Source organism: Chanodichthys erythropterus, chromosome 23, assembly GCF_024489055.1.
Source record: "Chanodichthys erythropterus isolate Z2021 chromosome 23, ASM2448905v1, whole genome shotgun sequence".
Classification (NCBI taxonomy): Eukaryota; Metazoa; Chordata; class Actinopteri; order Cypriniformes; family Xenocyprididae; genus Chanodichthys; species Chanodichthys erythropterus.
Window position 1 is genome coordinate 13,778,954 of NC_090243.1, and position 144,179 is coordinate 13,923,132.

General features: G+C 35.5%; 3 protein-coding genes across 7 annotated transcripts in view; 1 reads left to right on the top strand and 2 right to left on the bottom strand.

Moving 5' to 3' along the window:
* LOC137014117 (phospholipid phosphatase-related protein type 4) overlaps positions 1 to 3,993 on the bottom strand; it is a 15,269-nt gene extending 11,276 nt beyond the window's left edge. For both annotated transcript variants that reach the window (XM_067378265.1, XM_067378264.1), the window contains exons 1-2: positions 3,916 to 3,993; positions 499 to 684 (exon numbers count right to left, since the gene is read on the bottom strand). In XM_067378265.1, coding sequence (XP_067234366.1) covers positions 499 to 684; positions 3,916 to 3,993 — 264 coding nt within the window. The remainder of the gene's footprint in view (positions 1 to 498; positions 685 to 3,915) is intronic.
* Positions 3,994 to 28,014: 24,021 nt separating this feature from the next.
* plppr5b (phospholipid phosphatase related 5b) lies at positions 28,015 to 78,940 on the top strand. 2 transcript variants are annotated; one of them, XM_067378155.1, is made up of 6 exons: positions 28,015 to 28,245; positions 42,133 to 42,265; positions 49,798 to 50,048; positions 58,663 to 58,839; positions 70,180 to 70,314; positions 78,911 to 78,940. In XM_067378155.1, the coding sequence occupies exons 1-6, from the start codon at positions 28,015 to 28,017 to the stop codon at positions 78,938 to 78,940; spliced, it is 957 nt and encodes a 318-aa protein (XP_067234256.1). The 2 variants fall into 2 exon arrangements, with proteins under 2 accessions (XP_067234256.1, XP_067234255.1); XM_067378154.1 differs by lacking the exon at positions 78,911 to 78,940 and adding an exon at positions 70,482 to 70,610.
* Positions 78,941 to 105,047: 26,107 nt separating this feature from the next.
* snx7 (sorting nexin 7) lies at positions 105,048 to 136,118 on the bottom strand. 3 transcript variants are annotated; one of them, XM_067378537.1, is made up of 11 exons: positions 135,891 to 136,118; positions 130,768 to 130,959; positions 130,582 to 130,692; positions 130,205 to 130,363; positions 128,417 to 128,615; positions 128,058 to 128,257; positions 126,085 to 126,171; positions 122,494 to 122,595; positions 116,822 to 116,974; positions 105,941 to 106,037; positions 105,048 to 105,385 (listed from the first exon to the last, which is right to left on the bottom strand). In XM_067378537.1, the coding sequence occupies exons 1-10, from the start codon at positions 136,011 to 136,013 to the stop codon at positions 105,960 to 105,962; spliced, it is 1,404 nt and encodes a 467-aa protein (XP_067234638.1). In that variant the 5' UTR covers positions 136,014 to 136,118; the 3' UTR covers positions 105,048 to 105,385; positions 105,941 to 105,959. The 3 variants fall into 3 exon arrangements, with proteins under 3 accessions (XP_067234638.1, XP_067234637.1, XP_067234639.1); XM_067378536.1 differs by having other exon boundaries at positions 105,048 to 106,037; XM_067378538.1 differs by lacking the exon at positions 122,494 to 122,595 and having other exon boundaries at positions 105,051 to 106,037.
* Between the last annotated feature and the right edge of the window lie 8,061 nt (positions 136,119 to 144,179).

Genomic DNA, 144,179 nt, shown 5'->3' on the forward strand with positions numbered 1-144,179 from the left:
ACAGTCGGTGTTATGTTGAGATTCGCCTGTTCTTCGGAGGTCTTTTAAACAAATGAGATTTATATAAGAAGGAGGAAACAATGATGTTTGAGACTCACTGTATATCATTTCCATGTACTGAACTCTTGTTATTCAACTATGCCAAGATAAATTCAATTTTTAATTCTAGGGCACCTTTAAGTGAAAGTTTCTTGGCAGGAATAAGATGCAGAATAGACCAGACTCTATGCCGATAGCCAAAACTCTGCCACTGCGAGACTAATGCTAGTGCTATGATTGTTCGAATAGAATGGAACATGTCCAGCTTGGGTGAATCACAAAGTGCCTGAATGCACACATATATCATGACACATTTTACCCATTTTTGCAGGTAACATTAGCAAGAGGCCAACAGTTTGTGTCCTATCTCTCTGACATCATCCAATGTACAGTATCCAGAAACATGAGTACATCTTTCAGTATGTGTATGTGTGTATAGGGGTAAAGGGTTAGACTGACCGTAATAGCAGGAGCTGCGAAAGCGAGGCTGAGGAGCATGAGAAAGGGAATGACCTCATGTGTGGGTTCGATATAAGGCAGACTCAGACTGCGGTCGTGGCAGCTGAAACCCCAGCGGACCGGTTTGAAAATGTCCGTCCACTCCAGGAAATACACACTGACCACAGATGAGATCAGGAGAGGAAGCTGTTAGAGAGGAGAAAACATCACATAACTCTTCAACAAACATTTTCAGGGAATTACATTGTCCACATAACATGTCCCTATGGAAATGTACATACAGTCTGCCAGTCATTATTGCAAAATAAACACAGACAGGGCAGTACTTACAAAATAAATTATATCCTAGGTATATGAAAGCCATATAATGAGTTTAGGTGAGTAATAAAACAGACCAATGGTGACAGATTCACAGAATTGCAGTAAAACTATATGGAGTCACACTAAGATCTTTTTAAATTATGAACTCAGATCCAGTTCCACATGGTGAAAATGTGATTTCATTGGGGCTGGAGGTGAATTTGTGTAGCTTAACATGCTAAAACAAGAAAAAAAAACATGATTTTTGGACATGCACCATGCAGTACCTTAGAATACCATGTAAATGTATGAATACCATAACCATTCAGAAACTGTAGTATTACCTTATGATCAGCTGATACAATGTTTAACATATGTTTAACGATTTATTATCTGTCTGGTAAGCGATTTTTAATTGTTGTTTTTTCTGCATTTTGATACAATAAATAAATTATTGTTAGACTACAAAATTAAAAACATAATAGGCATTATTATTATAATTAGTAGTTTTTATGATTAAAGCTACTATCTTTATGCAATATATATGGTCAAAAATGTTAGAAAATATGTTAAAACAAAAAAAGCTATATCTAATTTTTAAGCCACACATTTCACAACTGAGAGTAAATGCTGTTATTTAAAATGTGGAAAAAGTGAAAAGTGACTGAAAAATGTGAATGCAAGTAAACATTTCAGTCAAACAAATGATCAATCTGTCTATTACACTTACACATATTTGTTAATCAGGTTTATTTATTTATCATCAATTAATCATATTTCTTTCAATCTCATAGATTTTTACTAACTGAACATTGCTTGTTCCACAACAACGTTCATACTTTTTAAAATAAATGTAAAGGTAAAAAAGGTTAAAAAAGCATAATAGGACCCCTTTAAATTTAGACCTAAATATTTTTTTGAGTGCGGAAGAATGGTCAGTAAGATCAAAAATCAAACATGTACGGTATGTCAAACTTAAACTCTATACGTAATATTTGTAATTTAAAAAGTAGCCTAGGCTTTTGATGGGTTCCATTCTCTTTGACGGTCATGCTTGTGGTCGGCTGGTCTGTAAATCTCCTACGGTTTGTCCCAAGTGCCAGTGCTTTGGAAGAAAATATGGGTCAGTGGTATCAGTCGGCCACAGCGCAACTCTGCAGAATCAGCACAGAACGGCAGCTGCTTGCTGTAACCATCTGCATATCAAATGCCCGCAAACTGACCTCAATCACTCTACTGTAAATAAATTTAATGAAGAGCTCTTAATAACTGGCTTACCATGGTAAATACGACAAAAACAGCCTGCCATAAAATATGCTGAACGATTTTTGCAAATATTTGCTGATAGGTGAAATAATTAAGATGATTTCAGGTAATTCAATGCAAAAAATGGATCAAATTAAATCCTTTACATTTTTTTTATGATTGAATATCCATTTTCAATCAGAAATTCATCATGTTACGGAAGTAAAATGGGTTGTGAATGCATTTCTTGTTGGTTTTAAGATGATCCCAAATGAAAAGAAGAGGTGACACTAAGGTCTTAATAATTGATTGCTATAAATGAGGATAGTGTTTCTTAGTGACTACATTCAGATCCATGTGGGACAGGCACCATCACAGCAGGTACAGATGGTGTCCGCTTGGTGAAGGACCGGTAGATAAGAGCGTGTGCTTGGGTCGGGGAGGTTTCTGTGACCTGAGGAAACTTAAATGAGATCTCGAGAAGTACAAAATCCAGCTGTCAATCAACGCATCATATCCCTTTAAAACCTTCAGATATGATAATCCTGATCTTCTAGACCTTCGTTTTTAGGTATTTGACAAACAATTTTGCAAACCTCACCGAAAAACAGCAAATGGAGGAATGAATAAATGAATGAAAATGTCCGATTCAGCACAACCCTGCATAATGTATGAGTGCACGCTTAGATCTTCCTCTTAAGTACTAGATCACGTGTGTCGGTGTATGCATGTGCGGTATGAAAGCTTCACTGCCTCAATTCTTTATGTCACACTGACCTATATATATTCCACTAACCCCATCATGATGCATGGAGAGCAGAGCAGCACCTCCTGGGGCGAACATCTAAGAAGGAGAGCTGACAGAAGCGCAGCATCCCAGTGCTGACATCACTCTATGCCAGTTAGTCATACATATCAAACTGATGATTTTTTACAAGGGAAAAGAGAAATGCTTTACATCGAAATGAACAATGCTCAATAACATGACATCTAAAAATCAGTGTCTTTCATTAGTTTCAATATCCCCCATTGATTATTTTAATTTGCAAATAATAATAAAGCTAGTGAGATTAATTTTTGTTTGCTTATTAAATGCAATGAAAAGTAAATACCAAGTCTGATGTTTCATCTGTGACTTTCAAAAAGCCAGAAACAGTCAAAGATTCAGATCAATTGCAAACAGCTATGAAGAAAAAGAAACATTTAAAATAAATTACTCAATATTGTATTGAATTTAAAAATTATTTTAAATATTTAAAATTGTATATATATATATATATATATATATATATATATATATATATATATATATATATATATATATATATATACACAAAATTTTGTATATATACACAAAATTATTGATTTTTTTTGTTTTTTGTGTTGACAAAAGTAACAAATTAGATAATAATAAATTAAATTAAATATATATTTAATTTGTGTATATATTTAATTTAATTTATTATTATCTAATTTGTTACTTTTGTCAACACAAAAAACAAAAAAAATCAATAATTTTGTGTTGAATAAAGCTTATAAAGTTCAAACCGTCTAAAAAGCTTGATTGTTTCTCTTCTCCTAAGGAATGTAGCAGAAACATCTGACATAAAGTTGATGCTTTGAAACCTGAATGGGAAGTCCATTAACTCTCATGATCTATGAAAGAGCATCCTGGGCTCATAAAATCTCCTCAGGTTCAGTTTATCACTATAGCTATAGTCAAACATTTAAATTATGTTACATTTATCGATTCAGCTATGACTGTAACATATAGACTAAATAATTATCCACATGAAATTGTCATCTTATTCTGATATCCTAAGTTGTCACCTGTCAAATCAAACGTGCAAATGTAAACAGATAGTCACTTACCTCAACGAAATAAAAGCATGGCAGCAGTGTCACGCTGTCTTTTATCATCTTCTCTTTCAATCTTTCTCTCGCAGACATCGTATTTCTCTACTTTAAAAACGCTAATAACCTGTTGTGTCCTAAGCGTCCACCTTTATCCAGCAAAACAAGCCGTCTAGATCAGCTGCTTCTTGCTCCATGGAGATGCATGATGTGGGTTCATACAGAAACAAACGACACACACACAGTCTACACCCTTCACCATTTACACGCGCTATTTGTATTGGAGTGGAATATGGTTGCAATTGAAAATACAGACAGAGAGGAAAATATTGCCGGCAAGATGACATCAGATTTTTCGGATGAGGGGCTTGTGTCCTGACGCGCATGCGCACAAGCTGAAGGCTACATTCCTCCAGTCATTCGCATAATTATTAATAATGTCACGAATATAGAGGGTAACCGTTGAACGTGTTTATGTAGAATGCGGGATGAAATGAAGGAGTGTTTTTATTATTTAATTCCACAAGAAGGTTGCACATATGCACACTAACAACATATTGCTATAGAAAATCACTTCACATGAAAGACAATTCTTCCTTTCATGTTTTTGTGGGGTTGATTCAGTGTTCAGAACAGTACAACACAATGCAGTACCATATGCAGTTCAATGGGATGCAGTAGGCTACAATAGAATGCAATGCATGAACAATGCAATACGAAAATAAAACGTTATTCTTGTCTAAAAGGGATAGCTTAAAGGTGCCCTAGAACCAGTTTTTACAAGATGTAATATAAGTCTAAGGTGTCCCCTGAATGTGTCTGTGACGTTTCAGCTCAAAATACCCCATAGATTTTTTTTTATTAATTTTTTTAACTGCCTATTTTGAGGCATCATTAACTATGCACCGATTCAGGCTGCGGCCCCTTTAAATCGCGCACTCCCTGCCATCGCAAGTTTTAAAAATGAAAATAGCGACATCTCTTGTCTTCATGAATACAGTAACTTTAACCACATTTAACAGTACATTAATTTAGGTACATGCTAATGAAACATTTAGAAAGACAATTCACAAATATCACAAAAAATATCATGTTATCATGGATCATGTCAGTTATTATTGCTCCATCTGCTATTTTTCACTGTTGTTATTGCTTGCTTACCTAGTCTGATGATTCAGCTGTGCACAGATCCAGACATTAATACTGGCAGCCCTTGTGTAATGCCTTGAACATGGGCTGGCATATGTAAATATTGGGGGCGTACATATTAATGATCCCGACTGTTACGTAACAGTCAGTGTTATGTTGAGATTTGCCTTTTTTTTGGAAGTCTTTTAAACAAATGAGATTTACATAAGAAGGAGGAAACAATGGAGTTTGAAACTCAATGTATGTCTTTTCCATGTATTGAACTCTTGTTATTCAATTATGCCAAGGTAAATTCAATTTTTGATTCTAGGGCACCTTTAAAATCGAGGAAGACAACATTGTAGCTAAATGTTTGCTAACTAGTCCATTTATTAATAATATCAAATTAAATATGCTACATTATTCATTCTTGTAAAGGCTAGTTCACACTGGCACAACAACATCAACTATTCTAGTTAATGGTCCTTTCTTTGCAGCTGGTTATGGCACCGGCTGGGGAATAAAAGTTTAGCCTATAATTCTCAAATGTTTGTCCTAGACAGCAATGAGATTCAATGGAGAGCAAACAAAGGCTTTTATACATTACAATATGAATTCAGACATTCACTCAGCTATGTTTTTCTTATTTGTTTGTTTTATTTCCTAAAGAATCAGTCAGAATCATCTAGATACTATGTTGATACTTTGAAACCTGGCTGAGAATTCCATTAAGTCTCATGATAATCTATGAAAGAGCATCTTATAAGCAATACATTTTTCTTCAGTTTATCACCATAGGCTAGATAAATAGTCAAATATTTAAATATTGCATTTATTGAGTAAACTATGTTTGTAATAAGGAATTTGTCATCTTATTCTGATCTTGTATAATGATTTCACCTGTAAAATCAATACAAAGCAGTACAATAATGCTATAAAATGCAATAGTCTATGCAACAAAACAGCACAGCACAGTGCAGCAACTGTCCTTTCTTTGATGCTATTCGTGTGGTTGACGCATGCGCGCAAGATCAATTAAGTTAATGGCCACTCGCTTTTTCAGATTGGCAATGCTGGCGTGAATTTCTAATATTTACACGTAAGAATTAAATGTAAATTTGTGCAATAAAACATCTCTCACTGCATGAAAAGTGCTCTCATGCTTGAGACAACGTCTTATTTGATTTTATTGCAGCAAAAATTGCTCTGTGACCGCAGCAATTGTTCATTCAGTTTTAGGTTATTACTTTAAACTGACGTCACTAAATGGAGGTAATGCGTGTGCAGCGTACAGACCAGATCAATTAATAATGGAATTTAACTGGTCATTGTGGCAAAATACCTCTATGCAAAATACTAACCCTCCTAAGGGGATAACAAGACCACGATGATCGAGGTTTATTTTGCCATAAAAACGAACACTCGGTCTCTTCTATTCTAATTCCAATGACATTAATCTTACAGCAGCGTTTCTTATGTCACGTACAGAAACAAAACCCTACAGGTGTGTATGTCCTGCCAACAGAGAGGTGAAGTGGACACAGGCAGTGGATGATTCTCCTTTAAGTGCGCTAGAAACTGAAGAAGCGCGTGCGCAGAACAGTAACAGCAGCAGACTGAGGTAATTCGCATTAACCAATGGTTTAAATAGCCTAGAGACGAATCGTACTTTTAAAAGTTTAGTAAAACAAACTAATGCGAACGGCAAGCAGCAGAGAATACTAAGTATCTCCCTCCTCCAGCAGGGTCCTTTCTGATGTTGTTAAAGTCAAAGCGGCAAAGGTAGGAGTCTATTTCACTGTGTCACTGCATTATTCCACCTGTGGCTTTATTGAAAATACAGCATTTGTAATGTTTATTTCTTATTTAATTCTATTTATTCTTATTTTATTTTAATATTTCGTCAAATGTGTGTTAACAAGACTAATATTGAAGTTATAAAAGTTGAAGTTGATTTCTTGATGGACGCACACAGAATATTGATTTTCCTTTGCTATTTTGCCTTAAAGTTAAGTGTTTATCTTTGTCTTTTGTGCTGTGTACAATCAGTAATCAGTTTTAATTGTTTATAATGATATAACACTATTAATAGTGCACACTATGCACAACTGAATCTACAATATCCCATGTGAACAATCAGAGGATGAAGCCAACCTTCAATACATACATGAGCCTCAAAGACACTTAGGCCATACTTAAATGCGTCTGAATTCCATTGCATTAGGTAACAAAATATATATTTTGCAAACAAATAATGCAAAACCTTTTATTGGAACTAACTTCACATTCCCCATACATTTTTAATTAGTATGAATCAGGTGGTGCGAAGGTGATTTTTAGTCCTTCTTAAAGGTGCTCTAAGTGATGTCACATTTTTAGGCCAAAAATTTTTTTGTCACATACAGCAAACATCTCCTCACTATCCGCCAGCTGCCTGTCCCCTGAACACGCTGTAAAAAAACGCGGTCTCTGTAGTCGCCACAAGCTCCGAAAACGGCAATAAAAACAAACTGGTGCAGCCTGGACCACGAATCATAATAAACACGCTCCAGCCAATAACCGACAAGAATCATTTTAAATGCGCGTTCATGACTGTTTCAGGAAGCATGGAGGGGGAGGGGGAGGGGGAGGAGGAGGAGGAGGGAGGGTCTAGCTAGCCTCTGTTTTGTTTGACAACACTTTGAACGTCAACAGGAAGTTACTCCACCCAGGATCACTTAGAGCACCTTTAAGTTCACACTGGAGCCCTAGCAGAGATACAACAGGTTTAGTTTGTCACATTAGTCACCTTTATTTATATAGCGCTTTTTACAATGCAGATTGTGTCAAAGCCCCTATGGAAGCCGTTTCCACCACTAGATAAAAAATAAAAACAGTAAATGCAACTTTTTATCTCAGAATTCTGACTTTTTATCTCTCAATTCTGACTTTTTCTCACAATTCTGACTTTTTCTCACAATTATGAGATATAGTCACAATTCTTAGATATAAACTCGCAGTTGCGTGATATAAAGTCACAATTCTGACTTTTTTTCTCGCAATTCTGACGTTTTTCTCACAATTGCGAGTTATAAAGTCAGAATTGCGAGACAAACTCGCAACTGGATGAGATGACAATTCTGACTTTTTTTCTCACAATTCTGACTTTTTTCTTGAAATTGCGAGTTTATATCTAAGAATTGTGAATTTATATCATCCAGTTGCAAGTTTGTCTCGCAATTCTGACTTTATAACTCGCAGTTGTGAGAAAAAAGTCAGAATTGTGAGAAAAAAAGTCAGAATTGTGACTTTATATCATGCAATTGCGAGTTTATATCTCACAATTCTGACTTTATATCACGCAATTGCGAGTTTATGTCTTGCAATTCTGACTTTATAACTCGCGATTGTGAGGAAAAATTTAATTCTGAGATAAAAAGTCGCAATTACTGTTTTTATTTTTTATTTAGTAATTGGCTTCCATACAAAACAGCTTTACAGTGATAACAGGAAAATAATTTTGGCTGCACAGCAGCTCTAGAAGACAATGGTGTCATTGTCCAGCTTAAGTAAGTTAAGTATTGATTCATTCCATTGTAAAAATCATTAGCTATTAATTTAGTTCATTTATCAGCAGCAGCAGCTCTTCAGAAAACAGTGATGTCATCACCCAGCTCAGTTTAATTCACATAGAATGGTGTCAATGCAGGCAGATCAAAAACATGGTTGAATATCAAGTTGATTAATTATGCTCATTTTCCTCTAATGTTTTACAGCCAAGACATGGCCGAATATTTGTGTTTTAATTTTAAATGTTTTATAATTTTCAGCAAACCTTTTGTTTGTGAAGTGTTTGCTTGAAAACTGTGCTTGTGCAATATTTCTTTAAAATAAATGTAACTTGGTTTGATATATTGTTATATAGCCTAATGCAAAGACACTCAAACATTTGTATTTTTATCTCATTTGTCCAAATATGTCTTATAGCCACCTTCCATATAATCACATTGTTAATTAATTAAATTAGGTAGCATACGGTAAGTCTGTGTATTTTTCTGCATTCGTGCCATCTTGTAATTACCGTAAATAAAGCTCAGTATACTTTCGAATCGCTCTTGTGGTGCTTTAATGTCATTCACCGATCGGTCTGCACAGCACCTCTTCAAGTCGAACACACCGGGTGATACAAGTCGTAGCTCTCAAAAAATTAGGAATTTACACATTGTAATTACAAGTTTTACAAGCACGTGAAGGCTTTTTACAGTTCAGAATTTTTATGGTAATTATGACATGATGTGAAGGCACCTTTAGACCACTGATGAGCTAAAACATTGTGACCAGTCACAGGTGAAGCGAACATTGTTGATCATCTATCAAGGCTGCATATTAAGGTCTGGGTAGATTAGATGGTCAGCAAACAATCAGTTCTTGTAATCAATGTGTTGGATGCAGGAGAAATGGGCAGGAATAAAGATCTGAGCGACTTTGTCAAGGGCTAAATTGTTATGGCAAGGCAACTGGGTCAGAGGATCTGTGAAACGGTTGATGCAGACCAATCAGAGTGCATATGATGACCCCTGTACACCGCCTATACATTGGGCATGCGATCGTCGGACCTGCACTTTGAAGCAGAGGAAGAAGGTCGCCTGGTCCGATGAATCAGGTTTTCTTTTATCTAATGTGGATGGTCATGTACGTGTGGGGAAGTGATGGCATCAGGATGCACTGTGGGATGATGTCAAGCCGGTGGATGGAGTGTGTTGCCCTAGGCAATATTCTGCTGGGAAAACCCTGTGTCTGGCCATTCATATGGAAATAAATTTGACACGTGCTACCTACCTAAACATTGTTGCAGACCAGGTACACCCCTTCATAACAATGGTGTTTCCTGGTGGAAGTGGCCTCTTTCAGCAAGATAATGCACACTGCACACGTTGTTCAGGAATGGTTTAAGAAACATGAAAAGTTCAAGGTGTTGCATCAATCCAACTGAACATCTGTGGGATGTGCTGAACAAACAAGTACAATCCACAGTGGCTCCACCTTGCAACCTACAGGACTTGAAGCGTCTGCTGCAGACGTCTTGGTGCTAGAAACCACAGAGCAGCTTCTGGGGTCTAGAGTCCATGCCTCAGCAGGTCGGCACTGTTTTGGAAGCACGCAGAGGACCAACAGCATATTGGGCAGGAGGTCTTAAAGGTGCACTAGATTAAAAAATTGAATTTACCTCGGCATAGTTGAATAACAAGAGTTTAGTACATGGAAATGACATACAGTGAGTCTCAAACTCCATTGTTTCCTCCTTCTCATATAAATCTCATTTGCTTAAACGACCTCCGAGGAACAGGCGAATCTCAACATAACGTAACAGTCGGGATCATTAATATGTACGCCCCCAATATTTGCAATGCCAGCCCATGTTCAAGGCATTACACAAGGGCAGCCAGTATTAATGTCTGGATGTGCACAGCTGAATCATCAGACTAGGTAAACAAGCAAGAACAATAGCGAAAAATGGCAGATGGAACAATAATAACTGACATGACCCATGATATTTTTAGTGATATTTGTAAATTGTCTTTCTAAATGTTTCGTTAGCATGTTGCTAATGTACTGTTAAATGTGGTTAAAGTTACCATCGTTTCTTACTGTATTCACGGAGACAAGACTGCCGTTATTTAAAATTTTTAAACACTTGCAGTCTGTATAATTCATAAACACAACTTCATTCTTTATAAATCTCTCCAACAGTGTGTAATGTTAGCTTTAGCCACGGAGCACCATCAAACTCATTCAGAATCAAATGTAAACATCCAAATAAACACTGTACTTACGCGTAAAGCCGGTTCCGATTACCGCTAAATCGCCATCACCTGCTTTCAAAAGGAGCGACATTTAATAGACAGAGCCGTAATTCACTGACGTAAATGAAGGCAAGCACAAGCTCTTGGGGCATGGAGCATGTGATTTAAAGGGGCCGCATACCCTGAATCGGTGCATTTATAATGATAGGGAGTTAAAAAAATTCATTAAAAAAAACTATGGGGTATTTTGAGCTGAAACTTCACAGACACATTCAGGGGACACTTAAGACTTATATTACATCTTTTGGCTCGTCGTGTACTCTGCCCTTCAGGTCATTGGTATAATAATTGTTACCAAATGATTATCAAATATAGGTCTATATAGACTGCAGTCTGTAATTTATTATTGGATTTAATAAGTCAAATTTCTGCATTAAAGAAATCATGATTAAACAAGACAAATGAGACTGACTGAATGCTCACTCTGGACCGAATGTAACATGAACTTGACATGAACTGCAAGCTTTAATTTGAAAAACCCATTATTTTGATTTCAAAGAAGATAATATTTAACAAATTAAATATATAAAGACAAAATATTGAATTCAGAAATCTTTCAAAATGCTTTTATGATAGTATGTGAAAGCATGTAATGCCAACAAATTCTGTCTGCATATGTGACTTGATTGGTTCTTTTATTTAAAAGAAATTTATCTTTTCACAAGCTCAAGGATGCTTTTTAAACATTAATCTCTTGAAATGGTGACCTTGGAGGATACAACCTGCAAAATAAAAAGTGCTCTTATAAACTTTCAGAAAATATAAAGTCTGATTTAAGTTTGTGAACTCTTATGGGTTTTCTCAAATTTGTTAAAGATGTTGGAAAAATGAATCTTGCTGTGAAGTGTACTTTGAGAAAACACTTCAAGAATGCACCCCTTCTGAACACAGCAGGTGCAACCATCAAAAGAGGATCACTAGTGCCACCCAGTGGTTTCTGCCACTTATATTTTCCCCCATTAAACTTGCTTATCTTTTGTTTAGGCATCAAAGTTAATGGAAAAAATGACTGATGATTTAAGAAGCCGCAAGGAATTCTACAAATATCTCACAGTTGAGGTAAGAAACACATTTCATATACACAACTTGCATAAAAATGACAAAGTAACTTTGTGACCTTGAAGCTTACACACTATAAATATGTGAAGAGTGACAGCTGGCCCAGTGTGAACTCCTCTTACATGTAAATTCTTCAGAGACATTTCAGTTAATGAAACATATTTTGCTAGTGACTCTTTTTGAGGTGAAGCTAACAGGGAACGTTCTCAGTACATTGGCTAACGTTATGGCAAGGTTATCTCTATTATCTTTATAAGTTATAAACAAGCATTCTTCCAGTAACGTTCATTTAGTTATCTGGTCTTTAATATATTCTCAAAATGTTAGCACAAAAACATTATTTATACATTGTTCCTGCAAAGTTTAGTTGGATGTTCATCTAACATTTTTTAAATGCTACTATTTGTTTTAGAATGTTTAGAGAACATTCAAAAGTAACTTTCCCATAATGTTAGCAAAATTATAAAATGGAATGTTTCCTTAACGTTCCTATAACCAAGAAAAAAGTTCTTAAAACATTTATAAAACTAGATGTTTTGAACATTCAGAAAACATTAAAGGTGCCCTAGAATTAAAAATTGAATTTACCTCGGCAAAGTTGAATAACAAGAGTTCAATACATGGAAAAGACATACAGTGAGTCTCAAACTCCATTGTTTTTTCCTTCTTATATAAATCTCATTTGTTTAAAAGACCTCAGAAGAACAGGCGAATCTCAACACAACACCAACTGTTACGTAACAGTCGGGATCATTAATATGTACGCCCCCAATATTTGCATATGCCAGCCCATGTTCAAGGCATTAGACAAGGGCAGCCAATATTAACGTCTGGATGTGCACAGCTGAATCATCAGACTAGGTAAGCAAGCAAAGACAACAGCGAAAAATGGCAGATGGAGCAATAATAACTGACATGATCTATAATATCATGATATTTTTATTGTTATTTGAAAATTGTCTTTCTAAATGTTTCGTTAGCATGTTGCTAATGTACTGTTAAATGTGGTTAAAGTTACCATCGTTTATTACTGTATTCACAGAGACAAGAGTCGTCGCTATTTTCATTATTAAACACTTGCAGTCTTATAATTCATAAACACAACTTCATTCTTTGTAAATCTCTCCAACAGTGTAGCATTAGCCTGTTAGCCACAGAGCATATAGCCTCAAACTCATTCAGGATCAAATGTAAACATCCAAATAAATACTATACTCACAGGAATCGATGCATGCATGCAGCATGAATGACGAACATCTTGTACAGATCCATTTGAGGGTTATATTAGCTGTGTGAACTGCACTGTTATAACTGCACTTATAGTCGAGAGCTCGGGAGGGCAGGGAGTGAGAGATTTAAAGGGGCCGCGCAGCCTGAATCGGTGCATAGTTAATGATACCCCAAAATAGGCAGTTAAAAAAATCTATGGGGTATTTTGAGCTGAAACTTCACAGACACATTCTGGGGACACCTTAGACTTATATTACATTTTTTGAAAAGACGTCCTACGTCACCTTTAAGGAAAAATGTTTTCTTAATGTAAAATGAACATTAGCAAAATGCTCTTAGACCATATTTTTGTTAGCTGCGATTTGGCTTCAATTTAAAAATAAATAAAAACACAGGGGAAAATGTCACAGTAGACAAGATTTTTCACAGTGAAGCTCTATAATAATATCATAATTCGCTTCATCTGAAATAAGAGCATCAGTGACCAGCTAAAGGTGTGAATTGAACCTCCTCTTCAGGGTTGACAGGTTTGTGTAACAAAACTAACCCAAAGGCCTCTCCCAAAATATGTCATTTCCATACTCCAAAATACATATTTTACAGTCTCTACAAATTGAAAACCATATTATAGTAATCATAAGGCTCAGTACCAGTGGCCCTCCTTCACCAAACTTAACATCTAGCTATATAGTTGGTAGAAAATAAAATCACAATACAAGCATTTCAGTCAAATATAATTTATGCAATATTTCAAACCTTTAACTGCGGGGGGTTCAGCACTGTGTGTTTAATGCAACTACACTGCAATTAAAGGCACTTATAACAAAGATGCACCCTAAACACTGGGCAGTCAGTGTCGGCAGCAGTGAGAGTGGCCATTATTTTGAAAGCTTGTTCAAATGCTTTTGTGTGCTTCAGTACTATCAAACCACATTAAATCTTGTGAATCACCTAATTCACTCTTCACAAAGAACAGAACTTACACTACAGTTCAAATTGGGGCCAGAATTTTTTTTTAGTTATTGTTTTTTTAGTTTTTGAGTCTCTCACTAATATGGCTGCATTTATCTGATCAAAATACAGTAAAAATAGTAATATTGTCAAATATTATTACAATTTAAAAGATTTTTTATATTTTAATACATTTGAAAATAAACATACTATATAAATAATTTATTCCTGTTATGACAAAGCTTTTTATTTTTTATTTCTGTTACGACAAACTTTGCAACCATTTGATCCTTCAGAAATCATTATAAAATGCTGGTTTGCTGCTCGAGAAACATTTCTTATTATTATCAATGTTGAAAACAGTATTAGCAGCACAAATAAAAATGCAAATTACTCGTGTTGCAGTATGCACGTCCTGATTTTGCCAAGTTATGTAGATGAGTTCTTCAGTCAGCATATTTTACTGATCTTTGAACAACATTCCTGTACAAAAATGTTGTCCTAACCCTGTCCCTACCCTTAAACCCTACCCATAAGTTAACCCTAAAATCAGAGGGAAATGGTAGGTGAATAACACTGGTTATGAAGCACCTAACCTTGGTTGTAAGCCTAAACTTGACATAAACTGTAAACTTGTCCCTCAAATCTGATTGGTTGATTGGAATGTTGTTCAAAGATGTTGATCTAAATACATGTTGCACTTGGTGAAATCAGGTTCTGTGATACTGTACACCATGAAAAATGCAAAAATTGTGCCTTTAGGTGTACAAATGCTTGTCATTGGGGCAATACCCTGAGTGTACATATTTTTACACTTAACCAAAGACTTTAGATATACAAAGAAGGTGCACTCATATTACTTATCAATGGGAAAAAGTGCAACACACAGTATGGTGGAATGAGTCCCGTTTTTTTTTTTTTTTTTTTTTTTTTTTTTAAATAAAAGAGCTAATTGATAAAGTAATTCACATGTGCATTGGCTGGTCTAGCTTGAAAAATAATATAAGTGACCATTTGCAATATCAATAGACTTTCTTTGAAAGGGACTTGACCTTAACTACCCCTAAAAAGGGTGCATTTTAGTACTTTAAGGGTGCATATTATTAATTTAAGGCACAAATGGGTACTAATACCTGCCTGAGTGACAAGCTAATGGTACAATTTTTGCACATTTTGTCTGACAGTAAATCACAGATGTACATCAGTAAGTCTCTGGATTGAGCTGAGGAAGAGAGTCGCCCACACGGTAGTGCTCAGCTGCAGAGGTGGGTGTTATATACTGTAGGAGGTGTTTAACTTTCCACTGCAGTACTGATGTGTGTGTGGGCCAGACTAACGTTCTCTGAGATCCTAGTGCCTCCACAGAGGTCTACATCAATGCATTAACACCCAGAGATACAGCATCATCCTTCACACCTAAAGGCACACAAACTCTTCTTAGCACAGTATACTGTGCAAATTATAATTCACTGATGTGTTGCCTAAAATACTGTATATTCAGCCATCATGGAGGTCAATTAGAAAGATTTATTGCATTCAAGTAGCTCTTTGTTTAATGCATTTATGTAAGTCACATATTCCCCTGTATATATTTGTAAAGATTGTTATTCAGGGAAACATTGTATAGTTCCTGAATGCATTATAGATATTGGATTATTTATAATATTTTCAGATCTCACTGCAGCTGACAGCTTGTATAAGAATCTGCCTTGCTGAATTTTTTGAATTGAAAACTTTTTTTGCTTCATGTCATAAACAATATTGGGGAAATGTGGAGATGGTTTGAGGCTGCCCGCTGAAGCTTCTCTGGAGTGGAGTGAGGGTCCATCCATGTAAGAGAGCGCCACTGATGTAAAAATAAAATGAAAGAAAGAAACAGTCTGTCAATCAACCCTCACTTTACCCATAATGCAAAGAAACACCAACACAAACCAGCAGCAGATTTCTCATGATATACAGGTTTCCTCTTAGTGTATAAATGTCTTTCTTGCTCTATATTTATGGAAAACTGTTGCAAATGTTATAGTTTAAACTGTGGCCAGAAGATGGAGAGAAATTTGGTGGATTGGGGGAGAGCGGAAAAAATCAACAAAAACAATATACACTACCGTTTTATGCGATTAATAAAAGGATGCATTAAATTGATCACAATTGACATTAAAGACATAGAAAACTTTTGTAGCATTTTAAATTTCAAATAAATGCTGTTCTTATGAACTTAATATTCATTAATACTGAAAAAAGTCACATTATCCACAAAAATATTAAGCAGCACAACTGTTTTCAACATTGGTAAAAAATAAGAAATGTTTATTGAGCGCAAATCTGCATATTAGAATGATTTTCTGAAGGATCATGTGACTGAAGAAGTCTGGAGTAATGATCGCAGGAATCACAGGAATAAATTACATTTTTTAAATGTATATATATATATATATATATATATATATATATATATATATATATATATATATATATATATATATAAAAAAAAAGGTATTTTAAATTGTAAAAATATTTCAAAATATTATTGTTTTGTACTGTATTTTTGATTTAAAAAAAATGCTGCCATGGTGAGCTTGAGACTGCTTTCAAAAATCATACAAACCCTAAACTTTTGGAGAGTAGTAAATATTTATGTGATGTTATTTATATTTTATATATATTTATAAAACGGTTAGTTCCTGTCCTTGATTCTGATTGGTCAATAGCTGTGTTTTATTCACAAAAAAATGCGGATATGACCGCTTCACCCAACGGTTCTGTGTATCACTACACAACACCGTTAGTAACCACTCTTAGCAACATAAACTGTTCTCAATTGATATTGTTCATTGAAGCTTACTGTATTATGTAGAAGAGTATTGTGAGAAAGAGGTCGATTGAGCGAGTTTATTACCTGCATTCAGATTTAGCATTTTCCTTCAGGTCAGTCCTATGTTCATGATAAAAAATCTGTTTAAATGTCTGATGTATTATCTTGTCCTTTTAACAGTTAAGGGTTTTCCTGTGACTGACGCACAGCGCTAGTTAAAGCATTTGTCAGTTGCGTCTTGTTCCGTGTTCACAACAATTCAGTTTTCTCAATGTAAGTCTTCGCTACTGACTGACACACTCATAAAGACAGTCTTTGCCGCCATCTAATGGTGTAATAATCTAACTTCTGTTGCTGTTCACGGTTAGAGACTATTTTTTTTCCGGCGGAAGGAAGGCTATAAGCAATAACATACTCGAGGTTAGTGCTGTATCATGAATAATAACTCCGCTTCACCTCGTGCCTAACAACGACCTTCAGCAGTGACTTATTCATGATACAGCACAGCCCCTCATACTTTGCTTATATATATATATATATATATATAATATATAATATATATAAATATAATAACTACTGAGCTTTTATTATAAAACATTTTAACTCCTTGTTTTAAGCTTGTTTGCAAATGAATTCTTACAACCAAATCTATATTAACCACAGACCCTGATCAATTTTTAATTACGTTTGGGATGGCAGAGGTTTGTAAAGACACATTTCGCTCACTAAGCTTGTCACTGGCCTCTTGAGAACTTTATATCATGCGTGGAGTGCTGCAAAAAAATCTTAATTCCCTCCACGAAGCGGCAGTGTTTACTGCTGTCCGAAGGGATCACAGTTATGAGGGACTGTGCTGAATTAGCTTTTGTTGTTAGCCTGTAATGAAATGCTTGGTCATCGCTCCCGGTGGGCCCGTCCTCATTAATCTGAAGGGCTGAGGCTGGCACAGAGCCGCAGGAATGAAACGGCTGTTTGCTGTGCCACGGCAATCAGCGACGTGGCTGTTTGCAAATATTTGCAAGTGGTCTGAAATGCCTTGTTGAGACCTGTCCGGTGATGAGGATTACAGAGGGCTCCGGTTTGAAATATTGATCCTAAGAAGGAAGCGTGCTTGAAAGCATTTCGGTTTTGGGTGGCCCTTGCTTTAAGTAGAATGCAGATTTTCTGCATAATTGTGTTTTTGCAATGCAGGAATAGATTTAAATGAATTGAGAGGTTATTGAGTCCATTGTTGAAGGTATTAAACTGTAGCTGAGCTACAAGTTATTCATTATATTATATTATATTATGTATTTTTTTATTTACTAAAGAAAAAAGAAAATGTATGTCCAAAACTATGGTGTTTTGGGTGGTTGCTAGGTGGCTTGAGAAATTTCTTAAAATAAATAATTATATTTAATATTATATTTAAGCTTTTTTTTTAGGGTATTCTGAGAGGTCAGTAGGTGATTGCTATATATTATATTATATTATATTATATTATATTATATTATATTATATTATATTATATTATATTATATTATATTATATTATATTATATTATATTATATTAATTATATTATATTATATTATATTATATTATATTATATTATATTATATTTATTATTATTTTTTTAAATTTACTGAAAAGTTTTTTTTTATTAATTGTACTACATAATTAATATTAATATCAATATTGATATGTTTATTTTATATATAATATTTCATAATTTTTGTCCATGTATGTTAAATAATGCTTCCATAATGTGTCCATTAATTTGCTTTGAAGTCTAAGCTTTGTTCTAGTTGGTTGCAAAGTTGTTCTTTTCCTAATGGCCACTAGGTGGCACTTCGTTTCTGCAGTATTGTGGCACATTTGAGGCAAGATAAGGCTTTCATATTTTATTTCGTTCATATTTCAGTACCTATAAAGGCAAGGAAAGTCAACTAAAGAGCTCTTTCAACATCCAATGATGCCTATAGCGTGGACAGACTATAATTTCTCCTTGATCGAATGAGCCCCAATACACTAATGATACACTACTGGTGTTCAAAACATTGCTCTTGCAAGAGATTGTGTCATACTGGATATCTTATTTGTACATTATAGGTTTAGAGCAAACATACATTATACTTCAAAATTTGATGCTACTAATATTTAAGTTATAAGTTTTAATCTGCGTAATGTACAGTCAGCTAGTCAATATCTCAAAATAAACACTTAAATCAAGATCCCACTGTGTCCTGATCCAGTGTCTGGGTTTAATTTGCGATAATAAGTGGCTGGCTGTACTTTATCCCTTATGTAACAGTGACACTTCTGTCAAATTTTGAGATTCCTGAAATGATTTAATTAATTAAAGACTAGATGGAAGATAAAGACATGCTAATGTGCCATATTAGTCTTCTCAGGACAGACTTATGAATCTCTGAACCAAAGATTAAAAAGCACTGATCACATTCTGCCAAACTTCACCACACAACCTAATTACTTGTTTGCTTAGATTTTGTTCAAAATTAACAAACATGGCAAATGAGAAATTATCTGAACAAAATGTTTGATGTGCATTTCTTTAAAAGCTAAAAATCTGATTTCGTAAAATGCCGAAAAATAGTTGTACATATGCTGTCATATTAGCAGATTCCCTGGAGACATTAAAGTCGGCATGAAATGGAAGTTGTGATTAGTGTTTTCTCTGTTTTGACATATATCTGAGTGAAACGGCTTCTCGAACAAGAAAAAATGTAGGACTGAACTTGCTTTTGTCCATCGAGAATTGATTGGATGGTTGGATTGTTGTGGTTTGCTATTGGTTGATCTCATGTGATTGACAGGTTGCCCCGCCCTTGTGCCAGTAAATACATCATCAGAGAAAAGAAGAGATTTGGTGTAAGAGGGAGAAGTTATTTGGATTAAAGATTATGAGGGCACAAAAAATTATGTGCAGAGATAAACTTTTTTTAATAAATCCTGCAATATTTCATAAAGTGAAAAGAACTGTCGATTTCGGATTTCATGGTGACTTTAACACACATAAAAAATGCGCTACATAACCTGTTAACATAACAAATGTCCTATTAATTCAAAGGCTACATTAAATTTCCTCTCTATAAAATATTTCTGTGTCAAATTCAAAAGGGTGGTGGCCTCATAAAACCTCCTTACTTAACAAAATAGGAGGCAAATTTCTCCCAGGATGTTCTCCCTCTCAGGTAATGAGACTTTTTTTAAGTGGCAGTGTTATTCTCTGTGACATTCATAAAAGCAAGTTAATGCTTAGAGGAAGACTGCTGGCAGAGAGAGAGAGAGAGAGAGAGAGAGAGGTGTACAGTAGAAAAGCCCTGCCTCTGTGTCCTCTCTTCCTTATTTCCTGAGTGATCTGCATTAATATTGAGTTTAATGCTTCATTACACCCACGCCTTTATATGGAAAAAGTAGATGATTAAAGTGCTCCGTGAAGCATCTGTCTTAAAGCCATGGATTCATTTAAAAGAATCATGAGCTGTATGAATAAGTGATGGAACAGCCGCTAACCATGCAACGGCAAACTATTAGAGCCAGAGAAAGAGTTTTTATTCTTTATACTCACCTAAATCATTCTATAGACTACTATAGTAGATGGTTTTGATACTGAGCTTAGTTATGTCCTTCTGGAGGCTCAAAAGAGACCAGACCTTCTCATATCTTATGCCGCACTGTTATGAACAGAAGACTCATACCGGAAGACACGAAAGACGATAGGACAGATTTTTAACAAGCCAGAAGACTATTATTTATTTTTCTGTCTAGACCCTTAAAAAAAAAAAAAAAAAAAGTTTTATATTTACATACTAAAGAAAATATGAGCATGTTGCTATGTGATTGCTAGTTGCCAAGGCGTTGCTATGTGATTGCTAGGGTGTTGTGGGTAGTTGCTAAGGTGTTCTTGGTGGTTGCTGGGTAGCCTATCGCTTTTGCCTCTTTGGTATTCTGGTCCCTGGAAATTGCTTGGGTCTTTTTTTTTATTTCAATTTACTGAAATAAATATGACCATGTCCAGAACTAGGGTGTTGTGGGTGGTTGCCAGGGCGTTGCTATGCGATTGCTAGGGTGTTGTGGCTGGTTGCTGATGTGTTCTACAGTAGGAGGTTGCTAGGTAGCCTATCCCTTTTGTCTCTTTGATATTCTCGTCCCTGGAAATACGTGTTTTTTGTTTTGTTTTTTTTGTTTTTTCAATTTACTAAAGAAAATATGACCATGTCCAGAACTAGGGTGTTCTGAGTGGTTGCCAGGGTGTTGCCATGTGGTTTATAGGTGATTGCTGAGGTGTTCTGGTGGTTGTTATAGGTGGATTAAGAGCCATACCCCATCATTTCTTTGGTATTTGCTATGTACGGCTTGGGTCAATTCTTAAATGCAAATGTTTATGTCCAAAAGTAGGGTGGTTTCCAGAGTATTGCTATATGGTTGCTAAGGTGTTTTAGGTGGTTGCTATAGGTGGAGTAAGACACCATACCCAACATTTCTTTGTTTTTGTTTTTTGGTCCCTAGATATGTTTTAGGTCACTCAATGCAAATATATGGTTGTTTTTTTCCAATTTTATTATTTTGACAATTACATTAAATAAATGTTATGTTTATATATATTTTTAAATAAATACATACCTTAATGTATTATTAATTAAAATAATAGTGACTTTGAGGTGTATTGATGTGTTTGCTCTACTTTATAGTGATCCTTTTATTATTCAATAGGAATCAATCTTCTCAGCTTGATGTTCAGACATCTGCAACTAACTGACCACCTGTGTGGAGTTTTCATTGTGTTTTGTCCCTAACAGGGACCATTTTAGACATTTGATGTTTCAGGGAGACTATATTCTAACTGACGTTAATCTAACATTCAGTGTTTGTATCTAAACCATTTATTTTTGTTGAAGTATGGTGGCCCTCAAACACTAATTAACTGCTCTTGCTGGCTGTTTACCAGAAACCCTTTCTAGAAGAATCCAATAGTATATGAGCTTTAAAATCTAAAGCCAGTCTCATATTGAAGATGACACTGCAGCCCACCAGCACAGATTTCAGATGTTTTCTAAAGGGATTCAGCCAAAAATGAAAATTCTCTCATCATTTTCTCACCCACATGACTTACTTTTTTTTGTAGACCACCAGGATGCTGCTCTTTTCCATATAATGAAAATGAAAGGTGGCCTGCGGCAGCGGAGACGATTGTGAGACTTACTGAAATACTTCATAAGACTTATGTTATAGTGCATAAATCATAGTGCAACAGTGCCCGCCCCCTTTTTCAGAGACCTTGTTCCGGAAGTAATTATTTATTTATTTTTTTACCCATAGGGATTTTAAAATAATCTTCATTAAAGAGTTATAAGCCATGAACCAAGCCAATCCGCTATGAGGTGAATCACAACACTACAAAATTTGATTTGAAGCAAAAAAAAAAAAAAAGAAATTGAAAATCAGACAAAAAGACAAAGGTACAAGACTGTGTACATAACAGTTTTAGTAAGGGGAAAGAACTACAATCCCTTGAAGCACTGCAACAGCATCATCAAATTAAAAAATGGAGAAATATAACATTTCAGTATTTTGAGAGCATAGGGAGATCGACTTGATTACGCCATTCGCAGTGTTTCATGGGAGTGGGCGGAGCTAAAGAGCTATTTTGGAGAGTGTTGCTTTTTTGACTCTGATTGGTGTAATTTTCTGTACAGCATCATGGGTAATGCAGTTTTTCACTAGGAATTCCACTTTTAAACATGATTATTTAAAAAAAAAAAAAAAAGCTGAAATAATGCAGGCTGATGGCTTCAGAAGAAATAAATACCATTAACCTCGTAGCTCACAGTAGGTCTGTCTTTAAAGGTGCCATAGAATTGAAAATTGAATTTACCTTGGCATAGTTGAATAACAAGAGTTCAGTACATGGAAATGACATACAGTGAGTCTCAAACACCATTGTTTCCTCTTTCTTATGTAAATCTCATTTGTTTTAAAGACCTCCGAAGAACAGGCGAATCTCAACATAACACCGACTGTTACGTAACAGTCGGGATCATTAATATGTACGCCCCCAATATTTGCATATGCCAGCCCATGTTCAAGGCATTAGACGAGGGCAGCCAGTATTAATGTCTGGATCTGTGCACAGCTGAATCATCAGACTAGGTAAGCAAGCAAGGACAACAGCGAAAAATGGCAGATGGAGCAATAATAACTGACATGATCCATGATTACATGATATTTTTAATGATATTTGTAAATTGTCTTTCTAAATGTTTCATGAGCATGTTGCTAATTAAATGTGTTAAATGCGGTTAAAGTTACCATCGTTTCTTACTGTATTCACGGAGACAAGAGCCGTCGCTATTTTCATTATTAAACACTTGCAGCCTGTATAATTCATAAACACAACTTCATTCTTTATAAATCTCTCCAACAGTGTGAAATGTTAGCTTTAGCCACGGAGCACCATCAAACTCATTCAGAATCAAATGTAAACATCCAAATAAATACTATACTATATGCATGCAGCATGCATGACGAACACTTTGTAAAGATCCATTTTGAGGGTTATATTAGCTGTGTGAACTTTATGCAATGTATGCATTATAGAGTCACGAGCTCGGGGGCGGAGAGCGCGAGCATTTAAAGGGGAAGCATCCTGAATCTGCGCATTTATAATGATGCCCCAAAATAGGCAGTTAAAAAAATGAATAAAAAAAATCTATGGGGTATTTTGAGCTTAAAACTTCACAGACACATTCAGGGGACACCTTAGACTTGTATTACATCTTGTGAAAAAGCATTCTAGGGCACCTTTAAAGGTTTTTAAGTTATTGTTCAAAATCAATTTCCTTATGGAGGAAATAAGAGAAGTTTTTACTTCTGTAACCCAACTGTTGCACTCTATTGAATCATATTGACACTTGGTCACCACTCACTATCATCGTAATTAGCAGCATGCATAAACATTATGCTAAACTACTTCTTGTGTGTTCTACAGTAAGTTTTGGAACAACTTGAGGGTGAACAACTTAAAAATGAATTTTTGTTTTTGTATAAACTATGACTTCATACATCAAAAATAGCCTACCATTACCAAAACATACAACAGTATAGTATTTTAAGATTAGTAGTGAAATAATAACAGAATTTACAGACCCCTTACTTGTATTCAGTGGAAATGAAAGTCATACGCTTGCATGTATTGCATAGATGATGTATTGTATTGCTCCTCTCTTATAGTGCCTTTCATTTCAATATGTTTCTCAGCCTGACACAAATATTTTGAAAAAAAAAAAAAAGATTCCTTAAGATATTCTCAAGTATGTTGAAGACCGGCCATAAATTTCTCATGAAGCGTAAAAATAAAGTTCACAAGCTGCTTTGACGTTGCTTTCCGTCGTTAATCTTTTAATATTGTAGGTGCTGTTTATAGATGCAGTGATAAAATGTGCAAAGTGTCTGCTTTTAAGGGCTTTATGAATATCACTTTGTTCTTTAATGTGTATTTTGTTAGATATAATATTGTCTTCCTTATATGCCAGATGCATTGTAACATGTCTTTATTAGGCTTCTGATTTATTGGTCTGTGGGTTTGGAAACTCAATCTAGGTCAGTTGGTTCCTTGGAGTGTTTCTCAACTGTAAAAAAAAAAAAGAAAAAAAAAAATCAAGAATAAGCTTTTCATTTTCAGTGATACATCATGTACAGAACATGCTCATAGTTAGTAACAAGATCTCCAAGATCACCAGTAATTTTCCTGATCTCAAGTGCTAAAGAAAAGAGTAAATTTACATGGTAAAGAACAATATCATTAGATTACACTTTCTTCTTTATTAGCAGTTCCATGAAGAACCTTTAACATCCATGGAACCTTTCCATTACACAAAAGATTCTTTATAGTAGAAAAGGGTTCTTTAGATTATTAAAATGTTCTTCACACTAAGAAAAAAAATGGTTCTTTTAAGAACTGTTCAGTTCAACTGTTTTTTGTTTGTTTGTTTTTTTTAGTGAACCAAAAATGATTCTTCTATGGAATCACTGCAAACCCCCCTTTTTAACCTAAAATATGTTGATCTCTCCTTTCCCAATCACACCTTTTTCAGCCCAGCTGTCATGTTTCTTCTCAGTGGAAACACATCCTAACTGTCGCAGTAATGTAAATAACAGCTGCCCAATTATCATGATTAGTTTTCCTAGAGTTTTCAACAGATGCACAGCTCTACCACATCACATTGTCAAACATATGCTAGCACTGTAATTGATTCTCTGCAAGGTTAATGTGAAAATCTGAGGCGTTTCCAGCAGGGCAGATGATTCCTCACAATGTCTCACTAGAGTTTTATTAATCTTTTTGGCAAAGGGAAAAAAAAATAATCTCCACAAGACTTTACCACAGCTGTTTTAATTTAAAATGTATATATTAAAAAAGAAATGTAATAACTGAAAAAGCTGAAAGTGTAAGCTTTTGAGATTAACTCAAAGACGTTTTAATTAAATAGTTCTGTAGCTGATGAGTGTGGGCTTTGGTTTTATATTATTCTTTATGCTGTTATTCAATAAAACAGTCTAACAGAGAGAACACATTTGCAACCAATTATACTTTGTAGCCTTAAGTAGTTTGTGCCTCGCTGTATTTTTGGTAGATTTACTGTTTCTAAAATTTAAAAAGTATGACTTTCTTTAAATGGACATTCGCATTTTGTGTTGGGGAGAACCAAAAGTAACACGGGACGAAATTAACAAAGCGTTTTTTTTTTTTTTCAGAGCCCTGACTACATTTGCATTCCAAGTTATGACAGCAATAAATACTTTGATTGTTGTGATCCTATCAGACTTATGATAGCAACCTGATTCGTAACAAAGCACTGTTCGCCAGAGGAGAACTGGCCCCCCGACTAAGCCTGGTTTCTCCCAAGGTTTTTTTCTCCATTTTAACACCTATTTGCCACTTGTTTGCCACCTGATGTCACCTGTTGGAGTTTGGGTTCCTTGCCGCTGTCACCTTTGGCTTGCTTAGTTGGGGACACTTGACATTTGACTTGACATTTGATATTCAACAGTATTCTTGACATTTATTCAACAGTGCTTTGATCTGCCTGCATTGACACTATTCTTTAAGTTTATTCTTTTTAAAATTATGTACCAGTTATCAATGTAAAGCTGCTTTGACACAATCTGCATTGTAAAAAGCACTATATAAATAAAGGTGACTTGACTTGACTTGACAGCACGTTCAGCACGCAACCCTTGACGGAGCTGCCAAATATCATGTGATTTCGTCATTGTTCCCGCGGTTAGGTCTGGAAAGCAGTTTTCGAGTACGGTAAATAAATTGCTAAAGTGGTACTTTATTTTCTACTTACAAGTTGTGTTTCTCATTTCATGAGATTACAATAATGATCAGTCTACAGGTTATTTAGTGCTGTAACACATCCTGAAGTTTGCTTTGTCAGAGTTTTTCAGTATGAAAGTAAATCGGGATTAAATATCAGGAGTTCCTGTTCGCTGCAGTGACAACAGGAGTTTCTTTTGTCCCACTGCTAATGTGGTGGCTTTCTCTGCGTTGCAGCATTTATTAAAACATGTTTGTCGTATTTGTTACGGTCTGGTGTAGTAGAGATGAGGCAATACACGGATATCCACAATAACATGGGTATCTTTAATGAACAACGGAAGGGAACACCAAACATACACAATATAACATTAAGGACAGACAAGGAGTGAAGGGACTGAGTGCATTATAAAGGGAGTGCTGATGGAGGGAAGTGAGTGCAGGTGTGGAAACATGAGGGTCATGGGAAATGGAGTCCTGGAGAAGGGGGGTGGGCGTCCTGGGGTGGGCGTCCTGGAGAACTCACGCCGGTGCAGGGAGAGGGACGGACATGACCGGAGGTCTCCAGGACGGGTCCATGAGTCTAGGCGGCCATGGCAGGTCTGGAGTCGCGGGAACGAGGGAACTGTGACAGTATTATACTAGCAGAATATGCCAAAAGTGAGGGTCAGAAAGACAGACAGAGGTCTGATTCAGCCAGATGTTTATAAGAGGGCATTTCTGGACATATCTGTTGCTGATTTCTGTTTGTCACCATTTATTCACTCAATCTGTTTACATTTACCACAGTCACATTTAGTTTTTAGCCATACCTTAGCTTTTCCACACCCATCTATGAATTTGCAGTGATTCCATTCAGATGTTTTTATGCATATTTTGAATTTATGCATAAAAACAGCTGGATTGGAAACTGTTACATTATGTTGACAATTTATATTATGATAATTTAATTTTCATATTGTTCATACTTTTGAAAAAATGTTTTATAAAATAAATTGACATTGCCCCCCAAAAAAATATTATAAACAATTCAAGCTTTTACTGTCGGGTTACTTTTGAAACATTTGATGAAACTGAAATTCTCAATTTAAAATGAAAATGTAATTTAATATTTTTTTTGCAAAGATAAAGGACAAAATATGTCTGCAGTTACATATTAACAAGGTCATAGTCAGCTATATTTAATAAAACAAGACTAACACAAAAAATGTAGCCGTTCCACATTTGTACAAAATTCCACCTGGTATTGATAGACCACACTTGTGAGTTATGACACAGCAAAAATATAAAACATTATCTTTAAAAATTAAATTTTTGTGTTTTCTCCCCTAATGTGTGCGTTATGATTCGTCAAAGTTTTTTAATGAACTTACAAACAACACTTGATTTTCTTTCTTTCTGTGCATTAGTAGCCTATATTTTACAGTTTTGCTGCTGTTCGTCAGGGTTAAAGAGCAGAGGTGACATTTAGTGACCGACGGAATAGCGCCTCTTTGAGAAGACGACGACGACGATGATGATGAGGCGCGGGCACGGCGCCTGACGTGTCTCTTCATCATCAGCTGCTTAGAGTGAGGAGCGCGCGGTGGCACTTTATCGCACTCTCCTCTTTCTCGCTCTCTCATTCCGGCTCGAGCGCTGTGCCATGCGAGCGAGTGCGTATTCGCGTGCCAACCTCGCGTGCGCTCGGAGCGTCAGACCCCGGCGAGATGCGGGAACTATAACGGGAGCTCAGATGTTTGGAGGTTCTCCACTGGATTGTTGGTAAATGTTCCTGCCCCACTCTCTGACGACCATGCTTTATTTCCAGCTGGTGATCATGGCGGGCACGGTCATGCTGGCATATTACTTCGAATATACGGACACGTTCAACGTGCACGTGCAGGGCTTCTTCTGCTACGAGACCGCGTACACGAAACCCTACCTCGGACCCGAGGACACGAGCGCCATCCCGCCCGCCCTGCTGTACGCGGTGGTCACTGGAGTCCCCACATTGCTGGTGAGTCACTCAAGGCAATGACAGTCAATACATTGATTGATAAGTGCTATTGAGTGATCATTTGATATTGATTATCATTGATAAGTGATTTTAAGTTAATCAGTGAATGAGTTATTGCATACAAGCAGATCAGGCTTGAGATTACTAAATGACAACTGTGGTGGATTGATTAGTGTTATTGATTGAGAAGTTGTCATTTATAAGTGTTTTTAAGTGCATTCACATTTATTGATTAATAAATTAATGAACACATAAAGGAAGATTAGATTGATCTGATTTCATATTGACTTTCTTGATGAGTATTGATATTGAAAGAACTGATGTATAGGTGATGATACTTGATATTGATTTTTTTTAATAACAGGTTATGATTTGTAAGTGGTTTTCATGTTGGTTTTCTTTGATTAGACATTTTAAGTGATTTGTAGTTATTAATAAATTCATACATGAAAGCTTATCAGACTACGGATTGATGCAATCACTTGATATTGATTCTTTAATATTTATTGATATTGATTAAAGTGATTTGATATTGTTTGTCATATGTGTTTTTTGCATTGATTATTAAATGAATGATTTTATGAAGGAAGATCAAACTTGAGATGTAAAACTCTTTTATTTGGTTAGTAAATGATTGCATGTAAGTATACCTATGATTAGAGAGTGCGAGGGAATATATAGTTTTATGCAATTTGTTGATTTTGATTGGGTAAGTGATTTTGCTTGCATTGATTTGAGGTATGCAAGAAAGGTTTAATAAAAACAAAATGTTCTATTAATACTGATTTTGATTGAGGACTCTTGTAAGTGATTGCATGATAGTAATTCAAGCTATAGATGCATAAGAAAGAGGTTTAATAAAAACACTTTAGTAATATGCGCAACAGTCTGAGGTACAGAAATAATGCACACCATGAGTTCTTAAGATGAGACTTTTGTGAGTCATAACTGCCTTTTAAGCTCTTTTGATTTGTGTATGTTTATTTGTGATTTAAAGGATATTTTTTAAAGCATTGCACAGAATGCTAATTTTCATGCATGCAGCAGATCCAAATATGTTTACTGCATGTGTTCCATCTTAAGTCAGCATAATGAGATTTCATTATCTATGCATGCATAAATTAAGCCTGCATATCATAAAACCCCCTCTCTCCTCATATCAAAGCCTTTGATGTTAGATCACACCAGGCTCTGCCCCAATACTGAATGCCATCATTAGCTTGTCGGTTCACTCACAACTGCGTCAATGTTAAACACTTGTTTATTGAAAACTGCAGGTTTTTTCATGAGGAAAAAAGCAAACTGTGAGTATAGACATCTTCACTGTCTGTAATTTAATGTTCACCAGCCCACATAATTTCATCACTGGCAGTGACTCAATCTGAAGTGCCGCCACGCTGGACCTTTGCTTCTCTGTCAGCTCATAGTGTGGTTCTGTATTCATCTAATGTGTTTAATAGATGAATGGCAGCAGATAAAATGATGTGCTTAAAATGTGAACCTTTTTCATTCGGTTCTTTTCTTTTCTTTTTTTTTTTTTTTAGGATTACATGTGATTGGACCTTTTAATTTATATATATTGTTTTTCGTAAAAGGGAACCAAGACTTCACACTGCCATCATTCATGAATATAATACATACATGTATTCATAGTAAATGAATTAATGACTGAATACATAAATAAAGATAAATAAATGTATGAATATAAATGTGAGGAGTAAGAAAATAAATAAATGAGAAATAAATAAATAAAATGAATGAATAAATACAATTAACATAAGAATGCATACTAAAAATATATATACATACATATATACATATACACATGCATGCTTAAAGAAAAATGCATAATTATACATATGTGCACATTTATATTCTTGCACACACCCATATATACACCTACATTCACCTTTATACATGATCACACATACTCGCATACCATATGCATACATACGTGCTATAACCCACATACAGTACGTCTGTTCATACACATGTCAGTGGAAATAAGTTAACTAAATACTTAAACACTTGTTCCCTTTGACATTAACATTAAAAAGAACTAAAACAAGGTGGTAACAATCTTTATTAACCTAATTGTCAAATGTACTGTAGTTCCTTGTTAAAATAACAGTCGAAGCACACCAAGCACACACCTATCCTTGACCACTGAGCCCTTAAGAAGTTCAATAAATTAAGATTGAGTAAGGATTTTGAGTTCCATATTTTTATAAATATCTTGGGTCTATTTGCTAAGTTAAATCTCAGCTCTTCGTAACACATTACTTTGGTCTCTGAGCTAAATTTCAAATGACTTTTATTTTGTTCTATTTCTCTCTTCTTTTTTTTTTCTGCTAAATATACAAGAGAATGTCATGCACAAATATATTTTTAAACTTTTTTTTCTCATGGTTGTTCACATTCAGTGGACAAGAATGAAGCATTTGACAACGTTGTCAAAACGATCCAAGTTCACACTGATCCACTGAAACGGATAAAATGCTGTATTGTGCTTGCCAGGCCAGTAGTTGGCGATGTCACTTTGTAAAAAAAAAACACGACTTGCTATGTGCATGACGTCACAGTTTTCACAAATTCACTTTTTTTTTTTTAGTTTATACAAACTATAACGTTATAGTTTTCAAAAACTTGCACTTTGAAACCTGTTTTCAAAAGTTTGCTTTTTCAGGCCCTTAAAACACAGTTGTCATGTAAATGAACAGCTTAAACACAAGTTTTTCGTTATTAGTTAAAAATGTTGTCGTGTAAACAACCCTTTAGTCTCAGCCTCAGGTGGCACACCATAGACTGCCCACAAATTGTTCATGTATTGTCTATATGCATACTGGACACAAAAATTAAAAAAAAAAATCATGCATCATGTTTCTGACATTATTTTTATTTATTTATTTTATTGTGTGTGTAATCTATACCAGATTTCAGATTTACCCACCTCCTAAACATCACCAAAAAAATAAAATAAATAAAAAAAAATGGTCAGATGGTTCTTCCTGCTTTCTGTCTAAGTGGGTGTTTTTTTGCTAGAATAAGCTGTAATGTGGACTAGACTTTATGCTAATAATCAAAAGTATGGCAACATGAGCATAGATTGGTGTGGCTTAATAGTTTGAATGCAGAAAAAGGTGAGGGGTAGAAAGAGGGAAAGAAAATCAAAACTAAAAACTACTTATTGTTAGTGATTCCTTCCAGGAGACTCTAATAGATGCATTTTTCATTCACAGTGCTGACAGGTTAAAAGTGTTGCTACATGGCAGCTAGGTTGTTATATTTTTTCCCAAACACCTATTTGAGCAGAGTGGCACAGACAGATATTGGCTCATGTTCTAGACAGAAAAAATAACAATCCGGCCGCTACGTCGAAACACTGTGACCCCAGCCAAAGCTGTCGTAAAGAGAGATGAACTCTATCTCCACAGTGCACTGCTTATAAACTCCACATACTGAAACCATCACGCTGTGATTTGTAGTCTGAAAGGTTTGCGGTAAAGATATGAGTTTCAGACAGAGATATTGCTCAATTTGAGCTGATATTGGCAAAAATGACATTGATGCGTTGAGGTGTGGGTTATGGGGGAAAAGTCTTACACAAGCATATGATTAAAAAAAATCCCTCAACATAATAAATTCCCTGCCAGATTTGAATGAGATTGTGTGATATCACCCGTAAACAGTCAGACGTTTGGATAAGCCAGACTAGTATGCCCATCACATCTTCATTTAAAACGGATTACAACATCAAATCTTATTTAATACTGATAAATCTTCTGATAATGAATGGAATTTGAAGATCACTGCCAAATGTGCTAAACCATAACAAAGCCCATTCTTTATCATAGATTATAATAGGCAAAGTTTGACTATAATCGGTTTACCCAAACATTTAATGAGTTTTCATGAAGACTTTTGCAGATTCACTTGATAGTGAAAGGTTGTGCCAGTCATAGTGCAGTCATTTTAGCTCATGATTTGCAAGTGCACATACATGTCTTATAATGTAACACATACTCTCATGCACACTCATTCAGACGTCCCCTGCCATCATGTGCCCTTGAGCAAATCACTTAACCCAGATTGCTCCAGGGGGACTGTCCCTGTAATAAAAGATGTGCTGTAAGTCACTTAGGACAAGAAAGCTACTACTACATGACTAATAACTACAACTAACAAGCTAATATAAGCAAGCACATATTTCACTGACTCATTTTTAGAAATAAAGGTTCCAATTAGGTTTTAACAGCTTGATGCCATTTTGGGTGAGTCTCATAGATATGTATGATTCATAACAAATACAAAGTTATGTCATGAAACTCTAGACGGCACGGGCTGATAGGTCTTTAACTCATTCTGCTGCAATCACATCATCGCTATAGGGCACAGCTGATTGGTTCCTGCAGTATCAATAGCTAGTGAACTTGCTGCTCTACCTTCAAATAGTTGGTCAGCGCCTGCTGTAGCAGTTTGTAGCATGCTTTCAGAAACCCTCCAGCACCACGTGTATAGATCTGCTACGTGTCTACGTGCAGCATGTCTTACTTACTCACAGCAGCATGTCTTGTATGTATTGGCAGTAGCAAGTCCCTTACTTGCTCTGTAGCAGCAGCAGTGTAGCAGATAAATTCTGCCAAGATCAAACATATTAACATTGCCATATCTATTACAATGCCAAATAATTCTAGAGTTGTCATGACAGAAATGTTTTATGACCTTTTTTTGCTTTGACAATTTCATCATATGTTAAATAAAAACTATTGTCATTATTATAATACTGTAAAAAAAAAACGTTCAGACACATTTTTATTTTAAATCAGTGTGAAATAAATTCAAATACTGCACTGCGAATACTACCGTGATGAATAATTTATGATTTAAATATTATATTTAATTTTGTGCACAGTAATGATTTATTAACCCTTGAATGCATGACTGTTTCGCCAATCATTCTTACATATTTGGGTCTTTATCGACCCAGATCTATATCTAACACGGAAGGATCTCTACCTGTCGTGATAATATAAAACTCCTCTGATATTAGAGTAGCAATTACAGAAGAATAAAATAAATCATATTTTGTTACCTTTTGGAGCTTGAAAGGGCTCCGTTTGAGCAGATGTGTTATGCCATCATCACTGTCCTCGTCAGAGCTCATTTCCCACTAAATTCAGCAAATAATAGGCTAGTTTTATGTTTGAGCCAGAATAAGAACCCATTTGCGATGTCAAAAGTATTCCCAAAACTATATAATTTTCAACATTTTTAAAATCAATATTTCAATCGCTAACAACTTCACCAGATTCATCCTGTAACAGTTACAGTCATATTTCATTGCGTTCAGTACTTGCTCTGCAGTAAATCGCTGAGCCATTTCATGTTTTTCTTATTTAGTTTTCTGTCTAAATTAGTCGTCACTTCAGCATTGTGTATCAGACATTGCCACCTTGTGGAATAAAGGTGAATTGCACTTATTCCGTCATCTAAGATTCAATTATTGTTCTGCAGAAAAAATATATACGTACACTTTTACACACCTCGGGTCGTTCGTGACCCTATAGAGTTTTTACATAAAATGAAGACAAAAATAGGCATTCTTTTATAAATTTTTTTCTTGTTATATTCTTTATAATGAATTGATTGAGGAATACCAGGAAGGTTGATGTGAGGGTAGTGAATGATGTCTCGGGTCACTAAAGACCCGAGGTATGCATTTAAGGGTTAATGAGTTAGGTATTAATGGCCCTAAAATGGGTATCATTTCCTTTATGGAAAATATAAATTTTTCTTTTGATTGTGGGGCGAAATATGACCCAGTCATTTTCTTGACAGTTTTGTGAGATTTGCTCACAAATAACTTTTTTTTATTCTCTATTTTTAGAATGTTAAAGAGAATATGGTAACAATTTTACAATAAGGTCTCATTTGTTAACATTAGTTAATGTATTAACTAACATGAACTATCAAAGACCAATTCATTTGTTACCGTATTTATTAATCTTTGTTAATGTTAGTTAATAAAAATCCTGCTGTTCATTGTTCGTTCATGTTAGTTCACAGAGCATTAACTAGTTAACACAACTTTTGATTTTAATAATGAATTATTAGTGTTAAAATTAACATTAACTAAGATTAATAAATGCTGTAGAAGTATTGTTCATTCTTAGTTAATGTTAACTAAAGTAATGTTAACTAATGAAACCTTATTGTAAAATGTTACAGAGAATAACTACATTTTGAATTGAAGGACACTTATTTCTTTGAGTGTAGCATATGTTGTTTTTGATCTCTCTCTCTCACTTTGAAGCTGTTGAATTAGTGTTTTTCTATAACACATGAAAACGCTGAAGAGCATAGATAAAGATGACAGCTGTCTGCTATAACGTGCAGTCAGATGTGATGGATCATCATATTCTTTGGATGATGTTGAGGCTTTCCATTTATGTTCCTCCCCAGAACTACTTCTTTTATGTCTTAGTATACACTTGTATATCAGACACAATTCAACCAGTTTCTAGTATATTGACAACACAATTTTATAGCAAATCCACCATTATGCTTTCAAAAACATATGTAACTGCATCCATTTAGAAGTTGTGGAGTGTTATAAATGTTTATGGATTCAGGTGCCATTTATGTAATCGATAGATCATCAAAATAGAGTAAATTACTTAACAACTCATACATAATCATGCTTAACTGCTGTATTTTCTTCTTGACCATTCCCAGTTGTCATAGCATTCATTGAGTATATTTTGTCTGACACAGACTTTCTTTCAGAGTGGTTATCTATAAGTAAAGTACTTGAGATTACAAAATGAGCAAGTGTGGTTTCAAAATATACTGTGCTCAAATAATGTATGTGGAGTCTCTGTCGTTACTGACCTAAAACAAAGTCCTTTAAGCCAAGTCACTTCACTTGGCAGCCATCTTGGTAATGAAGATGTAGTGTTGTTTTGACTAATGTCACTCTGTTGTAGAACTTTTACTGGACTAATATATTAGCTATGGACATACAATTTGTCAAATTTGTTTTGAAATCCTGTTTAGGAGAAATTTTTCAGGACTTGAAGGCATGGAAGCCCATCTCCACCACATAAGTAAAAAACAAACAAACATGCTTTTGTAAATCATCATTTAAGATATAAAAAGATAAAACTGAGATATTCATTCATAATTATGAGTTAAAAAGTCCAAAAATTATGAGGTAAACTCAGTTTGTAAAAATGTCGAAATTATGACATAGTAATTGTCATAGTAAGACAATTATGACAAGTAATAATTATGAGGTTGAACTGAGTGAATTGGGCTTCCACATGAAGATGATGAAAAGGCTTGTTAGTACTGGTCAGAGGTGGGTAGAGTATCCAAAAAATGTACTCAAGTAAAAGTACAAGTACTTATAGAAATATTTACTCCAAGTAAAAGTGAAAGTAATAATAGTAATAGTTACTTGAGTAAGAGTAAGAAGGTATCCAATGAAAATCTACTCAAGTAGCTTGTTACTAGTTACTTTGTATGTATGTGTATATATATATATATATATAGCTAATGCATACAGCTACATTTGAAAGAAGAGAGAAACTAGATATTCTCATGCTCATAACCTCTGAACATCTGAATACAAACAATGATCAAATGCACATTGACAGATCTTCTTCTGTCTGTTCTCCAAAATGTAATCAAATGTATATTTCAGCAGGCGCATGTAAACTGGTTAATTGTGTCAACGCAAAGGCGTTCATTTTAAATAGAAACAGGTCTCCAGAGTCGCCACTGCGCAACCGCGGGTGTTCATTTCATAATCTCTGAACAATGGTAGCTTATTTAATGTATAAATTAAGATATATGTCCAGAAAAACGGTAAAGAAATGCTACATACTTTATCATGGCGTTGGAATAATCTGCTTGGTTGTAAAATGTTGGCTAATGGCTGTGAGAATTGAAATCAAATGAAATCGATAGTACCTGTGGAATTGTTCACAGACCGCATACGTAGTTCAACTAATAAAGAACTTTGTCACTGGCAAACAATTGATGCATTTGCAGATTTGCTTTTAATTGACTGTAGGTCCACTGCAACTTCATCCAACACTCGAGTGAGAATAAGAAACCTCTTCAGACGATTCAGTGCGTGCAGAAACTGAACAAATCATTCAAACTGAACCAATTTAGACAGTTTTGCCAACTTGTTTGATCAAGTCTTTGAACAGAATTGACTCAAAAGAGTGATTCATTTGTGAATGGGGCATCATTCATGAAAAAAAAGACAGCATGCTTGGAATAAACTACGCATTTACAGTACTGCATTAAAATAAAGTAACGAGAGGAACGTTGCCAAACGTAGTGAAGTAAAAGTACAGATTTTTCATTACAAATGTACTCAAGTTAAAGTAAAAGTACCCACATTTAAATCTACTCTAAAAAGCACAAATTTTCCAAAAAAATACTCAAGTAAATGTAATGAAGTAAATTTAATTCGTTACTACCCACCTCTGGTACTGGTTAGTGTCGATTAGTATTGTTGTTGTTGTTGTTGTTGTTTTTTTGTTTTTTTTTTCACAAAATTCACAAAAAATGTTCTTAATCCTCAGTTTTCAGAGATTATTCCAAATATTCTCCATCGTTGAGGTTTGGTTGTGTTTAAATATCTTATCTGTCTGTCTCTGTGGTCTTTTTATATTTATAACATTTATAACATTTGCCTTGTTACATCCCAGCAATGTTACTGAATTCAGCGGTTTGAAGCTTTCTGACATAAAAAGGGTATTTTTAAAAATGTAATCAGGAAAATCAAGAGATTGTGACCCTTTTTTTTCTACAGCATTAGTGTATTCTACTTATTCAATACATCCACATAAGAGACCTCATGATTTCTCTCCATTCTACAGAACAGATTGAAAAGACGCTCTGTCAACAGAAAGTGGGCCATGTGGAGTATGAAATAGCTTTTCATTAACACAGTCCAAACAAATATCTTTCCATTGTCAACAGCGATCATCTAGGGGGCCCTACAAACCAGCGAGAAACCAACAGATGTTCATGTCTGGCTGAGTGATCAGGACTTCATGCTTGAATTGGTGTGTGTTTAGTTAGTTTTTAGCCCATTAGGCTGGAAATGGTTGAGTTTACTGCTCTACTGTTGGGCATTAGTGTTGGGCTACACATCATTGTGTTGTCGTTTATTGGAGCGCATTTATGCAGAAATGTGAATATGTTGTTTTAAAACTGTTTTAATCCAAGTTTGTGTAAAATCATATTCATAGTCATAGTCAAAAGATATTTAAAAAAATCACAATAGGTAATTAGCTCAGCTGTATCCTTTGTTTTTCCTCTTCTTGAGAACTACAGATAGTACTGAGGTTGGCAAGCATAATAGAAAGGTATTTCCGCTCAGTAACTTGGAGGACTGTAACCTTGTGCTTAGAGCTTACCTCTAAAGAGTTAACCTCTTTATAATGCAGATTAGTTCTTTGTGTTTATACCACTGTGTGCTCAAATTCATCTGTACTGTAATTATTTTTAATCGTTTTCTGTGGAAGAGCTTGTTTCAAATTATTAACTTGTTTTAATCAGTGAAAAAAAGTTTGTGAAAATACAGTCCAGACCTTACAGTGTTAGTTCACCCAAAAATGAAAATTGTCACCATTTACTGACTCTCATTTCATTCCAAACCTGTAAGACTTTCGTTCATTTTTTAAACACATTTTTATCTGAAATTTTTGTCTCTCCATAGACAGCTATGCAACTGACACTTTGCTTCACAGAGTTAAGAAATTGTAAAACTAATCCATATGAATTGAGCGAGTTAATCAAAATTTTCTGAAGAGGCACCATCTAACTCTTGAACTAACACTTTAACCATTGACTTTGTAAATATTTTATACCTCATTTAGTTAACCTACTTTTATACTTACTGTTGTTATATTCAAACAGTCATACTGTGTTGTAGTTACTAAGAGCCACTGTTGTAGACTTGAACAAGCTATGAAAGATATGCCATTGCAACAGGCTCAACGAATTGTAGGAGATCACTGTTTATTTGACCAATGAAAGATGGGCCATGTTTAATGTCAACTTGAAATAAGCTCAATCTTTAGTGCACATTATTCCAAAGAAATGTCTTTGTAATCTACCATAACAATCGAAAAAATTGCTTTCCTTTTCAGCTGACATCACCAAGCCCTCTTATTTTTCAGCTCTTGCTCTTGAACTATCTGTCATATAGAGACCATTTTTCACAACCCAATGGATAAAATTAAGTCATTTTTTTCCTCATTGAATATCCTTTTTCACTTGGAAATTGCCACGTCAAGGTCTTTATTCTCATTGTACCGGCATAAGTATTTTTTTTGCCCCCATTAGGTTGTTTCATTAAATATATAAAAAAATACATATACACCACTTGGTAAATAGCATGATAATGTCTTAAATTATCCTAAAATAGTTTTGTCAACAAATATATGATGCAGTGTGTGATTAATCTGTATAATCAGCACCTTATGTAATTATGTTGATTGACAGCCCTGCTTTAAATCTATTTCCTGATGGTTGTACAGATCTTTAGTGATGTATAAAAACAGAAATGATGATGTGTCTCTTAAGTGGGTGTTTTATTTCCCTGTCTTTCCTGAATCTGATCATTCTCTCTTCTGCTGGATGCTCATAACCTACATTCTGCAGTGCATGTGTGTAAAGCCTTGAGCATTTGTGCTACTGTTTTGAAGTAAGGAGGGCGGCAAAGGGGCCACCAAACTCTAACGCTTCTCTAGCCAAATTTTAATGCGGTGGTTTATGCAGTTTGAGAATATAAGATTAAGTCCCTCTGCTTGTGGAAATAGAAGATCCTACTTGCATGTATAAGCCCCAAAAGCAAACCCTCAAGGAGCTGGACAAGCTCTTAAATCACTCTGACAGATCAGGAAGAGCTTCAGGCTCCTCATGTGTGTCAGAATCCTGGTCTCTTTACCTCAGTCAGATTTGTATCCCTGTGCTCATGAAGAGAAGAAGAGAAAGAAATGCCTAGTTAGTTAACTTTTATTGCAAATAGTTTTCTTTAATCACCTACAATCTTTATAAATCCTAAAATATTTACTTGGCATGAAATGGAGTTTGCAACAGATTTTAATTATATAATGTGATGTTTTTCTGAATGCAACAGGATTTTCAAATAATGTTAGGCAGGCCGGAGGACTTGACGCTATCCATTGGGAATTGATTGGATTGTGCAAGGTGTCTTTTATTTGACAGGATGTTGAAGGGGAGGGGCTAAAAATGAAAGTGTTTGGTGACATCAGCAGAGAAAGAAAGTCATTTCAGAGGTGTAACTACGGAAGAGGATTAGGGCCAAGCAATAATAAAAAAATAAAACCATCTCGAGATTAAAGTTGTTAAATTTCGAGAAAAAAGTTGAGATAAAATGTTGAGAATAAACTCTTTAAATTATGAGAAAAATCTCGTTACATTTCGAGAAAAAAGTCAAGATAAAATGTTGAGAATAAAGTCATTAAATTACTAGAAAAAAGTAATTAAATTACGAGAACAAATTCGTTAAATTATGAGAAAATTTTCATTAAATTTCGAGAAAAAAGTCGAGATAAAATGTTGAGAATAAACTCATTAAATTATGAGAATAAACTCATTAAATTATGAGAAAAAAGTTGCGATAAAATGTTGAGAATAAAGTCATTAACCCTCTGGAGTCTGAGGCTGATTTGGGGCTTGGAGAAGTTTTGACATGCCCTGACATTTGTGCTTCTTTCAGTTGTTCATAAACATATAAATGACAAAAGTGTCATTACACTGTATTCAGCACAAACTAGGCTACAATAATATGTCAGTAACATGTATCTACATGTTTGTATTTTTGAAGGAATAATGTTTATGCGTGATTATTGAAAAAACAAAAAACTTAAGTCACTGAAATAAGGCCAAAAAAAGTATATTAAATCTGTGTTCACAAGACTTCTGGGTATTGAAGGTTGTAGACTAGAGTTTTTGCTTCAGAATTATGTAAAAATTATGCTGCCTACTCCTTCATATAAAACAATATATTGATTTAGTTTTTGTAAGACACTTTTTGTCAAACACAGCGTGGCGGCGTGAATCATCATGAATAATGGATCATTTACACCTTAGAAGACAGAAGAATCACATAATAATGACCTGAAATGACTTGCATATTAATGAGGCCTTTCAGTCAGGTAGGCTGTGAAAAAAAAAAAAAAAGCCCTCTGTAATAATGTCTCAGCTCATCATAAACAGCAATACTGTGAAATATTATTACAATTTAAAATAATGGTATTCTATTATATTCTTTAAAATATAATGTATTTCTGTGATGCAAAGTGAAATGTTTGTTTTCGATTTGACTTGCACGATTTAAAACCTGACATTTCAACGTTTCTTTAGACATAAGTCTCATTTTTTTTGTCATTAGTATTCATAAGTTACAGTTCATTTTCTGAAAACTATCAGATTGGACTTCATTCAGAGGGAGACGAGAGATCACACATCATGTTAGTTTTCTTTATTTTACAAAAAGCACAACATTGTGTTTTTACTCTGAGTGTACACAAATAAAATAAGACATTCTATAGTTTCAATTGATATACTTATGTCTCTATGACAAGAAATGACGGAGTATTTTAAGTCCGTTTTGCTGCAATGTGAAAAAAAATCTGCAAAACGCGCCGGCGCTTTTTCAGACCTCAGGGAGTTAAATTACAAGAAAAAAAGTCGTTAAATTATGAGAACAAATTCGTAATTTAACGAATATATTCTCGTAATTTAACAGTTTCTTTTTTTCTCAATATTTAATGAGTTTATTCTCTACATTTTATCTCAATTTTTTTTCTCGAAATTTGACATTTTTTTCTCATAATTTAACGGATTTGTTCTCGTAATTTAACAACTTTTTTCTCGTAATTTAATGACTTTATTCTCAACATTTTATCTCAACATTTTTCTCGAAATTTAACAACTTTAAACTCAAGATGGTTTTATTTTTTTATTATTGTTTGGCCCTAATCCTCTTCCGTATGGAACAGGTTTTGATGGAAAAAAAAAATAAAAAAATTAAAAAAAGCATTATTTTTAATTAACACACTGATGAATCATTCACAATAAGACCAGGAACAAGCAGTCCATTTAATACAATAAAACTGAGTTTCAAATTTATGTTGCTTTTAATAAATTTTAATTTTGGTGTAACAAGGGTCACATACTGTAGTCAATGAAGAATAATGTTAAGTAATAATATCAATCTAACTGACCATATGATTCAATACTGTAGTTAAAGTATACAGTGTGAAAAGGCCTCTAGTCAAAGCAAGGTTTCTGTCTACAACAAAATTGCAACACTTCATCTATTAATGGATGCAAATAAAGGCAGAACAAACTCTAATTTGGATTTATGGGATAGAAATAGTGCACATTCTCATAATAGCATCAGTTTTTTGCAGAGGCAGGACTGGCAGGCTTTAACAATGCAGCCAGAGACTAATCAATATCTTGTTTTAGGCTTGTTGTCATTTTTAAACTTTTGTTCTCTCTTAATCTTTTCTTCTGTTTCCTCCCGTTTCCATTGTCAACTGAAAGTCGTAGCTTTCCACACACCAGTACAGTAGCTTTTTTGGTTCTGTACTTCATTCTAGACCTGATGAAATCAAAATTGTTTTTGATTGTGGGTTAATTTACTTGGGCCATTAAGAAACCATCTAGCAATGCCTTAGCAACCCCCTAGGCCTCCAAAGCAACATGGCTTACCAGTGCAAGTTTTGCACTAATAAGCGCCACTCACATTTTCTTCAGAACATGTAAAAACATAGTAGCAATTTTTCTTTAATACATTAACATTTTCTGATTTCTGCTCTGTTTCAGATCACCGTGACAGAAACTGTGTTGTTCTTGATACAATACACATCAAAAGATCTTGACAGTCGAGAGAAGACCATGGTGACTGGGGACTGCTGTTACCTCAACCCATTAGTGCGGAGGACTTTCCGTTTCCTTGGTATGTTACGGCTATTCCACTTCATTTTATGGAATGTTGTGCTTTCATCCCTGGCATTCAATTTACAGTTAAACCATGGGAGTTACTTGGAAGTAGTTTGTCCCTCTCAACAGAGAGAGGTTGCACCAACCAACAGTAAATGCAATAGTGTCAAAAACTCTTGTATTTTAGGTTGGAACCAGTGGAGGAAGGTGTGTGAAGCACTTTATTACCCTTAAAGTGATGTTTATTTAGTGCTTCTCCAATGATGCTTTCTTTGATGACTTTGTCAGCATTTACTTTGTGCATTCAGTGTGGATAAGCTACAACAGGTAAACATGTCAGCAGTGTGGAAGCATTTCACCATGAACAAAATGGATGTTACAATAGCAATGTGTAAAATTTGTTTGGCTAATGAAAGGCTGCTCATTTTACTACATCTGGTTTAATTTATGACTATTTTAAAAGGGACATATCATGAAAATTTGACTTTTTCCAGTTTAAGTGCTATAATCAGTCCCTGGTGCCTCTACCAAACCAGAAAACGTGAAAATATTACCGGCCCCTGAATTTGTATGTTTCCACCCACGGTGCCACCATTTTGTTTTCGCAAACGACAACGGTGTACCAGTAAGACTGGTCCTGGAGTGCAGCTATCCTGCAGAGTTTAGCTACAGCCCTGATCAAACACATTTGAATGTCTTCAGGATTACTAAATCTACGTGAAGCAAGGTGAGTTGGATCGGAGCAAAACTCTGCAGGACAGCAGCACTCAAGAATGACAGTCCCTGAGCTTGTGATATGTCTCAGCTATGTAAACATTACCACTGATCTGTTAATGGCTATAATAGTAAACGCATTCTCTATAAACTCCTGGCATCTGAGCCACTAAGGATGCAGTGGTGTCATTTTATTTATGAAGGGAATGTGTCCAGATAAATTCATATACCAGTATGTGCAAGTCATTTTACACCAGACTGCTTTGCACACGAGGGTCAGTAAAACAGGATTTGCACAGAAGTTGATTCTCAAAGATGGATCGATACCAACTGTTCATGATCCAATTTCATATATATTTCGTGACTTTGCAAATTGTCTTTCTGAATGTGTTTCGTTAGCACGTTGCTAATGTACTGTTAAATGTGGTTAAAGTTACTATTATTTCTTAATGTATTCATGAAGACCAGATCCATGACGTTATTTTCGAAAACACTTGAAGTCTGTGTAATTCATAAACGCATCTTCATTCTTATTCACAGTCTCTCCAACAGTGTGTAGCTTTAGCCATGTTAGCTGTGCAGTTCGTAATCAAACTAATTTTCATGTTAGCAAACATCCAAAAAATACATGCCACACCTAAGTGATCTTATATGCTTCATCACAAATAGCTTGTAATGATCTATTTTGTTATATTTGCTGTGTGAGCTTCTCCTGTATTATTTATGCCTCAGTGTGTTGGAATCGCGAGCTTGGGGGCGGGGAGCATGAGTTAATTTGCATTTAAAGGTACACACACCAAATCAGTGCATTTTTTTCTCCTACCCAAAAACAGGCAGTTGAAACATGGTAAATATGATCAAGGATGGCTGTAAAAATAAATCTGCATTGTTCATCCTTTTGATCTTTTATTCATAAACTTAGCAAAAATCTAACCTTTCATTGAAGAAAAAGAATTGAAAGTTGGGGGAAAGTCACATTATGAAATAAATGTTTATATCCAAAACACGTTGGCCACAATTATTGCCACCCTTTTATTCAATAGTTTTTGCAACCTCCTTTTGCCAAGAAAACAGTTCTGAATCGTCTTCTATAACGCCTGATGAGTTTGGAGAACACCTGACAAGAGATCAGAGACCATTCATTCATACAGAATCTCTCCAGATCCTTCAGATTCCCAGCTCCATGTTGGTGCTGCTTCTCTTCAGTTCACTTCACTCATTTTCTTTATGGTTCAGGTCAGGGGACTGGGATGGCCATGGCAGAAGCTTCATTTGTGTGTTGGTTTTAATGTTTGTTTTGGATCATTGTCCTGATGGAAGATCCAACCATGGCTCATTATTGGATTTATAGCAGAAGCGGTCAGGTTTTGATTTTTTTTATCTGTTGATATTTGGTAGAATATGAATCCATGATACCATATATCTGAACAAGATGTCCAGGACGTCCAGCATAAAAATAGGCCCATAACATTAAAGACCCAGCAGTATATTTAACCGTGGGCATGAGGTACTTTTTATCCATGTGTGCACCAAACCCATCTGGTGGGTTTGCTGCCAAAAAGCTCTTTTTTTAGTTTCATCTGACCATAGAAGCCGGTCCCATTTGAAGTTCCAATCATGTCTGACAACTTAATATACTGGAGATTGTTTCTGGATGAGAGCAGAGGATTTTTCTTGAAAACCTCCTGAACAACTTGTGGGGATGTAGGTGCTGTTTTGATATTTTTTTTTTTTTATCGCTTTCTGAGACTCAAGGCTCAACTAATCTCTGCAATTCTCCAACTGTGATCCTTGGAGAGTCTTTGGCCACTCAAACTCTCCTCCTCACCGCGCATTAGGACGATTTAGACACTCGTCCTCTTCAAAGCAGATTTGTAACATTTTTAGTTAATTGGAACTTCTCAATTATTGCCCTGATGGTGGAAATGGGGATTTTCAATGCTTTAGCTATTTTCTTACAGCCACTTTCTATATTGTGAAGCTCGGCAATCTTTTGCTGCACATCAGAACTATATTCTTAGGTTTTACTCATTGTGATGAATGATTAAGGAAATTTGGCCTTTGTGTTTCCTCATGTTTATACTCCCGCGGAACAGGAAGTCTCGGTTGGACAATTTCTTGTTCATGATGACCCTGGTGTGCTAAAAAAATGTAAATATGACTGGGAGATACTTTACTCATAAAAAATTCTAGGGGTGCCAATAATTATGACCAACATGTTTTGGAGAAAAACATTTATTTCATAATGTGATTTTTTTTTTTTTTTTTTCCCACTTTCAATTCTTTTCCTTCAATGAAAGGTTAGATTTTTACTCATTTTATGAATTAAAGATCAAAAGGATAAAAAATGCAAATTTATTTTTACAGTCATCTTTGATCATATTTACCAAGGATGCCAATAATTCTGACCACCACTGTAATAAAAAAATCCATGGGGTATTTTGAGCTGAAACTTCATAGACAAATTCTGGGTACACCTGAGACTTATATTACATCTTGTAAAAAGGGACATAATAGGTCACCTTTAATTTATCATGACACCATGAACAGCAAACTGAGTTCAATTACCCAATTCAATTTATTTAGATCTTAAATCTAAATGAAGACTTTAAAGTGCACCTATTATGCTTTTTCGGATTTCACATTTCATGTAATATAGCTGTTTGTGAATGTTAAATGTCTAGATGTCGAGAAGACCCTGTTTGCTGCACTGTGAAAGCAAATCCACTTTGCATGCACTTTCAAAGGATGAGGACTCGAATTGATACAGTAAAACCTATGCCATCGTTACTGTTTGTATCACTGTGTATCAAGTGCTAAAGAAGCCTCCGGAGCTGAAATTCAGATATGGTAATGGGTGTTTTGTTTCCATGTGCTAGACCAATCACAACAAACTAGGCCATTTGGCCAATCAGTGCAGATTAGGCTCTCAGAAAGAAGGGGTTTAAAGAGACCTGATCCTTGATCAAACCATTTCAGACACTGAGAAAAGAAGTGATGCTGCAATGTATATAATGAGAAAGTGTTTTTTGACCCTGGATGCATGTAAAGCTATTATAGGTGACCTCTAAAACAAAATTGGGAACCTTTAAAATAACATAATAGGGGCACTTTAATTTTGTGTTTCTGTAAAAAAATAATGTGTAACCTCACATACTCTACAACATCATGATGGTAAAACCTCTTCAACCATGTCACGTACTTAATGCAGTTTAACAAATTAAGACTGTAATTAATCTGTGCTGTCTGTCTCTCTCTTGCTCGCTCTTTCATTCTGAGTTTAATTTTCCACCCCTTTTCACCAAATTTCTGCCTCTAATGCTTCAGTGTTTTTGCAAGATAAAGAAACAGCAACGTCACGGATTATTAGCCTGATCACCATTTCCATCTCCTATTACTTTCTGTATTAAATAGTTCCTTTTCACTGCAGACACACTGACTTTCCAGCAGAATATACAGTACTTTAGTCATAGTTTCACAGTTTGCAGTGCCTAGTCACCCAAGCTGCAGGATTGTTGGACATCTGATGGCATTAGCCGTCTTAAAGACAAATCAGATAAGCAGAATTGTTCCTAAGCCTCCTACAGGGTGCTGAGAAGATCACATTTACTTTACTGACAGCATCTGTCAATGTTCAGCAGCAGTCAATGTGGCCCGGAGGAAATTTTTTGTGCCTGTGAGCTTCTTTTAACGCTTGACTCCTCAACAGCATTGTCATGATTTGGACTACATGGTGACATTTTTATCTTTACAGAGATTTAATACTTTTATTCTGCAAGGATTCATTAAATTGATAAAGTGACAGCAAAGACATTTATAATGTTTTTTTTTTTGTTTTTTTTATTCAAATAAATGCTGTTCTATTGAACTTTCTATTCATCAAAGATTATTAAAAAATTGTCACAAAACTGTTTTAGGTCATCAACATGGATAATAATAATAATAATAATAATAATAAATGTTTCTTGAGCACCAAATAAGCATATTTTAATCATTTCCGAAGGATCATGTGACACTGTAGACTGGAGTAATGGCTGCTGAAAATTCAGCTTAAATTTCAAACCATATTAAAATAGAAAACACATATTTTAAATTTCACGATATTACAGTATTTTTGATCAAATAAATGCAGTCTGGTTGAGAAACTTCTTTAAAAATGTACTAATCCCAAACTTTTGAACAGTAGTGTGTATGTAAATCTATTCACAATATAGCAAAGGCTAGAGTTCCTTAGTGCTTATACAAAATGTTACTATGTAAGGACAAATCATCTATTTGTGTCCTTCTATATTAATAAATTATTCATTTAAACCTTATTTTTCTAGGCAAATTCTTTATGGTTGTTTTTGGGTATGAGTATCTGTTTTACAGTATATATTTTTGGGTGATTCCTTGTAAACCTGTGGTTTACAAGGAATCACCTTTCTGACACTCAAAAGAGAAAGCACCTAGAAGATGTCTTGTGTGTTTCCAGGCAGTTGCGGCTGCTTGAAATGAAAATATTTGGAAAAATTATGTTTCTTCCTGTTTGTTTGAGGTTTGATGGTGCATCTCAACAGAAAAGCATCAAATGAGACCAGTTGCTTCGTGACCTGGAGTCACTGGCTTGTGTTATTTGCATAATGACTCACGCTGCGATGTTCTTTGGGAGAGATTAAATTTAGAAAATGGCTGTGGGTCATGGTGCACTAGTTAGTTCAGACAGACTTTTTCCATAATATTTCTCAATCCCTCTGCCTGAGAAGAACTCTTGGTTCACGTCAACCCTTGATATAAAAAATTATCATTAATGAAATCAGAAAACACTTCAAAGCTGTGTGTGTTTGTGCCAATAAAACGTCATTTCAGCCCATTTCATTAGAATTCAAGTTTATATATATATATAAAAAAAAAAATGTTTTGTAAAAGGAAAAACTGTTTTATCTCTACATACAAAATGTGTATAATAAATATATGTGTATATATAACTGTCATTTTGCACAACCGATTCACTAACAAATGACTCATTTGAAAAGATTTAAAAAGACTCATGGACAGAAGTTTGAATCAGTTGAATCCATTCTGAATGAATTCACTGAATCAGAGCAGATATCAATGAACGCTCCTAGATTGAGATTCGCAGACAGCAATATGTTCCTTTCATGTTCACGCTGTTGTTGAGATATCCGTGCCAAAGGAAGTGTGAATAAACCATTTTTAGCCCCAGTTCGTTTGCAGACAGAATGTAGTTCAGGGTCTGTCAGCATCAAAGTTGTGGTCAACATGACAGGGAACAGGATCCGTGACCTTATAAGATGACATTTTTATGTGAGCCTCAACTGGCGTTATCACCTCTCTTAGTAAAATAAGACCATATTTTCTCTCCAAACTTGTTTTGCAATGTGTCACATAAAACTCCACGAGGCCTTCCTGTGAGCGACTCTATTTATGCATGGAAACTTGCTAAATGGCACTTTGTTAATGTTGTCTGAATACGTCTGCCAACAGTTATAAAAATGACTTCTTGTTGATACAAGTCTTTCAATGGCTATAATAATAGCCTTGTCAAGCCTGTCATTCTGTCGAGCTGAAAAGATGTTCTAAACAAGAAGAACATGACATTTAGGAGTGAAGGAGAAAAATGGAGCTATGAAATGAAACAATGGCTACTTCCTGTTCTTCAGCAAATATCTACCATTGTAAAAATCCTCAGAAAAGAAGGCTATATTATGAAGGGATGCGTGATGTGTCCATCATGATTTCATGTTTCTCAAGCTCAGTGGTTCTCATTTTGCTACAAGATCATTGGTGAACAACAAAAACATTGCCTATATTCAATGTACCTTGAATAGTTTTGTTTATATTTTTGAAAGTGAGGGCATGTCCATGTTGGGCTGGGTTATCCATTAATATGAATTAATATTCATCAATCTCCATATTGATTTTTAAAATCCCAGGACCGACCTGTAACCCTTTCCTAGTGATTCATGCCATCATGTTTGACAAGAGTTTGCAGAACTAATTGAATTCAGATTGGATCTCAGAACGATGGCAATAAAAATGTGTCTTTCTATTGATCATCTTCGCAGGCTGCACGCAATATCATACAGCGTAACTAGTGTAATCTGATTCACAAAGCAAAAACTCTTTTGTGCTGATAAAGAGCAACTGGTGTCCAGTTATATATTTGGTGTATATATACTTGAAGCCGCAGCTAAATATGAAAACTAAGTATGAACTGAAAAAATTATATAAATTGGAATCAAATAGAATTGAAATAGGAGATCATGTGAATCACATTGACAGTGTGAATCACAATTAAGTGAATCACATCTGATAACCATTGTGAGTGTTTGAGCTCTCTTCATTATGGTTTGATTTACAGAGCACTGAAGAGAAAGACTCAGTTCAGTTATGAAGATAGGTTATTATCTCATCAACTCAGAACATTAGCTCCTCTGATGTGTTCTCACAGCTCAGCGGCGTGATGTGTGCCACTGTGGAGATCACCTAGTCTTAGTTGTATCCGTCCCCTTAATGTGCTTAAGTAGAAAATTTCAGTTCTGGTACACCCTGTGCTAACCGAGCCCTCATTAACAGGCCAGGCACAACCGCTGAATAATTACGCCAATTTCCAGGTCATGTTTGTCAAATACATATTTTAAGCCCCACCTTAATGGATTCTCTTTAAGGGATTACATACTTTAAATGTAAAGTGAATTTTGATATCAAATATATGAAGTCTGGTTTTTCAGTGGCTGATGGTCACAATAGTTACTCAAAATTAGCAAAAAATGTTTTTGTTTTCTTGTTTTTGTAGTAATTGGCATCTGTTTCTGTTTTTCTTCTCTATAGGTGTATACTTGTTTGGTCTTTTCACCACAGACATCTTCGTGAATGCTGGTCAGGTGGTAACGGGGAACCTGGCCCCTCATTTCCTGACAGTATGTAAGCCCAACTTCACAGCTCTGGGTTGCCAACAAGCTCTACGCTATATCAGCCATCAGGAAGCCTGCACTGGCAACGAGGATGACATCCTGCGTGCCCGCAAGACCTTCCCTTCCAAAGAGGCGGCGCTCAGCGTGTACGCCGCTGTCTATATGGCTGTGAGTATCTCATAAATCCAACCTAGGCTCATTGGAAAAATGTGCCTGCGGTGACATTTCTGCGAAATGATATTACTTTGCTTCTTGGATGTTTTCACAACATTTTCAAAGTGAAATCTCTATTAAGTGGTGCTAAAAGAGCTTTCAGTTGAATCTGGCAACTTTTTTTTTTTTTTTTTAGGTTGTTGTATGTATCATGACACTAAAAGGTTAAAGGGTTTGTTCACCCAAAAATGAAAATTCTGTCATTTATTATTCACCCTTATGTCCTTCTACACCCGTAAGACCTTCTTTCATCTTTGGAACACAAATTAAGATATTTTTGATAAAATCTGATGGCTCAGTGAGGCCTGCATCACTCCCTTCTTCGATGCAAAGAAAGCTTCTAAAAACATATTTTAAATCAGTTCATGTGACTACAGTGGTTTAACCTTAATATTATAAAGCGACGAGAATACTTTTTGTGCGCCAAAAATAACAAAAAAGCGACTTCATTCAACAATATCTAGTGAATCTTCAATGATTCTTCATGAAGCTTCAAAGCTTTACAAATCATTTGTTCTCGAATCAGTGGTTCAGAGCGCCAAAATCACATGATTTCAGTAAATGAGGCTTCGATATGTCATAAGTGTTTTGAAACTTCAATAGTTCACATGACTTTGGCAGTTTGATACATGCTCCGAACCACTGAATCGAAACAAAAGATTTGAAGCTTCATGAAGCAGTGTTTTGAAATCGCCCATCACTAGATATTGTTGAATAAAGTTATTTTGTTATTTTTGACACACAAAAAGTATTCTCGTTGCTTTATAATATTAAGGTTGAACCACTGTAGTCACATGAACTGTTTTAAATATGTTTTTAGTTACTTTCTGGGCATTGAGAAAGGGAGTGTTATTGCTGGCAACGCAGGCCTTACTGAGCCATCGGGTTTTATCAAAAATATCTTAATTTGTGTTCTGAAGATGAAAGAAGGTCTTACAGGCGTGGAACGGCATGAGGGTGAGTAATAAATGACAGAATTTTCATTTTTGGTTGAGCTAACCCTTTAATGCTCTATCGCTTTTAAAAAATAATGTACACCTACACTAAACCCAAAAGCAAAGCTAAAAACTCATTTGATCAAGCAGCCATGTTGTTTAAGCTTGTTACTAAGTCTTTAAGCTCTTTTATCATGGACTTGCGTTTTACTGGACTCATACCCAAGCACTCAGTGCTGTACCAGGTTTTTAATATTTCAGAAAAGTCATACATATGGAGCTTGTTATGTGATGCAAACTTCAAAATGTATTAGTTTAACAATCATGAGGGATGGTAAGTGTTTGGAGGCTGTGCTCAATGAACCCCCAAAATAAGTAATTATTAGATCATCTGCCCTTGTAATCATAATTTGTGGGAAAAGGAATAAAAGTTGTTTTACTGCCACTAGGAACTGCAGTGAACTGTATGTATAGGTACGTTTTTGCAGTTTTTTTCTAATCAGCCTATGTTGCATAAATCCTTAATGGTTCCTCTTCCTTTATCAGTGAAAGAAGTATGCAAATATTGTAATGACATTTTTGTACTTTTTTCACTTGGTAAACTTTTTTTTTTTGAAAGAAATTTTTCTGATGCTCTTATTGGCATGACTTTTTTTTTTTTTTTTAAGCATTGATGATTTAATTAACATGCTGTGCTTTAGCTGTTAGACTGTTTCCATGGTAAACCTTTCTTGCAAAAGTTGTCTTTAAATGCATCCCTTTTTAAAGCACTTCTATACACACACATGCTGATGAACGTCTTTAGCATATCAAGTTAAAATAGTCCAACTTTTCCTCCATAAAAACATTCGATTTGTTTGTAACACAGACCTTGTATCTGTGTTATGTCATCTGCGAGTCCTTAGAAAGTTCAAGTGTGGGTAAATGCAGTTCGAAGTAATGGGAATGCCGAAAGGTCTTTATAAATGGTTGCGAAAGCTGCCTGTTAAGGTGTAGGGTAGGGTTGGGGGTTAGTTTCTGTTGTAGCACTGTGTACCTTTCAGCATGCCCTTACCTTTCCTAACGCCCCTACCTTTCATAGGGATGCCCATTTCTCCAACCTGCAGCTATCCCTGTCTCAGAAAGTCATTAGCTTTGAAGTTCTTCAAGAAGGATGTTGAAAACATGTCCTTTGCTGCTCTTCACATTCACCTCCATTAATGAATGTGATGTAAAGTGACAACCGTCAATCTGCTTTTGCCTTTGAGCTCTTGTTTAAATACAGCGGTCATATGAAGGTGGTTTTGGCTCCTCTTACAGCAAGCACCACTTGTTCATTATATTGGATTCAGCAGGTTTGAATTTTTTAATGGCAAATGTGAATCAATGATATGTATATCTCTGCTTCATATAGTGATCTTCATGAAGCAGGCTTATCTTGAGCGCATCCAGGAGAGATGGCATCACGCAGGACTGCGTTTGAAATGGAGATGCGAATTCGCCGAAGCTTCATTTGGATTCTGTTCGTAGCCTGATCGAGCACAGATATGGCACAAAGCCATACAGCGTGAACACAGTCATATTTGTGGCAAGGAAATTTTTTCTATGTAATAGGCAACAGAAGAAAGTGGTAACTCTTTTTCCACGAACACTGTGGTCGCCCTGTCTGTCAGCAATTTGTCGGTAGGAAGTGTTGCCATTGAGAGAGGAAATAAGAGTCGGATTGGTGTGAAAAGATCTAATGTCAATTTAAAGGTTGTGTCTGGACATTTCTCTTATGGAATCAGTTGGTGACATGATTGGTTTTGAATGAGAGTTTTGAATGAGGCTTTGTTTAAACTGAACGTAATCTGATTTTTTTTTTTTCAGTGCAAAAGACTTTAAATGTGATCTGAATGATTTTTTAAAAATCTGATTTTAAAATTTTTGTAGTTGGGATTTGTAAAAATCAGAAACCCATTGAGGAAAAAAAAACTACTTGAAGTCTGATCTAATCATTCAGACTGAAACACATTCAGATCAGATTTTAAATCAGTTTGGGTTTGAAATCAGGTTTCAATCAGATTTCAAACCACATTTTGTGTTTTTTGCTATTTTTTGCCATTGAGACTATGAACAACTAATTGGATAGATTTTAATCCAATTTCAGTTTTGGATCTCGATTTAATTTTAAAAAAATATATTATATTATTATTAAATTATAATATATATATTTGCAGTTCAAACTACAGACAATACAAATTTAAGTTGTATATGCAGTCTGAAAAATTTCCACCTATTACAACTTAACTGTTGCCTTGAATTTTTAAGTATAATCAGATTGGCTGTACAAGTCATTTCAACATAAATTACATTAAAATTAAAAATCGAAATGAATTGAGATTAAAAAAAAGGTCGAAATTACTTTATTTGGATGAGTTAAAATATCTTTTTTTTTTTTTTTTTTTTTTACAGCGTAGCAAAAAAATCTAATTTTTTGCCTGTTGCCATCAAAACTGAATGAATTATCTTTGCTGAATGATACATCCCGCAAATCATTTTAGAAATGGGCTGCACTAACCAGCCCCAAAAATTAGATAACATATGAGCTTTACTTATTCATTCCCATTTTAATCACCACTTTTATGGCTTCCCTTAATTTTTCACTTCATGGTCTAATTAGCTACAATGACCCGGTTATGATGCGAGACGTCCCGTACAGCTGAGCAGACTATGAAGGACAGAATCCAAAAATCAAGTAATGAGCATCTGGCTCAGTTTAGCCCTCTCTTTCATCAGTGATGCTGCTGCAGATGTGCGCCGGGCCCACAAGGAAATCACACTCCGTGGGGAGTGAGAATATCTCATACCGGCTGTTAGTTGAGTCGAGCCCTGATGGCTAGAACTCGGAGAGAATCACGGTGTCCCGGGAGGTTCGATTATTAATGTAGACACGAGGAGTCTGATTAGTGTCTAGGACTGTGTCAGAGAGCTTTGAATTTTTGACTTTCTGCAAATTTTTGACTTTTTGACTCTTCGTGTCTTTGAACGAACGTGCTTTTCCAATCAAATGAACAGATCAGTCACATCTAAGTGTAGAGCTGTTGTTTTGCTTGTATGTTCTGCAGTTAGATAAATTCTTCCTCTTTAACATTGTGATTAATTAGAGATTAAAAGGTTGATAATCTAGATTAAATACTCCACACTGAGTATGCGACTGCTGCTTTTTTTTTTTTTTTTGTAAAGGAGGCTGATCGAATGAGTTTTGCATTGATAAAATATTCACAATTGTAGATTTCCATATGTCGGTCATGTGTATAGGTATTTAACAGGTTTAAGTAATTTTAGAATAGTTCATGTACAATGCAGTTTTTTAAAAGTGAAAAAATTTGAAGAACAGCCAATCAAATTGGTCTCTTATAAGGATCCATTTCAATTAAGAGTCTGCAGTCTAAGTAGGGAGTAGCTCACTAGGTTTTGGAACAGATCTGCTAATACATATTAACACTTTTTTCACTTTTGAAGAATGAGGTGGCAATGAAGTCAGAATAGATGGCCGGATGTTGTGAGTCAGCCCAGAGTTTCGTGAATTTGTCAAAGTCCTGTGGGATTGACTTTTCTCCAAAAACTGAGAGAGTCATTGATCAAATACTCTTTTAATGTGACGTTCTCAATCCTGAACATGATAACTGTTGCAAATACAATAAAAATGTCTTTTATGTCTTCAGATGATGTAAATGAAAGTATATCACAGCTGATGGCCAGTCGACCTGACAGAAATGAGACATTGTATCTCTTGGGGAAGAAGTTCACGGCTGTGCAACAGTGTGTAAAATTGATATTTTGACAACTTACTTTGAGCTGCTTTCAGGCAGTCCAGAGGCTCTGCCCTTGACCTGAGAGATGACGTTTTGTTGCATTCACAAAGACTACATGGTTTTTGACAGTAGCCCTGAAGGCAGATGACTGAGGACTCAACCAGCTTCTGAATCGCACATGCAAAATGTAGGACACATGAAAAGTCAACATACAATAGTGCTCACAACCCATTTTTTCACTTCTGGAGTCTGACATACTTCCAAGTTAAACGTTTTTTCGGTAACACTTTAGTTTAGGGTCCAATTCTCGCTATTAACTAGTTTCTTATTAACAATAATGCATATTTCTAGGATATTTGATGTTTTTTAGTACTTATTAAGCACATATTAATGCCTTATTCTGCATGACAATATTTTAAATCCTTAATCCTACCCAATACCTAAACTTAATAAACTCCTAATTACTGCTTATTAATAGTAAGGTAGTTGTTAAGGCAAAAGTCATAGTGAATAGTTAGTTAATAGTGAGAATTGGACCCTAATCTAAAGTGTGACTGTGTTTTTTTTTTTTTAAGTAGTGATAGACAGATATTAAAATAATTCAGCGAACATTCAAAAGTTTGGGGTCGGTAAGAATTTTTTTCTTAAAGAAATGAATATGTTTATTCAGTAAGGACATATTTGATCAAAAGTGAATTTTTTTTGCAACAAAAGAAAAGTCTATACTACTATTACTATTTCAAAAATAAATGCAGTACTTTTGAACTTTGTTTATTAAAGTTCCCCAAAAAAGGTGATTTTCACAAAAATGTTAGGCCACACAACTGTTTTCAAAATCAATAATAATAAGAAATGTTTTTTTAGCAGCAAATCAGCATATTAGAATGATTTCTGAAGACTTGATGATAAAATATGTTCACATTTTTTTTTAAATGGTTATATTTCAGAATATTACTTTTTGACCATTTTGTTTTTTATCAAATAAATGCAGGCTCTTTGAGCATAAAAGAAAAAAATAATAATCTTACCTTTTAACCTTAAATTCACCTTACCTCTAACCTTTGAATGTTAGTGTGTTACAGCTGATATTAAAATTCTATAGTTTTTTTCAAAAAAAACATTTGAAATGTGCGTTCTGTGGCGGAAATGTCTGTTTTTGTTTTGGTCTGTGCAAAATCACACATTGCCAATTTACCCAATAGTATTTCGCCACCCCAAGTTGCCAGTTGCCGGAAAACATATGCAGCGAATTTCAGCCATGGAAGCCAGCGAACAAACTGGGTCAGAGATTGCAGATTCTACCCAAACTAAAAAGCCTCAGCTTCCATCTAAATATCTCTATGAACGGGAGCATATTAAAATGCGATATCAACTCATCAAACCAATAAATCAACTCATCAATTTACAGTGTGTAAGTCTCCTTGCTTTCCAATGTCAATTGAGCTCGCTCCTGTTGCGTGTCCTCAAACTGGCAACCCGCGTGAGCAATGAGTCTGAGGAGGAGGGGCGGGGCAAACAATATTTTGAATTTGGACTGCAATACCCATTTCAACCACTAGTTGTCATTCTTACATAGCGCACCTGTAATGGCGCTTTCCACTGCGTGATACTATTCGTCTCTGCTTAGTTCGGTACGGCACGGCTTGGCTCGCTTCACTTTCGGTTTGCTCTTCCATTGCAGTTAGTACCTCTTCAAAATGGGTGGGATTTTATAGTTACGTTAAATGACCATTATAGTTACGCCGCCTTATTGGCCTCGTCTACCAACGAGTCTGCACCTCATCTACTGACCACGATATAGACATTTATTTTTTCAAGTTGCGTGTGAAAGTCATTTAAAGCAAGTCATTTCGCGAACAAATGATACTGTGGTGGCTGTTACTGACTATTTAATTTTAGTGGGTTTGGTGTCTTATATTTCAAATTCAATGACGCTGGTTCTCTCTAACCAGTCAGTGATCTGCAGGGTTTACACGTCAAATTTAGTATCGGTACGGCACGCTCGGAACCTGAACCGAGGTGGTACCATTTAAGCAAGCCATACCGGTCCATACCGAGTTGTCCCTTGCAGTGGAAAAGCACCAGAAAGTGAGCCGTATTGAGCCATACCGAACTGTACTATGCAGTGGAAAAGTGCCATAAGGGAACTTTAAATAATGCCAAATGACTTTGCTGCTTAAATAACACTATATAACTGCTAGAACAAAAACACAAGCTTCACATTTCTGTTTTTAAAACCTCCAGTATGCCCTGACACATAGACGTCCATTGTAAGTGCATTACAGTATTTTGTATGCATCATATAAAAACTAAGTCATACATATTGAGATTTAAGGACACTGAAAATGCCTGCTCACCTCAACTCCTCAGACGGAATAAAATCAGGTCACATTGTGACAATGACCTTTGAATACTAGAGAGAGACACTGAAAAAGTGAGACTATACAAGAGACGGTGCTGTAGTGTCTCAAACTCGCACAAGCCAACAATTACTGTCTTTGTGTGGCATCCTCAGGAGTGATGACTGATTATCTACGACCTTCAGCGCTGACACACATGCATACTCAAGAATGAGTCGGCAGGACTGTCCCACATTTATTCATGTTTTCTCTTTCACTTTGCTATGACATGACTTTTAAAGTTACAACACAAATTGTTAGGCTTGCTTTTGGCACTTGCCTTGCCTGAAATGTGTGTTTGATAGCTGTTCACCTCCTCATGGGCCTCCCTTAGAAAATATACACACTCATACACACACAATGACATGCCTATATCCTTTCATAGGACTCAACCATTAATACACAGCCTTAAAGGGTTAGTTCACCCATAAATGACAATTCTGTCATTAATTACTCACCCTCATGTCGTTCCTCACCCGTAAGACCTTCGTTCATCTTCGGAACACAAATTAAGATATTTTTGATGAAATCCAAGAGGTGTCTGACTCATCCATAGACAGTAATTTAGCCACCACTTTCAAGGTCCAGAAAGGTACTAAAGACATCGCTAAAATAGTCGACATGATTACAGTGGTTCAATCTTAATTTAAAAGTAGAATACTTTTTTGAAAATAATGACTTTTATTCAACAATATCTTCTTCTGTGTCATTCTCATATGCTGTTTACTTTCAACGCTTTTTTTCATCGCACATTGAATTTCTTTTAATATATTGTGCATCTCTACCCTCAAATCTTTTTCTCATCCTGCATGTGAAAATATGCTAATGGACTTTGTGTTAGTTCAGAGTAAGTTTTAGTGCATTGCAACCATTTTCCTTGTGTTTTTCCTCTGTTTTTTCCATCTGATATGTCTGAAAAACAGGGTATGCATTACGAAACAAAAGGTTGAGATGGCTAGTACATCAAACGTTTCAGTAACCACAGATGTTATAAGTTAGTCAGAGCACATATTTTCACCTAGTCACAAATAGATGCTTGCTAACAGAAGTCACATTCATCTGAGGAGGTAACCATAACAACAGTTTCTGTCACTGTTTAAGGCTCTCTTTGCCCTATATGGCAATTGGTATTCAAGTTTTGTGGTGCTCCATATGTCTCAGTTATGATTATGAGGTTCCGGAGTCTCCGTATGCTGACATGGTTCTGTTTGGAAGGAAGACGGATTATGTATGTGCCCTGATAACCATTGACATCTGCATCTCAAATATTTTACATTTATATTTACATTTGATATTTTTATGTTTGGTTAACTATCCAACCCTTAAAAAACACATAAAGTGACCAAGTGTATTTGAATACCTACTAATCGAGGGGTAGAGCTAGGTTGTGTGAGATAAAGCACAAATGGTTGCATAATAAAATCTAATCATTTGTTACTTTGTTTTTCTCTGATTTCAGATGTACATTACATTTACAGTGAAAGCCAAAGGAACTCGTCTGGCTAAACCAGTCATGTCTTTGGGTCTGATGTGCCTGGCTTTTCTAACGGGTATTAACAGGGTGGCAGAGTATCGAAACCACTGGTCTGACGTCATCGCAGGGTTTATCATCGGTGTGGCCATCGCCACCTTTCTAGTAAGTTTTTCATCAGTTTCCTGTTGTATATTTCTGTTAGGCTCTATGGAGCAGTTGACACAAAATTAAAGTTCTGTCATCATTTATTACTCACCCTCATCTCATTCTAGACCTATACAATTTTCTTTCTTCTGTGGAACATAAAAATGAGATGTTTTGCAGAATGTCCCGGCTGAACTTTTCTGTACAATGAGTGTTAATGGGGATGGGGACTGAAAAGCTCCAAAGTATGTATGTAGTCCATTAGGCTTGTGCACTTTATTTAGGGTTCCATGGAAAACCTGGAAATATCACGGAATTTTAATGGAATTTTCAGTCAAAGTCAAGAAATGAATAAAATCTTATATTGACTTTTTTTTTACATTTTTATTTCTCGAGTACATATGTAAAATAGTTAATATGTACATTTCAGTGTTAACTAAAAATTCCCCTATTTGCATGGCTATATCTGATTGGACTTTACACCGGACAACGATCTTGAATAGTCATGATCAGACCTATATATTAATATTTTTATAGTATTATAGTAGTCATATTTTGAATTAGCTTATTGTTTTTATGTCTTCAGTTTTGATTTGAGTTTAAATCTTAGTAACTTTGTAATGTGCTTTTGTCTCTTTTAAATATTTCAATTTAGCTTTTTTTTAGTTTTAGTAATTTTAGTACTTCAGCCTACACTTATTTCAGTTAGTTGCTAACACAACACTACTAATTTTTTACGTTTGTTTTAATTTTTTTTAAATAATTTAATAGTTATAATAATAGTTTTAAAATTTATAATTTACTTTAGGTCATCTTTATTTAAATTTGAAAACGTTTTAATAGTTTGTTGTTAACTATAGCAACATATACAGTCAAACCAAAAATTATTCAGACATTTTTGATATTTTTGATAGATTTTTACTAGTGGGTGCAGGACACTATAGTTCATTTATGTAAGTGAGAATAGCAAAATAAAGTAAACTGTGACATATTATACCCAAAAATTCTTCATACGGTGGACTACCAGTAAAATTTATAAAAATTTGCAACCAAAAATTATTCAGACAATTTGAACTGACTATGTTATGCTTAAGTGTTATCTGACACCATTAAGATTATTTTTTCTGACAGTTTAACTCTGAGATCTTGTCATATTTTATTACCAGTTTTTTTTAAACTATAGTGAATAAATTGTATTAATGAATGAAATGTTCAAGGATGTTCAATGCAATGTTCAAGGACTGTATATTGCTAACATATTGTGAAAAAAAAAAAAAATCTGCTAGAAATTGCTTTTTATGAATACAGTCTCTTTTTTTTTTAATGTAGTAATCAAAATTAAACTACGGAAGAGGATTAGGGCCAAGCAATAATAAAAAAATAAAACCATCTCAAGATTAAAGTTTTAAATTTTTGAGAAAAAACTTGTTAAATATCGAGAAAAAGGTCGAGATAAAATGTTGAGAATAAACTCGTTAAATTACGAGGAAAAAAACTCGTCAAATTTCGAGAAAAAGGTTGAGAGAAAATGTTGAGAATAAAGTCATTAAATTACGAGAAAAAAGTCGTTAAATTATGAGAACTCGTTAAATTTCGAGAAAAAAGTCGAGATAAAATGTTGAGAATAAAGTAATTAAATTACGAGAAAAAAGTCGTTAAATTACGAGAATAAATTCGTTAATTTAATGACTTTATTCTCAACATTTTATCTCGACTTTTTTCTCGAAATTTAACGACATTTTTCTCATAATTTTACGAATTTGTTCTCGTAATTTAACGATTTTTTTCTCGTAATTTAATGACTTTATTCTCAATATTTTATCTCGACTTTTTTCTCGAAATTTAACAACTTTAATCTCGAGATGGTTTTATTTTTTTCTTATTGCTCTGCCCTAATCCTCTTCCGGGGCAGTCGTGGCCTAATGGATAGAGAGTCAGACTTGTAACCCAAAGGTCATGGGTTCGAGTCTCAGGTCCGGCAGGGATTGTCGGTGAGGGGAGTGAATGTCCAGCGCTCTCCTCACCTTCAATACCACGACTGAGGTAGGGCTGGACGATATGGCCAAAATTTATATCACGATATAATTCTTAATTTCGGTCGATACGATATAATTCCGATATCGATATGAACTATATAATAGCCTCAGAAAAACTGCCAAGAATGGCCACAACGTCTGAAAAATGAATTTGCCAAATCTATGAAATCTCTTCCTATAAAACTATATAATATTTAAGAAATAAAAACAGTACAAATAAATTTATGTTCAGCTTTTATTTGTATTTAGCCTTCATACAAACATAAAAAATAAACAAGACTCACTCACTTTTGTAATATTAATATCTTTAACATTAAACTATAAAGTAGGCTGATTTTATTATCCTTAATATAGATTAAAACAAAAGTGCTTCAGCCAAGATAAAGATTGTGAAAAGTAAAAACAGAAAAAAACAGTGAGAAACAACAAAAACACATTGCTGGGGCAGGAACATTGTTGAGTGTTGATGACACTAGGGGTGCAATGGTTCAAATTGCTCATGGTTCGGTTCGTATCACGGTTTTAGGGTCACGGTTTTGGTACAGTTCGGTATGTGCTATTAGCACGTACCGAAACCGTGACCCTAAAAATAAGACTACTGTCAAATAAAAATAAAGAAAATAAGAACAAACGATCAAACTACAAGCAAATAAATACATCACAAATAAGTACAATAAAGCAAATATTCAAATAAAATAAACAGTGCTTTTCAGGTTTTCAGGTATCTAACAGCAGTTTTCAGGTACAGAATGGATAAAGTAATCAAATATAAAACAACACTGCATATTATCTTTACTGTATAAAATAAATAGTATTAATCATTATTGAAGTTACAAAAACTATTCAGTCAAGAGCAGTGAGTGATTTCTTTGTTATTTCTTGTTTGATTTAACATTAAAAACAGGCAGCAGGAATAGTTTTTTCCCTTTTAAGACATGCACGATCCAGTAGCTACATATACTGTTACACATGCGATGTCTTTCTCGACTGTTATACGTTCACTTAAGACATAACCGACTATGTTTGCTAGGATACTCGCCAAGACGGGCATGTTGACTTAATTTTTGTATGAATTTGTCCGCCGAAGCGCAAGACGTGAAAGAGAACTCAGTATTTGCGCGCTGACTGAAATAAGCGTGTGCGCGCGTCGCATGAGCGCACACAAATCTTCTCACAGCGCGTGCGAGTTCTCTTTCGCGTCTTGTTCTTGAAGGTTTAAATCAGCAAAGCTTAAATGAGTTTAGTTTAAACACAGATAGCATCGTGTGCTGTTCAGGTCTCACCTGCGCTCGCGCGCTATCAACACCCGGGCAGGGCCGTCGGCAGAACATATAGAATGGGGGGGCATTCGGTTTCCATAGGGGGGCACACATTTTTATAATCTGATAAACAGACGTTCGCCAAAATAATAATGCCCCGTATTTATTATTAATGAAATAGACTTCTATAATGAAATAAAGTTCTATATTACCACAAAAACACAAGATACTCGATCCTAATTAAACTACACCAAAAACGAAACCCCTTTGCATTATGGCAATATAATTTGCAAACACGAGACACAAAAGCTTTTCAATTCCTCGAACAGCACAATAATAAAAATGATACATACCAAAACAGCAATAAATAGGCTAGCCTACATCTATAGCATATTTAAGTGTAACTAAGACTTTTGAGTGCACTCACCATTAAAATAGTTGAAGGCGGCAGATCTCCGAGTGATAGTCATTAATAAATACGGCCTAATTATGTTTCGAGTTCCGTTTTGTGTAATAATGCGTTAAATATGAATTTTATGCTCAGGCGGAGGGTGAACCAACTCCAGGGTAAGGAGATGCGATTTCCATTTAAAAACATATTTAAACAGATTTCCTCGAAATAGCTTTAACTTACTTGTCACAGCACAACCTACATATCCCAACATAAACACTGCTGATAAATTATTATTTGTTAATAAAGTGTTTACGTTCACAAACCACTGTTAATTTTAACAGATTACGCACACGGAATTTGGCACAGAGTGCGCAAAAGGCGCTCTCTTTATAATCAGTAAAAAATCTCGCTTATCTTAGTTCATTGCGATCTCAAGAAGTCCTGTAACAATGAATTAAACTGACTGCATAATTACATAACAATTTACATAATTTTTTGTTAACCAAAATCTGTTTATTTCTGGAACGCAATGACACGTCAGAGGTGTTTAAGTTAGCACTGAACAAAAACTCGTTTTGAGCGGCGAGTGGATTTTGAGTTGTAGACGCTGGCTAATATTCCCTCATTATAATTCGTTCTAGAAATCAACAGATTTGTTCGTGATTAGCTACAGTGCTCAACACTCCAACGTTCTAAAGTATTGTCGTTCTTCAGAGTGCAAACACAGAGGCGCACTGGATCATTTGCCAAATATGTTTCGCCAATATGCTAATATTAACTGATCCTAGACCAGTAGTTATGTGCAGTTTTTCCCTCTACAAGCAATCAGAAGCAGCAGCAGGTAGGCAGTGGTTTGAGTGAGAAAATAGTCTCAAGTCCATCGCCGAACCGTTGTAGAGAGAGTTTTCCTATGAGCTAAATGCTGCTGAAGACATTTCGTTCTGGAATATGTAAATAGCCAGATCCACAAATAAGGTTTTTGCTCTCAATCGGAAGTTTGCTGGATGACTATTAGGGGGGCACGTTGTGTCATCTGGGGGGGCACTGCCCCCTAATGCCCCCCCTTGGCGACGGGCCTGCACCCGGGTGATGACGGCGTAAATGGACATTAGAGCATACGGCACTAGCTGTTAACAGTCACTCTTTGTAAACTGTTTTGTCCACGCTTTCTGATTATCGTTGTTGTAACGTTTTGTGCATCCATCGACTGAAACATACATTATCTGAACTCTGTCTGTTTTCCACGTTGCTATTTTAAACAAACCATATTAACCAATAGATACGCTGATGGCAGCGTTTTTCTGTGGTGTACGTCATCACGCAAATAGCCAATCGCGTTCTGCTCTTTCTAACGGCTGCGACTCAAGTAAGTGAGAAATGTTGTAATGTAACGTTATATCGAAATACCGGAAATGTGTTTAAAAATCATATCATCGTTATCGAAAAAAATTATATCGCGATATATATTGATATTGAATTATTGTCCAGCCCTAGACTGAGGTGAGACCCTTGAGCAAGGCACCGTACCCCCAACTGCTCCCCGGGCGCCGCAGCAATGGCTGCCCACTGCTCCGGGTGTGTGTTCACGGTGTGTGTGTTCACTGCTGTGTGTGTGCACTTGGATGGGTTAAATGCAGAGCACAAATTCCTAGTATGGGTCACCATACTTGGCCACATGTCACTTCACTTCACTTTTAAACAGAAAAGCCATAGAAACTCACTGGTCAAAAAGTGTGGGAATCCTTCTCATGCAAGTCTTGTAAAGCCATACAGTAGTTTTGTAATGCACAAACTATGAGGGTAAGTAAATGATGACCGAATTTTCCTTTTTTTGGTAAACTAACACTAGTGACAAACATGGAGTTGAGTGGCAGAAGTCCAGAGCAAATTACATATAGCTCATTTAGCAAGAATAACAGGATAGAGAAAGGATAATGTTGGTGGGAAGTTAAGTAGAAGAATTGCTCACATATTGACATTTTAGAGGGCCAGCTAAACTCATGCCAGCATGCAGCCCTGTTGCAGACCCTATGCTCTAGGCCTCTTCCTGCTTTAAAGCCAATTGTGTTGTGTAGAGCTGCCAAATGCAAGAAGATGGATTTCACCCTCGTTCCACCACCCACATCTGGGCACATCATGATACAGTTTTCCTCTCAGGGCACCGGAGCTTAGAGCAAATGCTAATGCGTTTGTGTCTTCTTGAGTCCAACCCCTTAAAGATACCATAAGTTTTATAGCACTACAGTCAAGCACAATGACTCTCATTTTGAAGGACTTCAGGTGCAAATTTTCTTTCTCTAAGGACTGGGAGCAGATGGTTGGTCTGGAAAGAATGCCATATTTTGGGGTAAAAAGGTAGCCTGAAAGAAAATCCATGAAATTTAACTTCACATGTGGTAAATTCCGCATGTAATGTACCAAATCTCAAGCTCTCTCCACCATCCTGAGCATGCAGAAACGTCTGGAAGGACCGATTCTTGGCACATGCAGTAGAATAACACCGGAATGGGATCTTTTTCATGCTAGCTGCTAATTAGGTTGGCTTGCACAGTGAATTGACTGAAGTTCCAGACAAAAGGAAGAAAAAATTGATCTTTTGAAGCATCAAACGTGTTTATGCTGCCATTCAAAAGTTTGCGGTCAGTAATTGTTTTAAAGAAATCAATTTGTTTATTCAGCAAGGATGCATAACATTGATCAAAAGTGACAGTAATGTTGCTAAAACATTTATAATATTCTTTTAAATGTTCTATTCATCAAAGAAACATGAAAAAAATTGACAAAAAATGTTTTTTGAGCTGCATATTAGCATATTAGAATGATTTCTGAAGGATCATGTGATGCTGAAGACTGGAGTAATGGAATAAATTGTAATATTTAACAATATTGCTGTTTATATTATATTTTTAATCTTGGTATTTTAGTCTTAATAAGCGTAAGAGACTTAAAAACATTTAAAAATCTTACTAACTCCAAACTTTTGAACAGAAGTGCATGCAAATTTGATACTTAGAACAAGTTGCTTTTCAGATGTTGCAAGATGGTTACTAGTAGTAATGTTTGTCTTAGCAAGCACCGCTAATGAGAGAGCCCACTGCGTGTGATTCATGTTTAAGCGTTCAAATTTGTTTTGTTTATGACAGCCTCCAGCCCAATGTGCAGATAAGGCCTGATTTAAGATAATGTCCTGGAATAATAGATGAAAACATCTCTCTGATGTAGGTCTCGCACCCTGAGACGCCCAGAAGCTATGGAGCCACAAAGACTGTTTAGTGTCTGACAAACCACACAGCCACAAAGGAACTTTTTAGAGATGCTATGATATACCATTAGCAAAGCTTTGGTGTCAATTCAGGTTGTGATTTTGTCGCAAAAAGATTTCCCTCTTGTGATTTCCTTAATCAGAGAGTGAATTAAATAATTTAAAACATGTTATAACTCCTGTCTAACTTCATTTCAGTCAAGATAAAGAAAAGTATTCCTGAGTGGTCTGAGAGATATTTCTCTTGTAATGAACTGTCAAACAGAGCTCTTTAATGATTATTTGCTTGACTGGAAGTAGGTAGTGTTGGTGCTGAACAAACAGTGTGGCAGTGCAGTTATTGTATTGGAGGATTTCGATTCAGTGGCATGTCAGAAAGGAGAGAATTGAGCGCAGCTGCATCAACTTTCAATTTATCATTATTAGTACCTGCCAAAATTCTGTCATCATTTACTCAACTGTCATTATAGACCTGTATGTTTTTTTTCTTCAGCAGAAATAAAAGACATTCTGAAGCACAATTTAGCAAATGTAAAATCATGCTGGCACATCAGCCTCTGGTCTTGAGTGTCAAAGAGAAGTGTTTAGCCCTGCTGCAAGGCCATTACAGATCCTCTCCGGCGACTAAGATCGTGATTTATGAAAACATTTAGCTGCCGTTTTGTTGGAGGAAATGCACAAAGAAACATGTGATTAGCTGACACGCTCCAATTATTGAAATTGCGTGTGCTAAGCTTTCTTGTCGCGTAAGGAGCCCACTCTATAAGATATCGGCCTCATTTATTCCACAATGGGTTAGTGATTCAAACATGCTCTGTTTAGCTGGAGTCTTGAGACCCAGAAGTTGCATATATGATGGCAGAATATAAACTACCAACAGAATGTGTGACCTACTTTGGCCCTTGGCTGCTGTGTTGGAGCTTTTTATTAATATCATCTACAGCTTTTGCACTGAAGTCAGGAAAAGCAGATGCTCAGCAACATACAAATACACATTTGGATTGGAGATTTATGTACAGTGAGCTGTGCAAGCAGAACACGGCAATGAGGGTTTATGTTAAGCTTTATTATAAAGCTCCCATGTGTCTGTCTGTCTATTTATCGTTCTTTCTGTCATTCTATCATTCTTTCTGTTTGCCTATCTATCTATCTATTGTTCTATCGTTCTATCTATCGTTCTATCTATCTATCGTTCTATCTGTCAATCTTTCTTTCTATCTATCATTCTGTCAGTCTATCTATCGTTCTATCTATGTCTATCTTTCTTTCTGTCTATCGTTCTGTCAGTCTATCATTCTATCTATCTATTGTTCTATATATATCTATCTATCTATTGTTCTTTCTGTCAGTCTATCCCTCTATCTATCGTTCTATCATTCTATCCCTCTATCTATCTGTCATTCTGTCAGTCTATCCCTCTATCATTCTTTCTGTTTGCCTATCTATTGTTCTATCTATCGTTCTGTCTATCTATGTCTATCTTTCTTTCTATCGTTCTGTCAGTCTATCTATCGTTTTATCTATCTATCGTTCTATCTATCTATCTATCGTTCTATCTATCTATTGTTCTATCTATCTATCGTTCTATCTATCTATTGTTCTATCTATCTATCGTTCTGTCTATCTGTCTATCTTTCTTTATATCGTTCTGTCAGTCTATCTATCGTTTTATCTATCTATCGTTCTGTCTATCTATCGTTCTGTCTATCTATGTCTATCTTTCTTTCTATCGTTCTGTCAGTCTATCTAACGTTTTATCTATCTATCTATCGTTCTATCTATCTATCGTTCTATCTATCTATCGTTCTATCTATCTATCTATCTATCTATCTATCTATCTATCTATTGTTCTATCAGTCTATCCCTCTATCATTCTTTCTGTTTGCCTATCTATCGTTCTATCTATCTATGTCTATCTTTCTTTCTATCGTTCTGTCAGTCTATCTAACGTTTTATCTATCTATCTATCTATCTATCTATCTATCTATCTATCTATCTATCTATCTATCTATCTATCTATCTATCTATCTATCTATCTATCATTCTTTCTGTTTGCCTATCTATTGTTCTATCTATCGTTCTGTCTATCTATGTCTATCTTTCTTTCTATCGTTCTGTCAGTCTATCTATCGTTTTATCTATCTATCGTTCTATCTATCTATCTATCGTTCTATCTATCTATCTATCTATCTATCGTTCTATCTATCTATCGTTCTATCTATCTATCTATCTATCTATCTATCTATCTATCTATCTATCTATCTATCTATCTATCTATCTATCTATCTATCTATCTATCTATCTATCTATCTATTGTTCTATCAGTCTATCCCTCTATCATTCTTTCTGTTTGCCTATCTATCGTTCTATCTATCTATGTCTATCTTTCTTTCTATCGTTCTGTCAGTCTATCTAACGTTTTATCTATCTATCTATCTATCTATCTATCTATCTATCTATCTATCTATCTATCTATCTATCTATCTATCTATCTATCTATCTATCTATCTATCTATCTATCTATCTATCTATCTATCATTCTTTCTGTTTGCCTATCTATTGTTCTATCTATCGTTCTGTCTATCTATGTCTATCTTTCTTTCTATCGTTCTGTCAGTCTATCTATCGTTTTATCTATCTATCGTTCTATCTATCTATCTATCGTTCTATCTATCTATCTATCTATCGTTCTATCTATCTATCGTTCTATCTATCTATCGTTCTATCTATCTATCTATCTATCTATCTATCTATCTATCTATCTATCTATCTATCTATCTATCTATCTATCTATCTATCTATCTATCTATCTATCTATTGTTCTATCAGTCTATCCCTCTATCATTCTTTCTGTTTGCCTATCTATCGTTCTATCTATCTATGTCTATCTTTCTTTCTATCGTTCTGTCAGTCTATCTAACGTTTTATCTATCTATCTATCTATCTATCTATCTATCTATCTATCTATCTATCTATCTATCTATCTATCTATCTATCTATCTATCTATCTATCTATCTATCTATCTATCTATCATTCTTTCTGTTTGCCTATCTATTGTTCTATCTATCGTTCTGTCTATCTATGTCTATCTTTCTTTCTATCGTTCTGTCTGTCTATCTATCGTTTTATCTATCTATCGTTCTATCTATCTATCTATCGTTCTATCTATCTATCGTTCTATCTATCTATCGTTCTATCTATCTATCGTTCTATCTATCTGTCTATCTTTCTATCTATTGTTCTGTCAGTCTATCCCTCTATCATTCTTTCTTTCAGTTTATCCCTCCATCATTCTTTTTGCCTATCTATCTATCTATCTATCTATCTATCTATCTATCTATCTATCGTTCTATCGTTCTATCGTTCTATCGTTCTATCTATCGTTCTATCTATCTAATTACTTGTCCGTCCGTCTATCTGTCTGTCGTCATTCTTTCTGTCTGTCATTCTTTCTGTATATCTATCTGTCTGTCTATCTGTCCATCCGTCTATATCTTTCTATCATTATATCCATCGCTATATCTTTCTATCTACAGGTATCTGTCTGTCTGTCTGTGTTTCTATCTGTCTTATTGTCTATATTTCTTTCTACAGGTATCTATCTGTCTGTCTATCATTCTATCAATCTGTCATTCTAATGTTCTATCTATCATTCTATTTATAAGAGTGGGAAGAGAAGGAGCTACAGTATGTTCCTCTTTATGTGTAGAGGACTCACATGACTGCTAACAAAATTACAGTTATTTCACTCTTTCTTCCCACTTTGACACAAGATTGTCCCTGGCTGTGTGCTACACAGTGTCATTGTATTAAGTTTGTGCTTTTATGCTTCATTGACAGAGCAGCTTTATTATGTTGACACTATTCCAGAGCTTCATCACAATCAACAACTGCACGAATCCTTACATTCACCCTTGCTTTCACTTAAATTATATTTTGCTTGTTTTTTGTTGTTGTTGTTGTTGTTGTTGTTCCCCAATAATATTTTAGAAATCCGTTCTTTCATTGTACACTGGCACTCATGCATCTCCTCTGGCACTCATACAGCTTCTCTCTCTCTTCTGCTGATGTTTTACATTATTTCCTGCTAGAGGTGTTCCTTTCAAAGTTCCATACTTTACACTTTCATATTATTTAATTTATTTATTTATTTATTTATTATTTTTGGTATTAAGTCAATTTAGTTACCACTACCATTTTATAATCAGGCTGATTATTGTTACATTAGTACTTCTCTATGTAAATGTTATGATTGGATAACCTCTCCATACTGATGTAGTTTACACTGATTTTAAGGTGAACTGGGGAGGGAACTTTGCATTGTGAACATTAGAATATCATTAAACTAGAAGATCAAGAAAATCCTGTGTTTTCCCTTAAATAATGTAATAAATCTTTGTTTTCAGGTGGTGTGTGTGGTCCATAACTTCAAAGGCAAACAATTGCTGAATGAGGATCCCCCACAGGACCACCTAAGCGACAATCCAATGGTCAGCTCGCCCAGGGTCGAGAGTCCGTTGGAGAAATACATCGCCTCACAGGTACTGAGCACATAGACCTGATATCTCTGGAACCACACTGTCAAATGAACCGACACACAGTACATGCCCTGTGTGCAGAGTGTTGAATCAGCTCTCAAGGGTCCCAATTGTGTCAGTTTGAGCACTCGTATCAACAAGATGTGTATCCATGCGCTCCTGTCCCTCAGGTGACAGAACTGAGAATGGATGATGAGGAGTTTTCGTCCCGCACTCTGAAAGACCGTCTCCTGAGTTTCTTTAGCTGGATCACAGGCCAAAGCAGCCGCTTCAGACACCTGCAGAACACAAGGCAATAAACGTATGCGCACCTGTGTGAGGAGCTCAGGCTGCCAAACCTCTGGAGTACAATGACACATCATTAAATCCCAGTTAAAACCCAATCATGTTCATTTCAAGTGAACAAAATAATTACCTATACCTAATTACAGCGTACCCAGAGCATTGGCATCTCCGGCTGCATGTTTTCAAGTCTTTTGCAGTTCAGTCTTCATGGTTGTGTCTGATCTTCTTCTGAACTTAAAGCTAATATGCAAATTATCCATGAACTTTTATGGAGACAGATTTTTAAAGGATCGTTCACTCATTTTCATGCTGCAATTGGTTGACGTTTGTCTTGGTCAAGTAAAAATGATAATGTATATATAAGCATACATCTTTAATATACATCTTTATATTAATAAAGTATTTAAAGGGTTAGTTCACCCAAAAATGAAAATTATGTCATTAATGACTTCATCTTCGGAACACAGTTTAAGATATTTTAGATTTGGTCCGAGAGCTTTCTGTCGCTCCATTGAAAATGTATGTACGGTATACTGTCCATGTCCAGAAAGGTAATAAAAACATCATCAAAGTAGTCCATGTGACATCAGTGGGTAAGTTAGAAGTTTTTGAAGCATTGAAAATACATTTTGGTCCAAAAATAACAAAAAACTACGACTTTATTCAGCATTGTCTTCTCTTCCGGGTCTGTTGTATATCCGCTTTCACTCCACAGTGACGCTGCTTCTTATTCTTTCCTGTTTTACGGCGGTTGGCATCCAGCTTATTGGTGCATTACCGCCCCCTTCTTCTCCAGACTGTGACGCTGCTGAAGTGTTATCCGGTGCGCCCGAGCTTCGTTTACAGTCTGAGGGAGACGTACGCTGCATTCAAGCTATTCTACATTGTTTGTATTTTGGTATTGCTATATTTTTTAAAATGGTGCGTAGGTGTGCATGTCGTGGATGTCCTAATCGCGTCACTGTCATGAGCAGAATGTCATGATGAATCACAGGAAGCAATTGCAAGTTATGAAGATTTATTCCAAGAGAAACAGAGAGACACAAACAGTCAATGAATGGTGCAGGCTTCCAGTGACGCAGGGACTGAGATGATCCGTTGAAGGTGAATGATAGTGACGAGAAGTGACGTGAAGATTAATTCCAAGGTCCAGACATAGAACGAACAAACGTAGACAACCAACTGGAACTGAAGACGAGATGAACAGGAACTCCGGTCAGGAACAGACGAAAACACTCACGACACAGGACACCAAACACACCCACAGCTGTCACAACACAGAGCACGCGACAAGAAGGAAACAATGTATCTGTGAACCGTGACACAGAAGGGGGCGGTAATGCACCAATAAGCTGGATGCCAACCGCCGTAAAACAGGAAAGAAGACGCAGCAGCGTCACTGTAGAGTGAAAGCGGATATACAACAGACCCGGAAGAGAAGACAATGCTGAATAAAGTCGTAGTTTTTGTTATTTTTGGACCAAAATGTATTTTCGATGCTTCAAAAACTTCTAACTGACCCACTGATGTCACATGGACTACTTTGATGATGTTTTTATTACCTTTCTGGACATGGACAATATACCGTACAAACATTTTCAATGGAGGGACAGAAAGCTCTCGGACTAAATCTAAAATATCTTAAACTGTGTTCTGAAGATGAACGGAGGTCTTATGGGTTTGGAACGACATGAGGGTGAGTCATTAATGACAGAATTTTCATTTTTGGGTGAACTAACCCTTTAATGTATGATGCAATAGATATATTATTGTAATATTGTAAATATTCAGTAATTTATATTGATTTAATATTAATATTAATAATCCTACTTTTTTACATTTAAGTCACCCTCAACCCCCCATAATTTTGCACTTGGCTTAAAATGTATTTAAAAATCCCTGTCATCATGTCCTTTTTCTTTATCTCAATTAAATTATGCATTTTTTTTTTCAGATCGCGAGGTGTTGGATGAACACCCATGAGCTGAATGTATGTTCAGTGTGTTTGGTTTAGAAATATATGAAAAACACATTGATATTGGCTGAATAGCTAAAAGGTATAATTTAAATAGACAATTGATTTTGTTACGGGATATGGGCCTTTATAGTTTTTTTTTTTTTTTTTTTTGGGTTGGTAAACCAAGATACTTCAGTCACTGTGAAACTTTTGCAGTATACCTGAGAGTCATGTAGTTTGAAGCTTTTTTGTGATCTAATAAGGATTCTTTGCACACACAGTTGCTTCTAGATTGTTTTCTTTCATAGCTGGTGCTCCACAATCCATTTAAATACCTGATCTGAAACCTGGTGTTGGTGTTTGAGTTGAGTGACCTAAAAACTCTTAGCAATTCCTCACCTCGAATAGAAGTCGAAACGCACTACTAAGCCCTCAGAGACTTGAAACATGTTTGAAAAACCTCCATTCCTGAGGCGATACCGTCTGCATTTAGCACCCTAGCAGCCGTTATCCTCCGTGGCAGAGAGTCAGACTTCATGTTCAGCTTTTAATTAAGCCACAAGCCACCGCTGAGCCCTGTCAGACTGTAATTAAACTGCAAATATGGCCCTTTAAATGTTTATTTATGCCTTTGTTTCATGATCTTGCACTTAAGCAAACAAGACAATAATTTAATCCCAGATTGAGGTGTTGATTTCTCTCTGTAGAATATGAGGGATTAAATGTTGTTCTTGTTTGCTTATTCAGCTGCAACAAACCATTTGGGAACAATGTCGGTTTACAGATGGTTTATTGAAATGCAGCAAATGAATGTGTAGGATATTGAGGGCTCTTTATGCCAATAAAAATGCTAATCTTCTATTTCTTCTGTAGTCGAGGGTGCTGATTCAAAATATTTATTTGTTATATAGATGTAGATGAAGTTTGGATGCAGTAATGTCCCGTGAGGTTACTGGGATGGAAAACAGAAGATTCCACTTTGCTTTCGGCTGAAATATCCCCCAGACAGATTGCTGTCAGAAACCATAATGCTGTTGAAAGTGGGAGGACAAGGCGAGGAAAATCCACATCTCTGTTTTGTCTTTTCAAATCATAGAGACTGCGGGATCATGGCAAATATGACTGAAAGCAAGAAATAATTTGCTTGGGAAAATCCGCCCCACATTCTCTGCCGAGGTCACAGTGTATATATCAGCGATATGACCTGTGGAGCGCTTTTCTGTGATCGTTCTTCATGTTTGCTGAATCTCTGATGAACTCACTCCATTTCCAGCTGTATTATTTATACATTTTCTAACGCAGTGTGTACTGTTAGCTATCACTCTAAATTCAGCTACAACTCCAGCAGAATCCCTTTCAACACCCATTTTTATATATATATATATATATATATATATATATCTGCCTGACGTGTGTAAAAAAACTTAACATTGCATTTCAGAAAAGAGTTTTAACTGGAGTCGTACGCTTCATCAGTTCTGACTTTCAAATCTGCTTTTTTTCGGCCGATTTGAAATGTTGAATCGGTGTCGGAGGTCGTCGGTCCATCGGGCCATCTAATCATTCTGATTGGCTGCTCAGCTACTGCCGCCTGCTGTTTCGGAAAGGCATTTAATCTCGCGCAGGCACAGAACTGACGTGCTGCTTGGCCATGGGCTGTTTAGCGTTGGTTTGGTGTGGCAGGGAAACTTTGGACACAGACACTGTCGACGTGAGCCAACCCCGCTAGTGTATATGAAATGCCATAGAGGTAACATAATTGTTCAGACACTTTGCATCACAGAAATGCATTATATTTTAAAGAATATAATAGAATACCATTATTTTAAATTGTAATAATATTTCACAGTATTCCTGTTTTTTCTGTATGTTTGATTTACATTATGATGAACTGAGACATGATCAACAGAAGATTTTTTCACAGCCTACCTGACTGAAAGAGCTCATTATTTATGCAGGTCATTAGAGCTTTTTATGCGATTCTTTTGTCTTCTCAGTTGAGAATCACCCATTATTCATGATGATTCACGCCTCCACGCATACTGTGTTTCTTGACCAAATATGTTTTAGAAAATTTAAATCTCTCTATTGTTTTATATGAACAAGCAGGCAGCATAATTCTTACCTCATTTTGAAGCAAAAACTCTAGTCTACAACCTCCAATACCCAGAAGTCTTGTGAACACAGATTTAATATATATTTTTTGGCTTTATTTCAGTGACTTAAGTTTTTTGTTTTTTCAATAACCATGCATAAACGTTATTCCTTCAAAAACACAAACATGTACATACATGTTCCTCACATATTATGGTAGCCTAGTTTGTGCTGAATACAGTGTAATGACACTTTTTCCATTAATATGTTTATGAACAACTGAAAAAAGCACAAATGTCAGGGCATGTCAAAACTTCTCCAGGCCCCAAGAATCGTCAGACCCCTGAGGGTTAAAGGTTAAACAGAAGCATTGGCATATGTTGTTACCTGATTCCTATGGTCAGCCTCATGCAGGAACTTTGGCTGTGTGTGAAATGAATAAAAGAATACAGAGATATTTGGGCCCAAGCATAGCTGCATATATATATATATATATATGACCCGTGCTGGCAAAATGAGTCAGAATGCGCATGGGCTAATTACGAGCTACAGGCAAAACAAGTCACAAATGTCGATTTTGGTCGAATTTGAGATTTTCACAAAAAGTTCATTAAACCCTCGTCTAGCGATCTACTGTAAATGCTCCAGATAGCAATTAAACATCTAAAAGTTTGTTTATTTGTACGTTTTTTTTGGAGAGAGATGTACCTTTCCTTAGACGGCATTCCTTTGAAATGCCATTTTTCTCTGCTCGCTTCACCACATATGCTTCCCCTCAGCACAGTTTGGTATCGTTTTTAAGCACAGCATTCCAACTTTGTGAATATTCATGGTGAATTTTTGATGGCATGAGTCTGAACCAATGAAATGTGATTTTCAAACTCGTGCTGATGTAAACAAATTGATCTTACACGCGCCGACTGACACATCCGAAGCGCGCAAACAAAGACGTCTCAGACAGCGCGCAATCCCGATATACAGAATTGCTGTACTTCAAAATATTGAAGTAAAATATTGATAAAAATATTTAGTTTAATATATATTTTTTAAGGTATAGTTGCTAGATGATTTTGTTTTGGAACCTTTAGAAAAGTCGATTTTTCTCAATTGACTTTGAGCTAAATCTGTTTGATATCGATAGAGTCAGCAGTCATTGCTGTTCTTTTGAACTTTCTGTTCATCAGAGAATGGTGAAAAAACATTGGATTCCACAAAAATATAAAGCAGCACAACTGTTTTCTTGAGCAGTAAATCGGGATATTAGAATGATTTCTGAAGGATCATGTTATTATTATTATTATAACCTTTATTTTACCAGGAAAAGAAGCACATTGAGATTAAGAATCTCTTTTACAAGAGCGTCCTGGCCAAGAGTGACAACACATTTCGTGTGGGTTTAACAGATAACATCCATACATACATATTTAAACACATGCATAACTAATCAAAACATCTACAAACCATTGTTTCTGTCTCCAAATCATTTAACATCACTTTAAAAATATCCAGTGAAACCAACTCCTTAAGTTTCAATGTCAATTGCAAATTGTTCCAAGCAGAGGGAGCAGCAAATTTAAATGCCTTCTTCCCTAATTCAGTTCGTACCACTGGAACAGACAGAAAGAAGAATTCCTGGGACCGAAGGCTATAACTACCAACATGTTTTTTACTGATGTACATATGAAGGTATGAAGGAAGTAAACCCAGAATAGATTTATAAATAAAAATATGCCAGTGTTTTAGTCTACGGATGGACAAAGCAGACCATCCAACCCGAGCATACAACACACAATGATGAGTGAGAGATTTAAGATTTGTTATGAACCTTAGTGCACCATGATATACAGTGTCTAAAGCATGTAAACACTGAGAAGATGCATGCATATATATAACATCACCATAGTCCAGTACAGACATAAAAGTGGCAGCAACAAGCCTCTTTTTAGCCTCAAAGGAAAGGCAGGATTTAATTCTAAAATAAAAACCCAATTTCACTTTCAGTCTTTTCACCAATTGCTGAACATGAGGGCCAAAGGAAAGAGCATCATCAATTAAAATCCCGAGATACCTATACTGAGTCACAAACTCAATCTCTGAACCTTGGGAAGTAGTAATAGAAAGAAGATCATTAGGGATTGTTTTTGATTTAGAAAACAACATGAACTTTGTTTTATCAGCATTTAAAACCAATTTCAGATCAAGTAAGTTATGCTGGACAATATTAAAAGCAAGCTGTAATTGAGAGAGAGCCAGAATGGGTGTAGATGCTGAACTATATATAACTGTATCGTCAGCATAACAGTGAAAATTTGCATTATGAACATTTTGATCAATATTATTTATATATAGTGTAAATAGAAGTGGACCTAGGACTGACCCCTGCGGCACACCTTTAGTTACATTGAGTGAACCGGAGATAAAACCTTCTGCCTGAACACATTGAGTTCTATTTGAAAGATAGTTATTAAACCAATCAATAGCATGTTTAGATAATCCAATACTGATAATCAGTAAGGTATGATCAACGGTGTCAAACACTTTCGATAGATCAATGAATAAGGCTGCACAGTGTTTCTTGTTATCAACAGATTCAATAAAATCATTTATTACTTTTAAGGCTGCCGTGGTTGTACTATGTTGTTTTCTAAAACCAGACTGAAAATCGGAGAGAATATTATTAACAAAAAGAAAGTCCTTCAATTGATTATTGACAAATGTTTCAAGGACTTTGGCCAGGACAGACAGCTTGGAAATGGGCCTGTAATTGTTTAGGTGTGTGGGATCTCCAGCTTTAAACAGGGGAAGAACAAAAGCTGATTTCCATATCAGTGGAATTTCATTTGAGACAAGTGAAAGATTAAAAATATGAGCCAGAGGTGGGGCAATAAAATCAGCTGCTAACTTTAAAAAGTAAGGTTCCAATTTATCAGGACCTGCCGATTTTGAAACATCCAAAGATTTAAGGGCTTTGCACACCTCAAAAATTTCAATTGGTGAAAAGCTGAATGATTGACTAGACACAATACTCTCTGACTGAACATTAACAGGGTTTACATGAGCACCATTACTTGACTCAAACAAAAAACCTGAAGCTATGAAGTGTTCATTAAAACAATTAAGCATTTTTACTTTATCAATGATTGTATGAGAGTCCTTCTTAATACGTGATGGAAGTTCTATACCTTTATTATTTTCAGTTAACGATGTGACACTAATGATGCTGAAATCACATGATTCAGCTTTGCATCACAGGAATAAATGATATTTAAAAATGTACAAAACATTTATTTTAAAGTATAATAGTATTTCACAATATTGTTGCTGTTTTGACTCTATTTTTGATCAAATAACTGCAGCCTTGGTGAACATAAGAGACTTTTTTCAAAATATTGAAAATATGGCAAATATTTTACCAACCCCAAACTTTTGAACAGTAGTGTAATATTTTTTACACTTTCTGCTTTTCTTTTCTTTCAATATTTTTTTTTTGTTTTCCAGTAAAATTTTCTAAACATCCTTAAGGTTTTCACCCAAAAATGAAATTCTGTATATTATTTTCTGTAAATAAAGTATTAAATTATGTTTTTTGCTCAAAGCACTCACATTGCTTCATAAAATTGAGATTAAACCACTGGAGTCGCATGGATTACTTTAATGATGTCTTTACTACCTTTTGGTGCTTGAAGGTGGTACTTGCGTAGCTGTCAATGGAGGGACAGAAATCACTGATTTCTTCAAAAATATCTTCATCTGTGTTTCAAAGATGAACGAAAGTCTTACAGGTTTGGAATGACATGAGGGTGAGTAAATGATGACAGAATTTTCATTTTTGGCTGAACTAACCTTTAAGAATTGAAATTGCTTCTCAAAAGATCTTGGGACTTATATAATTTATTAATAATATTTATTAAAATGCATGGAATTATTCAATAATTTTTTGTAGTTTATTTTTCTTACCCCATTGACAAATATTTCTTTTTTTTAATTTAAAGAGGTTAATGAAAAAGAAAAAAAAAAGATTAAGGATGCTTTGAAATTCTTATCGGAAAATAAGATGTTTTTTGCAGTGTGTTTAGGTACAGCGCTAAACAGCTGCTGCTAGTAGTCACACCTGTGTGAAAAGTGTCAATGTCTTTCTCCTCAAACCTTGTGTGGAAGCGGTTTGCATCTATAAGTGTCTTTCCTCTTCCAAAGCAGATTTGATGTGTTTGATGTCCTCAAGGATATGCTGACGTCTTTCTTTCTGTCTAACTCTGTCAACAGAATCACATCGCCTTCGCTGAGATCACGTGACCTTGAGTCGGCGGTGTGGCAGACACACTGGACATCCACGCTGTTTACCGTCCAGTCCCGATAGTCACGGCTCAACGCTAACGCAGTGGTCATATTCTCTATGGTGTCGTTTTGGATCGCTCTGCCCTTGCTTTGTGTGTGTGGACATATTGGTCCTGTCTACTAATAACTGTTACCATCACGCGACTAATGACTGAAGCTTCACACTTCACATTTCCCAGACTGGCTCCGTTGGTTTTACTGCAGACCAAGCTCCAGTTGCGTGTGTATATGGAAAAGCGTGTTTGTCTGTGTTTATAGGATTTATGGCAGGTTGATGCGAATACCTACCTATGGAATTAAAAATGGACTTAACTTGTATTTGTGGATATGTTTTTTTCTTCGTCTGCATATATTCCAGAAAGTGTTTATTCCTATTTGAATTTGTTTCTTTTTAGAGCTTGCGTTGGATGAGTGCAAACATATGGAAGCCTGTTTCTGCCTCAGAGTAAAAAAAGGTAATTGTGACTTTATTTCTTGGAATTGTGACACTATATTTCACTATGTGACTTTTGGTAACACTCTACTGAATACTTAATCACTTAATATCTGATAACACTTTAGTGTGATGATTCCCAACAGACATTCTGCTGACTAGAAGTAACCCTAAGCCAAACAGTCTACTAATAGCAGAGTTGGGAGACTCGAGTCAGACTTAAGTTGTACATTTTAGGACTTGAGACTTGCTTGACAAATATTAACAAAAGACTTGACTTTGACTTTACATTCACGACTTGAGACTTGACTCGGACTTGTTAAATGACTCGAAATAACTTGTCCTTTGTTTGATAAATATCTATTTTTGAACGCACCGCAGCCTAACCACGTGACACAGCAGGCAAGCAGGGAGAGCTATCGTGAGCTCTCATGGACAGAGCATGCAGTCGGGACTGAACATGGAAGGCGCTATGCCAAGAATAATTACGTAAAAAAAATAAAAAAATAAAAATAACGTTTTGGACATGTTAAGAGTTGACTTTGAATTGGTTTTGTGTTCATTAAACAGAAAATTGGGGTAAAATCAGTGCTGTCAATGTTTTCCAGTTTAACGTCAAAAATATTTAAAGCAAACGCAGCATCTGTTTTTTGTCATCCTTTGGCTAGCATTACAAATAGTCTAGTTAGTAACTAACTAACCCCATAGTCCATAACTACTGTAGTTTTAACTTATTTTGTTATAAATTCAGTTAAATCATCAAACATTTGTATGACTTGCCAGTGACTTGTTTGACCCAAGCTACGACTTGACTTGAATTGCTTGACTTAAAGCAGTGACGTGACTTGACTGATTCTAACAAAAATTGTCTTAGACTTGCTTGAGACTTGAGGGTTAAGACTTGTGACTTGCACATGTGTGACTTACTCCCACCTCTGCCTAATGGTCTACTACAGTCTACTAATACTCTAATGAGAGTTAGTTGACATGTACAGTAGTTGCAAAGTTACTTATTGTTAGTAGTTTGTCTAAAGTGTGGCTGAAGTCACTCAACCTGATAGTTCACAATTGCAACTTTACTTTTCTTAATTGCAACTTAATATCTCACTATTGTACGGAAGAGGATTATGGCCAAGCAATAATAAAAAAAAAATAAAACCATCTTGAGATTAAAGTTGTTGAATTTCAAGAAAAAAGTCGAGATAAAATGTTGAGAATAAACTCATTAAATTATGAGAAAAAAGTTGTAATTTAACGAATTTGTTCTCGTAATTTAATGACTTTTTTCTCATAATTTAATGTTTATTCTCAATATTTTATCTTGACTTTTTCGCGAAATTTATAATTTTTCTCATAATTTAACGAATTTGTTCTCGTAATTTAACGACTTTTTTCTCATAATTTAATGTTTATTCTCAACATTTTATCTCGACTTTTTTCTTGAAATTTATAATTTTTCTCATAATTTAACGACTTTTTTGTTGTAATTTAATGACTTTATTTTCAACATTTTATCTCGACGATTTTTTTTTAAAATTTAACGAGATTTTCTTGAAATTTAACAACTTTGATCTCGAGATTTTTTATTTTTTTATTATTGCTTGGCCCTAATCCTCTTCCGTACTATTGCGACTTTATCCCTCAGAATTTAGACTTTTTTTTTTTTTACAAAGTTACTATATCTCACAATTGCAACTTTGTTATAATTCTGATTTTGGTCAAACTTTAGATTACGGTCCAATTCTCACTATTAACTATGACTTTTGCCTCAATAAACTCCTAATTACTGCTTATTAATAGTTAGTAAGGTAGTTGTTAAGTTTAGGTATTAAGGATATAGAATATGGTCATGCAGAATAAGTCATTAATATGTGCTTTATAAGTACTAATAAACAGCCAATATCCTAGTAATATTCATGCTAATAAGCAAGTAGTTAATAGTGAGAATTGGACCCTAAACTAAAGTGTTACCGTGATTTGATATCTCACCAATTGCGACAAATTGACTGAAGTGTCAAATTTTTATTTTTAATATCTCATGATTGTGACTACTAAGTTTATTTCTCTTAATTTCAACTTAATCTTTTAATTGCATCTTTATATCTCATAATGTGACTTTATTTTTCAAATTGGGACTTTATTCTTGACAATTACCTTTTATTTTTTTCTCTGAGGCAGAATAGTGCTTCCATACATGTGTACATACACTGTGTCCACAAAAATAAGGCAGAAAATAAGCTAAAATACCTGTTAAAAACTCACACTAAAAATACCAAAGCTCAGATGAACTTAAGTACTCACCCACTGTACTGGCAGCAAAAGAGCAGCTCCAGATCCATTGGTTAGATCATTTATGAGCCAACTTTACCCAGTGGCCAATGAACATTCACAGTGAAGCTGTGAAGCTTAGCAAACCCTAATCACCCAGCTGTGAAAGACCGATCATCTGCTAAGACAATCACCAGTCATCTCACTCGAGTGAGTCAGTCCATTTAACCAGTGCTTGACATTGATACTTGCATAGGCATTTGTTTCACACTGATCGATGATCAATATCATAAATGTTAAGGAAATAATGAGTCAGAAAGCCAACTCTTCTCCTGTGATCTTTAAAAACAAACCATGATACCTCATGTGTAAAGTTGTGGATATAAATTAGTCACCTACATTATTTTATCTTGAAGAGATGCAGTGCTGCGCTAATTTATATTTCAGATCTCTGGCCCTGTGTTTCAGTCATGTCGTGGTGCAGTTTAAAGGAATATTCTGGGTTGTCTTTAGCTTAATGTCTACGTCTAGCATCGGTTTTCAAGTTTTCCTTCAGTTCGTAAAAATGCGTTTACAGTAATACACTTACAATGGAGGCCTAGTAGGAATATGGGCATGTTTAGATCATTTATTGCTTACGCTTACAGATTTTTCAGTAAAAATGTGCTTTTTGATCTGTAAAGTTGTCTAAAAAGCTTTTTTGAAGTGGGATCTACTTTTTTAGGTTGAGGAACTGGTTGTGTTTTCGACATGGGAGTAGTTTTCAGGACTTCTTGTGGTGCTTCTCGTACAAATTATTACTAATTGAAATTATTCAATAATTCGACAACATGCCACATATACTACCATTCAAAAGTTTGGGATCAGTAAGATTTTATTTTTTGTTTTAAATAAATTAATACTTTTATCCAGCAAGGATTAACTGAATAGAAGTGACCGTAAAGACATTTATAATGTTGCAAAAGATTTCCATTTCAGATAAATGTGCTTTTAAACATTCTATTGATTAAAGAATCCTAAAAAAAAAAATGTATCAGTTTCCACAAAAATATTAAGTATTTTTAACATTAGTAATAATAATAAATGTTTCTTGAGCAGCAAATTAGGCATATTAGGATGATGTGACACTGAAGACTGAAAATACAGCTTTCCATTACAGGAATAAATTATATTTAATAAAATATAAAATAATAACAGTTAATATAAATATTTCAAAAAATAAGATATTTAAAAAAATGTTATAATATTTCACAGTATCACTGTTTGACTGTTTTTGAACAAAATAAATGCAGGCATGTTGAGCATAAAATACTTTTTTCAAAAACATAAAAAAAAAATCTTGCAGACCCCAACCTTTTGAACGGCGGCGTGTGTGTTATCCCCATATACGGATTATGGTCTCACAAGCCCATAAAGTAACCCAGAATATTCTTTTAAAGGTTTTAGCCTTTTGGTGCTTGATTAAATATATGGTTCCCCTTGTCCTGCTGATGTGACCAACCTTAAAAGAGCAATAATGTGTTTCTCCTTATCTCATTAGAAAATTCCCATTTGGCTTCCCCTCAAATGGTATGTATTTTTTTTATTGATTTTATATATATATATATATACATATATATATATATATATATATATATATATATATATATATATATATATATATATATATACATATATAATATATTGGTGTGATAAATGGTATATTATTACTAAAGCACTAATCTCAGAAGTCTGGGATAGCTGCTCTTCAAAATGCAAAAAGAAAAAAGGCATAAAAAATGCTAAATGAAAGCGATCAGCGCCTGCAGCAGTATTAAAATGAAACATGGTGTGTACAGTGTAAATGCACATGACTATAATTTTTGTCAGAGATTATCAATGTTTATTTTCTTATGTTTGTGCTGTACATGTATGTGTGACTGGGGGTTTGTGGGTGTACGATGGCATACTGTAAGTACATATTGTACTGTATTTATCATTGATATTCTTTGAATCTTAGCTGTAGTATCACACTGGTCTACTGTGTACCAAATGGATGTTTTTTAATAGTGTTTATATTTATTTTATGTTCTGTTTTATAGCGTGCATCGACATTTTGGTTGTTAAAAGCTTTTTTAACTTATGATTCCCATATTTTCTTCTCCCATTCCACCTTGAAAATGATTCCTAAATGGTTTATTTGGATACTCTAGATGGATTTCCTACCAAATCGATGTAAATCCATCTCTTTTAGTCCGTTTAGGGCTTTGAATTCATGACCTTTTACACTGTAGAGACGATGAAATTTAAAGTTTGAATAAAAAAATATAATATGTTCTAAAGCCTGTGGCGTATTCTTTGACCAGCACTTCACTTATGTGTATGGACTGTAAAGCGAAGGAAGTCTTATATTGAACGCTCTCAGCAATGTTTAAAGAGCCATGTGGCATCTCTGGCCCCTGAACTCTGAAAAATTGCCTGGTTTACTCTGGAGAACCTGTAAAATATGGGAAAAAGTGACATGGTGCGGAGTTGGAGGGGATTCGGCGTTCTTCCTGCATCTCGACTGACACCGAATGTCCTGAGGAGCAACAAACAGACAAACAAGCAATCAGAAAAGATGGAGCGATTCCAGCAGCTCACATTTATTACCGTCACTCAGCAGGGTCAAAGTGGAACGTCTCTATCTCTCTCTCCACCCTCCCCACATCACACAAGGATTGATTCTTTTCTAAAGGGAAACACATTCTCCTGCACTAAGATTCCCTCCTTTTTTATATCTCCAGTCTGACTGCTGCCGAACTCTCCCAGTGATGGCGAACCGCCGTGAAACACGCCACCTGGGCGTTGGAAAGTCTTTTTTTTATCTTTTGAGAGACTATTTTAAAGGTAAATCTAATGCCAACAATGTTTTATCACTGCTCACAATAAAGCAGGGCATGGAAATCACATTAATAAAGGTTAATTTGGCATGACTCTGTCATATTAGGATGGGAATTTACTAGCTCTGGTTACTTCATGCTTCAGTAGTTTTTGTTTGAAGTTAATCAGTTTGTTTAAACTCAACATGAAATCAAAATCGATCCTATTTGCTTTCTTAATACGCGTTTCTGGTCTATTTGCACTTGCTTTTTTGTTATTGTAAAGAAGGCTAAAAAAAAAGCTCTGCTGCTTAAATGACTTTCCTTTTAGCCATGGAAAATTATATTAACCAAACTCCAAATAGCTATTTAGGCTACTGATTTTGTAATTTAGTTACAAAAAGGTCATTTTTAATGGTTATGTGAAGTCAGTTCCCCTTGACATGTTAGATCTTCTGCCTCTGTTTGGATTTGGTGTATTTTTACAAGAAATTAATATTGAATTTTCATTGTCAGGCCGATGCATTGAAATGCACTGATGCATTTTTAACCATATTACTACAGTAGTTCAGCATGCCCTCCAAAAACCAATACCAGACCAGTGTAGGGCACATAAACACAAGTGCTTCATTTTTAGGGTCTAAATTGCTCCTGTAATACATAGCAGCTAACAATAGCTACCAGCATGCATCTGGAATCAAATAGAGGCTGATTGTGTAACAAAATAATGCATTTCTGTTTTCCACGAAACGGGTCAATATTTTTTTATAAAACAATCAATCTGCACCGCAGGTTTCCCAGTGTGACCAGGCAGCCTTACTGTGTCACACATTGTTTGAGTTTTCATTTGGTTCGTACAACTGGAAAATTTAGCCTTTGTGCTTAAAAGGCGAGGTGTTCGAGTCAGGACATCGATCAACTGATGTGACTGAGAAAAAAAGTGGACAGAAAACAAATTTGTGAATCTCAAAAGCAGCAACATGAAATAGTATGTCTTGCCATTTAGACTAAAAAAATCTTTCGTTTCAGAACATCGACCTATAGAAGCTTGTTTCGTCATGGAATAAAAATGTTAAAAAGGTAACTGACTATCTTACAATTCTGACTTTTTGTATTTTTTTTTTTTTTTTTTTTGTGACTTCCGTATGTATCCCAATTGCAAGATATAAAGAGTATTAGAGCCAAGCAATAATAAAAACATAAAACCATCTCGAGATTAAAGTTGTTAAATTTCGAGAAAAAACTCGTTAAATTACGAGAAAAAAGTCGAGATAAAATGTTGAGAATTAAGTTATTAAATCACGAGAAAAAAATAGTTTGTTCTCGTAATTTAACGACTTTTTTCTCATAATTTATGAGTTTATTCTCAAAAGTTTATCTTGTCTTTTTCCTCGAAATTTAACGAGTTTTTTCTCGTAATTTAACAAGTTTATTCTCAACATTTTATTTTGGCTTTTTACTCGAAATTTCAAAGAGGTTTTTTTTTTTCGAAATTTATTTTTTTTATTATTGCTTGGCCCTAATCCTCTTCCGTAGATACAAGTTGGAGCTCTTAGAAAATTTCCTGTTTACAAGCTGTAATTACAAGTTCAATGAGAATGTGAACGCTTTTTAGTCATAATCTCGTAATTTTAAAATATGGCGTGAACGCACATTTACATCTCGCAATTCTGACTTTTTTTTCAGAATTCTGTTTACATCTTGCAATTCTGTTTTTTTGTTTCTGCCATGGAATAAAAACAAAAAAGCTAATTGCGACTTTTATCTCACAATTCTGACTTTTTTCCTGCAATTGTAATTTTATATCTCAAAATTCTGACTTTTCTTTTCAGAATTGTTTATATCTCGCAATTCTGAGTTTACTGACTTTTTTCCCTCAGAATTGCGAGAAAAGTCTGAACTGTGAGATATGAACTCTTTATTTTACAGTTCGTGCACTTATGTGTACCTAAGAAAGTACTGGGTAATGTAAGGTAACTGCATGGGTTAAGGTTAGGTTTAGGTGTAGGTTCAGGGTTAGGACTTACCAGTTATTGCAATTACTATAATAAATACATAGTATGTACATGGGGAACAGGACTGTAAAATAAAGTGCTACCACTTTTTTATGTTTTTAATTCCGTGGCAGAAACAAGCCTCCATATCAATCTTACCCCAATCGCATCTGAAAACTCAATCCGCTGTCCTTCCATTTTCCTGTGAATGTTCTGTGCGGCGTCTCGCTGGTCTCCCACTGGACTGTGTTTCAACCGTGGTTGGAAAGGACTACAGAGACATTCATACTGATTTTGTAGTGCTGACAGACTGTAGATATTGTGCAGGTCTTTGTGATTCGGTAACGGTTCCAGCTTCCGTTCCCCATGGCTGCCCTGCATCCGAGTCCCTCTGTAACCTCTTATTCGTGCTACTCTCTGGATCACCACCCTGTGTCTGGCTGCGGCTGGCAGGCCTTTGGCAGGCAATGATGACCCAAGGTGGGCCGCCTTAGCCAGGCGCTCATGGCTCCATTCAAGTTTTTGTCTAGAAGCCTCTTTCCAAAAAGCTTCAGGACTCCTTGTTTCATGGTTTGCCGTGACAAATCCTGTGCACCTCCAGGCTTTGGTTTCCACCGTCATTTGATCATGAGATGTTTCCGGAATCCACTCTATCATTGGCAGAATCCTGCTCACCTCTACAATATGTACTTGCATCGAGTTCTCACTGATAATATTTTGCCTCTGGGTCTTTGAATCACTAGGATTTATGGGTACACAGCTCAGGTCTGGTGCACTTGATCTCTCACTGGTAATGTTCACATCCAGGTTGGCAGACTTAGCAGGAACATGAGTGATTTGTGATGCTTTCCATCTTGAGTTTGCTCCATATGATGCATCAGTTGCTGCAGATACACACGACTTGGGTTGAGCAAATAAATGAGGGGACAAAATGAAATTCTTCTCATCCAAGTAACTGCATTTGTGCCTAACCTTCTGTTTAGCCTCCCGGTATTGATGAAATGCATTATCTGTTAAAAAAAAAAAAATCAAATTTATATATAATATACTGTGTATGTGTGTTTAACGTTCTCATAACATTATTCTAATGTTCTCCTAGCTTTATTTTAACATTCCCCTAACGTTATTCTAAAGTTCTAACATTATTTTAATGTTCTCATAACGTTAGTCTAACATTCTCCTAACGTTATTTTAACATTCCTCTAACGTTCTCATAACATTATTCTAACATTACCCAAATGTTATTCTAACATTCCCATAACGTTATTCTAAAGTTATCCTAACGTTCCCTTAACGTTATTCTAATGTTGTTCTAATGTTCCCCTAATGTTAAAATAGCATTAGAATAACATTATTCTAATGTTATTTTAAAGTTATGCTAACATTATTCTAACATTACCCTAATGTTTCCCTAACATTATTCTAACGTTATTTTAACATTATTCTGACCTTATTCTAATGTTAGAATAATGTTATTCTAACATTACCCTAACATTGCCCTAACATTATTCTAGCATTATTTCAACGTTCCTCTAACGTTATTCTAATGTTATTCTGACATTCTCCTAACGTTTTCCTAATGTTCCCCTAATGTTCTTCTAACGCTATTTTAACGTTCCTCTAATGCAGTGGTTCCCAAACTTTTTAGAGTGTTGTAACACCTGAGGGGTTAACCATCCTTCTGCGTACCCCCCTCTCTTCCATTTAGGGTGTATCACACCAGGAAAGTCGGCTAGTTCACTTGCCTTTGTCCGGACCAAATACAGTTGGTTTGGTTTGGTGTGGTTCGCTTTCAAACGATCCTTTTTGCAAGTTAACCACATGTGTGCTAAGGTCATCCATTAATTGGACAGAAATTCAACCATACCAGAGTTCGTTTGGAACCGGACCGAGACCACCTCTTCAGCTGAGTCTCGGTACAGTTGTTTGGTGCGATTGCTGTTTTCACACCTGTCCAAAAGATCTGCACCAAGGGGGGAAAATTAACCAAACAAGACGGGTGTATGTTTTCAACATTAAAACTATGTTGTCTTTTAATGCATTTTAAATTGTCAATTACCATATTATATAACCAAAAATATGAACTGACATCATAATTACAATTTCCCAACTCAATACAAACTTCCCAGATGTATTTGAATACACCATTATCATTCTTGTGCTGCCACAGATAATGAGTGTTTTCTGGAAAGCTTTATTTCTATTATAGAATTACACACTACCACTTTTTGTACTATTTATTATTGTTGCTAACGCCTCTACAAAAGGACAACTGGAAAGGCTATTTCAATTATCCATTACTTGCTGCAACACACCACAGTTTTCAAGTAATCCTATAAACTCTGATTAGCTGGTTTAAGGCTGGATCTAAACTGCACCTTATTGATTCCATACCTGCACTGAGAAAATTTAATGTTACCTGTATGTCTGCTTTGAGTACAAGAGCTCATCCTCACAGGACATTTGGGTAAATAGAAACATTCCTGTTTAGTCTGTTTAACATAGTTATGTCTATAAACACTCCCACTTTCTTGCTCCTGGGTCTTTGGATGTCCACAGGGCTGCATTACAAATGCTGTGAAGTCTGAGCCCTGTTAGGCTGATGATTAATCACAGGTCCGGTTTTTAAATGTCAGGTCTGAGCTCAGCGTGGCCCGGCTCTGATCGATGTCCCACACTACGGCTATGTTTCAGAAAGCTGCTCTGACGCTGTGGGATTTGGAATGACTCACTGTTTGCTCCAGAGAAGGTGAGTGGTGAAGGGTTTAAATGCAAATGTGTTCAACATCTAACCTCTGGAGAGCAGGGAGAGATATATTGAGGTTTCATTTTAATATTGATTAATATTACACATTTAATGTTACAAATTAAAAAAATCAGTAATGTTATTTTATAATGAATTTTAGTGTCTTAGTTTTGTTTCTCTTTTTTGTTTTAATGACAATAGCACTCGAGCTCAATGATGTCCACAAGTTAAACCTGATAATCAACCAGCAAAATGATCCAAAAAAAGTCTTGTGCTTGAAAGCACATTCTGATTTTGCAGAGTCGGATGCATTCCTGGATTAACATACTTTGTGGGTCCAAATTCAGGCAGTCACATCTCCACAGCCAATCTAATGGCAGTTTAGCATAAGAGGCCTCCAAAATAAAATTATATAATATCAAAACAAAGCCTCTGTTATTCCCTTGAGCAATAATCAATTTATACAATGGGTGTACAAGCAAATTGTTGCCAAGGTACACCATATGCTTTGAGGGCCGATCTAAGCTGTGATTAAAAGAAAAATTAGGCTGGCAAATTGAATAAGTTTGCAATGTCTTGAAAAGTGCACAAACCAGAATCATTATAAATGTCTTCCAAATAGCAAATACCACTCCTATCCAATGCGAAGTCAGGCCTTTGTTATTGAATATTGGAGACTGTGTATGCCACCTACAGGAGATCTTGCATCTAGATTCAACCAACCTCCGAGTTTGAATAAGATGGGAAACTAAGGGACCAAAGCACAACAGACATTGCTTATTTGATACTTTAGAAAAAAGGATGTCTTCCAGATTCCACAGATGCATAATATGTTCCTCTATCTTGCGCCAAGAGACAGGGGTATGAAGGTAAAACAAGACCAAAAATAGAACTTACAATTAGGTACTGCTAAGCTCTAATCTACACTCTTCCTAAAGTAGACAACTTCAAACGCAGTCTTCTTCTATTCCAGATGAATTTGGAGATATTACCATGGATTTTATTCCAGAAGTTGACAGGAGATCGAGTTTTGGGCCTGCAGAGAGTTGGGCAGATTAATCCATCTGTCCAGATCTCTCTTGATGTCCTTGCCTACTTCTGAAACATTCTGCTTCACAGTATGGTTCAAAGAGGGAAAAATTTGTATCCAAAGATACTTAAGTGCTGAGCAACAGAAATAACGGGTGGATACGGCAACATTTTAGCAACTCATTTAAAGGTAAAAGGGCAGATTTAGACCAGTTAACCTTGAAACCAGATAAATGGCCAAACTCTTCTCAAATAGACTGCAGGCTAGAAAACCAGAACATCATCAGCATATAATGATACATGATGCAAAGTATTGTTAATGGAAATAAGTTTTATCTCAGTGGATTATCAAATCATGGGCAAAAACTCCAAGGGAGAGAGCAAAAATAGCTGGACTTGAAGGATAGAAAGTGATAGAAAATGCCTCACCAAAGCTGTCCTGTGAGTTCTAATACTTAATCATATGCATAAAACCTTTACTAAAACCAAAATTTTCAAGAACAGACCACAAGAATGACCACTCCATCCTATCAAAGGCCTTCATTGCATAAAGTTACAGCACTGCTGAAAGAGCATTAGCACCCACAGCAGCATCGATTATATGTAGGAGGCGCCTGACATTATCCACTGCCAGTCTAGACTTAATAAAACCTGTCTGGTCACAATGGACTAACAAGAAATCTTTATTTTTAAGTGTTTGAAAGCAAGAAATAAGGCAGAATCTTACATATTTCTTTGTTTTATGTCAGCTTTTTTAAATAAAAAGAAATCAAATCTTTATTGTGGTCTCAGACTGTATATCTAATGAGACTGGAGTAAACAACATCTGGCTGATATTTTCTCCTGTGAGACCTCTGTATAATATGCAATATCAATGTGTTGTTTTTCACAACAATTTTAGAAGATGCCAAATATGCCAGATATTTTGTAAAATTATCCAAGACATGCATTATTCTTAGCTTTAATTTTCCCATATCAGCTTAGAATGTTTTCACACACAAATCATGATTTATTAATAAGTCAAGTTAATTTGCTAAAAAAATATTTTAATAACCACACATATGCAAAAATCACCCACACTGTAACCTTAGAAACAAGTAATTTAAGTCAATTGAATTTTTTAGAGAAATATTATTAGAACTGGAATAACTACAGGTAACTAAATCAGAATGATTCATTATTTCTTAGTAACAATAAACAAGAAATTACCTAAAAATTGCATCCTGTACACAGTTTACAATTGATACGCTCCAAAACACAATAACGTGTAGTCAAGTTTTTGAGAGTTGAGTTTGTATGGGAAGTCCTTATATGGACATGCCCTGGGTGTGATTTATGCAAATTACTTAGTTACAGACACACCCGGTCTCATTTAAAATCAGTGGTTTGGAGCATGTATCAAACTGCCAAAGTCATGTGATTTCAGTAAATGAGGCTTCGTTACGTCATAAGTGTTTCGAAACATTTCAAAATTTCAATGGTTAATGTGACTTTGGTAGTTTAATACACGCTCCGAACCACTGATTCGAAACAAAATATTCATTAAGCTTCGAAGCTTCATGAAGCAATGTTTCGAAATCACCCATCACTAGATATTGTTGAAGTCGTTATTTTGTTTTTTTGGCGCACAAAAAGTATTCTTGTCGCTTCATAACATTAAGGTTGAACCACTGTAGTCACATGAACTGTTTTAAATATGTTTTTAGTAGCTTTCTGGGCATTTGAAAGTGTTAATTATCTTGCCCTCAATGGAGGCCTCATTGAGGACCGATTGAAGTGGCACTCTTTTATCTTTGAAAGAAAAAAGTTCAACACAAGAAAAGCTTCTTTTGTTTCAAAAGAGTTCACTGCACTGCGTTGAGTTGGTAATGGTATCAGTTACCATAATTGTATATGGTTTGAGCACATATGACTCAATACCAGAGTGATGCTGTGAGTGAAGTGTCATTTGATTATCTAATAGTCAGTGGCGGTCATGACTCATGTGGTGCCCTTGTTGAGATCCGCCATGAGGCTGCTTGAAGTTGCTCAGGAAACAAATGAAATGATTATGTTCATTTAAAATAATAGGGACAGGTGGAACAGAGAGCAGATTTAATGCTGTGAAAATGCTGTGGGAATAAAGCTGGTCATAAAGTCAACATGAAATCAAAATGGACAATTCTTGTTTTTGATTCAGTATAATTCAGGATTTATTATAAAAGATTTATCCTTGCACATTTTGTTTTATAATTTATGTTCCCTTGTAATCTTTAATCAAGATAACTTCCTCTCCCTTTTGCAGTGACATGTCTTCTCTTTTGAGGTGTTTACTAGCGTGAGGGTGAGACAACCTGTCAATCGCATGAGATTGACCAATAACAAACCACAACCATCCAATCAAATCCCACTGGAAAAATTAAGCCCTGCCTACTTGTTCAAAAAGCTGTTTTACTTGGATGTAAGTCCCAAAAGGGAAGAAAACCAGAAAATCAGATCAATTAGGATATTTAGGATAGATCTTTCATTCAGTGGGGAAAGTCAACTGTGTGTCTTATAAAATAAAATAAAAAACATAAAAAATTGGAATCCTGCTACTATTCTCTTATTATTATGAATGTGATTACAGCTGTAACCATGATGAAGTTACGTTAATTTTATATCTGATTGCGAAATGCCATGCCTGCTTTATTAACAAGTAAATTCTCGCCTTCCAGTCAAAACAATCGTAAAAATCTCAAACAAACAGGAATAACCAGTCAAAACAGAAAAACATTTGCAAATTAAACCTCTATCCTCATTTCTCTATGTGGAGAGAAACCTCTACACGCTGAGTGATTGGCAGGAAGTCGCTCTTTTCAGTCTCGATACACACTGCGAGGTGATTTTGAGGCATGCTGGGTATAGCAAGCTAAACTCAGTGGCAGACAAATGTTTGCGCCACACATAATGGATGCCTCCAGATCCCCACAAGGAACTTCCCATAGCAGCAGGTGAAAGCAACAGTGTAATTAGACACAGGTTGCACATGGCTGCAAACATTCAGAGGAAAATACGGCAACGTCGCCCATTATCTCCTCTCCTGCTGCTTGAACTAAACCATGTTTAAGGGAACTCTGTGGGACTGTCACTGATTAGCCATTTCAGAGAGTGTATTGATTTTTCTTTGGCAGCATTTTACTCCTTCCAATCAGATTCATTACGATGCAAACCATAACTTAGTAGATCCCCCTGACTGAGGGAGTGTTTACATGACACCATTTTCAACTAAAAACTGAAAACTTTTTATACCTTTTGGCCGTTCATTTACACGACAATGGCATTTTGTGGGCCTGAAGATGCAAACTTTTGAAAACAGGTTTCAAAGTGCGAAAAACAATACCGTTATCATCTTCATGTGAACTACAAAAACGTGAATTTGTAAAAATATGCGTCTACTTTTTCTTTACAAAGTGACATTGCCAATTACTGGCCTGGCAGCATAATACAGCGCTTTTAGCCATTTTCTTGGATCCGCATGAATAGGGATCTGGTTGACAACATTGTCGCCTGTACAAGGAGAATGCAAAGGAAAATTTTCTTTTTCATTTTTAGTACATCGTTGTCGTGTAAACGTACCCTGAATATGAATGTTTAATTGCTTACCGGTGATTCCACTATCCGTATCGGAACATTCCCAAGCACAGCACGGATTCCTCTTCTCAACTTTTCTGTGGAAACATTGTGAATTACATGCATAAAAGACCAGCATTTTCCAAATACACATTTTAAAAGTGTTTTTATATTCTTTGAAAATCTAAAGATTGAAGTACAATTATTCTAATAATCACATTAAACCAATAAACATTTGGAGGAGATTGCAAAACTTCTGTAAATGAGTAAATGAGACTATGACAGAGACAAAATGCAGGATTATATATAATAATTATATATACAGTACAGTCCAAAAGTTTGGAACCACTAAGATTTTTAATGTTTTTAAAAGAAGTTTCGTCTGCTCACCAAGGCTACATTTATTTCATTAAAAATACAGTAAAAAACAGTAATATTGTGAAATATTATTACAATTTAAAATAACTATTATCTATTTGAATATATTTCACAAAGTAATTTATTCCTGTGATGCAAAGCTGAATTTTCAGCATCATTACTCCAGTCTTCAGTGTCACATGATCCTTCAGAAATCATTCTAATATGCTGATCTGCTGCTCAAGAAACATTTAATGTGTACAATTGTACAAAATATTTGTGTAAAATATTTTTTTTCAGGATTATTTGATGAATAGAAAGTTCAAGTACAGTGTTTATCTGAAATCTAATCTTTTGTAACATTATAAATGTCTTTACTGCCACTTTTGATTGATTTAATGCATCCTTGCTGAATAAAAGTATTCATTTCTTTAATTTCTTTTCAAAAAAATAAAAATAAAAATTCATACCCCAAACTTTTGAACGGTAGTGTATAATGCTACAGAAGCTTTGTATTTCAGATAAATGCTGTTCTTTTGAACTTTCTATTCATCAAGGAATCCTGAAAAAAAAAGTACACAACTGTTTTCAACATTGAAAATAATCATAAATGTTTACTGAGCAGCAAATCAGCATATTAGAATGATTTCTGAAGGATCATGTGACACTGAAGACTGGAGTAACGATGCTGAAAACAGGAATAAATTACTTTGTCAAATATATTTAAATAGTACACAGTTATTTTAAATTGTAATAATATTTCACAATATTACTGTTTTTTACAGTATTTTTAATTAAATAAATGTAGCCTTGGTGAGCAGACGAAACTTCTTTTAAAAACATTAAAAATCTTAGTGGTTCCAAACTTTTGGACTGTACTATATATAATCTCCTGAGCTACTAAAAATAACCTTTTAGCAATAAAATGCGATTTTAGAGATTTGCTAACCAGACTGAATCACAGAGTCAAAAGTAAAACTTGACAGGCCACAGAAAGCACTGACAGGTCAATTTTTAGGACACAACAGCTAGTGTGTTGTATTCTTCGTAATAGTTGGTGTTGAATTGCTTCTGATGTGATGGAAACAGGCAAGACAATAGAAGCTCTTTACTATAGCAAACAACATCAGTTCCTGCTGGTAAGTAGTCAAATGAATTGAGCGTACAATACTAACAGAAAGTTCCTGTATCTCATCAAATCTCAATGACTTGATAGCCCAGGACCAATGAGTCATGGAAGGCCATAATTATTCCTGGCTATTGTTTTCCATTACCGACATCTCATATCAGCCCTACTCACAAGCCACCGCTAACATCTCTAAAGCACACTTTTTGAGAAAGCGTAATGCACAAGCGAGACAAAGTGGAGTAATTTTCTCTGTTACATCCCTGCTGTAGCATATAATAGAAATGGCTTGTTTTGATGGTTTGGAAACTTTTAATTCCTCCAGTAGATTGTATACCTAGAGAGCCAATACACTCCAGAGTAAAAGACTAAAAAAGATAACCATGATATAAAGTTCAAATTAAGAAATACATTCACATTGTGAGATAAAGTCAAAACTGGAAGATATAAAGTCACAATTATAATTTTTTTTTAAGTCTTAAGTAGAAATGGGCTTCCATAACAGAGAGAACTAAAACTTTAACTAAATGAAACTAAACTTTAAGATTAATCAGAAAATTGAGATATTAAGTCACATGTATGATAGATAGATAGATAGATAGATAGATAGATAGATAGATAGATAGATAGATAGATAGATAGATAGATAGATAGATAGATAGATAGATAGATAGATAGATAGATAGATAATATCAGACCACATTATGTAGTTAAAAAGTTGAAAATGTAGGAAGCATTATAGTCAAATCAGACTAATAACTGTACCTTTTACTCTTCTGTTTAATTTCCGTGAGCTGCATATTGGCACACGTTTGTCTTGTGGTCTCTTCTGAATGCTTTGAAACGCTCTTGTTCACACACAATGCCATAATTACACACAAGAGACGCAACAGTAACCAGGAACTTGTGCGCAGGTCAGTAACTGGTCAAGCTGACGTACTGTATGACAGCAGCTCAGGCTGAGAAGATCTTCCCACTGCCATAGAAACGAAACACAAACGAGATGTTTATCTAAAGTCATTTTTGCTTGAAGTGTGGTTGAATTGGATCATCAAAGGTCAGCAGCAAAGATATTGGTTAATAAAGTGAGATTAAATACATAAAGTATATTTGTGTAATTTAGTATATTTAATTGCTGCGTTCCAGACGAGGTTGGACGTTGGAATATCCCAAATTAATTGTCCCACTTCAGACCTCAGTAAGTTCCAGTCACTCATACGTCACGCATGTTGATCACATGATGTTGCCATGATACAATGATATGGTGTTTTTGTGTTAATTATGGCAAAACAGAATAAAATTAACAAGGTAACCAGAGGTGGAGATTCCAGGGGTCAGAAAGTAAAAGTCCTGCCATATTTTTATTCCACCCACTGAAGCATTAATGAGATAAATAAGTGATTAATTGAGTGATGATTGAGCATTATTGAAGACACCTGATGATAACAAGCAGAATCACCAAAGGAGAAAATCACAATTTTTAAGTTACCATCATCGAGGTCAGGGTTTGTTTTAGTTGAGCTCTTGAACCTTGACTTTTTAATATTAGGTTTTATTTGGGCAGTTTAAACTGCATTAAAACCAACCAGACAAGCAAAGTTAAAAATTGATCAGGTGTTGATTATGTTTTCACATAAACATTATTTGATCTGAATCACTGAGCTCATTTAGAGCCCAATCTCTGAGTTAGTTTTACATTATTGATTACAGCAGCACTGTGATTATACAGAAAATCAGCTTTATAGTGATGTGTCGTTCTTGAACGATTCGTTCATTTTGAACAAATCTTTAATGTGACTCGGGAAGAACGAGTCGTCTCGGGGGTTGATTCGTTCAGTCGCGCATGTGCAATATTCTACAGGTTCTGTACTGCTAGTAGTAGTTCACCTGATGATTCAATTGATTAGTTCATTTCATGAGTCTTTCGGGTTTTGAGTCGTTCCTTAATCACGTGACAGACCTATACGCTACCAATGCATTCTGAGCCGGAAAGAGAATTGATTAGTTCTTTTTATGAGTCTTTCAGGTTTTTGCTTTTAATTTATGTCATTATGTCCTTTTTGAGCAATCTTCTTATACATATATTAGACTAATATGTCAAGTCTGACTAGGAAAAGCAATTATTATAACAGCAAACTCAAAATTGGAGTAAAAATGAACAAACTAGGCTATAAATACTTTGTATTGTAGGCTTGGATTATTATATTATTATATAGCCTAGTGTTTATTTACAGATAGACAGTCAAAAAGATAAATTAATCAATACTTTATTTATAACAGGACTTTATTTATTTATAATAACACACCACAGATCCTCAAGAAACAGTAACAAAAACAGTGACAGAAATGTCAGAAATAGCGTATGGGTCTGTCACGTGATTAAGGAACGACTCAAAACCCGAAAGACTCATGAAGAGAACTAATCAATTCTCTTTCCGGCTCAGAATGCATTGGTTTAGCATGGGACTGCCTGTCACGTCATTAAGGAATGACTTAAACCCGAAGACTTGTCAGACAAGAGGTGAGGTGAGCTTAATCAGCTTGTCATAAACTGAAGACCCAGGTAATGAATTAATCATTTCTGAATCTTATAGCATTGTAGTTTTGTATTGTTTGTAGTGGGATCAACGTTTGCATAAGTAGTAGATGTGTTGGGGAAGTAACACGTAACATTTTAATTACATTTTGCTAAAATGAATGAAATGACTCGAAAAAAGGTTTGTTCATTTTGTTGAACGAGACTCAAAAGTCCGAGTCAGTAAAATGATCCGAACTTCCCATCACTACAGCTTTATCAATACAGAATTTTTTTTAAAAAAAAAGTTGTCCTTATCACAAAAAAAAAAAAACAATTATTTTAGGCACACACAAACATCAAGTATCAGCCTGTAAATTTTTTTAAAAGTTGTCCTTGTCAAAAAAGAAAAGTTATTTCAGGCACACACAGACATCAAGTATCAGCCTGTGAATCTCAACAACGGTGACAAGCAACATATTCTGATCAACAGATCAACTCTGAACATCAGAAAACAAGCTACTAAAAAGTTACAGAAAAACAGCAAAATTTTAATAGTGAGAATAAATGAAATTACTAAGACAATTAAGCTCATAATTTATTCATGCAGCAATGCATGATGGGAGCCATGGATGAATTTTGATTGGTGGCTCCCAGAATGCACTGCAACATGCTTTATGATGGCCACCACTGTTGAGATTCACAGGATGATTCTTGATGTCTGTTTGTTTAAATGAGCTCTGCTTTTTTTTTTTTTAAATCAGAAAAAAAAAAACAATTGTATTGATAAAGCTGACCTTCTGCAGAATCACAGTTCTGCTGTAATCAATAATGTCAATCTAACTCAGAGATTGGGCTCTAAATGAGTTCAGTGACTGTAAAAACATAACCAACACCTGATCATCTTTTAACTTTGTTTGTCTGGTTGGTTTTAATGCAGTTAAAATTGCCCAAATAAAATCTGATATTAAAAAGTCAAGGGTCAAGAGCTCAACTAAAACAAACCCTGACCTCGATGATGGTAACTTAAAAATTGTGATTTTCTCCTTTGGTGATTCTGCTTGTTATCATCAGGTGTCTTCAATAATGCTCAATCATCACTCAATTAATCACTTATTTATCTCATTAATGCTTCAGTGGGTGGAATAAAAATATGGCAGGACTTTTACTTTCTGACCCCTGGAATCTCCACCTCTGAAGGTAACATTACATTAACTTAATTCTAAAACAAAGTAACTTGCGTTACCCTACACTCTAAAAAATGCTGGGTTAAAAACAACCCAAGTTGGGTTGAAAATGGACAAACCCAGCAATTGGGTTGTTTTAACCCAGCGGTAGGGTTAAATGTTTGCCCAACCTGCTGGGTAGTTTTATTTAACTCAACTATTGTTTAAAAATTACTGTATTGCTTAATTAAAATGAACCCAAAGTATGTTGGAAATGAACATTTATTAATGTTCAATGAATAATTATTAAACAATAAACATTTATTAAATTGCTTATTAATAAATTTATATTAATAAACTATTAAACTATTAAATTTATATTAATAAAATATTAAAGCTTATTAATAAACATTCACCTTTTGTCTATTATTGTTTCCTCTTATTGCATCTGGTTTTTAATTTCCCAACTATTTTGGGTTCATTTTAAGCTAGCCATATAGCAATTTTTAAACAATAGTTAGTTTAAATAAAACTACCCAGCAGGTTGGGCAAACATTTAACCCAACTGCTGGGTTTGTCCATTTTCAACCCAACTTGGGTTGTTTTTAACCCAGCATTTTTAGAGTGTATATGAAAAAGGGAACTCAGAACATAGCATAATGTTCTCAAAACATTCTTAGAACAATAACATTTCTAGCTGGGTTGCACTTTACATTTTTATTTCACTAAAAAGAACAGGTTCATAAGAGTCATTTGTTCGTAAATTGCAAAACACTAATTGCTGTTTAACTAAAAAGAACTGGTTATTAAGAGCCATTTGCCTTACCATAACAAAACTTACCACTAGCTACTCATAATGTGTTATGTATTTTATTTCTTCAGTCAGGCTACACTGGTTTTGCTGTATGCTTTTGATTCACTAAAAATAACCGGTTCACAAGAGTCATTAGAGTCATTTGCTCACACTAATTGTGCTATAATGTTTTTGTTTTGACTTAAAAGAACCAGCTCATAAGTCGTTCATAAATCAGGTTTACCAAAAAACTACACTTAAAAGCTACTCTTAAATATTATGTAACGTATTTTATTTCTTCTAAAGAATTTGAGGAAAACCATCTGAGGCACATGAGAACTCCAAATTCTTTTCAGCTTTGAAATGGAAATATTTTTTGAAATCTTTCTCTGTCAGTTTCTCTTTAGTCATGCTGAATTAAGTCTTATGCTGGAAGATACTGAAAGAAACACAGAAGCATGGCAACCGTGGGCTTCCCTGAGGCTGTTTGATCCATCTGGTCACTCAGGCATTCATGTACTTCCTTCTCCAAGTCTCCATGAGGAAAGCCCAGAGCAGGCCTGCTTTCTGCCAGCCAGGCTCAGATGCTTGAGTCAGAGAACAGCTGCTGCTGATGGCAGGGAAAAAATGAAACTTAATTTGCTTTTACATTCATAATGCATTTGCTTTCAAACCAAATTGCAAATTAATATTGCTATGGAGACACTAACTTATATGCCGCCACTGCCAGAGGCAATAGTGATTAACTCAGTGGGCACATATGTTTAGCACTTTTGGTAAGAGTGTTTTGGGTTGTACTGACTATTCTTGGATTGTGAAAAGTCTGGGCTTGGTTTTCCTTTTCCCATTCCAGGCTTCTGGAGTATTTATGTCCACATGGACAGGCTTAAGTGGTCCAGTGAAAGGATCTGATGAAGGAACAAGCCTTACAGCAAAGAATGGACTTGAAAAAATGTGAGTTATTTATCTCTCAAAATGTCTTTCATAGGTGCTAAAAACTTTTAAGCAAAGCCAAGCAAAAGTAGTGCTGTGCTGGTCACCAGCTTCAAGTTAAAGGGTTAGTTTACCCAAAAATGAAAATTCTGTCATTTATTACTTACCCTCATGCCGTTTCACACCCGTAAGACCTTCGTTAATCTTCAGAACACAAATTAGAATATTTTAACGTCAGTTGAAATCCGATTATGGGAGGCCGTTTCAGCATAAAAACGTTCCAGCATTACTCGTCGTAATTATATTTTTACTAGTAACAATTAAATTAAAGAGCTCTATAATTTAATTTGTACTAGTAACAATTACAATTATAGAGCTCTATAATTCAATTTTTACTAGTAACAATTATGATTGTAGAGCTCTCTAATTGAATTATAGAGCTCTGCAATTGTATTCTTACTAGTAACAACTGAATTGTAGAGCTCTATAATTCAGTTTTTACTAGTAACAATTCCAATTAGAGAGCTCTACAATTCATTTATTACTAGTAATAATCCAATTGCAGAGCTCTACAATTCCACTAGAGAGCTCTCTAATTGTAATTGGTACTAGTAAAAACTGAATTAGAGAGCTCTTTAATTCAATTCTTACTAGTAACAATTCTAATTACAGAGCTCTATAATTGTATTATTACTAGTAAAAACTCCTATTCATGAGATGCAAAACAGATTGCAGATTTCCCGCCTACAAAGGTGCGTTTCAAAATAAAAGCCCTGTGGTTCTAAAGTATCCTGAAATATTTTACAGACTTAGGTAAGATATTAATCATGTTCACATTAAAGCAAAATTAAGATGATGCCTGAGATGAAAGCCTATATTTAGTCGTTGTATTCATTCACCTTTGTATATTGGTAAAGCTAAGAGCCAAGAACACTCCATGTCACTGGACATAATATAGGGTGAAATGCCCTAAACCACCCAAAGTGTTTTGACAAACTTGATATTAAGGAGTATAAATTCATTTTAAATATTTACAGTGTTTAGTATTGTTATGCAATAATAGAATGATTATCGCGGATATGTAATACAAAATAAACACCTCTAGTTGATTATCAATTTGTGTTAATAATAGGCGATTTGGCGTTGGGATGTGTTGTTTTTTAAATCATGTTGTTGAGTGCTCGTTGTCACTGTTATCAGAGGCGCGTGCAACAGGGTTCTATTCGATACGTTGAAATCACAAAAAACAAAATGCACATAAACGTGTCTCTGCTCTTGATATACAATCACTGATGAAAATATTTGGTTTTAATGAGAAAAAAAAAAATTACACATGGCTGGATTAGAACCGGCAACCTCTTGCACCCTAAACGGAGAAATGGCCACTAGTCCACCAAGACATTCAATTATCAGAGGCGGATCGTTGTATTTATTAACTAATATACATACTCTCGAGACTAACGACATTGTGTTATAGCAGATGTAGGAAAACTATCATATTTGAACACATTTATCATTTTAAAATCATATTATTATTATAATAATAATACAACATACCCCCCCCCCCATACACATTCTTGTCCCACCCACTTTGTAAAACAAAGTTACGCCACTGACCCCAGTTGAATATGCATAAGGCACGATTAGCATAATGATATGTCGCCGAATACAGAGCTCTGTAATGCAATTGTTACTAGTAAGAATTGCTATTGTAGAGCTCTGTAATTCAATTTGTACTAGTAAGATTGCAATTACAGAGCTCTCTAATTCTAATTGTTACTAGCAAGAACTGAATTATGGAGCTCTGTAACTTAATTCTTACTAGTAACAATTCAATTAGAGAGCTCTATAATCAAATTGTTACTAGTAACAATTGAATTAGAGAGCTCTATAATTTAATTATTACTAGTAAGAATTGCAATTAGAGAGCTCTACAATTGAATTCTTACTAGTAACAATTTGATTATAGAGCTCTGTAATTCAATTGTTACTAGTAAGAATTAAGTTACAGAGCTCCATAATTCAGTTCTTGCTAGTAACAATTAGAATTAGAGAGCTCTGTAATTGAATTATAGAGCTCTGCAATTACACATATCTTTAATGTGTATTTTTACTAGTAATAAATCAATTAGAGAGCTCTGTAATTCAATTGTTACTAGTAAGAATTCAATTAGAGAGCTCTATAATTGTAATTGTTACTAGTAACAATTCAATTAGAGAGCTCTATAATCCCAATTGTTACTAGTAACAATTGAATTACAGAGCTCTATAATTAAAAATGAATGGAAGTCAATGGAGACATATGACTAGTAATAAATTAATTGTAGAGCTCTCTAATTGTAATTGTTACTAGTAACAATTCAATTACAGAGCTCTATAATCATAATTGTTACTAGTAAAAATTGAATTATAGAGCTCTATAATTGTAATTGTTACTAGTAAGAATTCAATTAGAGAGCTCTACAATTATAATTGTTACTAGTACAAATTAAATTATAGAGCTCTTTAATTTAATTGTTACTAGTAAAAATATAATTACGACGAGTAACGCTGGAACGTTTTTATGCTGAAATGGCCTTCCATAATCCGATAGCTTCCGTGAAGCCTCCAAAGGGAGCAATGGACACTTTCTCTCTCAAGATCCATAAAGGTACTAAAAACATATTTAAATCGGTTCATGTGACTACAGTGGTTCAATATTAATATTATAAAGCGACGAGAATATTTTTGGAGCACCAAAAAAAAAAAAAAAAAAAAAACGACTATCTATCTATTGTTTTTGTTTCACTAAAAAGAAACGGTTCATAAAAGTCATTTGTGAATCGAACTAAATTGGTTGGCTGTATGCTTTGATTCACTAAAAAGAAAATGTTCACAAGATTCATTATGAATCGTACTACATCGGTTGGGCTATATGTTTTTGTTTCACTAAAAATAACTGGTTCATAAGAGTCATTTGTTTGTTAATCTGGCTACATTGGTTGCACTGGGTTTTTGATTAAGCTAAAACGGACCTGTTCATAAAAATAATTTGTTTGTGAATTATACTACATTGGTTGTGCTATATGTTTTTGTTTCACTAATAAGAACCAATTCATGAGTCATTTGCTCGTGAATTGGACTACATTGTTTGCGCTGTAGGCCTACTGTATGTTTTTGATATTCACCAAAAAAAAAAAAAAAAAAAACTCTCATAAGTCATTTCTTTGTGAATCATACTACACTGGTTGCACTACGTTTTTGTTAAAAAAAAGAACCAGTTCTAAAGAGACATTTGTTTGTGAATGGGGCTAAATTGGTTGTGCTGTAGCTACGATTATGATTCATTAAAAAGAACCATTTCACAAAAGTAATTTTTTCGTGATTCAAACTACACTCCACTATAAATGTATTTGATTCACTAAAAAGAACTGGTTCATAAGAGTCATTTGTTCATGAATCAAATTCCACTATATTGTATTTATTTAACTAAAAAGAACTGATTCTAAGCAGTCATTTGTTCATAAATCAAATTCCACTAATTCCACTATAATGTATTTGTTTCACTAAAAAGAACTGGTTCATAAGTTCATAAATCAAATTACACTAATTCCACTATAATGTATTTGTTCATAAATCAAACTACACTAATTCCACTATAATGTATTTGTTCGTATGAGTCTTTTGTTATTTAAATATGTTTTCTTAGCATTATTTCCCATTACAGTGCTTCATAGGAGTTTATTGTTTGTGACTGTGGCTACATTGGTTACACTGTATGATTTTGATTCACTAAAAAGAACCATTTCATAATGTAGTTTGATTCACAAACAAATGACTTTTAATTCCACTGTAATGTATTTGTACTAAAAAGAACTGGTTCATAGGAGTCATTTTTTTGTGAATCAAATTACAATAATACCACTATAATGTATTTGTTTCAATAAAAATAACTGGTTCATAAGAGTCATTTGTTCGTGAATCAAATTCCACTATAATGTATTTATTTCAGTAAAAAGGATCTATTTGTATGAGTCTTTTGTTCTAGAAACACGTTTTCTTTCCATTACTTCCCATTACACTACCTTTTCATCCTATCACAATAAATTCAGGCTGCAAAAATGGGTGACATATACTGCATCTTATTTTGCCGCAGGACTGTAAAAGCGGTGAAGGAAACAGTACTGACATAGAAGATCGATCTTGGGTTTTTTATATAAAGAGCTTTTTAATGATTCATGTGATCAAGCTGTGATTGTAACCTAGTTTATGATCCAACATGCCGCTCTGTTTGCTCACTTTCTCTTGAGAATAAAAACACACACCACAAAACATCTTTCAATCATCTTTTCAATAACAATTTACTTATTCGAAGAATACATAGATAATTCCAAGACATTAATTTCACTAATGATCTGTAAAAGCAGTTTTAAACCAGTCTGCAATTTATTACACTTTATGATATTAGTGCACCGCATTTAAACCATAGTATCTAAAACAATACACTCATTTCATATTCAAAGGCAACAGTTAAATTATTTTGATTTATGAATTCAAAATCATGTAAACAATTCTGGAATGTCAGCATCTTCTTCAATATATGATGTTTGCATAAAGATGCATCTTCAGTAACCTGAATGGAATAGCACAATGATGAATTCAGTTCAATGCCAAGAAAAGCGTTCATTCAGAGTGCATTTATATTTATTTATACACTAATCGAATGGTTTTTGCAGCAAGGCAGCTCTGAAAAGAGGTAAACTGCATTTGCATTGATCTGCAAAAGGGCAAGACATATTCATCTCAAACATCATATGGATACAATTCTCACTAGAAAGGTCAGATGGTGCAATAAAGCCATAATGTGTGCATCTTCATTTTCTAGGAATTGCATTATTTTTCTCATCTCGTGTTGTACTTGTATAAAACAAAAATGAAAAATCGTTCTCAGTATAAAAGATTTGGCAATATAATTTTTTCTCCGTTAAAAGAAACCAAACGTGCTTTGGAGCAAATGTACTGATGACAGAGAAAAATATACTTCCATTATGGTTCTCTCTGGGTCAGTTGCTGAATGCTTGGAGATGTTCGTTTGGGGCGACGGTCTTTCTCTTTGGTGTTTTATTCTCTAAATATGAATCTTATTGGTGTCTGCAGGAATAAAAGCATCTTGGGTGGTCCCGTATACCTAAAAGCACCATGGGAGATTAGGAGCAGTCATCCTTTGCATTTCCTTCAGCGTCTGTCCTTTGAGAATGCAAGAACGACTCCCATACAGCCAAACACTGCAAGAAAACACAGATACACATATTTATATTAACTGCACGTGTGCACTGGCGTATCTAGCCTGAAAGACAAGCCTTTTTAATGCTTTTTGAATATAAGAAACAATTTATGGGACATGTCAGATTTTGTTGCTGATTTGAAATGTTATGTAATTGTGAGTTCGGCAGGCAGTTTTTCAGATTTCAGGATTCCCCCATTCAGATAGATAGGACTTGGTCTTGGATGCCCGAAATATATATATATATATATATATATATATATATATATATATATATATATATATATATATATATATATATATATATATATATATATATATATATATAATTATAAAATAATATAATTTAATTTATATAAACATAATTATATACACTGCTCAAAAAAAATTAAAGGAACACATCAGATCTCAATGGGGAAAAATATCATGCTGGATATCTATACTGATATGCACTGGGTAATGTTAGGAATGAAAGGACGCCACATCGTTTGATGGAAATAAAAATAATCAACCTACAGAGGACTGAATTCAAAGACACCCCGAAAATCAAAGTGAAAAAATGTTGCAGCAGGCTAGTCCATTTTCCTGAAATTTCATTACAGCAACTCAAAATGGTACTCAGTAGTTTGTATGGCCCCCACGTGCTCGTATGCATGCCTGACAACGTCAGGACATGCTCCTAATGAGACGACGGAAGGTGTCCTGGGGTATTTCCTCCCAGATCTGGACCAGGGCATCACTGAGCTCCTAGACAGTCTTACCCCCTTTCCACCAGCAAGAACCGGGTGCTAGTTCAGAGCTAGTGCTAGTGCCAGTTCGGTGTTGGTTCAACTGAGGAGCCTTCTAAGAACCAGTTTGCATTTCCACGGGCTAGAGAGTCAGCACAGAGGCAGGGTTTGTGTCACTGTATACGTCTCGTATTTCACAGCAAAGCTAGCGCTGTAGCGCCAAACACAAACACACCGAATTTGTTTGAGATGCATCGGCTTCTCAAGCGATCGGCGGCTGACATCAAAGCACCGCGAGAACGATCCCAAAGCACGAGGAGAAATGGCCCCGCACATCTGCGGCTTTCCGATGTCACCCGCCGATCGGTCCGCGCTGCTCTGATGCATCTCGAACAAGCCTTCCATCAACAATGGCGGACATTTCGCTACTATTGATGCTCATGGCTTTGCGAACCTACATCGGCATCCAAACACGGCTCGCCGTAATTCGTATATATAGACGGAGATTAAAATCGAGCTGCTATTAGCTCGATTAGCTGCTATTTCAAAAATGGCGGTCACAAGTTTCTTGTTGGTCACGGTAACCCCAGCCCCTGACGCAAGCGGCTCTTACTTCTAGCCCAGCAATGTTTTGGTGCAACTTACGAACCACTTTTCCTGGTTCGAAGCTGGTGCTTTGTGTGTCGAAAGAAACTGATTTGAAACTTGGCTCTGGCTCCGAACCAGCACTCAAACTGCCTTGGTGGAAAAGGGGTATCTGAGGTGCAACCTGGCAGTGTCGGATGGACCAAAACATAATGTACCAGAGGTGTTCTATTGGATTTAGGTCAGGTGAGCGTGGGGGCCATTCAGTAGTATCAATTCCTTCATCCTCCAGGAACTGCCTGCATGCTCTGGCCACATGAGGCCGGGCATTGTCGTGCACCAGAAGAAACCCAGGACCCACTGCACCAGTGTAGGGTCTGACAATGGGTCCAAGGATTTCATCCCGATACCTAATGGCAGTCAGGGTGCCATTGTCTAGCCTGTAGAGGTCTGTGCATCCCTCCATGGATATGCCTCCGCAGACCATCTCTGACCCACCACCAAACCGGTCATGCTGAACGATGTTACAAGCAGCATAACGTTCTTCACGGCTTCTCCAGACTCTTTCACGTCCGTCACATGTGCTCCGGGTGAACCTGGTCTCATCTGTGAAAAGCACAGGGCACCAGTGGCAGACCTGCCAATTCTGGTGTTCAATGGCAAATGCTGGGCAGTGAGAGGACATCACCCACTAGAGGACGTCGGGCCCTCAGGCCACCCTCATGAAGTCTGTTTCTGATTGTTTGGTCAGAGACATTCACACCAGTGGCCTGCTGGAGGTCATTTTTTTAGTGCTCTGGCAGTGCTCATCCTGTTCCTCCTTGCACAAAGGAGCAGACACCGGTCCTGCTGATGGGTTAAGGGCCTTCTACGGCCCGATCCAGCTCTCCTAGAGTAACTGCCTGTCTCCTGGAATCTCCTCCATGCTCTTGAGACTGTGTTGGGAGACACAGCAAACCTTCTGGCAATGGCATGTATTGATATGCCACCCTGGAGGAGTTGGATTGCCTGTGCAACCTCTGTAGGGTCCAGGTATCGCCTCATGCTACCAGTAGTGACACTGACCCTAGCCAAATGCAAAACTAGTGAAAAACAGTCAGAAAAGATGTGTTGGGAAAAAAATGTCAGTGGCCTCATCCTGCAAAACCATTCCTGTTTTGGTGGTGGTCTCATTGTTGCCCATCTAGTGCACCTGTTGTAAATTTCATTAACACCAAAGCAGCTGAAACTAATTAACAAGCTCCTCTCCTACTTAACTGACCAGATCAATATCCCAGGAGTTTAACTGACTTGATGCTATTCTCTGATTAAAAAGTGTTCCTTTCATTTTTTTGAGCAGTGTAGTTATATAGTATCTAGTTAATTATTAATAATTAATCTATTATTCTATATTAGATTTAAAAATTATATATTTTTAAATCTATTAATTTATTATTCTATAATAGATTTTAAAATTATATAATACATCTATAATATATATATTATTTTATACAATAAAAATATACTCAATATAAACTTTCCAAAGCAAATGGGAGTGATGCAACACTATCCTTATGCATCAATTTCTCACATCAGTAAAAACTCTCTGACTGCAGTGAAATAGATGGATGTTTAAACACTGTTAACCGTAAGGCCTGACAAGTGGCTGCCATTTGGTTTCCAATTTCATTCTGAAGCTGCGGTCGCTCCTCATCCCGAGTGCCATTTAGGTGTCACTTTCTAAGCCCTTGATAAATGTCTTCACAGGGACTCGTCAACCGCTGCCCAAGCCCCGAAACACCTCGACACACCTCGGCCCAAACCGCTCGAATGCCACTTGCAAGCATGTTTCATAGCAGAATCTCTGGAGGCGCGTTGACTGCGGCCGACTGGCTGTCAAAAGCAGTTAATCAATGTACTCCATCACCACAGGATTCAGACGTGACGTGACCTTGGTAAAAGACTTTAGACAGGCCATGTGTGAGGGCGCTGGACCACAGTCACCCTCCGAATCACACCAGGACACAGCTATATTTGTCTCAGTTCCAAGCAACCCAGTTTAGGGAAGCAGACATTTATATAACTCTAGTTCAAGATATTGATTAAGCACAGCAAATAAAACTACATGTCAAAGTTGAATGGGACAGATCTAATCGGGATTGGCACCACCAAATCCCGGCAGCTGGGTAAAAGGGCGATCACTCAAGAATTTAGTGTGCCATTTATTTGCAAGTTGATACGAAAGCATAAAGAATTGTTGTGTTTTGCTTGCTAAAGTTTGGAGAACTCTAAACTGTCCATTCATATTGGAAAAGTTTGGAAAACTGAGAAAAGCTTGAAGAAACCAACCTGCAAAACTACAGTACTGTGAGAAGTTTTAGGCACTTGTGTAAAAATGCTGTAAAGAGAGGATGCTTTCAAAAATAACGTCATAAATAGATTTTATTTACTTCTATTAACCAAATTAAATCAATATTTGGTGTGACCACCCTTTGCATTTAAAACAGCTTTTGTCCAGGTACACTTGTGCAGTTTTTTTTTTTTTAAGTTTGTCTCAGTTTCATCTGTTTCTTCATGTAATCACAGACAGATCAGATCTCCATGTGGAGCACCAGCTGACTCCTTGTGCATAAAAAAAATCTCACTGGATCAGGGCTGGACGATTATGATCTAAAATCAAAACCTAGATTAATTGAACATTTTACCTTGATTACAATTAATGATTATTTTATTTCTGTTTTTTTCCCCCCCACTCATAGTTCACTGACAAGGTTTGTACTGTAAGTATTAGGGATGGACATTTTTCCAAAATATTGTATTCGAATATTTGGGCTCGTAAAAAAACGAATATTCGAATATTCGTTTATGTAAATGACGTTAAACGAGAAGGACGTTTTTTTGTTTTTTTTTAATTCATGAAGATTTGTAACCATTTCTGAACAAGCTTACGATTAGGCAATATACACAACAAGCTTACGTTATATCTTAAACTTTTCTTTTAATTCAAAGCATAAACAATATGTGCAAACAAAAAAACAACAAAAGCATTTAAGCTCAAGCAGCACGAACGGGTAAAACGCTAATAAAGCAGACAGCGCCAGTTATTGTACAAAATGTATAATAGCCTACACTTGAGTCAGTACATGGTTATCATTTTCATATTGTTACACGTTGAGAAAAACGATAATATTCACATGCTCGGGTGAGAACGAGCTACGCTGGCAAACGTTGCAGAAACACAAAGATAACGATAATACATAACGGTATGCGTTTCTAACAGCAGCACTTTGTGTTTTCTGTTCGTAAATATATCTCCCTCAACGAAACTTAAAGGAAACATATGTCTCAAAATAATTTTGCTATCAGATAAGTTATCTTCTCGGCTCACTCAGCTGCTCTTACCTGTCGTGAATGCATTGATGGACATCTTTCTCATTCGATGTGTGTTTGGATTTTATGTGCTTTCTCAATATGGTGGTGATATTATGATAAATCGGTTTCATTTATTCATTTGATCAAAAGTAATTCCGTTGTGTAAGATCCATTTTCATTTAAGTAATTCCAAACTTTGCGAGGCAGACGACAACATTATGTGTCGATCAAATAAAAGAAACTTGTTAAACATGCTCCACAGCGCCACCCGGTGCATTTAGTTATAACTGCGAGTTTTAGTGCTTAGGATTTATCATGGATTCACTGCATTTACGGCCAGCAAAGCAACATAGTAAAATTCGAATAGCATTTTTATTTTTCGAATATTAATTGCAGATCGAATATTTTGGATATTCGACTATTTGTGCACACCCTTAGTAAATATGCTTGACTATTAAAAGGTGGGATATTTTTTCCTATTGAAAGAGTGATCCGACATAAAATAACTGCTGAAAGTGAGCTGTTATCTATGGTTCGAAACATTTCTTACAGATTTCTGCTCGTTGTAAATCAGATAAAGATAAATTAGCACAGTACCAGTACATAATGAGAGCGCATGTGTATTAGTTATACAGTCTCTCCATTAATTGTAAAGCTGTGGGTTGTAAATAGTTCCTTCAAAAGTAGAAAAATATATGCTAGAATAACTTTTCAGTTTCTGAGCTACTTTAGTGATAAATCACTGGACAGCGCTGACAACTAGTTTCTGCATTCCTCTCTGTGTACGCAATCTTCACGTTGTGCAGATACTGTTTGTATGATTGTTCGTGCCAGAATGCAGCTGCACGAGCGCAGTAGCTCGAAATAATATACATCCAAACGTCTAAAATCGCTTGAATGTCCAAACTGGAAAACCTTAAAACAAATACAACTGACAAAGTTTAGTGAAGACGCAAGGCTCACCGCTTGCACACCATCACTATGTGTTGAACCAGCCTTCACCTCCGTGTTGCTTTTATGCCACTGACCGGACGGGGCGGAGTTATGTGGCTACACACGCGGTAGTATGTTTTTAAGGGGGAAGTACTAACAGGATTAAAAAAACAAAATAACCGACATGGGAAAATTACGTCGGTAAGAGGTTCTGAATTTCGGTTTCGATTAATCGTCTAGCCCTACACTGGATTATTACAATTAATGGCAAAATGAAAGTTTAGAACTGATGTGAACTGATATTTCCTACTGACACAGTACAGCAAAAGATATAAATAACTGGCTTAAAACCTTTTCATTTATGCTCCGAATCTTCCTGAAGCAGTGTTTTGAAATCGGCCATCACTTTATAAGTCATTATTTATTTTTTTTTTTTGGTGCACCAAAAATATTCTTGTCGCTTTATAATATTAATATTGAACCACTGTACTCACATGAACTGATTTAAATATGTTTTTAGTACCTTTATGGATCTTGAGAGAGGAAATATCATTGGTGGCTATGCAGGCCTCACTGAGCCATCGGATTTCAAGAAAAAATATCTTAATTTGTGTTCCAAAGATTAACGAATGTTTTACGGGTGTGGAACGGCATGAGGGTTATAAATAACAGAATTTTCATTTTTGGGTGAACTAACCCTTTAAACTGTGTCCGAAAAAAGTAATCTTAATTATGTCAGATAACACTTAAGCAAAACATTGTCAGGTCAAAGTGTCTGAAAACTTTGATCAATTTTACTGGTAGTCCCAGTTTACTTGTATATGTCACAGTTTACTTTATTTTGCTATCCTCACTTACATAAAATGAATTATAGATTCCTGCACCCAATAGTAAAAAAATATCTATATTCGTGTCTGAATAATTTTTGGTTTGACTGTATATATATATAAAATTCGGTCATTTTTGGCTGAACCATCCCTTTAAAGTACATCGGTTGACTCTTCCAGTACAAATTATAATTACATTAAACAATTATAATAAAAGACATACATATATATATATATATATATATATATATATATATATATATATATATATATATATATATATATATATATATATATATATATATATATAAAAACACACACACACACACACACACATATCAGCACAACTTGGTCAAATAAGAATAAAAAAATATATGAAAAAGAAGTGATCACATTCAAAAGTGGAAAATGCATTTTTCTGATCTCAGCGAAGGATGACATGTAATTTTCCTGCAATTTTCCCATTTGTCGTGAGAAAATTACAGCTTTCCATAGAAATTTTGGAAGTACAAGAAAAAAAAAAAAAAGAGAAGAATAAAAGGTGGAGCACAACTAACTTTTAAGAATATGTTCTACAAGCCTCAGAATCAATGACAAAAGCCTTATTTGCAATGCACTGCACATAAGCATACACTAATAAAAACTATAATAAAGGCAAAATACATGTGGCCATTCCAGCAGTTTTTTGACAAAGACTGAGCATGTCAATACCCATTTCAGTAGTCTAGACAGTAAAGGGTTTGCTTTGCAACACGTCTCTGTCTGAAACATGGATACTGATGGTTTCAACCTCTGTAATGGGAGGGTCATTATCTTTCCACAAGCTCTGACGCTAAAGCCAAAAGTGTCGGTATCCAAGCAGCAATGCATGAATAATAGCATGCATCAACACAGACAAACCTGAGTCGTAACTGTGCAGATCAAACGGCAAACAACAGATTTAGGAGAAGCTACACAGTCGAGGGCTCGAGATGTGAATTGTGAAATGTCAGTTGCATCAGCTGTTGCTTCAACTCTGGTAACAAAGCAAACGTTTCTTCTGTCTGAAAATCCTGCAAAAGCTCTGTGCAGGTTGAATTATATGTAACATTTAATGACAGCTTCCTCATCTTTGCCATCATTTCAGCTACAGCCTTGTTGCTATGGCGTCTCCATGGCAATTCTCTGAAGTTGCCATGTTGCAGTACATGGCTGCTGTGTTTGTCTGTAATGTACGGCATGCAAATGCTGAACATCCACCCACACCAGCATGCAGTGCTTCTTATATCAGAGTTTGCATTGTTAGCATAATGTGTACAGAGATGTGAGGTCAAATGCAAACGTCTTCATGATAGGTTAAAACCAAGATGTGAAACTGAATAATAAATTAAAAGACACAGTAGTAATGTTGTTTAGACCTGGAAGCTACTATCAATTATTATATTAAATATATAAATTATATATAATTATAAAAGGTGTAATAATAATTAATTAAATAAATAAATGTATAATTATTATAATTTAAACAAAAAAATATACAATTTATTCATGTTCCACAAATGAAAAAGTCATACAAGTTTGGAAAGACACAAGGGTGAGTAAATGATGACAAAATTTTCATTTTTGGGTGAAGTAACCTTTAAAAGAATATTGGTTGACCCCTCCAGCAAAACTTGGTAAAATGAGGACATTTAGAGGTGGAAAATGCATTTGGCTTTTCTCAGCAGAGACTGGCATGTCGGCAATTGTCCCATTTGTCATAAGAAAACTACTTTAGCTGGGAGAACGGTAAATGTATAAGCGCCCAAAAGAACAAAATATTATTACAACAGTATAATTCATTCTAAACCTAAACTTATCCCAAAACCTACACATCACAGAAAACTTTCTGCATTTTTACATTTTCAAAAAACATAATTCAGGATGATTTATAAGCCGTTTTCCTTACAGGGACCAAAAAATAACTAAATGTTTACCAGGACTACACACACACACACACACACACACACACACACTTCACTAAACATTTACATCAATTATATTATGTGGGTAACCAAACTGTTTCTGGTCCCCATTGACTTCCATAGTATTTTTTTTTTTTTTCATACTATGGATGTCAATGGGGAACAGAAACGTTTTGGTTACCCACATTCTTCAAAATATCTTCTTTTAAGTTTCACAGAACAAATAAACTCATCCCTTTAAGGCTGGCGAAGTCCTCTTACACAAATGCATTTGCCCATTCGTGTACTCGTCTCTCTCTGTTTTTCTACCTCTTCTTACACCTTATGTTTTAGGTCTCTGTTTGATGCTGTCAGACTCTTCCTTCCACATTAAATAAAAATGCCTCTTTGCCTGGAGGTTACACATAAAAACATGCATGTGAGGAACAGGTTGTCTGCAGAGCCCTGTGAGCATGCAGTATTTATTTCCATTTCTTGTATTTTAGCTTTCAATTTCAGTTTAGTTCTTGTCAGTTTTAATGATGCATGTATAGCTTGATTGTGAAACCATATGATATATATATATATATATATATATATATATATATATATATATATATATATATATATATATATATATATATATATATATATATATATTTATATTTATTATTTGGTTGCCTAGCACCATATAACACACACACAAATAAAGAGTCAGGATTGTGCGATAAAGTCGGAGAAAAACGTCAGAATTGCGAGATAGAAACGCCAAAATTGCAAGATATAAACTTAGAATTGCAAGTTATAAAGTCTGAATTGTGAGATAAAAAATTGCAATTACCTTTTTAAAATTTCATTCTGAAAAAAAAAAAAAAAAGTCAGAACTGAAAAATACAAATTTGCAATTCTAACTTTCATCTTGCAATTCCGAGGTTATGTCGCAATTCTGACTTTTAATTCTCAGAAATTTGATAGACAAACTCAGAATGGCAAATTATAAAGTCAGAAATATGAGATATAAAGTTAGAACTGCGGGTTTATAAATCGCAATTCTGACATTTTTTCTCTGAATTCCATTTATTCCATGGCGGAAACAAGCTTCAAAAGCCCCTAAATGTCATGTACAAAACAAAACAAAAATCTGAGGTCAGGCCTGGGAAATTTATTTTCTAAATCAGACCTGAAATTACAAAAACATCTATGATTTTCTCCTGAAATTGATTTAGTTTTTGTTCCAATTGTAGTGCATGTAATTAGTTTTAGTCCAGTTTTTGTTCTTTTGCAAAGTTTCCCTGCTAGTTTGTGTCTTGGTAACTGTTTTTGTCTGTACTCAAAACTACTTTGAAACCATAGCTTGCCAAACTACTCATTTAAAGTAGTTTCCCTCAACACTGCAGTGAATGACAGTTTTTGCAGCACAGCTTATTTTTAAGTCTGTTTCCATCTTAAAAATCCCAGTGGATGTCTCCTCACCCTCTCCAGAGACATAACAGAGAGTTTGTTCTGTTCTCGCTATAAACGCATGCATCTGTTTCTGTCCAACAACAGGTTGGTCTCTAGAGCCTCTAAGGTCACAGCAGGTAACCAGAGATCACAACATCTCTAAAACACTTTTTTCCTTTGCTTCTCATTTTATGTTGTGCTGTTGAAAAATACCTTCAACTTTGAGGACATAATTTATTGTTTAAGACTGAAAAGCAAAGGAAAAGACCATTAAAAAAAAGAGATAAATTAAGCAGTGAACCGGCTTAAACACATCCAATCTAGTGAGCAATGTGAACATTTATAGACTTGGAGTGCAATTACTTGTCAGCGGGGATAAAAATGAGATACTACCACCCTCTGCTGGCACATATCCAATGAATGCAGGCAGATGGCTACATACATCCCTCTCAAATCTGTCAGAGGTTTGTCCAAGTCTTTTCCAAAGTGTCTTTACCACGTCACAGCTTTGAATGTTTATCTATCAGTTCTGAAATCTTCTCAATTAATCTCAATCACTCTTTTTAATCACTAATTTAATGCATGATCAAATTGAAAATAGTAATAGATAACCTCAAAAGTGGCTTATTTCTTTTATAAAATGGTGGCAACAATGTTACAATAAAAAGGCATCAACAAAAATGTATTGATGTATGGTTTGTAAGAAAAGGACAATATTTGTTCGAGATATAGCTATTTGAAAATGCAAAATGTTAAGAAAATTGCCTTTAAATTTTTTTTACAAATGAAGTCTTTAGCAATGCATATCCACTCACAAAAACACATTTTTGATATATTTACGGAAGAAAATTTATTAAAATATCTTCATGGAACATGATCTTTAGTTAATATCCTAATGATTTTTGGCATAATCGATAATTGACCCATACAATGTATTGTTGGCTATTGCTACAAACAAACCCGTGCGACTTATGACTGATTTTGCAAACATCTCACCTTTTCATAGTAGCTGACGTTCCTTTCCGCTGTATCGATGAAGGCTGATCGTAGGTCAGTTCTCATGACCTTCCGCCAGCGGGTCCAGTCGCTCTTGAGTGCATTATTCGCCCACTCCAGGCGGTCCTCCATCTTGTCCAGCTCATCTCTCATCTGAACACATAAGGATTGGTTGATTAGCATGGTCCAGTTAGCCTCTGCAGTATCAGTGTCATATGAAGTCCATCAGGTAGCCAAAAAATATCTTACTCTTTTGAAGACCATTCACAAGTAGCCAAGTACATACAAACATATACTGTGTATATATATATATACACACACACACACACACACACACACAGGTGCTGGTCATATAATTAGAATATCGTGAAAAAGTTAATTTTTTTTATTGTAAACTATTTTTAAAAATGAAATTCATATATTCTAGATTCCCTACATGTAAAGTAAAACATTTCAAATGTTTTTTTTTTTTTTTTTTTTTTTTTTTTAATTTTGATGATTAGAGCGTACAGCTCATGAAAGTCCAAAATCCAGTATCTCAAAATATTAGAATATTTCCTAAAATCAATCAAAAAATGGATTTTCAAAACAGAAAAGTTCTTTACAGTATGTTCATTTGTGCACTCAATACTTGGTCGGCAGCACATATTACAGCAAATGACTTGCTCCTAGCACAAATTACAGCATCAGTGAAGTGTGGCATGGAAGTGATCAGCCTGTGGCACTGCTGAGGCACTTTTGAGCCTTCAGATCATCTATATATTGTTGGATCGACTGTTTCTCATCTTTCTCTTGAAAATATCCAATAGATTCAGGGGTCAGGCATGTTGGCTGGCCAATAAAACACAGTAACATCATGGTCAGCAAACCACTTGGAAGTGGTTTTTGCACTGTGGGCAGGTGCTAAAGTCCTGCTGGAAAAGGAAATCAGCATCTCCATAAAGCTTGTCAGCAGATGGAAGCATAAAGTGCTCCAAAATCTCCTGGAAGGTGGCTGCATTGACTTTGCACTTGATAAAACACAATGGACCAACACCAGCAGATGTCACAGCCCCCCAAATCATTACTAACTTCAGAAACTTCAAGCAGCTTGGATTCTGTGCCTCTCCAGTCTTCCTTCAGACTCTGGGACCATGATTTCAACATGAAATGCAAAATTTACTTTTATCTGAAAAGAGGACTTTCAACCACTGTTCACTGTCCAGTTCTTTTTCTCCTTAGCCCAGGTAAGATGCTTCTGATGTTGTTTCTGTTTCAGAAGTGGCTTGGTAGTCCTTTTCCTGATGTCTAAGTGTGGTGACTCTTGATGCTCTGACTCCGGCTTCATTTGACTCATTTTGAAGCTCTCCCAAGTGTTTGAATCTGCTTTACTTGACAGTATTCTCAAGCTTGTGGTCATCCCTGTTGCTTGTGCACCTTTGCCTACCCAATTTCTTCCTTCTAGTCAACTTTGCATTTAATATGCTTTGATACATCACTCTGTAAACAGCCACCACATTCAGTAATGACCATCTGTGACCTACTCTCTGTGTGGAGGGTGTCAATGATTGTCTCCTGGACCATTGCCAAGTCAGCAGTCTTCCCCATTAGTGTTGGTTTCAAAGAACAAGAGATACCCGGAATTTATACTGTAGGGATGGTCATTTAATGAAACTCAAATGTAAATATTCTAATATTTTGAGATACTGGATTTTGGACTTTCATTAGCTGTACGCTCTGATCAACAAATTAAAAAAAAAAAAAAAAAAAAAAAAAAAAAACTTTTGAAATGTTTTACTTTACATGTTGGGAATCTAGTATAAATGAAAGTTGTATTTTTAAAAATAATTCAGAATAAAAAAAAAATGAACTTTTCCACGATATTCTAATTATATGACCAGCACATGTGTATATATATATATATATATATGAGAAGTATGTATGTATGTGTTTTAGAATCAGTGTTATTTTTTATTCTTCAAAACACCTGTATATGCAAATTAAGCTACAGCTGTCTTTTACTGAAAGCACTATATATATATATATATATATATATATATATATATATATATATATATATATATATATATATATATATATATATATATATAGTTTTTTTTGCAATAAAATCCTAAATAAAATCTGTTATTTATTCTATTGAAAGGGCTGCACAACCTTAAACCTGCTTAATTGTATAGGATTTCCTTTGCAGATTAGTCAACTAATCCTTCAGATGACCTACTGACTAACCAATTTTGAAAATATGTAGTTTTGAGCATCCCTAATCCTGACCTGTGGCTCTAGAGATGATAAGTCATGTAGTTCTGAACGGACAAGTAAAAATCATCATGTCAACACCAATATTACTAGAGCAGCTCTTCCAGCATCAGACTGCTGACGTATAGCCATTTTTATTTTAGAGTGTTGTAAAAACTTTCATTACTGAGCCGTATAACTCCTGTAAAGACCTGCTGAGCACACAGGAATAATTTTGTTATGCTGATATCAACTACATCGGTCGCTGTAATTAAGTTAATTTGTTTCTTGGCTCACTGCAAGTTGTCTCGAAAGTCTAAACAATTCGTCTAAACAATGATGCTAAGCATATCTGACAGCTTTGAATTTGTTTTCAAACCAGACTATTATAGTTCTCTACTTTACATTTACTCTGCTTCCAAACCTTGTACTGCCTGTACTACAACTCAAATGTTTTTTTTTTGATAAAGAAATTAATATTTTTATTCTGCAAGGGCACATTAAAGCGATCAAAACTGACCGATAATAAATAAATATTATTCTTTTAAACTTTGTATTTGTAACCCCTCCTGTTCGAACTCTAAGCGGGACTCAAACCCGGGTCCGCTGGCATGGGAGTCCGGCCCTCTAACAAGGAGGCTAAAGACTGCATCCTGTAGCGTCTCTTTAGATCAGGGGAGTGAAGTTTACATGCACAGCTCTCACTGGCCTATGTCCATTACACTCACCCCCCTAAACCTCACTCCCATCTGGGTCACGGCACCAATGTAACCCCTCCTGTTCAAAACGCCCGCTTTAAGTGGGACTCGAAACCGGGTCCGCCAGCATGACAAAAAAATTGTCATGAATTCCACTAAAATATTAAGCAGCACAACTGTTTTTAAAATTGTTAATAATAAGAAATGTTTCTTGAGCATCAAATCAGCATATTAGAATGATTTCTAATAAAAGGGACTGAAGAAAGTCATCACAGAAATAAATTACATTTTAAAATATATTCTAACAGAAAACAGTAATTTTAATAGTAATAATATTTCACAATATTACTGTTTTACTGTCCAATGAATGCAATTCAAACTCAGTAATTAGACAATAGTGTTGATAAACTTTCAGCCACGTTGTGTATTTTTAGGGTCTTCGCACAATTGCTTTCCTGTCACTGCGCATCTTGTGATTGGCTCACAGAGTGGCCGTTGCCAACTCTATCATACTCTATTTAGTGCGAGAGCTCTCTGGGGGTGAAAGCACCTCCAGATGACACTCAACAGTATCAGTGTCTAAACCGAGCGAGAGATGAACAGTAAACATGCCAAGTAATGTCAGGAATGACAGGCCTGTGAGAGCTGCAGCATGTCAGATCAGTGGGCCAAGACTGAGAGAAACATTTAAAAGAGATGGAAATAGAGAGCGAGATGTTTATTGACAGGTAAGCTAATGAAGGTCAGAGGTGGCTGTCTGTTAGAGCTCCATCTCATTTCCATTGCAGCGTGTGTTCGTGTGAATCAGATGTGAGGCTGTCTTGTGGAACAGCAGTTGTGTTTGGTGCTCTAGGGACGAGACGTTGTCTACAGCCACGTCTCCCTTCTGACAAGCAGGCCAGATCGTTAGTTCCACTCATCTAATGTAGCTGTCACTAAAACACACACACACATACACACACACACACACACACACACACACACACACACACACACACACACACACACACACACACACACACACACACACACACACACACACAGGCAAACAAACAGACTCTCCACTCTTAAAAAAACTGAATGAATCAAACTTGAGGTGGATTCAGGTATTCAAGTTTTTGGACACTTAAAAATGTCTGGATGACATTGCATTACATAACTTACTGAAGCGCTAGAGCATTATTTATTTAGACCTACTGGAGAGAGATTACCATTAAAGGGATGATGAACTTCCACCTGTTTATAGTGACCTTTACTGCCCTCTACTGGACAGAAAGCACATCTCTGCCTCCTAGTCTTTTTTTCATCTATTCATAGTGAAAGTAAAGAGATGACAGAAAATGATGGGGAAAAGAGGGGGCAACAGGATCAGGAAGTGCCGCAAGCCAGATTCGAACCCATAACTTCAATATGAGAACCCCAGCTCGATGTGCTAACCGTTAAAACCTCATGCAGTCTAATAGCAAACACTATGAAAGAAGCAGTAACAATGAGATTTGTACATTGCTTGCCCATGCAAAACTCACTGCTAAAGTTCTGAGTGGTTACCAGGGTGTTGCTATGTAGTTGCTAGGGCGTTCTGTGTGGATAAATCAAGTCTATGATATTAACAAACCAAATCACTAGCTAATGTTTGTTAACTATTATTTGAGTTAACTCCAACATAGCTGGAAAAAAAATTAAACTAAACTAAAATAAAGCCAAAATAATATAAAATGACCACCAATTATTTATTTATTTATATATGTGGTGGTATATTATATAACTTGAAACCTTTACAACTGGTTTGCATATGAAAATATGAATATGAAAATGCCATGAGAACACTAGACTGCTGAGAAATTCTACCGTTAAACATTTTTAAATGATACAAGTAATCTTAAAATAAAAACTGAAAATGCTTTAAAAAGTAACAATGATAGGGTAAACTACATTGAAAAATAAACTGAAAATAAAATAACTTATTCAAAATTAACACATTATCTTTGATGGCCCTAAACCTAAAATAAAAACTGAAAATGCTTTAAAAAGCAACAATGATAGGGTAAACTACATAATAATAAGCTAATTACTAAATAAAAATAAATAAAAATAAAGTAACTTGTTAAAATTAACATATTAACTTTGGGAGCCCTAAACTTATAAAAAAAATTAAAATAAATAAATAGTAATAAAAAAAAATTAACAATAATGGAAATATTAAAAAAATAAAAAAATAAAAAAAATAATAATCCTGCAACACAAACCCATTATTTATAACTAAGGGTTTTCCCAGCCTCATGGGTCTGTTGCAAACAGTCCTGATCTCTAAGGAAAATAATAACACACCTTTCCTCAACAAGTCATATGATTTGAGGTTTCATTCATGTCTCTAGCACAAAGTAGACAGACGAGATTGAAAAAAGGTCACATGCACCACACCCTAATTCTGTAAGAGAAAACCTACTACACTAACATGTTCAGCAGAGAGAGATATTAACCGATTATCCACTCAAAATAGCCACAGCATGTTAGACGGCATATTATGTTGACATCACACACCACAACACTCAAATGTAAAGCTGGCCTAAACTATGCTTGTAAACAAAAATGTGTGAAACAAAGACAAGGCAACAACACACCCTAATATCAGGGTGTGTCACCTGGGAAAACCCATCTACCATGTCAAATGAACGCTCGAGCAGATAAAGCCAGAAGAAGCTAGTAAGGCCAAGCTCAAGCGCTGATGGGAAATATTACCTCCTTAATCTCGGCCTTAAGTTTCTGCTGTTTCTGTTGCTTGACCTCCTCGGGGGATCGTCCCACCAAGCTGTCCCATGCTAAACTCAGCACCTTAGATTCCTTCAATGGACACACGAGCAATGGACACATGAAAATGAACAAGTCTGGACTTGAAGTCACAAAACACATGTTTACTGCAATGAATAATGTTAATGATATCACTCTATGGAAATTCAGAAATGCTATATTGGGTTTATAATGGGATACTGGTTAGATCCCTGCAAGCAGCGAGCCATCAACAACTATGTTACACTGCAGTTTTTTGTCACATTACATTGCACAAATAGTTTTACACTCGAGTAAACAGAAAAAGAACAAAAACTCTCCTTGTTTGTAAATGAAATGGTACAAAAAAACAATTTATATAGTATTTTTATTGATGTTTTATTGCTTTTTGTAGTAAAATGTTAAAGGGATCATATGATGCTATTTCAAAAGTTCATTATTTTGTTTATTGGCTGTAATAGAATAGGTTAACATACTTTAAAGGTGCCCTAGAACTTTTTTTTAAAAGATGTAATATGAGTCTAAGGTGTCCCCTGAATGTGTCTGTGAAGTTTCCGCTCAAAATACCCCATAGATTTTTTTAATTAATTTTTTTAACTGCCTATTTTGGGGCATAGTTAGAAATGAGCTGATTCAGGGTGTGTGACCCTTTAAATCTGGTGCTCCTGGCCCCAAGAGCTCGCGCTTGCCTTAAACAACATAAAAAAAGTTCAAACAGTTAATATAACCCTCAAAATGGATCTTTACAAAGTGTTCGTCATGCAGCATGTCTAATCGCATAAGTACAGTGTTTATTTTGATGTTTACATTTGATTCTGAATGAATTTGAGGCTGTGCTCCGTGGCTAAAGCTAACATTACACACTGTTGGAGAGATTTATAAAGAATGAAGTTGTGTTTATGAATTATACAGACTGCAAGTGTTTAAAAATGAAAATAGCGACGGCTCTTGTCTCCATGAATACAAGAAGAAACGATGTTAACTTTAACCACATTTAACAGTACATTTGCAACATGCTAACAAAACATTTAGAAAGACAATTTACAAATATCACTAAAAATATCATGATATCATGGATCTGCCATTTTTCACTATTGTCCTTGCTTGCTTACCTAGTCAGATGATTCAGCTGTGCACAGATCCAGACGTTAATACTGGCTGCCCTTGTCTAATGCTTTGATCATGGGCTGGCATATGCAAATATTGGGGCGTACAGCCCGACTGTTACGTAACAGTCGGTGTTATGTTGAGATTCGCCTGTTTTTCGGAGGTCTTTTAAACAAATGAGATTTATATAAGAAGGAGGAAACAATGGAGTTTGAGACACACTGTATGTCATTTCCATGTACTGAACTCTTGTTATTTAACTATGCCGAGGTAAACTCAATTTTTGAATCTAGGGCACCTTTAAATGTTCCAAAAAAAAACAAAAAACATTATTTTTCACATACTGTACATAATTGCAGCTCATGTATTCCCAGTCTATCTTCCCAGATATTTCCAAAGATCCTCCTTCTGAAAAGATCAGAGTGCTCTGACCCAGTGCATTGTGATTGGACAAACACCTCAAGCGTGTCGCAAATGTAGCGCCCCTTATCCTAATCGCAAGCTTCAGCTTCCAAGGCTTTTTAAGCAAATGTAAACACGGTTAATGTCATGGGTTTTACTGTATCAGTTCAAGCCAGAGTCGGATTCTGAAAATGTGGATGATCAACCAGATCAATCAGAACCAACTTTGCATGCACAACTTCAGCAGAACGTTTTACAGTGGTAAGTATTCTTTTTATATAGCTTGCGACGCACTCTGCCAAGTTCAGGAAGCTGTCCTCTGTAAAACAATCTTTTGGGTTGTACTGCTCAAGAACAGCTTTATAAATAAATCTTAACCTCTGATTCCTAATTTTATCCATTTTCGGAAAGCCAAACTAAGCTGTTTTGCTTTCGCATCCAAACAGACAGAATCACCATGACATGGTTCCACACTGAGACAAAATGGTTGCATTTTGCGACCCTTTTTCCTGCTGGTGCGACTAAATTTTGCCACCACCACATTGACCAACTGATAAAAGCGGCCATTAATGTTGAATAAGAATAATGAAATGAAAGTGGAATGAAACTGCGCTACTTGTTTGAGCTGCGTGGACTGTTTATCAGCTCAGACCAATATTAAACAGCGCAGAACGAGCTCAGAACAGGTTCTCAGGCCGATCTCGAGAATGCGACACCGTTACTACACAGCGCTGGGAGATCCAGTAAGAAAGCGTCTGAATTCGCTGTAGTGATAATTAATTAATTTCCTTACATTTACAATAAAAAGACATGTAATATAAATAGTAATTGCAATTAATAATGCAAAACAATAGTAATTTTATGATAAAAAGAAACTTTAAATTAAAAATCCCCCCAGTGCTACCAAATCAGGTGCAGGTCAAATGTTAGTCTGGAGGACTGTTGTGACATTTGAGGAAGTAATATATGGACTTTGATCAAGTTTTTAGGTATGTCTGGATCAGTGTTCTCTGTTAGAATAAATCCCTTTGTGGGAGACTATGAGCTTTGAAACTTTGCAGATCGCAGACATGCACAAACAGATACGTTACACACTGAAGGAAAAGGACAACATTAAAAAGCACAATATGACCCCTTTAAATGCTGTGGATCAGTATTTACACCATTCTATATTGTCCATGTAATATTTTATCACAGAATAAAATAGGTCTTTATACTTTTAAATATATAGCTGTCTATATTTTAGGAAGGGAGCCATTGGGGGTCCGTGAGTTAAAAAATTAGAACCCCCTTTTTCTTTTTTTAAAACGTAGCCTGACTGTACTTTACCTAGTTTAAATTATGAGTAGCTTGTCTAAAGTACAATTTTACAATAAGTTTCCCAACACCGATCACTATTATGTATTGTTTAATATACCATGTATTTGCATTAGGACACCATTCACATATATGGTTTATCTTTTTTTTTTTTTTTTGCTACTTGCTGTGAGTGAGTGAATCTAGAGCATATTCTTATAGTTCTTTTGGTAAAAAAAAAAAAAAAAAATCTGAGCATTGGGGATACCTTCTCATTTTGGAAATGGCCTTTTGTAGTAAGCAGCACAAGTCAGCAGGGACCGCGCTCAATCAAAACACGTAATTAAATTGAGAAGAGATGCTGCTAAGCTTCTCTAGACACCATCGGTTCTTTGTCCAGTAATGCCCTTTCAGAGCGTTCAAGCTTCCTGCCCCTGATATTTGATGGACAAAAATTAAACTCAAAAATCCAAAGAGACCTAAATATGGCAATATTAGCTTGGGCAATATGAGTATTACTTAAAAGCATCCTTTTTGAAGAGGAGTCTGGCTTGAAGGGACATCTACAGCTATCCGGAGATATTTATATAATCTCTCCAAAATCCTTTTACAGCTTAAAAAGGAGTGCTGTCTAATGAACGGCTAGAGCTCGGTTTTATTAAAAATAATCTGTGTGAATTTTCAAAGGAGCGCTGGACGGATTACGTGGAGAGTGGAAAGAGTCAATAATAGACCTACCGTATCCCTGTCAGCCTTCTTCGTGGCAAGAGCTTCAGTCTTCGCTTCGAAATCCGCCTGGATGTTGTCTCGCCTCCTTAGTACCGCCTGGAAGCCCATGATCAATACTCATGAAGTATGAAAATTGTGATCAATATATTTTAATGAAATTTAAGGTTGGATGAAATATGTGATAAGCCTCGGAAAAAACATAATGCCAGCTCTATTGATCTTAGCTTTGCGTTAAGGTGTATGCCAATATCATATCAATTCAAACATGATTTCTATACTAGGAAAACAAGCAGGTTATTTGCCTCAAACAAACTAGAACAGAACATTTAATTTAACCAAAACAACTGATTAGTATTATATACTTAAAGGCATAGTTCACCTAAAATGTTAATTCTGTTGCTATTTACTCACCCTCATGTCAGATATTTTGAGAAATGTTTCAACTGTTTTTATCGACGCATACACTACCGTTAAAAAGTTTGGGGATTCTTAATGTTTTTGAAAGAAGTCTTCTGCTCACCAAGGCTGCATGTATTTGATCACAAAATACAGTAAAAACACAAATTTTATTAAATATTATTACAATTTAAAAGAACTGTTTTCCATTTTAATATATTTTAAAACAATTTATTCTTGTGATATCAAAGCTGAATTTTCAGCATCATTACTCCAGTCTTCATTGTCACATGATCCTTCAGAAATCATTTTAAAGATGCCGTAGAACATCTTTTAAAAAGATGTAATATAAGTCTAAGGTGTCTCCTGAATGTGTCTGTAAAGTTTCAGCTCAAAATACCCCATAGATTTTTTTTGTATTAATTTTTTTAACTGCCTATTTCGGGGCATCATTAAACATTAGCCAATTTAGGCTGCGGCCACTTTAAATCGCGCGTTCCCCGCCCACGGAGCTCGCGCTTGCCTTAAACAGCATAAACAAAGTTCACACAGCTAATATAAGCCTCAAAATGGATCTTTACAAAGTGTTTGTCATGCAACATGTCTAATTGCGTAAGTATAGTATTTATTTGGATGTTTACAATTGATTCTGAATGAGTTTGATAGTGCTCCGTGGCTAAAGCTAACATTACACACTGTTGGAGAGATTTATAAAGAATGAAGTTGTGTTTATGAATTATACAGACTGCAAGTGTTTAAAAATGAAAATAACGACGGCTCTTGTCTCCATGAATACAGTAAGAAACAATGGTAACTTTAACCACATTTAACAGTACATTAGCAACATGCTAACGAAACATTTAGAAAGACAATTTACAAATATCACTAAAAATATCATGTAATCATGGATCATGTCAGTTATCATTGCTCCATCTGACATTTTTCGCTGTTGTTCTTGCTTGCTTACCTAGTCTGATGATTCAGCTGTGCACAGATCCAGACGTTAATACTGGCTGCCCTTGTCTAATGCCTTGAACATGGGCTGGCATATGCAAATATTGGGGGCGTACATATTAATGATCCCGACTGTTACGTAACAGTCGGTGTTATGTTGAGATTCGCCTGTTCTTCGGAGGTCTTTTAAACAAATGAGATTTATATAAAAAGGAGGAAACAATGGAGTTTGAGACTCACTGTATGTCTTTTCCATGTACTGAACTCTTGTTATTCAACTATGCCGAGGTAAATTCAATTTTTTTTATTCTAGGGCACCTTTAAGTGTGTTCACACTTGTAGTTCTGTTTGCTTTGTTTGGTCCGGATTCTTTGATGAATAAAAAGTTCAGAAATAGATTTTTTTTTTTTTTTGTAATATTATAAATGTCTTTACTGTCACTTTTGATCAATTTAATGCATCTTTGCCTTCCTTGCTTTTTTCAAGATTCCGCCTTTTTGTGTTCTGCAGAATAAAGAATATAATACAAGTTTGGAATGACATGAGGGTGAGTAAATGATGATAGCATTCATTTGGGGCTGAACTATCTCTTTAAGAAAGAGAAAACAGGATCATCTTGTCAGCAGGTCTACCTTGAGAGTCTCAGTGCAGAGGACGTACTCATGAAGAGCTGGAATCAGGTGATCGTTGATCTGTTTGACCCGCTCCTCTGTCTCCTTGCAACAACTGTCCAGACTGCTTGCCATGCTCGTCAGGGGCTCGGCCAGCTCCTCCTCTGATTGTGACCACAGCGCGTACATCGGCCCACACTCCTTCAGCTCCTCCAGGTACTCTGTGACAACAGCAGCAGCCAGTTTATGCAGCGTTCCCATCATTCTATAGCAGCTACAGCCAATATGAATACGTCTGCCAGTCAATTACGTAAGAAAAATATGAGACCGGACATGTGAGATGAGAATGAGGAGAATTCATGGAAAAGTGTGTGTCCAACCTTTCTGCTCTCTGACGATTCTTTGAGTAACTTTATCAAGTGAGCTGATCTTCTGACTGAAGGCTTCCACGTACTCCTGCATGTCAGTGAACTCCTCGGGCCGGTTTCGGACCCCTCTGACTGTAGCAGCGACAGCTTTCACCGTCTCCCCCATCCGGCTCAGAAAACCTGGACCCTGTTTCTTATGAGAGGTTAACTCCTGCACAGAAGATCAGAGGAACGGTGTATGATGCAGGTTGACAACAGCAAAATAACCCCCATTTCCACTACATTTTTTTTCTCAGCAAAAGCCTCTAATAACTGAAAATGTGGTCGACAGCCGACGAAGCGTCAAATATCCATAACAGCAAATCTTCCTCTATTATGACTGAAAGGAGGTGAGGAGAGTACTTATCTTCGAGGTCACTCAGTCAGGTCTAAACAGAAACTGTCACATTATCTCCGTGCATTCAACATAATCCTCTTATGAAGCAAAACTGAGATGACGTATGGTGAACACACAGAAGGTCAGTGATTATCAGGGTAAAGTAGAGTGTGGGACTGTGTGTGTGTGTGTGTGCAGGCAAGATTTAATGTCCTTATTAAGAAGAAAACAATGTCTCTAGCAAAAGAGCAAAATCTTCCAGTGGAACATCTACACAAAACAGAAATGGTGATTATAACATATAACTGATATGTGATCAGGTGATCACTTACTGGCCTGGGTCAAAAAAGCCCCAAGTTTCTACTTTTGGTCTTTAGATATGGTTTAGGATGAGTTATGCTTAAGTTTAATACTTAAAGGGACAGTTCACCCAAAAGAGAAACTTCTGTCACGATTTACTCACCCTCAAGTAGTTCCAAACCCATATTTCTTTGTTCTGATGTACACAAAGCAAGAATGTTTGTAACCAAGCAGATCAAAGGAAGATATTTTGAAGAATGTTTGTAACCAAGCAGATCTCGCCCCCCATTGTCTACCATAGTAAGGGAAAAAATGCTATGGTAGTCAATGGGGGGCGAGATCTGCTTGGTTACAAACATTCTTCAAAATATCTTCCTTTGTGTACAGCAGAACAAAGATAGATATATATATATATATATATATATATATATATATATATATATATATATATATATATATATATATATATATATATATATATATATATATATATATATATGTTTGAAACAACTTGAGGGTGAGTAAATGATGACAGAATTTTAATTTTTGGGTGAACTATCCCTTTAATTATGTGTAAGTTTAATACTTAATACTTAAATATTAAATACTTAAACTTTAATACATCCACTGTACCTTTAAGTATTAAAAAACAAACAAACCTATAAATAAATTAACTTAATTAAATATTTATAATATTAATTTAAAAAATGCATTTTATAAATAAATGCATAAACATAAATGTATAAATGTAAAATTAAATGCATGCATAAATGTTTAAATAAATAAAATGTAACAGACAAATATGTACATAAAATGTATAAATAATAATGTGTAATTAGTTGTATAAAACATATAATAAATAAATAGATAAAAACAAACTAAAAATAAAACGAACGAATGAATAAATATAAAAATACATTTGTAAATTGTATAAAATGTTTAAAAATATAAATAGATAAATAACTGAATATAAATGAATTAATACGAATTCATTTATTTCATAGTTATTTATCTGCGAAAAAACGTAGATAAATAACTACCTAAAAATTCATGAATAAATAAATGCATAAACAGATACATGCATTCATGCATAAATACATACATAAATAAATAAAGAGTCTTACCCCTGCTGTGAGAAAGATCTTAAAATCCTCAGTGCTGGAGAAAATTGGATGTTCTGCTATCTTGTTCAGAAACCTGTGCAGCGCCTTCCTCCTTGTCTCAATGAAATCTTCATTAAATCTCTCCACCATTCCTTTCATCACAAACTTCTCAGGTAGCGGCTGATGGGACACAATCAAGTCATTGTATTACGAGATATTATGAGAAACTTTATTTATTTATTTTATTTTGACAGGGGAGTGAAATGATGTCTTAAAGGTATTAGAACCTCCTCCACTCAACTTTACCAATATATTAGCATGGGTAAATGATAAAGACTTCCATACTAACTGTGTTCATTCTTCCAGAATGTTTGACAAGCAAGAGACTCTTCACCTACATGAACAATGAGCGTGGGATGAGCCTCTTCCAGACGTCCCTTTAACCACAGGAAGTCTTGGTATCGCCTTCGCACCTCAAACTCACTCTCGTCAAACTCGCTCCGTGTGGTCTGATGTGAGGGAAAAAGTTGAGAGAATTATTCACAGAACCTGACTTAGTGAATGTGTGCTCAGATCTGCCATACCTTGGTCATGACCCGGTAGGTTACGTATGTCTCGATAGCCGTCACGAGACTCTCTGGGTTATCGACTGTGACAAAAATATCTTTGGTGTCGGCATCTTCCTCTTCTTCCTCAAACTTGTACTGGTTGATCATTGAAGCAGGGGAGGTCTGCATGGAGGCGTTGAAAGAGCTTCCCTCTGTGAGAGTCGTATCCTACACAAAATACAAGACGTGGATCAGGACACGCGAGGGACCAACCGCACAAGTGTTCAGACGCATACAATACGTGTTTTCTACTAACTAGATGTGGATTGGTTTACAGCAAAAAAAAAAAAAAAAAAAAAAAAAATTGGTTTACAGCAACAAAAAGTACCACTGAATTTAAAACAACTATTTAAACAAAATCTATAGATATACATCACCGTTTAAAAGTTTGGAGTTGGTAAGTCTCTTATGCTCACCAAGGCTGCATTTATTGGATCACAGAACTACAGTAAAAACTGAAATATTGTGAAATATGATTGCAATTGACATTAAAGGTTTTCTATTTTAATATACAGTAGTATCCAAAAGTGATGTCTGGAGGAGATATTTGTTTTTAATGACCCTACAAGTTCGATTAAACTATCAAACTTTGAGGAAATTATTTAATATTTTTTAAATATGTTTAATTTAAGGGAAGAAAAATATTTGGTTAAGGTATTTATCTGACACAGCTACAGGTTTTATTTTATTAAGCAAACAAAAAAATGCATAGAAAAACAAAAAGCTCAAAAGGAAAAAGCATACATTGACTACAACATATTCAGTTATTAATATTTTGTTGGTTCTCTTTTGATTTTGTATGTCCATAATTTCTTTTTTTTTTTTTGTATGACAGCCTGGCCAAAAAATATGTCCACACAATTTGGCATGTTTCATTGGGTCATCAAAAATAAAACGACTGACTCCAAACACACCTACGCAATATTACAAAATCTTTAACTTATTTTTAATAATATTTTAATAAGGGGTGAAGATGTCAATTTTCCTGGGCTGGACATCACTTTTGGCCTCTACTGTATTTTAAAAATGTCATCCTGTGCTGAATTTTAAGCATCATCATTACTCCAGTCTTCAGTGTCACATGACTCTTCAGAAATCATTCTAATATGCTGATTTGCTACTCAAGAAACATTTCTTGTTGTGCTGGTCTTTTAAGAGTTAAATTTAGACTTGTATATACCTAAAAACATTTTTTTTTAAAATAGCTATTGTGCTTAAATTTAAGTTTTCAAAAAAAAAAAAAAAAAATCGATGTATTTTAGTGAACAATATAAAAAGGAACAATAAACGGTTCTGCTATTGTTACTAAACCACAGAACTCCAATATTAGGGCTGCACGATATATCGCATGAGATTGTCACGCGCATTTCGTCAGTAAAGCCGGTTCCCTGATTACCGTTAAATCGCCATCACCTGCTTTCAAATGGAGCGGCATTTAATAGACAGAGCCGTAGATCACTGAAAAGCCACGCAATATCGCGTTCATTATCGAAGGCGATTCATCTGCGATATGAACGCGATATTGCGAGGCTTTTCAGTGTTCTACGGCTCTGTCTATTAAATGCCGCTGCATTTGAAAGCAGGTGATGGCGATTTAGTGGTAATAAGGGAACCGGCTTTATTGATGAAATGCGCATGACAATCTCATGCGATATATCGTGCAGCCCTATCCAATATGATTGCCATTTTAAGAGTATCATTAAATTACTTTAAACCTGCTGCGTTTGTGATTTTATCACAGTGAGAGACAAACATCTGATTTTCCTACTGTTTTGCTATCTTTTCCTGATCCAAACACTGACGCATGCAAATCCCTCTCGTTTAGCCACAGCTGCTGGGAAAGAAGCCCGTGTGTCTGTTTCCTGTCATAACAAACTGGCCCATAGTCAGCACAAACTGCACTTCTGCTTTACACTACAAACACCTCACTTCCATTCAGAACCATTCACTGTTAATACGAACTACAAAACCACCCAAAATGTTTAAGAGAAGTACAAACACTCCAGCTCCGAATGAAAGTTTGTCAAGACTTTTTGGACTGACAAAGCTGTGACGGAAAGTTTAAAGGAAGAGTTTAAGAAAATTATAATTACTCACACTCATGTCATTCCAAACCCGTAAGACATCCGTTCATCTTCAGAACACAAATTAAGATCTTTTTAATGGATTTTGAGAGCTTTCTGTCCCTCCATTGACAGCCTACCCAACTGACACTTTCAAGCCCCACAAAGGTAAGCCAGTGGTTTAACCTCAGTTTCATGAAGCAATGTGAGTGATTTGTGCAAAAAAAAAAAAAACATAATTTACTACTTTATTTACAACATATTATTCTTCAACGTGCGTTCACAAGTGCACCACAAGATGCATGCGCGAGCAGACGTTGCGTGCACCTGAGTTGAAGATTAATATTTTGTAAATAAAGGTTTTTTTTAAGTGGTTAAAGGGATCGTTGTTGAATCATGATCCGTATGGACTAAGCCCCACGGTTCGGCACGCATGTGATTCGCGGATCAACTGCAAGTTTAACTGCAATAGAGTGAAGGGTTATCATTTGCACGTTTTGTCTTGCTAGTTTACACAATAAACAGATATAAAACCATTCCAGCGCTAGAAGAGGCAAAAGAAGATTTAATTCGGTATCGCACGCCACGTTGTTATTGGTGCGCACAGACGCACATGTATACAAGGCTCGCGCACACACAGAGAGAGAGGCGTGTTTCAGATAGCTCGCAAACTCCAAATTGATTTCTCTTTCGCATCCTAAATGCACTTGGATGGACACGCATTACGTCAGTCAAAATACCCCTCTCGGCAAGTATTCTCGTAAACACATTCGGTCATGTCTTAAGTAAACAAGGTGAGAATTTGGATGTGTATCTATCGGATGTGTGCGTGCATGGGGTCTTACTCTTAAAGTGACAGAAACCTATAAATACCTGCTGTTGTCTGTCATGTAAATCAAACAACAAAACACAGCTTTAACAAAGATTTATCTAAATTAAAGGTGCCATCGAACGTTTTTTTTACAAGATGTAATATAAGTCTAAGGTGTCCCCTGAATGTGTCTGTGAAGTTGCAGCTCAAAATACCCCTTAGATTTTTTTTATAATTTTTTTTAACTGCCTATTTTGAGGCATAATTAGAAATGCGCCAATTCAGGCTGCGACCCCTTTAATTGCTCACGCTCTCCGCCCCCTCCCGAGCTCTCGACTCTATCATTGCATAAACAAAGTTCACATGGCTAATATAACCCTCAAAATGGATCTTTACAAAGTGTTCGTCATGCAGTAACGTAAATATGGTAAGTATGGTATTTATGTGGATGTTTACATTTGATTCTGAATGAGTTTGATAGTGCTCCGTGGCTAAAGCTAACATTACACACTGTTGGAGAGATTTATAAAGAATGAAGTTGTGTTTATGAATTATACAGACTGAAAAGTGTTTAAAAATGAAAATAGCGACGGCTCTTGTCTCCCTGAATACAGTAAGAAACGATTTAACAGTACATTATCAACATGCTAAAGAAACATTTAGAAAGACAATTTACAAATATCACTAAAAATATCATGATATTATAGATCATGTCAGTTATTATCACTCCATCTGCCATTTTTTGCTGTTGTCCTTGCTTGCTTATCTAGTCTGATGATTCAGCTGTGCACAGATCCAGACGTTAATACTGGCTGCCCTTGTGTAATGCCTCGATCATGGGCTGGCATATGCAAATACGTATGCGTACACCCCGAGTGTTATGTAAGATTCGCCTGTTCTTCAGAGGTCTTTTAAACAAATGAGATTTATATAAGAAGGAGGAAACAATGGAGTTTGAGAGTGAACTCTTGTTATTCAACTATGCCAAGGTAAATTCAATTTTCAATTCAATGGCACCTTTAAATTTATACAGTCATTTTACATACATTGCAGTACACAAAAATTAATACTACAGTTAGACCTTATACTTTATTTGTAACTTTATGATGTATTTATCTATGCTTGTAATTGGTGTACAGTATTTGTTCTTTTTACAGTCTGTTCACTTTCCTTTAATAATGTATTAGTTAGGCTAACAATTTCTGCTTTGGTATTGGAGTAGTTAAAGTGGGCTAAGTAATAATTGGAAAGTTACCCCTCATTTTTTTTTTGTTTTTTGTGCTGATCCAAAAAATGATCTGATCAGTGACCTAATAACCATGATATGATCCGAACCGTGAGTTTTGTGATCTGTTGAACCACTAGTTTTCTTGCACAATTTCAGTTTGCGCATCAAAAACCACTGGAGTCACATGGATTACTTTAATGACGTCTAACTACCTTTCTGGGGCTTGAAAGTGGTAGTTGCATAGCTGCCAATGGAGAGACCGAAAGCTCTCAGATTTCATTAAAAAGATCTTAATTTGTGTTCCAAAGGTGAACGAAAGTCTTATGGGTTTGGAACGACATGAGGGTGAGTAACTGATGACAGAATTTTCCCTTTTGGGTGAAATATCCCTTTAAGGTTGTACAAAGCTTTAAAACAGACAGAGTGCAAGCAAATGTTTGCTAAAGTTGTCTTGAGTGGTTGTTAGGGCATTGCTAGGGTGTTCTAACTGTTGCTAAGGTGTTGTAACTGTTGCTAGGCATTGCTACTATGTTCTACCTGCTTGCTGGGAATTGTTATGGAGTTCTGTCTAGTTTGCTGGCTGCTGCTAGGGCATTTTACTCCGTCGACAGACAGACAGAAAGACAGTCAGATAGACGTCAGAGAGCTGGAAACACACAGTCTGTATCTATACTGAACTGAGCGATGAGTTTTGGCCATTTAAAACGAAATATCTGACACCAAATGAAGTTTAAGACGAACTCAACAGAAAATACACAACTCCGATGTGAGAAAAAACAAAAAAACAAAAAAAAAACATACCATGACAGCGCCTGATCGCTGACCTTTGAAACTTCAGATCACAGCAAAACACCCAGATTTCAGTGAGAAAACTCCAGAGAGATTTCTACGTGCTTTATGATGTAGAATCAAACGACTTTAACTGAGCCTGTTTTACAGCACTGATCTACAGTCTGCGATCGATCATCTCAGTTAAAACCAGTTGATTATATATTACCTTACTGAAAACTTCCAAGTCATCGTCTTCATCTAGATCTAATATTTGCCCGCTGATGTCTGTCGGAATCGCAACCGAAGAATTGCCCGATGGCACGGCGTTGTCGTCGACAGGTCCACTCATCTTTGCTCAAATCGCTACTTTGCTACAAGTTTTCTGGACTTCATCAGTTTTTCCGCACAGCTCTCTAAAGCTCAGCCGAAGCGGGGATCAACTGCGCAGAATCGGAAACCGCGAGACAAGGAAAGGGCCGAGTTGAGCGCTGCGGGACGCCCACGTGAAGGAGTATGTTTACTGTATTCGACTTGATGTTTTGGTTGGTTTTTAGCCAAAAGCTCCTGCGTTTAGAGGTTATTGAGTGCTAAACCGGGAAATAATAGTGATTTACATCAGATGGTTGTTTTTAAAGTTTGAAATGCAGGCTTATGTGGTTTGCATAATTCAAATTAAACTTGAGGTAAGAAACTACGTTTATGGGTTTAAAGGGATAGTTCACCCCAAAATGAAAATTCTATCATCATTTACTCGCCCTTAAGTTGTTCCAAATCTGTATACATTTCTTTGTCCTGTTGAACACAAAGGAAGATATTTTGAAGAAAGTTTGTAACCAGGCCACTTTGGGGCACCATTGACTTCCATAGTAGGAAAAAAACTACTATGGAATTCAATGGTGCCCCAAAACTGTTAAGTTTAAAGGATTAGTCCACTTTTAAATAAACTTTTCCTGATGATTTACTCACCCCCATGTCATCCAAGATGTTCATGTCTTTCTTTCGTCATTCGAAAAAAAATTAAGGTTTTTGAGGAAAACATTCCAGGATTTTTCTCCATATAGTGGATTTCAATGGCTACCAACAGGTTGAAGGTCCAAATGTCAGTTTCAGTACAGCTTTAAACGATACCAGACGAGGAATAAGGGTCTTATCTAGCGAAACCCTCGGTCATTTTCGGAAAAAATACAACCGTTTATGCTTTATAAACACAAAATATCGCCTTGAACGTACTTCCCATTTCCGCATTCTTCAAAACACTTACGCTGAATGTTCTACGCCTTCCCTATTCTACTTACTGAAAAAAATGAAACTGCCGCCGCATTCGTTCCGTAAGTAGAATAGGGAAGGCGTAGAACATTCAGCGTAAGTGTTTTGAAGAATGCGGAAATGGGAAGTATGTTCAAGGTGATATTTTGTGTTTATAAAGCATAAACAGTTGTATTTTTTTTCCGAAAATGACCGATGGTTTCTTTAGATAAGACCCTTATTCCTCGTCTGGTATCATTTAAGGCCCTTTGAAGCTGCACTGAAACTGCAGTTTGGACCTTCAACCTGTTGAAATCCACTATATGGAGAAAAATTCTGTAATGTTTTCCTAAAAAAACCTTAATTTCTTTATGACTGACGAAAGAAAGAGATGAACATCTTGGATGACATGGGGGTAAGTAAATTATCAGGAAAAGTTGAACTTTAACACATTCTTCAAAATATCTTCCTTTGTGTTCAACATACAGAAAATTATACAGATTTGGAACAACTTGAGAGTGAGTAGAATTTTCATTTTTGGGTGAACTATCCCTTTAAGAGGACGGTTCGTAACCTAAGGTTACTAATAAACTAAAGTCTAATTTACAGTAAATACTTTTCACTTTATATTCTACAAAATACACGTACAATGCTTGTATAATAAAAATTGAATATATAGGCCTATTTTAATCTCAGAGACATGATTATTTTATATTATTTAAATTATTTTCACTCATTCATGTCAGTTCGGGTTTGTCTAACACTTAAAGAGCTGTAAACTTAGTGTAAAACTTAGTAAAACTGGCACTGATTTCCTGCTGTGTCTTTTTACAACCAGAAGATGCCACTGTTGCTCAATTTAAAGGCCTTTACAATGTGGCAATTAAGACTTCATATGACAGTGGCAATTACAAATCTATATAGCTATGCAAACACTCAAGTATTTTGCTGTGTGAGACTGCATTATGGGACAAAATTGGGCATATCTAATAAGAGACTTATTAGGAAATATCTAATTAGGGACATGCCAGTCAGGCTATATTGAATTTAAGTACTTATCATGAAACCGCTCTTGTCATTAATATAAAATATTCTGCCACAGAATTCCTCATTAGTTGTCAGTTATTTCATTTATTTAATCAAATAAAGACCATCCCCTTGGATATAATGAATGTAGGACTTGATCACATTTCTTTGAGTTTGGACTTTATCCATTATATTATCATAAAAATTATAATGCTTTATGTTCCTGAATTGAGTGAAAATGGTGCTAGATATTGCTTTTAATATTGTTTTACCTCCCTTTACTTATTATATTACATTAATTTGGTATAAAAACTAAATCAAAAGCTCTCCTATACCATGCATCAGGAAAAAATAATACTGTTTTTCGCCTTTCCGCATAAGAAGAACTCCCTGAAATGTTGCATAGATTGCACTGCATATAAAGTATTAGAATATCTGTAGAAAGGGCAGGCCATACGTGTGCCTGAACCAGGCAGCTGTAGCGCTAAGCACAGAAAAGGTCAGCCCCACCTCGATCACATTAGCGTACTGTCATTTTATATCATTTGCTTTCATAATTGATTTAAAGCTGAAGCGAGGACCCTTTTTTCTCATTTTGATGTGTGACGATCAAAGACTTTCATAACTGTGTCACACTATCACACCGTATGATGCATGAGTTGCTGTGAAACGATCTTTATTTAGCCACTGCAGCGAGCATATTCAATGCAAGCTGTTAATTAAAACTGTTTTTCATGTAAATGATAAATAGCCCGTTGGAAAGTCATTTGTAAGGCAGAATACTGGGAATGCGTTACATAACATGATTCAAAACTAAGCCCATTAGATCAGATTCAGTGCAGACCACACCCATTCGGACTTGCTTGTCATCATGGCTGTTTTAAGTCTAGCTGTGTGATTCTGATATACAGCACAGAGCTGTTTACTTAGCAGAACCATCATAACCATATATATAGATAGTGTGACTGCGTGTGAATGAACGACATCCTGGCATCCTGATTTGTGGCACGGTCCCAAATCCTTCCTCTACCGACCTCCATCAACGGCAGATAATAATTACATCAGCATTACCCCACAACAATGGCGTACATAGATCAGCTCCTTTCAAATTACATTTCCTTCCTGTTGGGCCCATTAGCGATGTCGACCAGACCATGTTTTTTTTTTAAAAAAAACCCTATTGCTGTTGTTTCTGAGTGCATTTGCTGGACCGTGCCGCAGAGAATTTCGACAATTCTGTTAAAACCCCACTGGATGTCCCTCAGATGTAGAATAGGCTTGATTTGGGAGAACCGCTTGCTAATCTGCAGTGTGCCATAATAAACTGTGTTTTGGCAGGAGGAAAAAACCTTCACATAAAGCACACAAAACATCAAATAGAGAAGACTTGAGCCACCTGGAGCGAATGCAGAAGAAGACAATTAAAAATCAATTTACTGTCAAAAAGCTTTGCTTTCTAATTAAATCCGCACACAGCCGAGTCTCTCTCGTTGCTGGCTGATGCACAGTTGCAAAGCACACATTTATTTATTTATTACCCCCCAGACGGGTGCAATAGTTATTATCGCTTTTACGATATTCACTCTTTTTTTCTTTTTTTTTTCGACTCACTGTTTGAGACGCTGTGAATTCTGACGAGGACTATTATACCTTATTTCATATGGTTGTAATAAGGCTTCTAAATGCATTTTAAATGTGACTGCTGTTCAATACCTACCAGGTGTCCAATCCAACAACTGCGCCATCATGATCACTCTCATTAACAACGAGTACATGTTGTAATAATGGCTATTCATTATAAGGCACTTCTCTTTTTTTGTGGCCAAGCAGCTGGACACTACTTTGTCTTTTAATTCATCTATTAAAATGCCTTTAGAAGGTTCAACTTCCTCTCCTGGTCTCCATTAGAAAGATCTGCATGATTTCAAGAAGGCTTTTAATGAGTCTTTGAGGAAGGCAAATAAATGGAATAGAGTTAAATGGATTTATATTTTCCCTATATGCCACCGCTGATGTCACCGCTTCGGATTTTTGCTAGTGAAGGGTTTGGAACTGAAAGTTCCAACTTCAAAGTTGTCATGATGCAATTTTCCTGACATTTACGGCTCAAAAATGGCCCAAACTCATGATGGCCGCGAGCAGGTCGCAAACATCCTGTGTCAGCCGGGAAATTGCCATTCATATGAATGACAATGCCATTTCTTCAGGTATTATTGACCTCAGTGCGGATGTGGTGCACTGTAAAAAATGAATGTGATTTTAACGGTAAAATATTGTAAAAACGCTACACTAAAAAATGTTAATAAGTTAACAGTAATTTATGTAATTTTCACAGAAAAATGCTTACAATCTTTAGAAGTTTAGAAGTAAAAAAGAACAAATGAATGTATATTTTACAGTCAAAAACTGTAAACTGATATTCCTTGTGCGACACTCCACATATGAAAGTATTTTGTTTAAGAAATCATGTTTCTTAACCCATTTGTGCCCAAATTTTTCTGAATGGTTTCATGCATATAGTCCTGTTAATAGTGTCCTATGTGAACATGTTCTGCATTTATTTTTCCCAGGTTTTAGTTTTTTTTCTTTAAAAACGTGTTTGAATGTGCGGCAACTATAGTTGCCGGTGGGCAAATATGTTGAATGCACCCCTCAATGTAAAATTTGAATAGGAGGATAACATTTATGCATCTAACTCAAAATAACAGATCAACAGATCAATCAAAGTCGAAGGACATTCAATGTGAACACAAAAAAGTTGCATCTAGCTTATAATTTCTTGAATATGAAAACACAACAAACAACAAATCCATTAGTCTTAAAGTGGTGGAACATAGTGCCGAACAAAGTCCAGCCATTAAGTTGCTCTAACAGAGCATTGTGAATCAAAAAAGTTAAATTACATCATTCATTAGAAAAACATTACTCCTATATGTGATCCTGGACCACAAAGCCAGTCAGAAGTTGCACTGGTATATTAGCTATAGCCAACAATACATTGTATGGGTCAAAATTATAGTTTTTTTTTTTTTCTTTTATGGCAAAAATCATTAGGATATAAAGTAAAGATCATGTTCTGTGAAGATATTTTGTAAATTTTCTACTGTAAATATATATAAAAAAAAAATGTGAGTGGATATACATTTCTAAGGACTTCATTTGGACAACTTTAAGGCAATTATCTCAATATTTCATTTTTTTGCACCTTCAGATTACAGATTTTCAAATAGTTGAGTCTCGGCCAAATGTCCTATCCTAACAAACCATACATCATTGGAAAGCTTATATATATATATTCACCTTTTAGATGATGTATAAATCTTAATTTCAAAGAATTGACCCTTATGAATGGTTTTGTAGTCCAGGGTCACATATAACAAACAAACAAAAAATAAATTAATTAAAAACTAAATTAATTAACAAATAACAATATATAATATATAACAATATAAAATATTATGAAAGCAAAAAGTACTAAATAAAAGACCAATAACCTTGATTTATTAACCCATTAAACACAGCATACCCCATTTCCCCATTATATACTTACAAGTCATTTGCCCTCCGAGTCCGGCAACTATAGTTGCCGCTTGGACTTTTGACTAAGTATACAAACAACTATACATCTCTTGTAAGATTTGTTTTATTTGGATGATTCTAGAGACCCTCATGATTACGTAGATATATATATATATATGTCAACAAAAAATTTCTAATGTTAACATGAAAATTACTTTTCTTTGGGAGGGTTTGCCTTCACTATGCTTCCTGGAAGTAGGGGTAGGAAGTTGACAGCCTCATGTCACAGGAAAGAAGTGAATACCTTTTTTTTGTTCTTGAAATCCTTTATTTAGATGTTTTCTTGCATGTCATTGAGAAATAAAACATGGAAAACATCTAGAAAAAAACGTACAAAAGGAAAATGACAACCATACACTGCGGCAAATATAGTTGCCAGTGGGCTAAAATGGGTTAATAGTTTTTGTTATCATGTACATTAGGGTTTTTTTTTTGTTGTTGTTACATCTTCTGTTGTTTAATGAATGTTTATTGTATTGTGTAAGTGTTGTGGGTTACCATGATGGTGTTTTGCATTTGCGTGAATGACTCTGTGCACCTTCTTCTTTATATTAGTGTGTATACTTCAGCTCGCTGAAAAGCTACTCGTGATGAATTCTGATTCTTCATGTGGCTTTCTCTTTTACCACCTGCATTATTATGGTAGTTGTCAGTATATGTTAAAGGTACAAAACTAATTTCAGTAGTAGTGTGCATTGTTGAATTTACAGGTTTACATTAAAATTTTCTTGTTTGTAAATTACAGTTTTATACTGTAAAATTTACAGTTTGTTCTGTAAATGTGTTTACATTTTTTTCCTGTATTTTTTTACAAAATTATTCTGGCAACCACAGCTGTCAAAATTATTTTGTAAAAACTACAGAATAAAAGATTAGTTCACTTCAGAATTAAAACTTTCTGATAATTTACTCACCCCCATTACTCATCCAAGATGTTTAAGTCTTTCTTTCTTCAGTCGAAAAGAAATTAAGGTTTTTGATGAAAACATTCCAGGATTTTTCTCTATTTAGGGTCTTATCTAGTAAAACGATCAGTATATAAAATTATATACTTTTTAACCACAAATGCTCGTCTTGCACTAGTTCTGCAACGCACCACTCATTACGTCATTAGGTGGAAATACCGATGAAAAACTCAACATCTCATTTTCTACTCCAACAAAATCGTCTGACATTGTTGTTTTACCTTTTTTTTGTAAAGGGAGTTTGACTTTGCACATTCACTTTGTAGACACTGGATCGGTACTTCTGTCCATGTCACGCTTGACCTTTCCGACATGATAGCGTAATGCGTGGCACATTGCATGGTGAGTATTTGTGGTTAAAAAGTATATACATTTTTATTTGTTTTAGAAAATGACGATCGTTCCGCTAGATAAGACCCTTATTCCTCGTCTGGGATCATGTAGAGCCCTTTGAAGCTGTATTGAAACTGCAATTTGGACCTTCAACCCGTTGTACCCTGGTGAAGTCTGCTATATGGAGGAAAAATCCTGGAATGTTTTCCTCAAAAACCTTAATTTCTTTTCGCCTGAAGAAAGAAAGACATCTTGGAAGACATGGAGGTGAGTAATTCATCAGAAGAATTTAATTCTGAAGTGAAATAATCCTTTAAGGCCCGTTCACACCAAGAACAACAACTATAACTAAAGGTGCACAGTGTACGATATAATATGGTCCTTTATGACTGTTGCTTGTCAAACTGTACGAACATGATCTCCACTATAAGCCATGTCACAATGTAGGATCTCAGTTGTCATTAATGTCAGACTGTACGGCAGTCACGACGCATTAAAAACAGATGCACAAGAAGACTCATCTGGAGTTTTACATCATCAGTCCGTGACTCGTTCAGTGACTTTTCAGTTTTTAGTACATCGTTGTCATGTAAATGTACCCTCAGATGGCCAAAATCGTTCTGTTTATTCTAAGTGCGCAGTGAGTTTTGTCGTTTGCTGCTTTTAATGCTCCAGCTCTTTAAAGCAGGATGGATTCTGATTGGCTGTCAATGTTTTTATCATTCATCAGCTGGAAAAAATCATTCTGAAAGCAATTCCAACAATCGTTTCACTGTGTCATTGTCGTTATAGTTGTGGTGTGGACTCTGCTCTTCTTTTATATTCAGAATGATTTTTAGAACTATATAGTTATCGTTATAGTCATCGCCCTTGTTGTGAACAGGCCTTTAGACAGAAGGCCGTTTCTAATTGCACTCAACCGTAAGCTCTCAAGGCTCACTGCGCTTAAGAGCATGTAATCTGTGGATGTGTTTGCAGCCTTCTGAGATTTTTAATATTATTTTATTGACCAGACTTCTCTTTGAGTCAACAGGTGGATCCATAGCACACTAAAAATGTCCACGCACACAGCACTTTTTTGGCTCCCCGAAGCACTTCTCATTTCTGACGTTGTTAGGCTGTAACCACACACATCCAGGGCTCTCGAACATGTGTGGAACTCCATCACAGACTTAATGACTGCCGGTGGAACCACAGTGCTGCCCTTCCCTTCTCCGAAATGTCCCACAATAACCCGCTTTTAATGGCACAATCTAATTAAAATAATAATAATAATCTTGAACTTTCAGTATGTAGACCTCTAACCTGTGAAATCTAATTAAGTCTCAGTCACAAACAAACAAAAAAAGGCATTACTAATCAATCAG

Coding starts and splice junctions, on each gene's coding strand:
- snx7 (XM_067378537.1), bottom strand. CDS start 136,013: ATGAGTGGACCTGTCGACGACAACGCCGTGCCATCGGGCAATTCTTCG. Junction 130,693..130,767: donor CCTACCGGGTCATGACCAAG/GTATGGCAGATC, acceptor CCCTCACATCAG/ACCACACGGAGCGAGTTTGA. Junction 128,258..128,416: donor AATCGTCAGAGAGCAGAAAG/GTTGGACACACA, acceptor CTGTTGTCACAG/AGTACCTGGAGGAGCTGAAG.
- plppr5b (XM_067378154.1), top strand. CDS start 28,015: ATGTTCCTGCCCCACTCTCTGACGACCATGCTTTATTTCCAGCTGGTG. Junction 42,266..49,797: donor GAGGACTTTCCGTTTCCTTG/GTATGTTACGGC, acceptor TCTTCTCTATAG/GTGTATACTTGTTTGGTCTT. Junction 70,315..70,481: donor AGAAATACATCGCCTCACAG/GTACTGAGCACA, acceptor CCTGTCCCTCAG/GTGACAGAACTGAGAATGGA.